General features: G+C 35.8%; 10 protein-coding genes and 1 long non-coding RNA gene across 19 annotated transcripts; 6 read left to right on the top strand and 5 right to left on the bottom strand.

Moving 5' to 3' along the window:
- Nucleotides 1–11,235: 11,235 nt before the first annotated feature.
- On the bottom strand, nt 11,236–13,059 carry LOC144425272 (uncharacterized). The gene is made up of 2 exons (XM_078114830.1): nt 12,758–13,059; nt 11,236–12,589 (listed from the first exon to the last, which is right to left on the bottom strand). Exons 1-2 carry the CDS (start codon nt 12,963–12,965, stop codon nt 12,039–12,041), a joined length of 759 nt encoding a protein of 252 aa, XP_077970956.1. The 5' UTR covers nt 12,966–13,059; the 3' UTR covers nt 11,236–12,038.
- Nucleotides 13,060–16,822: 3,763 nt separating this feature from the next.
- Nucleotides 16,823–21,359, top strand: LOC120328376 (uncharacterized). The gene is made up of 7 exons (XM_039394840.2): nt 16,823–17,695; nt 18,063–18,193; nt 18,629–18,902; nt 19,420–19,532; nt 19,792–19,973; nt 20,366–20,501; nt 21,034–21,359. The coding sequence occupies exons 1-7, from the start codon at nt 17,509–17,511 to the stop codon at nt 21,226–21,228; spliced, it is 1,218 nt and encodes a 405-aa protein (XP_039250774.2). The 5' UTR covers nt 16,823–17,508; the 3' UTR covers nt 21,229–21,359.
- A 12,149-nt stretch (nt 21,360–33,508) lies between these two features.
- Nucleotides 33,509–38,728, top strand: LOC120328812 (uncharacterized). Its single transcript, XM_039395353.2, has 5 exons — nt 33,509–34,014; nt 34,770–34,900; nt 36,552–36,822; nt 37,736–37,848; nt 38,143–38,728. The coding sequence occupies exons 1-5, from the start codon at nt 33,804–33,806 to the stop codon at nt 38,347–38,349; spliced, it is 933 nt and encodes a 310-aa protein (XP_039251287.2). The 5' UTR covers nt 33,509–33,803; the 3' UTR covers nt 38,350–38,728.
- A 3,255-nt stretch (nt 38,729–41,983) lies between these two features.
- Nucleotides 41,984–44,540, top strand: LOC120328797 (uncharacterized). Its single transcript, XM_039395338.2, has 5 exons — nt 41,984–42,249; nt 42,524–42,654; nt 43,136–43,415; nt 43,881–43,993; nt 44,248–44,540. The coding sequence occupies exons 1-5, from the start codon at nt 42,063–42,065 to the stop codon at nt 44,446–44,448; spliced, it is 912 nt and encodes a 303-aa protein (XP_039251272.2). The 5' UTR covers nt 41,984–42,062; the 3' UTR covers nt 44,449–44,540.
- A 1,111-nt stretch (nt 44,541–45,651) lies between these two features.
- Nucleotides 45,652–57,630, bottom strand: LOC120327959 (kelch-like protein 21). The gene is made up of 11 exons (XM_078114224.1): nt 56,610–57,630; nt 55,674–55,839; nt 54,982–55,182; nt 53,420–53,526; nt 52,181–52,368; nt 51,505–51,684; nt 51,027–51,163; nt 50,372–50,549; nt 50,007–50,142; nt 48,895–49,110; nt 45,652–48,205 (listed from the first exon to the last, which is right to left on the bottom strand). The coding sequence occupies exons 1-11, from the start codon at nt 56,813–56,815 to the stop codon at nt 48,103–48,105; spliced, it is 1,818 nt and encodes a 605-aa protein (XP_077970350.1). The 5' UTR covers nt 56,816–57,630; the 3' UTR covers nt 45,652–48,102.
- Nucleotides 57,631–58,124: 494 nt separating this feature from the next.
- Nucleotides 58,125–63,663, top strand: LOC144425053 (uncharacterized). 7 transcript variants are annotated; one of them, XR_013477233.1, is made up of 4 exons: nt 58,125–59,527; nt 59,979–60,057; nt 60,672–61,135; nt 61,796–63,663. It is a non-coding gene; the product is annotated as an uncharacterized LOC144425053 (long non-coding RNA). The 7 variants fall into 7 exon arrangements; XR_013477229.1 differs by lacking the exon at nt 61,796–63,663 and having other exon boundaries at nt 58,125–59,897; nt 60,672–60,767; nt 61,040–61,135; XR_013477232.1 differs by having other exon boundaries at nt 59,979–61,135.
- A 6,964-nt stretch (nt 63,664–70,627) lies between these two features.
- On the bottom strand, nt 70,628–75,465 carry LOC120327913 (uncharacterized). The gene is made up of 7 exons (XM_078114232.1): nt 75,326–75,465; nt 74,782–74,883; nt 73,905–74,104; nt 73,087–73,249; nt 72,298–72,519; nt 71,650–71,736; nt 70,628–71,232 (listed from the first exon to the last, which is right to left on the bottom strand). The coding sequence occupies exons 1-7, from the start codon at nt 75,338–75,340 to the stop codon at nt 71,047–71,049; spliced, it is 975 nt and encodes a 324-aa protein (XP_077970358.1). The 5' UTR covers nt 75,341–75,465; the 3' UTR covers nt 70,628–71,046.
- LOC120328165 (transmembrane protein 126A-like) lies at nt 75,410–79,825 on the bottom strand. The gene is made up of 4 exons (XM_078114233.1): nt 79,591–79,825; nt 77,141–77,337; nt 76,704–76,818; nt 75,410–76,342 (listed from the first exon to the last, which is right to left on the bottom strand). Exons 1-4 carry the CDS (start codon nt 79,683–79,685, stop codon nt 76,084–76,086), a joined length of 666 nt encoding a protein of 221 aa, XP_077970359.1. The 5' UTR covers nt 79,686–79,825; the 3' UTR covers nt 75,410–76,083.
- An 11,691-nt stretch (nt 79,826–91,516) lies between these two features.
- On the bottom strand, nt 91,517–103,591 carry LOC120328058 (growth arrest-specific protein 2-like). 3 transcript variants are annotated; one of them, XR_013477218.1, is made up of 8 exons: nt 103,199–103,591; nt 102,931–103,059; nt 102,677–102,832; nt 102,535–102,598; nt 102,073–102,223; nt 101,742–101,858; nt 101,279–101,545; nt 91,517–92,107 (listed from the first exon to the last, which is right to left on the bottom strand). XR_013477218.1 is itself a non-coding variant. In XM_078114185.1 (7 exons), the coding sequence occupies exons 1-7, from the start codon at nt 103,287–103,289 to the stop codon at nt 101,330–101,332; spliced, it is 924 nt and encodes a 307-aa protein (XP_077970311.1). In that variant the 5' UTR covers nt 103,290–103,586; the 3' UTR covers nt 100,620–101,329. The 3 variants fall into 3 exon arrangements, 1 of the variants encoding a protein (XP_077970311.1); XR_013477217.1 differs by lacking the exon at nt 91,517–92,107 and adding an exon at nt 100,243–100,377 and having other exon boundaries at nt 103,199–103,590; XM_078114185.1 differs by lacking the exon at nt 91,517–92,107 and having other exon boundaries at nt 100,620–101,545; nt 103,199–103,586.
- Nucleotides 98,688–101,123, top strand: LOC120328059 (terminal uridylyltransferase 7-like). Its single transcript, XM_039394452.2, has one exon. The coding sequence runs from the start codon at nt 99,518–99,520 to the stop codon at nt 101,012–101,014; it is 1,497 nt and encodes a 498-aa protein (XP_039250386.2). The 5' UTR covers nt 98,688–99,517; the 3' UTR covers nt 101,015–101,123.
- Nucleotides 103,592–103,859: 268 nt separating the features above from the next.
- On the top strand, nt 103,860–105,588 carry LOC144425041 (stAR-related lipid transfer protein 7, mitochondrial-like). The gene has a single exon (XM_078114184.1). It carries the CDS (start codon nt 103,996–103,998, stop codon nt 105,046–105,048), a length of 1,053 nt encoding a protein of 350 aa, XP_077970310.1. The 5' UTR covers nt 103,860–103,995; the 3' UTR covers nt 105,049–105,588.
- Nucleotides 105,589–120,037: the final 14,449 nt, after the last annotated feature.

Here is a 120,037-nt window from a genome sequence, read left to right as displayed (position 1 = left end):
TATCAAATACACTCGAGAAGTGATTGTCCCCGCCAGCAAAATAGTTCATTTCATCTCTTCAAATAGGTGGAAACCATCCAATAGATTCAACATTGCAGTGACCCCTGTCTCTTTTTCTTGCACTTTTTGATTTCACTGGCTGTTTATCTTGGCAATTAGGCTGAAAAAAATGGCATAGCTGGTATAAAATGCAAACAAGTAGTTGAGTGAGAAGTCAACATATATCTTATAACTTGATCTGCTGTGGTAAAATGATTCCATTAGCAAAGTAGTAGATTCATATTATATTCAATGCTCAGAAGAAGTTAATTTTATTATAGATCCTGTCTGAAGCTCGCAATTATATCATTATCTCTCCAAACAATGAAAATTGGTATATAAAGAGACAAAAAACATGTTTGAATTTATTTGCCTATTCATTGCACAAAAATCAACTTGGTGCAAGGAGGCTAACTATATACAGTAATATGAAATGCTCATATTTATAAGCAAGGCTTTAATTTATTAAACAGTTGAGTCCATACCATTGCCATCAAGAAAGAAACACCAATAGGCTACCAGTTCCTCACCTTTCCAGAAATTCGTTTGTAGTGTTGATACAATGACAGTCTTGATAAGGGCCAAATGCGAATGCCCCAGAGGTAAAATGGCAGGATATGTTTTTCCACTTTTCCAAAAATAACAGAATATAGTACGGTAGGCCTACAATAGATCATTGTCTAAATGCAGAGATGTGATATCTAGTACGGCAAGGCTGTTATCAGGCCAATCCAATTAATGCAAAATTGATTAATAATGACATATGTCATGTGGCATAAATTAACTCACCTTGCAAAACCTGAAGATCTATCGGTTGTCTGAAGCACCAGTAGGCCAGAGTTTACAACCTAGGTAACGGTATTTCTTTCTCCAAACTTTCTCTTTCACAACCTTCAGGCAACATAGTGTAAAACAGGGGTCACCAACCTTTTCGAGGCCGAGGGCTACTTTTTGGGTACAGATTGAGCTGCGGGCTACCAGTTCAGTGCACACTTCAAGCTTCAATTATTGGTATAATTACTGGTATTTAGTGAAGTAGAGACACTAATAAACTTTAGGATTCCTCAGGGAATCAAACGATTATCACAACGTAGCAGATAAATTTGTATCAATGACGCTTGCATTTCAAAACTGAGTGTTTTCAAATTGGTTTTCAACACTCTGCGCAAGTTTAAGATAAAATGTCCTATCAAATGTTGCAGAGTATCATACTCCGACGTGTAACTTGACACTGTAACTTTGAGCAAGTCTTGCAGATTTCCATCAGTGAGGCATGTTCCGTGTTTGTTCCTGGTGGAGTGAGTCGCGGTGCTGTGGCCCATCGTGTTAAGCGTTAGGTTCGCAGGTTAGAATCCCATGCGGGGATAGTTATGTACTAAAAGATTGTTGGACTCCTCGACGCCGTAGGGTGGTTCACGTAACAGCTGGCTGATTACGGCTACATTCGCCATCAAGTCCATGCATCCGCAAACAAATAACTAACTAATCCCATACCCGACATGGACTGGTAACTGGGCGAGAAGCCGTGGTCGTCATATGGTTAAGTCGTCTTATCGGCTATCTTCTCCCCGGGATAAATATGTAAATCCTACCCTATCCTAAGTTTATGTTAAAAATGTTAATTCACAAAGATAGGTTGAACCAAACGATGGTCTCGTAAAATAGGATTGCTGTATGATTTGAATCGCGAGCTTTTTCTGCCCGTACTGCGCTGACCAGTGGATAGATTGCGTGACAAGATGTGAAATATCTCTCCGCTTTGCCGTCGCTACGATCGCTCCACTAATGAGACACAAGCAGGCTTTTTTCATGGTGGTAAAAATGATTTCATTATGAAAATGATGAGTTTTTCATCGCTTTTCTGCCATTTTTCTTTGGAATCAATAATTGTATTATTGCTGCTCCACAAACCAACGGACAAGAAAAAGTGCGGGTTCGTGGAAAGTGATATCGGCGTGATGTCATAATTGGAAGAGTGTAAATTGACCCATCACATTACTGAGGTCAAACAAAAATAAGGTTGATGGTTACAAATATTAATATAGTGTCATTTCCAGTTCCCATATAAGTGTGATTTATACTAAAATAGCACGACAAAATTTAATTGATCTAGCTTACTTATAAAAGCTGTTGTTAAACTTAGTTTGGAACAGACCGGCGGGCGACTCATATGATCTTCGCGGGCGACTTGGTGCCCGCGGGCAACGCGTTGGTGACCCCTGGTGTAAAATATACAGGTTCACACTTCCAAACTACGCTAGACCTCAATTGTTCTGAGAGTGGAACCATTGAAATCTTAACAATGGATCAAAATGACCATTGTCTTACCATTGTTATGCTGCAGATAGTAAACGCTTGACTGATCTTCTGTTCCGACGCATTTCTTGTCGGCGAAATGGGCGAATGCATGGAAATTTATGGGTGAAGTGGCAACCATACTTTGTAAAAATCTAATGTTTCGAAGCACGATACGTGGTATATTTGATAGTAATGGAGAGTTTGTAACTTTAGCTCAATGATTTAGCTAATGAAGATCTTAATAAAAATCGGTAATCGTAAAAATCGACTGATTTTTAGAGGATGGATTCCCCCTATAATTTCCGTGTATGCGAAATACTTGATTGATAGGCTTGATTAACCTAAATTTGGCATATTATCCCGGCACAAACTGTCATAAAAAGGGTCGGCACAGCCAAGATTTTCAAAGGGGTGGGAAGATCAGAATTCGGAAATTTCCATGTAATGGGTCCTGAAACATTCGCCGGATTACGCCACTCGTAAAAATAGTCAGATTTTTTCAGATTGCCAACATACGGAAGGTCGAAAACTTGAATACCGCGTGTAGTATTATTTAAGATTAATTTAATGCAGTGCTTGAATCAGGGATGTCCAATTCGAATATAATATCAAAATATCGCGACCTTCGAATATCGTTTTCTCGAGTTTATAAGCGCACATATCCTAGCACCGCGGTCCACGTTCCGATTAAAAACATTTTACAACTACTGTACTTCATTTTTATCGTAATCGAAGGCAGCCGTGTACGCACGGCAATAACTTAGAGCTGAATCGAATAATAAAACACGATTACCGGTCTAACTTCTCCATCATTGACGGATGGAATCGGGTTCACCTATTTGATGGCGCCCCAGAAGTATGTGCACCAAGATGGCCGACACCCGAACGTAGTATGTGTACCAGGTTAGAGTTAGGACACAATTTTATTCCAAATTGTCCTCATTTTTATTCTATTATGAGTTCCGAGACTAGTCAAGTGACTCCCGTAGTAATTGTAACTGAAATCATGGCCCAGCTCTAACTTGGTACACATACTACGTTCCGGTGTCCGCCATCTTTGTTCACATACTTCGGGAGTACCCATTTGATCATGACAATGTTCGCGTAATAATATTTGCGTTTTTCTGAATCAACGAATGGTTTAGTGACTAAAATGAAATAATAATAAAAAAACTCGGACCGCCACCCTTTCACTCTCTACGGCAGGGGTCACCAACCCGTTGCCCGCGGGCACCAAGTCGCCCGCGGAGACCACATGAGTCGCCCGCAGGTCTGTTCCAAAATATGCTTAATAACGGCGCTTATGAGTAAGCTACATCAAATAACTTCTGTCCTGCAATTCTTGTATAAATCAAACTTATATGGAAATTGGGAATGGCACTATATTATTGTAACAATCAACCTGATTTGACCTCAGTAATGTGACGGGTCATTTAATATTCTTCCAATTATGACATCATCTTCCACGAACCCGCGTTTTTTCAAGTGCAGTTTTAGGTATTCTGTAGCGTCTAAAAATGCGGTATCCCCCTACCATGGTCCGCTATGACCAAGCCAAATCCACGGCGACTGACTTTTTAGCTGCCACATACCAATGGAGAGCTGCCGTTACAGCGGCAGCAAATTGAAAACCAATGGCAGGTAAAATTTTGCTGCCGTAACAACGGCAGGCCGGCGTAAGGACAGGGTCGCCCCTGACGATGACAAATATTGCTTAAGTTTGAACATTTTCCCTATGGATACAGTTATGATGGATTTGGGGTTGGGTTTCACGTTTAAATAAATATTATTTTGCATGATACTCTAAAATATGGTACATGACATCGTGAATATACCGGTTATAGCGTCATAAACCATGGCAAGAGCTGTCCTCGCTTCGTTCGTGGCAGGAGCTGCCATGAAGTGGAAAGAACTGCGATTCCGTTTTTTCTTGTCCGTTGGTTTGTGGAGTGGCAATAATACAATTACTGATTCCAAAGAAAAATGTCAGAAAAACGGTAGAAAACCAACCATGTTCACGATGAATAGGTGGATTTATTTTTAACCTTGTGCAAACAGTCTGTGTGTGTCTTAATTGTCTCATTTGCTGGATGATTGTAGCCACGGCAAAGTGCAGTGATATCACGCAATCTACCACGTCAGCAGGTCAGCGCAGTACGTGCAGAAAAAGTTTGCGATTCAAATCAAACAGCAATCCTATTTTAGGAGACTATTGTTTGGTTCAACCTATCTTCGTGAATCAACATTTTTTGACTTGTACTTCACCAGGGACAAACACGGAACACGCCTTTCTGATGATCTGCAGGTTTCGCTCAGAGTTACAGTGTCAAGTTACGCGCCGCAGTACAACACTCTGTAACATTTGTTAGTACAACTGTTAAGTCCATTTTATCTTAGACTTGTGCAGAGTGTTTTTAAATAATTCAGGTACATTGTTGTTTTCTATGATATTATAGTAGTGATCACTTTGAAATCAATTTGAAATGCAATTGCCATTGATAGAAATTTAATTGCTACGTTGTGATAATCGTTTGATTTCCTGAAGAATCCTAAAGTTTATCAGTGTTTCTACTTGACTAAATATCAGTAATTATCAATAATTAAAGCTTTATCGAGCAAACTGACCTTTTTAGAAGTGTAGCCCTTGAACTGGTAGCCCTCGGCTTAATCTGTACCCAGAAAGTAGCCCTCGGCTTCGAAAAGGTTGTTGACCCCTGGTCTACCGTTCGTAGTTTTTATTTGTTATTTCTCTATTCTTTTTATGTGTACATTTTCTATTTATCATGTGGTAATTTAATTCTAACATGTAATTGTTACGGGTTTACCCAGTATTAGAATTTATACAAATGTTACGTCCGAGTTTTGTGTAGGCTTAGAACAAATTAGGGCATTTATATGTAAACTGCCTCATTAATTACAGAGGGGACTTCCGAAACGAATTGATTTCGTAGGCAGAGTTTCTACTGTATTGGCAGCCAGTTGTGATTATATTTACAAGATATCGCTGTTTAAGAAATCCAAAGATCTACGATAAAATCCCAAAGTCTACCCAAATTTAATTTGGCACAAATATTAATTTGCTTCAACGTACTTTATCCTAATCAGGCCATAGCCAGGATTTTCAAAACCGGGTCAAAATAAATATTAATCGCCTTGAAATCCTCGCAATATAAATGTTCTCACAACACTGACTCCGCTCTGCCACTCCCACTATTTTTTATTTTTCAAGAAAAATCTCCGGGTCTCGGATAAAATATCAAAAAACTACGATTTATTTTAGTACATTAAATATTGACTGAATATGCATTACATTAATTATCTTTTATTTTATAATAACCAGAGTAAAAGTTGCATATGTCCCCGACGATAGTTTCGCCTTAAAACAGGGATGTGCAAACTGTGGCTCGATTAGAATATTTGTAGGGCTCGCGAAGAAGCGCCAATTTTGAATAGTGTTCAGTGTTCACATTTATTCTTGAATGGTGTTTTTAGATCATTTAATTTTGTGCGTGCGAGCAATTTTAATCTTTCTCTCTTTCACAAAGCCTATATTAATAGTGCCACGGTCATGATATTAAAACAAGCTAGCAAAATCTTGTTACGAAATGCCCAATGCTATAAAAACGCGTTTCTCACTGAATTCGATTATAATTCAGAGCATATGAGCACACATACATGAAATTCAAAATTTTATATTTATTTTTTATCGCATCATTGTCTTCTCACTGAATTTCGTTAGCAACACATTGTATAAACCCGCGGGAAACAAGCGTGCCAGATAATTTTTTGGCGTTTCGCACACGGCTGCAACTGCAATGTTTTAAATCAAAACGTTTACAGTGGCGCTAGGATATGTGCGCCATATTCGGTATTCACTTCTTCAAGCAATGCATTAAATTAACCTGAATTATACAGATATTATTACACGTGTTTCAAAGGTTTTCGTTCTTTCGTATATGTAGAAAATATTATGTTAGCCGAAGCAATATTACGAGAAGAATTTTTGTATGTTGGATTGTTCGTATCCAGCGCTTTTCATTAGTAGAGTTTCTAGGTGCAGCCCGCGACTTTATCCAGTATCTATCTGGCTTTCTGTCAATGAAGGTTGCACAACCCTGACATAAACGGTATACATCGCAGGCATAGTGAAGGAATTCAGTGATTATGTAAACCAGTGGTTCCCAACCGGGGGCCGATGGCCCCCTAAGGGGCCATGAAGCTGTTCAAGGGGGGCCACGACACAAGGCCAATAATTGATCATAACGCAACTTCATTTACATACTTTTTTTTTTAAATAAAATCCCCTGTTCAGACATTCACCACAATTTCATTACCTGAATAGGTTATTTGCGGTCGCAGAGTGAATTCACTTTCTTATACGTGAATTGTTTGATCATAATGCCCAAAATACGAAAATGAAACAACAGTTACGTTGGCTTTGGTTTTACAAAAGTAAATCGAGATGACAGAGCATGAGCAGTGAATCAATACGCCCATCTAAACTTCAAAACCATCGTGACATAACGTATCCTTGGGTAAAAGACGTGGGCATCGGTTTCTTGGCTGCCAAGCAATTGAATTTGACAAAAAAGCAACACTGGCCAAGTTCGGGATTCTGTTAGTTAGCAAGAAAGTAATTTGCCACAACCTATCTGTACGAATCTGTTTATTCTGATCTTGTTACCATCAAAGCCGTTTTTATATTAACAGTGACATTATTCTAGCTATATCAAAGACTGTACCTCTTATAAAAAACCTTGTAAGACAGTCCCAAGCGCAAGATTCTGTTTGATTGTATACTAAAAAGCTTGAACTTCTTTCACTCTGGTTGGTTTTTGCATTCCATAAAAGTTTGTAAAAACATAATACAATCCAACACGTCTAGTTTTTTTTGGATTGTGAACAGGGGGGCCACGAGTGCAGAAAGGCCCCACAAGTGGGCCACGAGCCATAAAAGGTTGGGAACCACTGATGTAAACTATATAGTGCACAAGGGCAAATTTACCAACTGAAAAAGAGCTTTTCACTCTGTCAACAGCCTAAAGAAACTAAAGGTATTTTTCGTTTCATTTTATATATTTTACAATACGGAACAAAACAACTTATTGAAACAAAATGCTTGCAATGATATTATGAAATGCGGTAAGTTTGCAGCGGGAAATTAAGCAAAATAAATAACGCCGTGAAAGTGCTCAGAGCCTAACGTTACGGATCACATTGAATTAGATCGGTTAATATGACAAAATGCAATCGCACGACATTCAAACATTTCCACAATCCTCACAAACCGATCAGAAAACACCCTCTGGTCGCATATCCAACTTTGGATTTGATATACGATGTCACGCACATGTTCGCACTTGTGGTCAATTATAAATTTGTCCGAATACTGCATATAATTTCTATTTTGACAGTGTATATGAATACGGCCGTATAAACATATTTACAATAAAACTTTCTGGTATATTACCCCATTTTACGAGATTTCAGGCCTTAATCCGCCGCGGCTCCGCCATAAGAAAAGCATTGTTTAAGCAGAGCCATTATATAATGGCTCTGGTTTAAGCGCCCCAGAATATGATTTTACAGAAGGTCATTCAAGCGTGGAACGTCTGTGGCGATACAATGAGTTTTCTATCCATTGTTAAGTCATCAATGGTGGAATCAAGCCAAGCTGCTTCCTAGCGAAACTGGAATCCGCACTAAACAGCCATTTTGGTGGGAAAGTACGTCAGGCTTTGGCGGAGTCCGAAAATTCAAATTTCGAATCCGTTGCGATCTGAAATATTTCTAAAACTTAGGAGCATTAAGCAAATAGTTAAATTAAAAAAATATGCCACTCAATTCAAAATTATATTAACCGAAACATTTGCATATACTTTGGTCCGATAAAAGATATAGCGATACAGCGTAAAACTACTAGATTCATCAGTAGTTGGAGTCGTGACTGCAAGTAGACATGTCCGTTTGAGAATGAGTGCTGTCATTTTAATCACCAGTTTACATGATGCTTAAAATAAAACATCCTTCCACTTGATATAATATTAAGTGCAATATTAGGATTTTTTTTTATCGTAAACTATAAATTCTATGTCGCGATGACATACGAAGCCGCAGGTTTAAGTAGCATTGTGTGACATGGGCCTTATTGCGCGAAGCCAAATTCGTATCAGTTTGGGACCAAATTCGTCGCACCAATGTAAATTTCATTGGCATGCATTTTGCTGATAATGTGTGGAAGACTGTCTTCTGAACTCTATGCTTTTGGTTACTACCAAGTGGACTTAATTTAACATAACCGCGAGATAGTTGTTTTCAGCCGTTTTTGTATGTTACGTATAATTTATTGTATATTTAACAACCGGATGTTTGTTTTATGATTATGCAACAGTATATGTGAAAGCGGTGAAATTACAACACGGTGATGTAAAAATACGTATAAATAGTTGCTCGTCCAAAATACTGCCAACGGTCGTATTTTTTACAAAGAAATGGCTGTAAAATTACAAAAAATTTTACAGTGTGGCCCACGCTTGAAGTGTGTTTTTACTACAATAAAGACACAAAACATCTCCCTAGATAAGGAGTTGCTTGACGAAGTTAAAGTGCTAAGTTTGGATGAAAAGCGCGTCTCATCTCATCGGCCGGACCCTGTCCATACAAGTCAATTCATTCTGTTCACCCCCACTTACTTTCTCTATTTTGCTCCGCTCAATCCTTCCAATAATCATCATTTGATTTTGTTCTGGAAACAATGCGGATAAATTTCAAAATGTTTAAACACCCACAAAATCCGTTACATCTACCCCACAAACTTAGTGAAAATATCCCCTTGCGCAGAAAATCATTATCTACAATAATCCATCCTTCGGATGGCGACCGAGCGCCGTGTGCCGTCTTTGGTTAGAGCCCAAACTCAACGTGATTTTGTAAAATAAAAAGTTGCGTTTTCGCGGCTTCAAAAAGTGTGCTACTTTAAATTTACTTGTGCAATATTGGATGGGCGCATACTGTTTATATTTGGTTAGTTTGTAGTTCATGATTGATTCTGATAAGTAAAACTCGCAAAAACAATTTATATTGAACCATTTTCGAGATATTACGGCTTGAACACAGGCAGGAAACGATTTTTTGGCTTTGAGAAGCAAATACAGAAATACCGCATTATTTTATCTGAAATTCCTAAGACGCCAATATTCAACTTAGAGCTGTGAAATTTGTCCAATAGATCTTTACTAATACTTTTCATGGAAATTATCATAAAAATTCTAGTTTCGACCATTTAATAGATATTGACTGTTTAACATGGGGGTGTCGAATGCTTTTTGCCGCCAGTGAGCAGCTATGTTATTTCAGTATTTATGATACTGTTGTGGCTGATAAACAACAATGTTGAGACCTAAAGATGTAAGGCAAGGGTCGGCAAACCTTTGTCGCTCGCGGGCCAAAATTATGGGTTGGAAGTCATTGGCGGGCCGCATATATTTTTAGTAGAAAGTTGAAAACCGAACGTATGATACTTTTATAATAAAAATCAAGCAGTGATACAGCTCTCAAAATAAATATAGATTTATTTCCTCATTACATTGCATCTCAAAACATTCCATTAGCATATTTCGGCGCCATTGAACCCTTTGCACTTAGCATCAACTTTTTTGCGTTTTGTTGCCATTTTTCTAATTATAATTAAAATATACGCTCATTAGACGAGTAATTGCAAATTTTATACTTGCTAGATTATAATATAACTTAGTCTAACCCTGATGTAGAGCCTAACAACCAATTGTGTTGTGCTGCCTACTCCATGATTGGAAAAAAATTCCAAAATTCTTCGACGAACCCAGCTCAGAACAATCTCCGTCCCCTCTGAATTACCAAAGACAAGTGTGTTTCAAATAAATTTGTTACATGAATATATAAATTGACACAGCTTTGAAATACTAACAGTGTAGTGGATGTTTTAAAATGAAGAAAAATGGAGTGAAAAATTTTTTGAATATGAAAAACATAGAATGAAAAATTATGTACACTTATATGAAACAAAAACATAATGCAGAAAACGTACACTGGAAATAAACTAACAGCTTTTAAATATGAACAGTGTAAATGATGTCTTGAACAGTGTTTTGAATAAGTGGAATTAGAAAAGGGGGTATACAAAATACAACAGTGCTGACATATGAGAAATCCAATATATACAAACAGATAACATATGAAAAAACGTAGAATGAAAAATGAAGAAACCTATATGAAAACGCTTTCCTCTTTGTCGTATTCCACCACTGTGGGGTACAATTCGAAGCATGGATCTACGTGTAAGAACACGTTGCAGATGGGGCAATGATATTGAGTCCAATTCCTGTTTTTAGTGCTGGGACCAGCTCCCTCCTCTTTTCTCTTCGATCGATCTTTCTTACTACAAACATGGCAACTTCTTTGCACATGTTGTCTTCTACCACCAGCAGCATTCAATTTTGGGAAGTGGCGCCCGGATAGTCTGACGTGTGATGCAACTTGATGGCTTTGGCTCGTTGTTACAGAATGACGAATGTGCTTCACAAGTAAGCTGATATATTACTTCTTCAACATACTCTAGATGATTCAATCTCTTCAAATCGTTGTTTGTTTGAGCCGCCATAGTATTAAGTTTGTGCGAGTTCACAACAGTAAGATTAAAAAGATGGAGAAAAAGTTTCTTCCACCATTTTTTTGTTTTTCGTTCAAAACTGTAGTAAGACAACATCTGGTCCGACTTATCAACACCAGCCATGTTGTCATTATAATCCTGAACAGCGACAGGCTTCACTTTATCTTTGTATCCCCCAGGCCCACAAACTTGAACTGTTTTAGTGTCATTTATATGTTTTGTGGAAAGCATAAGTAGTAAGTACATCAAGCTTGTCTTTCCATTTCAAAATAAGCAGTGGGCCTTTTCAGGAAGACACTATCCCCCCTTTTTCGAGTTGTTTTTGAACCGTACTTCTTGGTAGGCCACGCCTATCAATTCGGCATGTACCGACCGCGACAGTTTTTTCTCTGTACAACTCAGCAAACAGTTTGGGTGATGTATAGTATCTATCAGTATATACTTCATGACCGACACCTAAATAATTCCTCATGAGATGCATCACAACTGCATGTGTGGTGTTGGACTCATCGCTGACTTTTCCTGTTGCAATCTTGAATCCCAAACAATAGTCAATATCCAGATTCAGATTCACATAGTTCATAAATTTTTATTCCCCATTTTTTTGGCTTCTTCTGCATGTAAGATCCGAATCTTACTCTGCCTTTGAAAGGACATGTTCCTTCGTCCAAACTTAGGGCTTTTCCGGGACTGTATAAACTTTTAAATTTTTCTTTTAAAAGGATTAGAAAAGGAAGAATTTTATGGAGTGGATTATGACCAATTTGGTTGTATGGTACCCATTGTGTGTTGTCATTGAGGTGAAGAAATGTCAATATGAACAAGAATCGATCTCTTGGCATCAGACCTGAACAAAAACTGGAGGCATAGATTGGCCTTTTTGACCAGTAGCTCTTCAGCAGTGGCTTTTTTACCAGTCCCATGGACAATATGATGGCAAGGAAGACTTTTATTTCACCCACTGTCACTGGTTTCCATTCGCTGATATAACTTCTCTCCAATTCTTATCTTCTCTTGTCCGCATACAAGTTGGTTTGGGATGTGATCCCAAAAATCATTGTCCAAAAATTGAAATAGAACCGATAATGTTACCTGGTTCTTCCAGGTAATGGCGAGACTGACCTGTGAATGGAATAGGTTTTGGAGGATGTCCGGATTCATTCTCATCCCAAACTGGAGATGGCGATTGTGGGGCAGATGGCAATGGACTTGAAATTGGAGGGGTTGGCGTTGTGGCTGGTGACATTTGAATCGGTGAAGTTTGTTGATTTCGAGGACTTCTAGACATCCTAGGACGACCACGGCGCCATCTTCTTGAAGGGGGCCTTCCTACACGTGGTCTAGTCGTGGATGTTGAAGGAATGTCTGAAAAAGTCTGGATTGTGGGATAATTGAATTGCAGCTGTGGGCTCTGTTGCTGTTCAACATTTGCATAGGATGCGGGCCGAATGGGTTGAAGCGTTGTCAACTCTCCATCTGAGTCTGATGAAAACGGCTGAGAAAATAAGTCCAATCCTAAATTTGTTGCTGGTCCCATCGAGATTGGGGTGGTGGATACAGATGAAAAAGAAAAATAAGGCTGAACAGAAGGTGAACCTCTTGGCCCTAGAATATAAGTATAAGTTTATTTCGACTCCATAATCTGCAATAGACGATAAAATGATTGATTAAAACAAAATAAATAAAACTGATTATAGAATCGGGAAAGCGAACGAAGCCTCAAGTAAGGTTTTTGGAATTGATTGATAAAAGAAGTAGTACGTGTTCACTCACCCAGAAGGTCATCATAATGAGATTCCTCGTCTTCACTGGAAGATATATCGACGTCCTCACTCCCACTGTTAATTTCTGCTTCATATTTCTGAAACTCTCCCTCCATTTTAATACAACAGATTTGGTACAACAGATGGATTTTTATGCGACTAACCTTGCTCAAAGCACAAAGAAGTAACAAAGTATTTATTAGCGAAAACGCCCTCATCAGCAAAACGCTGAAAGCCGTAAAGCGCTGGATGGATGATCGCAGTGCTCCCAATCAAACCTCGTCTGGAAAATTCGCAAAATAAATGAATCGAATTTGCCTGAATCGGATACACCAATCGTTATGTATATATATTATGGTCACAAAATAAAAAATTAAAAAATTATTTTGTCTTTAAGACATGCGTTATTTCAATTTTTGTGATGAAAATGGGAACACTAGTTTTCAAAGCCGATTCTACGTTCTACTTTCTTTTCCTGATTTTTTTTCTCTATTTGTTTATTATCACAAAGAGAGCAGCGTATATCTCCCGCACCGCACAACACGTCGTAAACTACACAGCTGTGCGTTTTTCAAGATGATCATAAAGTGTTCCCCAATGGTATAATTTTGACGTAATCATTACGTCATACTCTCAAAATTAAATATGGTATTTAACGTCACCATAATTGTAATCAAATAGTATCAGTCATTCAGATCTGATTTATAATCACAATTGCCCACAATATGATAGTCACAACTCACAAGTCAAGGGGAACACAAAAATCCGACATCCCCTGTTCACCCATGCCTGGGCCAAGTGTAACTGAGGTATTGTCGACAATTTCGTGTCGGTCAACTAAGCATACCACATTTATTTATATATCACCCCAACTCGTAAGTTAAATCACACATTCCGCGGATGAAATAGGAATAATACAATCTTGGTATTCATATGAATGTATTACAATGAATCCCGCCTTCCTCTAAGACAGGGGTTCTTAACCTCTGGTTCGCGAACCCCAGGGGTTCACGAGAAGATTTCCAGGGGTACTTGAATGACAGTTGAGTAGCATAAAGGCATAGAGAAAAGATAGGAAGTTAGTCTCGCGCAACCCAACTCAAATTTGAGTTTTTATGTGTTGTTATTTTCTAATGTCCATTACTATCCGAGGAATATGCGTGCCGATTGAAACTCGGCACGGATTTTCCCTGATCTTGCCTTGATGTGACTCAACAATGTGAAATCCAAAGCTTAGCAGCCAAACTGGGAAATCTCAAAAGACAATGTGCTGTTTGCTCCTCGAATTGAGAGACTTATTTGCAATAAACAGGAACAGCCTTCACACTAATGTTCTATATTAATGAAATGAATACTTTTAGTTAATATCATTTAAAACAGTGGTCATTTAATTAAACCCAACCTTTCTGGCGGACCGGTAAAATTAAATTAAATGTACTCGCGGAACGACAAAAAATGGGTGGAATAGAAAAAATATATATATATTTGCGAAATGTAATGCAATGGTGGGCACTTGAAAACATTTCACATGAATAAAAACAAATAATGCGCCGGCCAAAAATTGAAGTAAGTAGATCAAACTTTTTCCAGAAGAAACTTATTCTCCTCGTTCTCATTAAAATATATCAAAGTACTTTGTTGGTTAACTGATCTCATATTAATCCTTCTGCAGTTAACTAACGCATCAAACAGACATGCAGGGTCGCAACAAGCTCATATTTTACTGGATGTCATGGCGAAGCCCAGGATTACTATACTGTCCATGACTGTTTTCTGGTTTTAATTGGAAGTTAATATTTAGCAGAAAAGCATGCATAACAGAAAAAATACATGTGCCAATCTTTGGGTTTCTGAATCGCGATTCGCGATGAATCGGAACCGAAAAAGTGAAAAGTGCGATTATTCGGCGCCAAGACGTCGTCGGGCCATTGATACCTCAAACAGAAATATGTCGGCGAAAGAGAAATTGCGTAATAAACAAACACAACCGTTTTTTCGGTTTGGTAAAGCGATTGAGACGACTGAAAATCAACAAAATTTTTCGCAGGCCGACAAAAAAGCTTCCAGTGCTGGTCCACGGGCTAGGGGTTGGGAACCACTGCTTTAAAACAGTTTAAAAATTACTAGTTAATATATCACAACTTTGTTTGGTGTCTGATTACTAGGGGTTCGTGCTGATTATTTCATGACTCGGGGGGTACTTAACAGAAAAAAGGTTGAGAACCCCTGATCTAAGAGATTAAAATCTCTGAATCTCGTTTTAATATTTTATGACATGATAACAGACATTTGTTTAGACATTACGAATGTCAGTAGTAATAAGTTGCCAACATGTACATGATGGATATATATTTTGAAACTAAAATCTAAAAACGTCAGAAATTAAGAACCCGCGAAGAGAAACTGACTGTGTGTTTGTTCTTCTTAATCCCGGTCAGACTTTTCCTCATTGAAGTTTGTCCAGCAGATAAAGCATTGAAAGGCCATTAATTTTTCTAGCTACCTGCAGCGTTATGTAGAATAATGAACCTTCTATATTTGTACTCTTCGTAGCCACTAATTCGAATTTGTCAAGTATTTTTCAAACCCCAGTCATAAACTACTAGTCCTTTTGCTATTTCTTGTCCTTTTTGTTAAGGAGGGAATGATATACAGGCCAAAAATGTAAAAAATGGTAACATGTTCTGGCCCACCCTGTAAATGAATCTATACAACTGATTCACGAAATTAGTCTTATCGGGTATCAGTATTAATTTATAAAAGTCAGCCATTTTTGATTGATTTCGAGATTTTGTTTTGTCAGTATTAGTTTCATGATTATGTCACTCAGCAGCATGATATGTTTTATAAGTTTTATCACAAATTTTTATCTGATATATGGCATTCATATATTCAGTCTTTGTTATATAATATGAAAAATATAGCTTGGAAACATTATATATAATATTGCGTTTTGGCAACTTTCGTTGCAACTTTCAAATCAAAATGTTATAAACGAAATCCAACGAATAAAACGTTCAAGGCATCTTTCCCATCCAAAATTAGATGATAAGCATTCAAAAGTTGTTAAAGTTATTTTTATAACTGAATGATTTTGGCGAATCCATAGCCGATTTGACTGAACGTCTGGTTCGTATTTAGGACATTATTATGACATTGTGTTTGTTGTCGGATGAAGTAATTGAGCCATTCACGTCTTTAATTATTTTAATGGGTGGATTTCGATGGGTTTTAAAACAGTTATCATATCACCATGATTAAAACATCTCTCATTGTTACGTATGTAATTTCGTTATACTCTTTCCCTATTTATTTTTTTAAATCCATCTTCCACATCTCGTTTCATCTATATTTGTTAGTTCTTATTATTTACTCGTTATTCACTATTGATATTTGTTTGATGTGTTATTTTCTTTGTTAGTGTTTTTGCTCCTGCTTGTTTGTCACGTACTCAATGGCTTGTTTTGGGGAAAACCAACCAGTTTTGAGTTGAATTTGTTTAATTTCAAACTGAGATAAGGATGTGTGGTGGTTACGCGTCATTACTCCCGAGGCATGATTATCAAAGATAATTTAACATTCAATAAATAACGTTCTTGTTAAATCAAACAAAATCAACTTGAAGTTTTATCGGAAATCTATGAAAATCATCCATTTATTGTCATTTTAGGATTTTGTTTTGTCGGTATTAGTTTCATTTAAAGCCTTCCGAATACATGATCTAGTAATAATAGGTTATTACCTCATCTGAACGAGAGGATACGTCACAGAGATAGAAAAAGGTTGTTTCGGGTTTTGGAATTTGAGAGGGAGGGAGAAAAAAGGGTTGCCATTTGATATTCACGTTCTTCAATAGCGCATGCTTGCCACCAGGTATATTAATTTCAAAACATAAATAAATAAAGCCCAGCTGGTGTTAGCAAAACGACGTTTCGAATTTCTGTTCAGAAAAGTTTCATCAGGACATGCTATGGAAAGCACATTATTGAAAATACAGGGTGTCTCTAAAGTGAGTATATATTTTTAATTTTGATTTGCTTTTCAGGTACTCATCATAAAGCGTTCATTTCTTTAGAAAACATAGTATGGATAAGTAGAAAAATTTCGGTATTGTTTGCATTTTTCATCAACCCACAGAATGACAAGGAGATTAACCCACTAACTGAGGTGCAAGATTGCTGTTTGGCAAGAAGCACATAAATTAGTAAGACGAACTCAGCGCCTCTTTAATTCGGCCCTTACACGACGAACAATTTATGCAAATATTCGTAAATTTATGAAAACTGGATCTGTAGTTGAGGCACAAAGTTGACGCGAAGGAGCGAACACTCTGAGAAAAACATTCAGAGCCGAATTAATTTCCATATTCATACTATGTTTTATGAAAGAAATTAATGCTCTATGACAAGTACCTGGAAAACGAATCAAAATTCAAAGTGTATACTTACTCTTGAGACACCCTGTATATAGATCAGAGAAAAAAAATAAAAACACGGCGTTATCATATTATCACGCACTTTTCAAATTTATACGCCATATTGAAATTTTTTATTTCATTTCCCCCCTTTTTTCTTTACTCTGTTATATATATTTACGATGGTGTGCTTCCCATACCATACCCTAATGTAGCTTTTCTGAATTGAAATTCGAAACGTCGACAAATTTGATTGTTTTGCTAATACCGTTTGTGCTTTATTCTTTTTCGACATTCTTCGTTAATTCAAAGTATTGAATTTATTAGATTATTTCTGCATTCGAAATATGGCCAAATTGCTGATATTTTTTATAACTTCGCAATACATTGCGGTGTGCTACAGCCATTGTTGGCTGGCGTGTACAGATTACGCAGAAAAGAATGCGAGATACTACGATCATAAGTTGTGTCGTGGATATGCAAGATCAGCTATTCGTTTCGCACCCAGAGGTGGTGAATTTGGACTGGATAAAAGTATGAACAATTACTGTTAGTCAAAAAAAAGATAAAACAAAATCGGAATAGGAAAATGAATGAAAACATGAGAAAAGTATAGTTTAGGGAAGGACGAGGGTTGAATGCTATCATTATGGTGTTATTATATAGCCGCTTTGACTCTATTGCCAGAAAGAAAGTAATTCTCCAAAGCATTTGGGGCTATTCTTCAGTTTCTATAGTATTTTCTACTACGCAGTTTTTACCTTATAAAGAAAGTTGATGGCAAAACCGATTTCCAATGAGACATGTTGAATCAAAATTTGTGATTTTCAATTATGGTTGATTTAAAATGTTCATCAAGTAATCTTATTTTATTCGTATTACAATTTTTAATTTTATTCAGGTTATAACCACAGTCCAAATGAAAATGCCCCATGCAGGACAAAGAGAAATGATTCGACTGAATACAATAAGGAACATCCTATGGCAGTGTACTATCCCGGTCAACAAGTTGTCCTAGCCCATCCTATGAAAGTAAGTGTAACTTGTATCGACGTGTAGTAGATCTGTCGCTTACTTTCGGTTTCATCGCGTGTTTACTTCCGATGTTCGTTTCAAATTAACGATTTAACAAATTTCATGCTGAAAATAGTTGAATTTTTAAATTCTTCATCCGAGTGTAAAAAAGTTTACTGCGACTGCTTTGACATATGTAAGCCCCTTCAGCATAAATTGAACATATCAATATCGATCGAGTCTTCAAGCCTATTTTTTATTTATTTTCCTCAGATCTTTAGAAGCCGTTCTTTTGCCTCAAAATTGGAACACAGTTCAGCTGCATTATTTTTTTGACGAGCGAAGTCTCAACTAATCACCTATTCGGATATATTTGTCAAACTCGTGTTCACATATCCGATCCTAAACTCTCTCATACACTGATAACTGACATCAACAAATTTTTTTATGCAGAATCATGGATCGGATTGGTGTTCTAATAGTTACATACCAGACAAAGGATCCGTTATTTATCGGGGCGATAGGAACGATGAAGCTGATCTTACATTTAGCGAGTTCCGCAAAAATCTCGTCGCGGATCTTGGTGCAAAAGATCCCCCAGTCATGGGATCAACTAAACATCACGTTTATCCAAAGCCTGGATACCAAAACGCGCCTGCATTTTGTGAAAATATGGACAAGTCATTGGGAACGTACAGCTTCAACGTTCCAAAGAATCTGATCCCAGGCAAGTAGAATAGTGGTTCAAGTTTAATGCATCCTACCAATCTTAATAGCATTTTCTGATGACGGAAACAAAATGGATAAAAAATACATTTGTTTGTTTTATGATTAAATTATTTTCTATGGAGTCATGAAATGTAACCCCGTTATTAAATGACGTCATCCCTCGCCAAATTCCAATAGAAACATAGATAGAAATACTAAATACTAAATAGAAACAGTTACTACTATGTGTCATATATATATATATGTCGTGAAAGACCACCATACAGAACATTTCTGTTGGCGAAGTGTTGGTTTTTGAACAGGATAGTAAAAATAAAACTTAAAAGGGTTATATTGTGCTTTTTTGAATAATAGCCACCTCGAAATACATCTCACCCCATAAGAACAAATGAATAAATAAATAAAGAATTATCCTTGGATTAACTTTATATAGCGCGTTGAGACATCTGAAAATGGTTATTTGCAGTAAGTATTATCACGGAATAGCTTAATATTTTCTATTTATTCCAATACAGGTCAATACACATTCATGTGGGTATGGGCATTCAACAGCTTTGAGGAAATATATTCATCATGCTTTGAAGTGAAAATTGTTAAAACGTTAAAACAGAGAAATGTACAACTCGCTGTAAGTTATGAACGCGCTCGTCAATTTTTGAACAAGTTTCTCGCTCGAAGATTTTTCAATAATATTGAAATATTTGACTGAATCATCTAAAATTAAAGACTCTTGCTTGTTCGGCTACCCCTTCTTCTGTTTCTATCTTTCCAGCTCTTTACATCTCTCCTCTCTTTAATCTCAATTTATACTAAAAAAGATGTTAAAAAAGTATTTTGATTTAATAACATCTAAATATAACTAATTAGGTTGCATATTAAATTCCTAGAAAAACGGATTTAAGAATTTTTACGAACCCTGTGGTGGAAAAACCTCCAATTTTAGTATTCGAGGGAACACAAATCCAGGGTGTCGTGGATATAAAAGAATAAAGTCACAGAGAAAACCGAAAATGAGTTTGCAGACAAGAAAACCAACAACACACAGTATTACTGTCACTGTAAGACCAGTGTGAGTATGCAATAGTACAACTCACTTTTTTCATGATATATAATATCCTTCTACCCAATTAGTTAGCTTAGTGATTCCTCTTGCGTGTTTATAAATCCAAATCCGAGTCTCATGAAGAGTCTCATATTTTACACACATAACCGGATGTGTTTTCTTTCGATATGCAAATATATTCCACACGTAATAATACTGTTTACCGTTTGTTTGAAACTTTGGTAACATTGAATAAGCTACTTTTTTTGTTAAATGTTGTTGAATTATTTTATATAAGTTTGAGCGACTAAAGTACTCGCGAGGTGAGGCTAACTTTATGAATGAGCGACATCCGACTTGTGTCCTAATATATATATGTACACTTCATGGATTTGAAAAACCAAAACAATATTTTTCAGCATCACTTTGCCTCCACAAATTCTTATTGAAGTACAAACAGGAGAAATGAGAGGGAAGGTGGTACTGCCGACACCTAGACCTGGTATAAAAAGAAGATATATCACCTTCAGTTGGTATTGCCCAGCTGTGGCTAATGCAAGTTTTGTATATTTCTTAACTTTCGGGATACTATTCTGTTATCGCAACATCACTAATGTTCAACACACCACTATTTTAAAATGAACAGGATTAGAGAAAATGGATCATAAAATGAGTTGTGGGGAAATAATAGAATAGCACATATTTTAAAACTTTTGTAAAATATTGTTTCATTGTGCCACGGAACCCCTTTTCTAAATCAACTATACAAATTCGTAATTTGCTTTTAAAGACGCTTATTTGGATATACGAATCATGGCTATAAATCTAGCATCTACGTTGAAGGCGGATTGCCAATGTGTCACAAAGATGCGATTGACGAGATTATTACTAGCGCCTGTGTCAATGTCTACCTAATATTTTTTGTAACACAAGCAAGATAAAACCATTGCGCTCGGGAGCTTCAAAGCACACTATTTGTTCTAAACTATCTATTGTTACGCAGAACCAAACTCACTTTCATATATTTTGTTAGAGTAGGGGCTGTTGTCACCCACACGTTTGATTGAATGTTCGATTTTTTGTATAGTTCTCCAATGCTCGCGTTGTCAGTGCAAAAAATCACGGAAGCATAAGAGGACAACAAAGTGTCAGAATTGTCTACAGTCTTATACAGGACGAAATCAACATTAACAAGGCTGAAATATTTTATCATGTACAGTTTGTTCCATTTTGCAATACCAGGAAGTATAAGCTAAAAGCAGAACTGATCAGAGAAGAATAATTGTGGATTAAGTACAGCATAAAAATGGAATATTATGCCAAACGCGTTTATATTTTTTAATTTTGTATATATATACATGTTTGGTGGAAACTGACTTTGATTTATAACAGAAAGATGTTGACTTTGTATCATTTTATACGCGTGCTTTCTTGTTAACAAAATAAATACCCTTGTTTCGCAATACACTTCTTTGTTACAACCTACGTAATCTAAAGTAGTGTGATCCAGTGTTGCGAGATTTTTTTAGTGATTTCAGTCACCTTTTTCACCTTGACTTTCAGTCACTAATTTTATGATGAATTATTATATTTGACTAATTTTATGACTCGCAGAGTAAGTAGGCCTGGTGCCATAGTCAAAGGACAACCAAGTCCGTCTAGGTTGGGATTTCGTCACTTCAGTCACATGGCCCACGCTTGAGGTGTGTTTTTACTACAATAAAGACACGAAACATATTATATAAGGAGTTGCCTGACGAAGTTTAAGGTGCAAAGTTGAGAAGAAAAGCACGTCTCATCTCATCGGCCGGGCCCTGTTCATACAAGTCAATTCATTCTGCCCTCAAATACCTGACAAATTCAAATTAGTGTCTACGAAGTCTACGAATAGGTATATTATTCTTCATAACCCTGCAGGTAGCTAGAAAAATCAATGACATTTTAATGCTATATCTTCTGGGCAAATGTCGATGCGGAAAAGTCTGGACCAGGATTAGGATTTTGTTTTGTTGGTATTAGTTTCATGATTATGTCTCTCAGCAGCATGATATATCTAATAGGTTTATCAGTAATTTTTAGCAGATATATTATGTGACATATGTGAATTTTTTATACAAAAATTCTTGGAAAGTTTGTGAACTTACAACATAAGCTTATAACGCAAACACTCAGTAAATAGTCTTTATCTTATTATTATTTTCTGATAACGAAGAACTGTTTACAGTCTGTTGATTACTTTTGATTGATTGACCATCACAAAATTCACAAAATAACAAATAGTTCCCACAGACAATAAACAGTTCAGTTTTTGTAAGTTAATATAAGAAATATATTATATAAAACTTTGAATATATATATATAGAATTACCATCTTTTTGTGATTTCAAGGGGGAGGCCTCCAAAGACCAAGATGCCTTAGCTGTGATTTATTTTAACTTTATATTTCTCGATTTTACTACATAGGCCTACATTTAAAGCCCTCCCGGCTGTCTCCATTGAGCATATTGCCATCGAGAGTTCATGCACATATATATATTTTTTTTTAATATCAGTTCCAGTCCGAAAAATAGAAAGGAATTGACGTTGACGATGAAAAATAATTACCTTGCCATTGCACTGCAAGCATAATCTGATAAAAGATTACCTCAATTACCGGGCTACTGGCTACTGTAAAAGTGGCTGCACCATATTGATGTACAAGGCTTTCACGTAACATATTGTATCAATTATCCGCTAACATTAAACGAAACAAACAAAATAGCGCATTTTCCTTCAGTTACTATAGGCTACTGGTACGCTACACAGGGCGGTCGGGACGCCGGGACAATACGTAAAGTATGACTGTCCCACCTAAAACGGGACGCATGGTAAGCCCATACATATATCTATAGTTTCGTTTTGGCAAAAAGGATGACAATTTTATGCAAATAATGTGTTTCAAAATATGTAAGCTAATTTTTCACGCAATAAATTAAATTCTCTTTTTAATACCGACTTTCAAATCAAAATGTTGTAAACAAAATCCAACGAATAAAACGTTCAAGGCATCTTTCCATTCAATTATTTGTTCCGATAACCTCTCATTAATTACAATCCTCTGTACGTCCAAAATTAGATGATAAGCATCCGAAAGTTGTTAGAAATAAGGAATCAACTTTTACAAAAGATTTGTTTTATGAAGAAAAGGAATTCAAATTTTTATAATTAAATTATTTTGGCGAATTTATACCCGATTGGGTTGAACGTTTGGTCTGTTTGTAGGACATTTATGGTGGCCCATCGTTGTCACGCGTAAAATTGAAAATAAAAATAAAAAATAAAATAAAAAACCGAAAATAAAAAAATTGTTGTAAAAAAACATAAAAATAAAAAAAATAAAAATTAAAAAAAAATAAATAAATAAAAACGAAAAAAAAAAAAAAAAATTAAAAAAAAAAACAATTGAAAAAAAAAAAAAAATTAAAAAAAAATTGAATAAAAAGAAAATAAAAAGGTTGACAACGATGGTCCGCCTCGTGGCCCATCGTTGTCACGCGTTTTTATTTTTAGAAAATTTGCTTCTGCTTGGGACCAACGTTGTCAGGCATAATCCTACGCGCACAAATGTGTTCTCTGGGTTTCAAACTCACTACTGATTTTCTTGAGCAATATTCAATATGAAAATGTTCTATAAATTCTCCATGCTACAAGTTCAACAAGAAGTAATATATTTATAATAATGATAAGAGAATATAGAATTGAATACGAAAATTCGGAAAATTTGTTTTTACGTGTATAAGGTAATTTAATTGGAGAATGCTGCTTAACTACCCAGTTGTCTGGACACTCGCGATGCCGGTACCGTACCGTCTTACCAAATACCGGTAGTCGGTTATAGTCGCTTTGCGTCTGACCGTACCGGTAGCCATACAATCACTCATGAAAGAATGGGAGATACGGATAGTCTCGTGGAATATAGACTACTGAAACACTCTCTGCGCCTGCCCCATACCGTACAGCCGTAACGTACCGATCCAGACAAATGATAAATCGCCCGTGCTCAAGCATTTATTTCAATCCATACCTCGATCCTAGTAGAATATAGTGAGTCGAGGTATGGATTGAAATAAATGGTTGAGCACGGGCGATTTATCATTTGTCTGGATCGGTACGTTACGGCTGTACGGTATGGGGCAGGCGCAGAGAGTGTTTCAGTAGACTATATTCTACGAGACTATCCGTATCCGTATCTCCCATTCTTTCTTACGGTCAGACGGTACCGTACCGGCATCGCACGAGTGTCTGAGCAGTTAAGCAGCATTTTCCAATTAAATTACCTTCTACACGTGAAAACAAATTTTCGTATCCAATTCTATATTCTCTTATCATTATTATAAATATATTGCTTGTGGTTGAACTTGTAGCAGGGAGAATTTATAGAACATTTTCATGTTGAATTTATTGGATATTGCTCATGAAAATCAGTAGTGAGTTAGAAACCCAGGAAACACATTTGTGCGTGTAAGATTAAGCCTGACAACGTTGGTCCCAAGCAGCATCAAATTTTCCAAAAATAAAAACGCGTGACAACGATGGGCCACGAGGCGGACCATCGTTGTCAACCTTTTTATTTTCTTTTTATGCAATTTTTTTTTTTCAATTTTTTTTTTTTTAATTTTTTTTTTTTAATTTTAATTTTTTTTTTTTTTTATTTTTCAATTTTTTTTTTAATTTCAATTTTTTTTTTATTTTTTTTTTTTTAAATTATTTTTATGTTTTTTCACAACTATTTTTTTATTTTCGCTTTTTCATTTTATTTTTTCATTTTTTTTTTTTAATTTTACACGTGACAACGATGGGCCACCATAGCCGTTATTTATTACATTGTGTTCGTTGTTGGGTGAAGTAATTGAGTCTTTTACTTCTTTAAATAAAATATTATAATAGTTAGATTTAGACGTGTTTTAATTAAAACAGGTATCATACCACCATAATTTATCTCTCATTGTTACGTATCTCTTTTTTAAACTTTATACCCACCCTTTCCTTATTTATTTTTAAATTCATATTTTACAAAGTATTTCGTTTCATCTATATCTGTTAGTTTTTTTTTTTTTGTTCACTCTTTATTCTTATTAGTAGTTATTTGATGTGTTATTTTATTTGTTTGTATTTTTTGCTGCAGCTCTTTGTCAAGTACTCATTAGAGACTTTTTCTTGGCTGCTCGTATTTTTTTTGTATATGATATGTGTGAAAATTTTTATATCTGCCGCGAAAATGATTCTAGTATTATTGTAGTGAACGATGTAGCGATCGTGATTTTCTGTAACTATGTCAATGATTCGTTTTGAAGAAAACCAACCGGTTTTGAGGTGGAATTGTCACATTTGAAAGTGACGTAAGAATGCGTAGTTGTTCTGCGTCACTACTCCCGCGGCACTTTCTACATGATTATACATCTATATATACTTACTCATATTTACTATAGAAAAGGTATTCGTGGAACTCAAAAAATCACCGAGACATGTTATTGTGGTAAAAGTTCTGGAGCTGTCATTGCTTGGACAAAGAAACAGTCAAATCTGATAACAAAATGTCGTTTTAATTGAAGCGAACAATTGAAAACTTTTTTTCACATACATTATATTAAAAGAATAATTTTTAAAGTTATTTGACTACAATTCTATGTTAACATATTTACAAAACATGTCTTGACACGCCATCAAGAATTCTGATTTCACGATCGCTGTAAGTACTATTCAGTTATGTGCCTCCTCAAAACAGTGACTTTCAGTATTTGGTGTAAGATGAGTCTGTTGTTTGATATAAGAAGATTCACAGCGCAAACTTTAAAATCTCTGAATCTCGTTCTAATATTTTATGACAACATAACAGACATTTGTTTAGACATTACCAAAAGTCAAGAATAGTAATTTGCCAACGTTATTCGCACTGCATTCCGTGCGTTTTATATATTCTTGTTGTCATGATGAATAGATATATATTTCAAAACTAAAATATCAAACACGTCAAAAACGCAAAAAAGAGCTGACTGTGTGTTTTTCCTTTCTTAATCTCGGCCAGACTTGTCCTCGTCGACGTTTGTCCTTATATAGTATCTGTAATTTATAGCAGATATATGGCATAGGCGTTTTTTTATACAAAAATTTGTGAAATATAGTGAACTTACAGCATAAGCTTAAGAAGCAATCACGCGATGAATATTATTAATGTTTTCTGATAACGAACAACTATTATCTAATAGTCCCCTCAAGCACGAAACATTTCAGTTTTTGTTATATAATTTGAAAATATAGTGTGGAGACAATATACATCAATATACCATGTATTATTTTATAACCTAATCTTCAACTGCACTATGGGAAAATATACTGAAGTTTAAATAAGGTTTAGCCTGAACTATTGTATTCTTCATTCGATACTGCTATATACGGTGCATACGAAAATCTCCGAAAGTCAGATTCGAACTGTGTTTTTCTGCAACTTTCAACAATTTGAATCGAAATATCTGAATGTCGTTCAACGCCAGTGTTCCACGGAACAGCGGTTGAAATCAGTGGGCTTCTGGTCCAATTATAAAAATTCATTCGATTGAGCAATTACATTTTTAGTAATATTGCAGTTCCTGAATTTATGACAATCCCTTGTTACCGTTGCGGTGCTTTGTTTTATTGTAGACTCTTAAGACTCTTGAAGGTTCGCAATTCGTCAGATTTGTCGAAATTCGTTAAATCGTTTTCCATTTCGAATGAAACTAATCTCGATTCATCTTCTAGAACTGTTTAATTTTATTTTTTTCTGGATATATTTTATAAGATGGAATAATTATACTCTCGAGTTCGCAAAGTGAATGAGTTTTCCACATGCGTATTCCTTGTAAAACAACAACAAGGCTTCAGTATCGTTCATATATAATATTAGGTATTCATCAACGCATTCATATTCTTGTTTTTATGATTCACGTCGGAATCTTTCCCCAGGAATAATTATCGTTTCATACTTTTTAGAACAATAATTCCGAAGTATACTTTGTAATAATTACTCATATTTACTAAGGAAAAGGTATCCGTAGAACTCAAACAAGCACCGAGACATGTTATTGTGGTAAAAGTTATCGAGCTGCCATTGCTTGCAGTCATTTTCAACCGATGTTCCGTAGAACACTGGCGTCCCGTAAACGACATTCAGATGTTCATGGTCAAATTGTTGTTTCTCAAATTATTCGAGTTGACATATTTATAATAACAAATTAAACAAAATAGAAATAAATATTTGGTGTAAGATGAGGATGTTGTTTGATATAAGATGAAGATTCACAGCGCGAACAATGAAATCTCTGAATCTCGTTTTAGGATTTTATGACATTGAAACAGACGTTTATTAGGACATTAGGAAATGTCAGTAGTTGAAGTTGCCAACATTATTCGTACCGCATTCCGTATAAATGGTATTTATCTTATTAATCTTTTCTGATAACCAAGAATGGTCTTTAAAAGCATTAAACGTTTCAGTTTTTGTTATCAAAAATCATTGTTGCATTTCTGCGAAAAGGAAGACGATTTCTTGCAAATAATATGTTGCAAAAAAATGAAAACAAAATCCAACGAATAAAACGTTCAAGGCATCTTTCCATTCAATTATTTGCTGCGACAACATACTCTTTAATTTCAATCCACTGAACGTCCAAAATTAGATGATAGGCGTTAGAAATTTTTCAGAGTTTTAATCAAAGTTGTAATCAACTTTTACAAAATATATGTTTTTGAGGAAGAGGAATTCAAATTTTCATAATTGAATGATTTTGGGAAATCTATATCCGATTTGACTGAACGTCTGGTTTGTATTTAGTAAATATATCTTGCACAAAATATCTCGTTTCATCTATATTTGTTAGTTTTTCTTATTTACTCGTTATTCTTATTGATATTTGGTCGATGTGGTATTTTCTTTGTTAGTATTTTTTGCTGCTGCTTGTTTGTCACGTGCTCGTTAGCGGCTTTTTCGTGGAAGCTCGCTTACGTTTTTTTATATATGACGAAAGTTTTTAAACATGCATCAAACATGAATCAAGTATAATTGTGGCGATCGAAGTATATCAATGATTCGTTTTGAAGAAAACCAACCAGTCTTGAGGTGGATTTGACACATTTGAAAGTGATATGAGAACGTGTATTTGTTCTGCGTCACTACTCCCGCATTTTACATGATTAAAGGCCATTCAACATTCACGTTCTTCAATAGCGCATGATTGCCACCAGGTAAATTCATGTTGAAGATAAAGCACAACCGGTTTATAGCAAAACGATGCAATTTGCCGACGTTTCGAATTTCTATTCGGAAAGGTTTCATCAGGACATGCTATGGAAAGCACATTATCGTAAATATATAGAGCAGAGGAAAGAAAAGAAAAAAAAACAAAAAAAATAACACGGCGTTATAATATTATCCAACCTTTTTCAGATTTTTATGGCGTATTAATTTTATTTCATTTCCCCTTTTTTTCTTTTCTCTGCTATATATTTACGATAGTGTGCTTTCCATGTCATACCCTGATGAAGCTTTTCTGAATAGAAATTCGAAACGTCGGCAAATTACATCGTTTTGCTAACACCGGTTGTGCTTTATTTTTCTTCGACATTCACGTTCTTCGTTAAATTAAAGTGTTGAATTTATTAAATTATTTCTGCATTTGAAATATGACCAAATTGCTGATATTTTGGATACCTTCACAATGCATTATGGTGTGCTACAGCCATAGTTGGCTGGCGTGTACAGATTACGCAGAAAAGAATGAAAGATACTACGATCATAAGTTGTGTCGTTGATATGCAAAATCAGCTATTCGTTTCGCACCCAGAGGTGGTGAATGTGGACTGGATAAAAGTAGGAACAATTACTTTTGGTCAAAAATAAGATAAAACAAAATCGGCATGGGCTGTCGAACATAATGGCCCGAAAGATGAATGAAAATATGAGAAAAATATAGTTTCGGAAAGGACGTGAGTTAAATGCTATTATCATGGTGTTATTATATAGCCGCTTTGAACTCTATTGGAAAAAAGAAAGCACCTCTCCAAAGCATTTGGGGCTATCATTCAGTTTCTATAATATTTTCCACTACGCAGTTTTTACTAATACCCCATACAGAAAGTTGATGGCAAACACCGATTTCCAATGGGACATGTTAATTTGGGATTTTTAATTATGGTCGATTTCCCTATGTTTCGAAAAAACGTTCATCAAGAAATCTTATTTTATTCATATCACATTTTTTAATTTTATTCAGATTATAACCACTGTCCAGATGAAGATACTCCATGCAGGACAAAGAGAAATGATTCGACTGAATACAATAAGGAACAGGCAGTGTACTATCCCGGTCAACAAGTTGTCCTAGCCCATCCTATAAAAATGTATCGACATGTATGAGGTCTGACGTTTACTTTCGTTTTAATCAAAGATTCACTTCCGATGTTCGTTTCGCCTTTCTTTCATTTTACGTATCACAACAAACTACTAAGTCCAAAGTGTGATAGGTGTGGCGTACATCAGAGCTATGAAGTCGGAAAGAAAATTTAACGATTCAATAACAAATTTCATGTTGGAAACAGTTGAAAATTTTAAATTACCCATCTGAATGTAAAATTACTACGACTGCTTAGGCCTATGTAAGCCCCTTCAGCATAAATTGAACTTATCAATATCGATCGAGTCTTCAAGCCTATTTTTTATTTATATTCCCCAGATCTTTAGCAGCCGTTCCTTTGCCTCAAAATTGGAACATAGTGCAGCTGCATTATTCTTTTGACAAGCGAAGGCTCAACTAATCACCTATCCGGAAATATTTGTCAAACTCGTGCCCACATATCCGATCCTTAACTCTCTGATAAACTGATGGATCGGATTGGTGTTCTAACATTTACATACCAGACAAAGGATCCTTTACTTATCGAGGCGAGAGAAATGATGAAATTGATCTTACATTTAGCAAGTTCCAGAAAAAATCTCGTCGCGGATCTTGGTGCAAAAGATCCACTATTAATGTGATCAACTAAACCTCAGGTTTATCCGAAGCCTGGATACCGCGCCTGCATTTTGTGAAAATATGAACAAGTCATTGGGAACGTACGACTTCAACGTTCCAAAGAATCTGATCCCAGGTCAAGTAGAATAATGGTTCAAGTTCCATGCACCCTACCAATCGTAATAACATTTTCTGATAACGGAAACAAAATGGCTGAAAAATACATATGTTTGTTTCGTGACTGGATTATTTTCCATGAGGTCATGAAATATAACCCCGTTAAATGACGTTATCCTTCGCCAAATTCCGAATTTTGTATCAAATACTAAATAGAAACAGTTACTACTATGTGTCATATTTGTCATGAAAGACCATCATACAGAATACTTTTGTTGGTGAAGTGTTGGTTTTTGAATAGAATAGCAAAAATAAAATTTAAAAAGGGTTATACTGTGCTTTTTGAATAATAGCCACCTCGAAATAATCTCAACCTATAAAAACAAATGAATAAATAAACGAGATAGCGATCAGAGACCGCCGACTTGTCGATCTAGCGGCGTGTATTTTTCGCTTTCACTCAACAGCGACACCGCGTGTCTCATCACTAATTGATTAATAACTCGCTAATTATACGACATAATTCATCCAAAATCGATAGGCTCCTGATCCGAGATATGGTGGATGCACATGCAAAATTTGGGTTCAACCTTGCTTTCGTGAGATATCGCGTCTATCTAACAGACAAACACACAAACAAACAGCCAAATACTTGTCAACATACTTACCGATCAAGATCGATGAGTAAAAAGAATTCTCCTTGAATTAACTTTATATAGCGCGTTGAGATATCTGAAAATGGTTATTTGCAGTGGGTATTATCACGAAGAGCGTAATATTTTCTATTTATTCCAATACAGGTCAATACACATTCATGTGGGTATGGGCATTCAACAGCTTTAAGGAAATATATTCATCATGCTTTGAAGTGAAAATTGTTAAATCGTTAGAACAGAGAGATGTACAACTCGCTGTAAGTTATGATCGCGCTTGTCAATTTTTGAACAGGTTTCTCGATCGAAGATTTTAATGATATTAAAATTATCGACTGAATCGTTTAAAATTAGACCCATCCTCATTCACCTTCCCCTTCTCCTATTTATATCTTCCCAACTCTCTACATCTCTCTTCTCTTTAATCTCAATTAATACTAAAATAGTTTAATAATTAGATTCACTTTTACCTCAATATCGAATATCCTCCTACCCAATTTGTTAGCTCAAGGTGGTCCAAACCGCGGGCCGCATTCGGCCCGCCGACACATTCCGTGCGACCCGCAAACAATTTTATCGTGCACTAATCCATTGGCGATATTTGTAGAACATTTAAAGTAATTTTTAAAGTATTCCCACTGGGAATAGCCCTTTTTTTAATCCCGATGTCTGGATTCATGTTTGGGAAAATCACGGAATTTCAATGTTGTATCTATAAACATTGAGATCGTGCCATAATGGGAATAATGTCCTGTGATCGGTACAAGAGGAACGATTTGTCTTGTCAGACAGGACCAAGCTGATTAGATGGGTTGCGATTTTCAATAAAACTTCGTATCTTAAGCTCGCGTCAAGTAACTCTACATTTGTAGAGACGTTTTGTCCCTTCAATTTTGTAAAAACACTCTATTTTCAAGCGTTGGCCATATGACAGCAGTGACTAACCGCAGAGCTAACTTAGCGCCGCACGATCCAGATTTTTCAGCTGGGTACGGAGTCCAAACTTAGACGGTTGATTTTTGATGATAGCATCAGGCCTTCCTCACGCTACAATAAAATTAGTCCAATATAACAATTCATCATACAATGAGTGTAAAAAAAGTTAACCGAGATAAACTGTGAGGAAACGTATTTCCTTGCCCATCACAGTGATAAATCAGTGTCTGGCGTGCTTTCAATCAATATCTGTCACAAAGAATATAATTTGAAGCGGCATTACAAAACCAACCACGAGAAAAGATACCGAAAATATCACGGTATTTCTCGGGAAGCAATTTTAAAAGAACTGAAGGCTTTATATATCTTCATTGAAAAACTGATTAGAACGATAAACTAATATCCTTAAATATATGTAACGTGAGTAAACTAGCGATGTTTTGATCACTTTTGGTTTACTCCGACTGCGGCCCGCGAGATTTTCTCAAAACTTTTGGCGGCCCGCCAACCTCGCATTAGCTTAATGATTCCTTCCTAGATCAGGGTTGTCCGACCTTTTTGGCCAAAGGGTTGCATTTAGTTTCTGAATGATTGCGCGGGCCACTTGGCATGATTGTTATGTTCCACTACACCGACTACAGATTAATGAAAAGACAAACAAAACCTTCACACCAAAATTATGAAAACAATGAAATTACGAAGATACAGTTAAGTCAAAAGTTTTTATTACACATACATATTTTAATGTCAAGTATGACACCGCTTTTATCCAATATTCGGTGCGATGGACAATGTAGCAATGCATAGCGAGTTTTTCATATGACTGTCAGAAGTTAGTGATCTCACAGGGGATTCAACAAGGTTCATCCGCAAAAAAAACTTGCTTGTACATGTAGCCTAAGTGCTGTCAAATATTGAAGTCATAAAAACTGCCACCTCTAGCTTCACAGAAAAAAGACATAAAAACAAATTGAAATCCATGCCAGACAATAAAAATAAATTCAAACATCTCTTTCCAGCAACAACGCTCACAAAGAGACATAAATAAGCTTTCGATAGCTGTGTGGTGCTTCTCGCGCGTTTTTTTTTTAATTTTTTATTAGAGGTTTTAATAATGGCCCAGATTTGTGAAAGGCATTGGGATTCGAATAATACCGCGCGGGCCACTCGAAAACCTTCGGCAGACCACATGTGGCCCGAGGGCCACGGGTTGGACGACCCTTGTTAGATAGACCGTGCTGCATACTAAGGTTCTACGTAGTCTAAATGGCAAAATATGTATGCGACAATGGAAGGAAATTAGTAAAAAATCGTTCATGTATTGTACATCAGTTTCGCTGAAGAACTATATATACGAGTTTATTGAAACCGGAATGATAGTGCACTAGGTTTTTACGGTAATTGTCAAAGTATGTCTGCTGAGCACCTTCATTGAAAATCTATCACCAGATTTGTCTTTGTTTTCACTTAGTTTACCACAAGTTTTATGTTTAATCTATCGCACCCCGTCTGTTTTCATAATTTATTATTATTCATTAAGATATCGCCTAGCCATGAAGCATATCATATATAAATCCATATTCAGGAAATCATATTACCCAACAATATTGAGAAAACAGGACATTTACTGCCTTGGTAACATTGATCGTGGCTAACAAATCTATATTAAATAAGTATTATGAGCTATGCCATTAATTTGCCCGAGGCTGAATGCCATTTAATGTAATTCCTCTTGCCTTCTGGCTTACAGTGTATACCTTTACGTTAATGACAAAAGAAACTATATGGAGTCAATAATGCAGTGCTAATAATATTCTATCATAAAACTGTAGAGTTATTGCGACAATATGAAAAAGTAACGTAAAGTATTTTAAAACAAAAGGCAAATGTTCTAATATAGATCAGCAGGATGCTGTTAGTTCAATCAATGACAAGAACGAATATCGATAAAGCGAGCAAAATGTGTGTGAGGTTAGCATAAATGAATAGCATTTCTACACCTAAAATTTGTCGTATAGCCAAGAAACCAGATGATAAAACTTTGTGTGAATATCTATGCAAATTCACCAATTTACTGAACTAATTCACAATCGCTTCAGTTAAACAATATGTAATATAAAAACTCAATGATGAGTACAAGAAATTTTGGAGTTGTGTTACTCGCTATATTGCTTTTCGAACTTATCCTGTTACACCACGTTCGATGCCATAGCTGGGTAGTATGTACCGATTACATAGAAAAGAATGGACTTTTTTATAATCCAAACAAATGCAGGGGTTATCCAAGAGCAGCAAATCGATTCTTGCCGAAAAATAAAGAGTTCGGATCAGAAACAGGTAAAAATCAATTTTTGAATCAATATCTCTGAAAGTTACGAATATGGTCCTAAATATCTGCTAATTGGGATTTTTATTCATAGTGCGATCACAAGTAATAAATAATAGAATTCGAGATACAATTGGGTTTTGATAAAACAATGCAAATACACGTATGTTTGGTCACTACTATTCAAAAGTAAATTTACAACTGTCCGATTCGATCGCTATTACATTTCTCATCAAAGAACAATGTTTTTATACTGCGAATCCAAGGCTACAACATACTTTCCTAACATGAGCACCAAATATTGTCATCCCATTCTCCATAGATTGCAAATTGTATGTGATTATCATAACTCCCTGATACATAGCAGAGATTTCTCAGCTAAAACCTAACAACTTTATAAATGTCCTTCCATGTATTGTTTTTGACTATGTTGATAAAAATGGTTCTAGGATTCAATATATATATATAATATACTATAATATATGCCATCTCTGACACAAGAATAACCTATATATATAGCTTTTATAGCACATTTGTTTGCTCACGATGCTTCTATGAGTGATCGTTTTACTTTTAGTTGGTCTGGATAGCGATTTGGCATAAAAATCGTAATGGCATCATTTGGCATTATGAACAAAATATTTCTATACAGGATTTTTTCTACACAGGATCATATTTCTGCACCAAGCATAAAAATATCTCTCTTTTTGTCCCTATTCTTATTTTTGAAAAACAATAAACACTCAGCATCGCTAAATTTCAACAGGATATTCACACCAGCCAACGGAAGATCAGGCTTGCAGGGTTCGAAGAAATGATCACGCACATTATGATCTCGAATATCCAATGGCAGTTTATTATCCTGGTCAGCAGGTTGTACTGGCGCATCCAATGAAGGTTAGTAAAATAAGAGCGCTATGATTAAATATGTGGACACGGGGGCAAACGAAATATGTTGTCAGCAATTCCTCGATAATCATATGCGGTAACTCACTAGTCTCACTGTGTACTCACTGTGACAATGATCCATTCTTCAAAATTGAGTTTGACGTGAATTGAAATACGAAGTGATCCGAGTCACTTCTGTATTACCAGATAAGATTTCACAGTCTACTGTTCCCCATTAAAAAATTCCCACTTTCACTAAACACGAGATCCGCCGGCGTTCGATGAGCACGAGTTCTGCTGATATGCGTTTGCGGAACCGCTACAAGGTGCACACATTTCGGTGGCGTCATAGCACACACAAAAAAAGAATCCCATAGAGCTCACAGAAATATTTGAAATAAATGGAAGCAATACCCTTGTAGCAAAAAAAAAAATTTTCAACCACTGAAAATTTCAAAGCAATTGGTCCAGTAGTTAAAGAGAAAATCGATTTTTTTTCATAACGATAAGAAGAAAAATACCAAGAACAACAACAACATAATAGCAAAACGATTCATATGTCCGCTACGTGTCCAACAAGAGATGCATAATGTTAGTGTGACGAACTGACGACCCTTGTTTTATCTGTTAAATGATGTCATGTGATATTGTTTTCATATTTGGTATTTTGGTATTGGAGGCGCAGTGACGCTATCGGTCTGTCTTTTGTGTGTGGCCGGTTGGCGTGTGCTGTGGGTTGGCAGGATGCAGTTGTCTGAATGTGGTTGTTTTCGTTTGGGTTTTGGTGTTTTGTGTCTGTGGGAGTGCCTCTGGTCTCCGGTGGGTTATCGGGAATGTTTGTTTGTGGTTTTGTGACCGTTGGATTGGGATTGGTTGGATGTTTTTGTGCTAGACAATGAGCTGATGTTGGGTTGGGACCATGTTGCTGTTTGCGTGCAGTGCCATTGCAGTTCATTTAGTGTTGTATTTTTGGTTGTTGTCATAGAATTAGCTTTCATCGGTACTGTTCAAATGTTGTGAACTTATAGAATTGTTTAAAGTCTTTTAAGATGCCTGTCATAAGTTATTTTCAGCCTATTTGGCAAATTGTAAGTAGCTAGTTTGGTGTCATGTGGCTTCTGTTGAGGGTGTCTTCGATTTCAGGGGCCATCAGTGTTTTATTGTGTATATTGTTTTCTTACATTTTACTGCCTGGTATTGTTGTTTTTGTTGTGTGCTTTCCATTTCATCGGAGCGTTTGGTTGTATTAATCGTTGCTTGGATTGATAATTAATAAATAGAACAAAATAGTATAAATTGAAGTGAATATTGAGAAGAAACTTGACATTAGACCATATTGGAAGATATTCTGAACTTGGATAATTATTTCATAGACTGCCAGTACGCCACACTAGTAATCGCACTAGTGAAACGCATTATAGTGCAATGTTTTCAAATAACAAAATTCTGTGGAAAACAACGTGGCCCGGGAAGTCCAGTCATATTACAAAAAACCTTGTAAATATTCCATATTGGATACAGTTTCACGAACCAGCTCCATCCAGTTAGGCCAAGAAGGATCGAGGAGATTTTCACCTAGCTGACTGGCGATATTTCCAAATTATTTAAAAAAAAAAGTATTATGAATATATATATATATTTATTTTGTATTTTTTTCCAGGAGCATGGGGCCGATGCGGATTGTACAAATCCATACATTCCAGATACGGGGAACTGGATATACAGAAGTGACCGAAACGCCCGAGCCGACCCAACCCTTTCGCAATTCATGCAGAACTTAGTTTTTGATCTTTCCGCTTCGCCTTTAAACGATGAGATACTTTCTAAATCTTACCCTAAACCTGGATTTCAAAATGCACCCGCCTTCTGTTTGAATCAAGACAAATCTTTGGGAACATATAGTTTCAATGTACCCTTGAATTTGAGTCCAGGTAACGGGAGGCTTAATGGCTGCATATTTTTGCTGTACTCCATCAGGGTCACTCGCTCATTTGAAATAATAGATACCTAGACGTTCCGAACTGTAATAACTTAAATTAGTGATGTGCACGCCAGGAGTAGACAAAACAGGACGGTAGTAAAATGCTGTTTGAAGGTGTGCCACATCCAGTATGCTACAAATTTTGCGCATGTATGTTTTGGACTATCGATTGGCCAATGTGAATTTGCATTTTTGTGAATTTCAATAAGCAGTTGACAAAGTACAAATATTGAAAAAGTGTTGGATAAGACATGACACAAAAGATTTATTTTCCATTATTATAATCAGTGTTGCCGATGCTCGTGCTTGATCAATGTATTCTTATGATGGACAATGTTTGTAAGATTTCCCTCTTTATCTAGAAGACCAATTTATTTTAAATATGGAAGTAGCCGTCGGAAGGCTATTACTTTTATTTTTTTTTTCAAATTTTCTCTACGTCACGGGAGTACTGAAATTTTACGCATATTTTTGCTGTTTCATTTTGTTCAATGCAAACCCTGTATTTATTCAGTCAAATGTGAACGTTGCGACTGCCCCCGTTTTAGTATTACAAATTCAGTGCTCAGTAACTTTATATACTTTAAAGTCAAAAATAAGCAAATTATGACCCTATAATTAACCATATAATTATGACTTGGACGTTTCAAAATCCCAATATTGGACTTCGCAAAATATTTAAAAGTAGTGCATGAATGTTTTATTTTGTTGCTTAATCGTTTGACAACGAAAATGTAGAGACAGCTCGAAGCTATTGTTGTGCTTGTAGGTATTGCGTAACACAAGCCAAGCAAACATTTTTCAAAAGTGCTACACCTCAACATGCATGAGCATAATCGCAAAAAAAAATTTCTTTTATCTAGGTCGTTACACCTTCATGTGGTTATGGGCTTTCAACAACATGGGAGATCTTTTTACAACATGTTACGAAGTTCAGATAGTCAGAGATCAGATAGAGAGAGATAGAAAACTATTGGTATGTCGTCCTTCATTAACATTAGCATAGATTCCTGCACTTGGGGGAGACAAAATTCACAATGTATACTAATGAGACCCAAACAACAGTAACTACAACTTGTTCCAAAGAGTTGAAGTTATCGCCTCACGTGCACACGCACGTTATTTGTTATTCCGCAGTTAATGTCATTCTGCGATCAAAGACTACTCAATATTTGATATAACTTATAAAATTAAAGTCTAAATTAAAGGTAATTTCCACCATTTATGCATAGCCATTAACTATTATTTTTATCTAAATAATCTATTTTAGAACAACGGTTTTAAAAACTTCACGGAACCCTGTGGTGGAATGACTTCTAATCCTGAGATTCGTGGTGTTTGTAACATGGCAGTCGGACATAATACCGCAGGAACGAACAATGAAATTGATGGTGGCGGAGGGGCTGAAGCAGTGCAACTTCATTGGATACTATTATACGCTTCGATTTTTGTTCATTTATTTTGTCTATGTAACTGAGTCTGCTACACTGTAAAATTTGCATTTTCCCATGATTCAAGTCATCAGCCTGATTGCAGAGTTACAGTAGGTCCATCAGGCCGATGTGGCCTACAGCACTTACCAAACGTAGATAATAAAGTAATCTGAAATGGTGATTTTAAATCCGACTTGTGTTCTCAAACGGGGTAAAATGACCCCCCTTTGCTATCACCGTAAACGTTATATCCTGATCATGATTGGAAGCGGCGTTTAAATAGCATGCTTTACAACTTATAACCTTCAAATTTAATTCGTTTTATATTGTTTGTACCTACCTTGGAAATTATAACTAGAAGCATTAATTAAAGTATATAATTATAAAGGAAAAATGCTACTTTAATAAACTTCGAGAATATGATTTGTGTTTGGCCAATCACTATTGAAATGTCTGTTACAATCTGTTACAATTACTTTATTTATGATGAAGAGAATCGAATTTGACTCACATAAGCAGTCAAATACCACCGAAAAACTCCGATTGCTATATCTAGTGGAGGTTGTTTCATTTGAGCAATGTCGAATAATAAGCATGGGTTCGCGGTTTACATGGCTGTGAAGTAGGGATGGGGCGAGTCCGGTTTTACAGGGATTGGACGAATCCGATCGAGTAATAGGTCATGAAATCGAATAGAATCTTCCGAATCCGGACGTCATAATAAAAAAGTCGGAAAACACGACTGCGTTCCAACAGTTTGCGCTATTGCCAAACAGTGCCGTAGGCAGCTATTGAACCATTTTAGGAATATATTTTTCCTGTTGTTTTCTTATTACAATCCGATCGCGAATGTCGACCGGCTTTCGTTCGGAGCGGATATTTAGCTCAGATGGTGTTGTGATACCGCCGTTACGTGACTGTCTAAAGCCAACAAACGAAACGAAATTTTGAAGTCGATATGAAAAACCACAATTTTGACCAGGATTTACGTTCCTGTGGATGTAGAGTCCACAATCACAGGAACGCATCATAGTCAAAGTAGACGGTTTCAGGCATAGACTTATTATGTCGCTTGCGCGAAAGATAAAGGGATACCAATTGCAATACAACTTGCACCTTAGTAGTTCAAGTAAAGCTTCCAAAATAATCACTCATTCTAAAGTTCAATCGCTTGAAGTTTGTGATTAATTTTTCTCCCAGTACAATTTTGTAGCTTTTGGCAAACCTCTCCTTACTTCCATTTTCAGAAGGAAAATTGCACGTAATAAACTCGATTCAAAATAGCTATTGAATAAATGACCCTCTGGGTTGATCCGCTTTATATTTGTGTTATAAAAATTTGATTTGCAATGGTTTTTATGACGTAGATGAGCGGATACTTACTCGCGGTAGAGCATGTTTTATTTTCACGCGAACCGGAAACTCAAATACATTGCGCCAACATATACTATTTTGTTCATATATACACAAAAAAGGATAATGTTTTATTATCACATCGAAATTCCCAATCAGATATGGTATGTATGGATCTTTATAGAGGTAAAAGTACGTATCGCAGGCGTCAATTAGTAAAAATGGAAATGATTAGAACTCGGCGAAAATGACGTGGACTCGAAATTGAATCCGAGTCCAAACAATTCGTGGATTCGACTCGAATCCGGACTCGTCCCATCCCTACTGTGGAGACCTACCTATAATGTTATTGTCGTCAAATTTACAACCATGGCAGTCATGGTATAAAATCGCCAATTCTAGTTCAATGAAACTTTTTATCGAGGTAACACACAAAATTTAAAATAAAACAGATTTGGGATAACTAACTATAGACGTTTGTCAGAACATAAGGCAATGACGTAAGGCGTACGTTTCGCTTATAAAAAATGATTATAGCGTAATTTTAAAAAGTACATATTATGTACATAACTAACATAAGAATTTAGCAAGTACAAATAACAAAAAAAATGTAACAAAATGAGAATGGATATTAAATTTTGTTATAAACCACAAAGAGAAAATTGCTGAAAATATATGCAGTTTCAGATTCGACAGTTTGCAAACATATATTTATAATAAAAATTTCCATCAGTTCATTTGCTTAATTAATACCGCTTAAGGCAATTGGCGAAATGCCACAAACCTACCATGTGACTATAGCAGTGATACACTCATCAAGTCTGAGAAATCACGTGTCTGACGTCATTTTTTCTCGTGTCAGAAGACATTGCACAAGCCAGGACCATAGACGATGCGTAGGAGTGCGCCCTGAAAGTTTAAACCGTCATATATTCATGCTTGTTTGTAACCTAACCGACATCTTTTTACTGCTATTTTTTTCTATTGAAATTTTTATTCAACTTAAAAAACTCAAATGGGAATGCACATGACTAACTAAAATGATATATATTTTCCCTTTAAACAAGCTCGAGTAATAGCGGACAGCGACATGTGAAATGATGAATATAATATATTAATACGTTATGAGTTAAAAACAGGATGAAAGAAAATGTGATCTGGAATATGCAGCATTTAATACCAAAGTTCGGTGTGCGATTGCGATCACGTTATGCAAGTGAGATCTCATACGAAAGTGGCATCAGTCATCATAGTCATCACATGTGCGAAAATCATAGAATAAGTTAGCATAGTAATAAGTAATATGAATATCCCTAAAGTTGTATTTTCACCAGGAACACACAGAGAAATGAACAAAAGGTGTTTAATAATAGATTTGCAAATATCAAAATGAAAACTAGAAAAGATTTTTCCAGACAAGAACCAGAATTGGGATTTTTTAATGCAGACGCATTGTGACGTAGCACGCAAAACGGCGAAAACATGTCTGTTCCGTTTTTGGTGGACAGTAACGAGCGGGGGCGATCTCTAAAGACAAGGATTGGTAGCGCTGTAAACGCTGTTCAGCGAATACAAAAGTTAATTGTTGCAATATTTAAAGCATAGATTGATGACTTGTTGGGACAAAATTTCTGAAGAAACCACACGTGCCTCGTGCAATATCAATCTTTATAATGATATTTTCTGCAAAATAATTTTTTTCGCTCTTACGTTTATATTGTAGATATTTTAAGAAATATTTGTCTACATTTGGGCTAATTACCTTGTAAATGACCGGAACTTAAAAATTCTACTATATACTACTAGTTACTGCACGCTTTTCGCATGTGCATTTCGCTTTGACCTGATCTTATTTTTTCCACGCTACTTATCGCATACGACATCATCCTTTGTGATACAACTTTGTCATATTCTCAAAATGTATTATTGGCTTTCAGATTTACGGTCAGTGCACATATTACAAGGTTGACATCAGTAATTACTGTCGAGCTTTATACCTATATTATGAACATCCACAATTACTTTTACTGATTGCTCTCACGCAAGCATGAAGTTTGAAGTGAGTAAAATAATGTAGCCTATATTTCACATGAGAGCAAACGTACGTATTGCGTACTTAATATTTGAAAGCTTTCAATTGCTCAGTGATTAGTACTAGCTGGTCAAAATAGCACTGGAAATTAGACAATACAAACGCGACCGTTGGGTTCAGCCATAGCAACCAATATCCCGGCTAGATTTAACCTCAGTAAATGCTCAGAATGCACGTTTCAATTTTGTTGGGTAACAAACTCAGTTCAGTTTATCGTTGCGCAGTTTATGAGCAACGATAGACAACCAGTCATTATCTTAGTAAAATATCCTTCACTATCCAGACGAATATATATAAACATTTACATCTACTATGGAAAGGTCAGTTCAGTTGGGTATTGTAGCTCTACTTTGCATGCAAGTTCGATCACATAGCTGGATAACATGTACGGATTACACAAAAAAGAACGATTACATGTACGATGTTGAAAAATGCCGGGGATGGCCTAGAGCTGCGAATAAGAATCTTCAAAAAACGAAAGTCTTTGCACAAGATACAGGTGGAGTATACTAGAAACTTTAGTTTCATCTTGGTTTAACTAGTGCGTTTCGACAAACTTTGGATACATTTATTCGTTGTCGGTGTTTTACAATTGAGATTTTCCCGCAGGTTCAAAAGGAATAGCCTAGCCTATATTGAACGAAAATTAAAAAATAGGATACCTTGGATATCACACCACAAGTCCAAGGACCTGCCTGAAACTTGAGAATAATTCCGCTCCACCCTCCCTAGAGAAAATATACCCTGATCAATTGTGAATATTATTGCTTTAGGATTTGACAAGAAGCCGTCCGAGAGCAATCCTTGTCAAGCTTCAAGAAACGATGATGCAAATTATGATGCAGGTCATCCAATGGCGGTATATTATCCCGGACAACAAGTAGTTTTAGCACATCCTATGAAAGTGAGTTTCTTCGCTAATATTCAATGTTAATATAATATATATATATATATGCCTATATGTTCACTAGTATAGTAAGGATCATGACTTGCAAAATCCTAGCAGTGCACCTCCGCGTCTCTTCTTAGTAGGTATGTAACTATGCTTTAATGATAAATGCCACGTTACAGGCCTGAGAAGTTCTGTAGAGAGTCATGAATTTGGGCTCATTCGTCTTTGGGATTGCTGGGCAAATCTGTCTCTGGAAACTCCTTCTTGTTTCTGTAGATAATTCTTTTTATATACATTCATTTGCAATATATATGTGTGTGTGCTTGTAGAAAGAATTAACTGACACGAATAAGCGGGGCTGGATAATCATGAGACGCAATCTACGTAGGCTAATTATTATTCCCTATATACTAGTTCAGGTCCCCAACTTGTTCCGCCATTTTTAGGGAAACAATATGGAGCGGATAAACCAAAATTTTTGCGAATTTAACAGAATCACGGAGCTGACACATGCACTAATATCTACATACCAGACAATGGAAATTATATCTATCGCGGATCCAGGAATAGCGATGATGATCCTCCATTTAGTGAATTTAAAAGAAATCTGGTTTTTAATCTTGGGGTGTCGTCATTCGGACAACAAAATACAAACCCAAGCGAATATCCAAAGCCAGGATTTCAAAATGCCCCGGCATTCTGCGACAAGGCTGTTGCAACCACGGACTCGGCGCTAGGGACCTATAGTTTTAACGTTCCCAGCCTTAGCCCAGGTAAGGATTAATTAAATGACATGTCATAAAACGTTTCAAGCAGAATAGGTCCTGGAGAATGAAGCGAATAAAATATGTCCATATGAGTGTGAAAATTGTCTTAATTAATACACAATTATATTTTGCTACACTCAGTAACCCAGGCACATAACACATAAAAAAATAAGATTCACTTACATTTTTTACTTTCGATCTACTACTTTCAGATATATAGTACCGGTACCAGCTTAACCAAAAACAGCTTAACGCCGCACAAACAATAAGTTGTATTTTTTGCCCCCAAAAATATATGTTCAGTTAAAAATATTATAAACTGCTCTATGGGATCGTAGACTAAGAAGTAAACTAATCTCTACAAAGTAACATAATAAAATTAAATCGTATTGCTTACATGTCACAAACTAAGTGGCAAATTCGATGTTTCAGAACTTATTTACGTACACTGAGAGCTTTTCATTATGACAGGTCGTTACACGTTCATATGGGTGTGGGCATTCAACAGTCCAGAGGATCTATACAGCACGTGCTTTGAAGTTGAAATTGTGCGCAATAAAAATGAGCGGAATAAGAAGCTGCGGGTAAGAATATTGATTTGCCTTCCTATTTTAAAACATTCGTTTTTTTGCCCTCTAATTTCAATGCCCTTGCACATAATAATATACAAAACTTTCCATAAGATTCTCCAATATAGCAATTTTCTACTCACCCCGCCTTGAATTATGTCATCTGTAGTAGCATGCTTCAAAGCTGTTGTTCGGCATCTTATTTCACATGAAAATACTATTTGTTGCTAACCTATTAAATATTCAAAACGATCTAATATTCAATTCAGGATAACGGTATTTACGACTTTAGTGAATCATGTGGGGGAATGACGTCCAATCCCTCAATTCAAGGCAATTGTAATGATGGTGAAGATGATGTGGATACAAGCACAACGAACTGCCCCACCTGCGGAACTATCATTAAGAAGCCAGTCAATTTACTATTGTTGCTTTTAGCAATGGCGTTGCTTTCGAACTTTGTCGGGTAGTTGGCCCCTGAAAGATTTATTGTTGATTAGTGATGCAAGTCTTCAAAACCAGTTTTTTTTTAATATATACAATTCCTTTTCGCGTGAGCCGCTGGCGCGCTTATTAAGGAAATAAAATACTTCATCGCAAAAATTCGTTTTATAGATTTTCTCTCAAAGAAATACTGATGTCCGCCGCCTTCAAATATGGATTGGCAAAGTCAAAGCAGCTCCATAAGTACGTAAAGATTATCGCATCACATGAACTAAATCGATTCATTGTAAATAGTCAGTTTATATCTAAGGAGATATGAACGCAGCAGTCGAATCACAGCCACACTCATTGCCAGGAATGTCCCACAAAAACATTTACAGGTGGCCCACAAACGAACTTATTAAAAATTGCTGGAGTAATTGATAAGTTAGTTAAACCTCGATTGTAGTAGCAATGAAAGATGATGTTGTTTTTGCTACTGAGTGGCAATTCTCTTTTTAATTATTGAAGTGGATGTGTGCATCTTTGCAAAATAATTTTTTTTGTAGTTCTCCCTTACACGAGCAAGTTAATGGGCCACCGATTTTTCTGCGCCATAAAAGTGGGCCACGAAGGTAGAAAAGGTTGAGTACAATTGCTCTATTGAGAGAAGACCCAATCGGAGGAACATTTAAAAAAAAATGCGAACGCTCTTTGCACGATACGCCACGCAGGTGAGGTTTGACAGAGGCATGTCAGTCTCGTATATACAGTTTGAAATGATTAATTACCCTATGTACAAAAACTGAGCCATCGTGCAAAATCATCTGTGCAATGACAAGCGTGTTCCCACACGCAGCACAACCACTTTCAGGTAATTTTTTACCGTGAATTACACTACTTCTTTAACATCGAATGTAATTTATGTGGGATGCAACTAAATTTTTTCCATTTAACCAGAAAATTTCCTTTGCATTGCATTCCTCTGCGCGAGAAATCAAGTGGAAAATGAAGAGCGTGCAAAACACTGGGGACAGATCAGAAGTTTATTTTAATATTAGAATCCAGGCTTGTGGACAATCTTTTGCCTTTGTCCATATCATTCTATGCACTGCCTTTGTGTCGATTAGGAAGTCTAAAATTAAACCACTCTTACCCTATCCATAAGAATCGGATGCCCAACAGTTCAAGTGATTGGCTGGTAAAAATTCAATTTTTTTTCGACATACAATCTATCATGTGACGAAATGTTCCTGACAGACACTACTAGTACAATATTTATTTTAACAACAGAAATATATACAGCCTTGACTATTTTAGTCACTAACAAATTCAAAACAAGAATATAATACAACAATATATGAAATAAAGGAAATATGAAGAATGAGTTTAATTTATGTGTCAATTGGCCGTCCAGCAGCGAAGTCAATCATAACAAGGCGATAAATGACCTTGTCAGGCAGATTTTCCAGAATTCTGTGAAACATCGTCCATTCCATCAAAAAATCCAAGTTTCATACGCTAGAAAACTGGTGTTTGTGGATAGAACATTATGTTACGAAACTTTTCGTGAAACTCGGACAGAAGCAAAGGCCAAATGAATAATATGTGACATTTATATAGGCATGCTCAAAACTTCGAAACATGATAAAATAAATCAAGGTATAGCAAAGTGACAAACGACATATCAAAAACATGTGCACTTAAAAATGTTTGCACACCTAATTCTTTCGAACACTACTATCCAACACTCATACACATATGCCACTTGATTTGAAATTTATGGGAATGACGAAACTTGAAATTCTGTAAAAGCACCTAAGCTACAATATTGAACGACAAATGTGCTACAAGTTTCAAATGATGATGTAAAATTTTTAAATATGAAAGTAAATAAGAAATAGATTAAGAAATGCTTATCTATGATGAAACGTCCAAATTGTAAGACAAGATATTATTCTTACATATGCATCCAAGAGGTTGTATAGTTTTAACAAAAATAATTCCATGTTCAGAATGGAGTCCAATTGTGTTATTCAAAATTAAAGATTAGTATTTTGTTCACAAATTTTACACCTAAATATATTCATTAAATACTTTAAAAGCACATTTCATATTCATATAAATAAACGAAGTCAACCTTGATTATTTTGAAACAAAAACAATTAATTTAAGTTAAGTTTAATATCAATTGCAATAAAATTTAGGAAATAACCGAGGTAACGTTTGGGATCACAGCTATTTTCAAAAAGTAAAGAAGATACAGGCAATGGTTCAGGTAAAAAGAGAATTAAAATCAAATAATGAAATCCAAAAGTAACTTTTGATGTTTAATGCTCATATATCCATAACTTTTCAACACATTCAGTTACATAAAGAATATGTTTTAAGCCTTCTATCGCATTATAATATTCAAACAAAAGTTGATTTGCGATTCAATTTCAAATCGGACAATTTAGACAGTATTGAACCCTATAAATACTGAAATGCTCATAACCAGGATCTATACATAGTCAATTGAGAGTCTGAGATGGATTCAGTCAAGATTTGTTTTGATTAGAACTCACTACTTTCAATCTTAAGTCTAATATAATGTTCATAATCACCCATACCATCATAATTTCCTTAAGAGTGAACACTGGCTCCTACCGATGGGCCTAATAATAGAATAAATTCAATTTTTCGCCATCAGTATTATAAAATAATGTTAGTGGCCATTGGATGCATAATAGTACTCAAGTCAAGAGTAAATTGAGAACATAATAAATGAATGAGAAAAATGTGAAGTGGAAAATAAAATACATGAATAATACACAAAAATGTTTCATTGAAATAGTTGTAATAAGGTAAGTAAAGAATACTTGTAAACTATTAATTATTGTTACTTTTACCGAATCGCCATTCATGGACAAAAAAGTATGGGTTTTCCCATGGAAACTATGCTGATAAACTATATGTTAATAAGCTGCCTCTATTATATAATTTCTGCAATAGAAGAGGCTACTAAAATATAAAAACAATGTAAACTTTAAAAAGTATATAAATTACTAGCCAAAAAACATCAAATTTACTGAAATTTTCCATATATTTAACATTACATTTTTAGCGATACATTTATTGTAATTTCCGAAATGTGTCAATTGCTTCACTGCATAACTTTTAATTATATTATATAAATATTGTCAGGTAATAATTGGATGGAAATCTGAAAAAAATGATCAATTAAGAGCCAGCAATTGCCTTGAGTTTTGAAACCAAAATAAGATAGATATTACATGACAGGAACAAGAAATAGCAGAAAATGCCTGACATCACCTTATAAGTTACACATATTGAAGGTAAATTTCTGATGATAATATTTATTAACTTCAGTTGCCTGAATTGTTATGAAAAACTTTCTGAAAAATGATTGATTTGTGTTAAGTTCTCAAACATCAATAATCTAACAACAGTTGAAGGATCCAATTTGTAGTTGTACAGGATTCAATCAATAATATTTCGCACTTTTGCTAATTATATAATGAAATATAGTTTACAAAACTTGCCTAAATATTAGATTAATCATGAATATTGTTTCAATCAAAATTTTGGATATCTATTTCGATCTTTTATCACCAATGACAGTTTAAAGTGGTTTGTCAAGTCAGACGCCACCTGAAATATTTTACATTCTCACTCTCTGTATATCAAACGGAACAAACTTAGAGACGAGTTGTATTTACATCACTCGATGATAACTCTTCAGAAAAGTCATGCAAAGTCGCAGGAGCGAAAAAGTAATCACCTCTCGGTGCAGATACGTATCTAAAAATAGAAGTGATGATTGAAGAGATTGAGATTGTGATTGCTTTATGTAAAGATGAAGGTGACAAATGTGACTAAAAAAATTTCTTATTCCAAATAATTTTTGAACATGGAATATTGAATATATTTGAAATGCATTCACTTTTACTACAGAAAATTGCACAAATCATTGTAAATCCTTGTGAAATGAATTAGGTGAAACAAAATAATTGAGACAAACATCGATTCGATTGATATTCAAGTCATAATAATGATTTATCAAATGGAAATATTTTATGTTATATAATTACTATACTGGATATCACCGATTTCGAATGCCTCCATATATTTCACATTCCTGGAATGACATAGTGCATATGCCATAATACATTTAATATAGAATTCAAACTATTTGATATATGTCATTAGGAAAATACATATCACCTAACATCGTTGTTTTTTATGACTTTAAATATGACAGAATGAACACACTGTCACAAATAAAACACTGTTACAACTAGGGTCAAAGGGAAGAATCATTACACAGTTTTTATGTAGACATGTTCAATATACTAATAGCCTAACATTTGAGAATTATCCAACATTATTTCATAATGAATCACAATTTTATTTTCATTGTATGAAATAGAAAAAGTCCAACGCTTTTATTCCGATTGCCCAGATTTCTATCATAAAAAAAATTCACTTACTTGAATAAACTAACACAATTATGCCAGAACATAGGCCTCGACAATTTTGTTAAATAACTCCACTCATTTTGATCAGGATCGTACATTTCAACTGTATCAGTCAACCCAAATCTCTCATCGTATCCACCAGAAGCAACAATTTTTCCTTGATATTGAGTCACACTCCCACCCAAGTGTAGTTGAAGCATAGGCGCAATACGATCCAGCCATTTATTTCTGATGATAAATAAGTTTATAATATTCACTTTATAACAAAGTAATCTGTAGCATATCAGTATCCATACAGAACATCATTTAATTGCTCTTTTTGACATGATACAACTATCTTTAAATTTTCGATATATGTCAAAAAACACAAGGCAAAAAAAATATTTAAATGATCTAGTTTAATTTAAATAACTCAATATCCGTATTGAATAATGTTAAGTTCTTTTAGGTTGAAGAGCAGGATAAATATTCAGTTATATAGGTTACAAAAAAATAATACAGCCGCAAAATGTGAACTGACTAATGTCATAATATCTGAGTTCATACGAGAGTGGATTGAAAGAGAACAAGGTTGGTGTTGTGCAATATTTCCTCCCAAGGGACACACAGAGTAATAGTTAAGTACATCATGGATTCATGGTGAACAACTTTATAAATAAAATGAACCTGGGACATTTTGTAGCATGCAATGTTTGATAATAAAAACAAAAACTAAATTGAATGCTAGTTTTAAGATTATTCACAATAATTGCCTTCTACCTAGTTGTTTCTCTGATTATATTTTCTTAATTTATTGCAAGTGTCGCATAAAGAGTTTTTTTTTGATGATAGTATCAAAAAAATAAATAGTTCCGAACAGATATCAGAAAGAAAAACTATTTGTGATTTCAGAATAATCCAATAGAAACTGAGAAGTGAAAGCAAAACTTCAACTCATGCCAACCTGAGATTTCAATTAGAGGATAAAACTGAAGCTTTAGGCCTCTGCTTGACACCAATTTTGTATATATGAATATATAAGTAATACCGGTAATTGTTTCTAATTTTTAGTCCAATTACACGAGATAAAAAAATATATAGCGAATCAAAAATGAGAAACCAATGATCAGACAAAATTTCCTTACTTGACAGGGTCATAACCAATGACACATCTCGAATCTTCATGTATGAAATATAATTTTCCAGATAAAGCCGTCAACGAAGGTACAAATGATGACTGACAAACAACAGACATGTCACAATCTAATAAATTCCAACCATCTGTACATAAAGATAAGACCTGATTCAATGCATGAAAATTGATTTAGCAATTGACATACAGGGATTATATTATATTTTCAGCATGGACGAGGAAGTGTCCATGTTTGATTGGCTCTAAATTTACCTAATAAGGACTTCAAATTTAAAGTTTTCAAAAAACATTTTCAACCCAATAATTCACATATTGTATAGATCTTATCCCCCATCTTTTAGTGCAAAACGTTCGTACCTATTTTGGGGTTGTAAACCTGGAATGTTATTTTATTATCAATAACACCCGATCCGATACAGTATATCTTTCCATAACAAGCAGCAACAGAACAGTTATTCACAGGATATGACATAGAACAAATCGCATTCCAACTTTCTGTGTCTTCATCATAACGCTCACAACCTTCAACACTAACCTGAAATTGATGGCAATAACGATTGTTTTTAAGATTGCATTCATAAGTACAGTAGGGAAAATGTATAAAACAACTCAATCGTTTGGTAAACTATGGTTTTCAACTATTACCAGTCCAAGTTAGTTATTGATAGTTACAAACAGCCACATAAAAACAACAACTCAATATTTTTGCTTCAAGTTGGTCTATCAAGTTACAAGTACAGCAATGTGTGTAAATAAATCAAAGAAGACCCAAAATGCCAGTTTCGCAAAAGATATTTACCATGCAAACCACTTAATCAAAAATATCTGACCAATAAACATAGCCCCAACAAAATCTTTTACAGTTTCTTCACTCCTTTATTATGGTAATGATCTTTTATTTTTCCTATTTATTAATTTGGACTTTTGAATATTAAGCTTCAAAACTTTAAAACTGAAAGATTTTGACATACAATACTGAGAGAGGCAGCAATATTCGAGAAAAATTTCTTACAACATAGATAGAACGTTTCATTGATACAGAGGCATGATATTCTCTTGCTTGTAACATGGGTGATATCTCAACCCATTCGTTAAGCTGAGATTTATATCTCCATGCAGTATTGAACATTTGGAAACCATCAGAACCACCTGCAAGTGACACAAATAAAAAGAAAAATATAGTACTCGAAATATGAAAGGTATATTACATTTCAAGGCTTCCTCATTGTTAAGAGTATGTAGAGTATTATATTCCTAATAATATTGTTGTTTCTCTGATTCATTTTTTACAAGTATTTTCGTCGAACATTCTAATAGCATTGAGTATAGAGTACCACCAAATTTATATTATAGATTATGATGTTTGAAACTTGGTTTAAGAAAGAGACCAACATCTAATATAATATTAAATGAAGTTAGTGCATTTCAATTCCTATATAAACGCTATTTCGCATTCAAGTTGCCATTATGTCATTAATCGAATTCCCTACCTGTGACAAATAAATCATTATCAAGCACCACAGCTGAATATCCTCCTCTCATATTTTCAGGAGTTTCAGCGAGATATCTGCTTCTGCAATGGTTGTTTTGCGGATTCAAGCATTCTGCATTCACCAGTTCATCACAGTCATTGTTACAGCCACCAAGGATAATCAGGACTTCAGCAATCCCTAGGTAAAATTTTTATACTGTATATATATCATATATATATATATGGTCATTTTGTGGTTAACAACACTTTTATTGTTGTATATTAAACTACATATGTTTCCTTGTTATATTGTCTAACATGCGGTGCTCTCATACCTTAAAGTTTGTCAAGGTCAATGTCAAAAAAAAAGTTTCATCCAAAAGAACTTTAAATTTTTTCCCAAGCGGATGATCGAAGAAACGCATATAAATGTCTATTATATAGAATAAGATGTGTTATAGTATCTTGATGTTTGAAAATACCGAATTCTTTAAGTAAATAAACCATATAAAAAAGACTGCTAAAAATTGAAACAAATTTATGCCAGTTACATTGTTGAAAAATTGACAAAATTGGCAAACAAACACTCCAAAGTTTTATTCAATTCATAAAATCCATTATGTTGGATATATAGAGAAGTACTTGGCTAGGCATTTTCTAACCAGTGATCGTGCAAACTATTATTAAAAGATTACCAGTTGACAGCCGAGGCTGCATTCTGATTGAATATTTTTCATGTCTGTCTAAATCGCAATTGTGAAAATCTCGAGATTCTTTAATTAAATCCAGACACAGTGAAAAATTTCTCATTAGTACGTTCGTTTCTATCTTTGTCAAAATATAAATTCTTCGAATGAATGGAAATCTGATTCGCTCCATCAGCCTGGAAGATAAATTTTAAATAAATACTACTAATCTATTCAAACAGCAAAAAAAACCTTCGTGTGCCTATTACACAACAACAAGTTGAAATGCGAACAATGGTATTTTTGTTGGGTTTCTGAGTAATTACTTGCAAACTACTTTTGTAAAATCATGCCAATAAACGGCGAAAAGTTCAGGCCACTGAAATGAAAAATTAAAAACTGCAAAATCATGTTGGTTTTATTGATTACAATTCTTGTTTAGGGTCTCATCAAATTTATGTGTGAAATCTACTTCAAAGTAATATTGAAATGTAAAAATTACTGTTTACTCAGAAAATTTGTCTTATTTGCTACAAAATAAATATTCAAATTTGATACAATGAATCAGTTTAGAATAATGAATAAAAATTGGCCTGATTATAACGAATAAAACTATGATAATTCAGACATATCTATGGTTTTCTGACAGCAAATCTTGAGCATCTTGTTACTACTATGTAACTATCACATGATATCCTATGAAACCATAAGCTTCGGGGAATAGCATATTCCTAGAAATCAAATTGGTAATGATACGCAGGTAAAGAAGGCAAACGAAAAAATAATTGAATCACTTGAAGTTATGCGAAGCTAACTAGTAACCCCATTCTTCCGGTATGTTTTTGAGCTGGTGGGTATGTATACATATCATGCAAGGATGCTGTACCAAGATTAAAAATGACTGTTCTTCAGTCAAGCATATTCCACCTTAGCCTAGTTCTTCATTATTCGAAAATATGATTGTCTGAGGAAGTGTGATCCCAATTAGACGAAATATCACAGAAATACCAATTTGCAGTAAGACTAATGACTTACGCAGGAATAACATACAATACTTAGGTGGACACATTATATTTCGCTCTTGTTTGCTCCTGTCATCAATGCTGCTTGTTTGAGCAAGCCTTATACAAAACAAAATAATAAAAACCACACAAAATCAAACCAGTAATGATAATTTGAAAAATATCCCAAGTTGTTGACTATAGGTTTGTAAATAAGATTAATATAAGATCAAAAATAAATATGAACCTTGTGAAATACTGCATTCTTGAGGGAACATCAACCTTCATCCAGAACAAACAAATTTCATAAGCATTTTCTTCTTTATCAATATTGAGATCTTTATGGGAAATGATCTTGAAGGAAAGAAAAAAAAAACATAGCATGAACCACTCGAATTGAGATTATTAGTGTGAAACTAGTGATTTAGAGAACACTGGTGATACTGGTGAATGGTGGTGATTTACAGAACAAAAATTATTTGCAGTATGTTACGGCGGAATTGCAACTGAAATATTATACCACTGTTCAAAGAGAAGAAAGTAATACAGCAAGAGTAGCAATATTTTATCTGAAAAGAAAGTTTAAAAAAATATTTAGGTAAACGGAAGGAATAGCATGAATAAAATGAGCCAAATTAGGCAACATCTGCTCAGTGAGGGCCTATTTACCATCTGTGCAATGAGAAACCCTACGGGAACATTTTTTCTATGTCCATTCTTGTCAAGTATTTAATTATGAATGAGCACAAATTTGAATGTGATTTGCAAAACATTTAAAATTTGAACACAAAATTGTAAACCATTACACAAACAAAATGAATTCAGTTATATCAAAAGAAGGATGAACAAATATTAAATTTTGAAATATTAAACAGTTTAGGACAGCGGTGTGAGACATATAACCAAACTAACTTTAGGCATCTAGCTATGCGTTTTGACTCAAGGTTGACTCAAACAAGAGCTTAAAAAAAGTTCAATGTTGAATAGATTTTTGAAGGGTTATTTACTGCATTTTACAAAGTTAATTGGAAATTTAGCCAAAAATCTTGATTGGCTTTGTAAACTATTTACGAATTTTTGAAAATTGTGACAGAAAGTCCAGACTTTCAAACTATAAGAAAAACCAATCAATCAGTCTATTCTAAGAAATTTGAAATTGAAATTCAATTTATCAAAATAAGTTTCGAGAGAGTCCAAGATATTGATTTTTACAAAGCATATATCATAAAATGATATAATCACAGCCAACATGCTATCAATATCATCATCATAACATGTCATTTTATTTTAACTTAGCTTTCTTTTTCAAAATGTTGATAGTGTGCTTTAATAACAGCCAGAAATGTGCTGAGAAGTCTGATTGGTACTTGTAATGCCATAACAATTTCAATTTTAAGACATCAAATTTGTTCAGGAATTGTTGATCATGTATGGATAGGTTATTCGTATTTTTTTTTTTTTTAAAAAGTGATGATATTTAATTGTAATCTTCCCTGGGAATAAAACTTGGTGTGTGTCACCAATTGCGCATTCATTTCTATATTAAAGCCTAGATATTTGGCTAACATCCTATTTGAAAAAAAAATGTATTGTGTGAACTGTGAACCATCTTCCCCCCCCCCCTCCATTCCCCTCTTACTCCAAGAATTACCCTAACCTTTTGAAGTTTTATATTCATTCTAACCCAGACGAGCCAGAACATGTCATTGAATCCTAAATAACCACATGAGTGACATGCACTATACTACAAATCAGTTGGTTTTAAAGGTTCTGTCAGAAAAGTAGTAATTTTCAATTCATTATTCTTACCTCTAACAATTTATTGAAATTCAAATTCATGAAATCCTTTGTAAGAGTGACCTCAACAATATGCTGTAAAGTGTAATTGAACGACATTTCTGCAAGTTTAGAGCAGGATAATCCATCAGCAAATCTCTCTATATTTAAGCTGTTACTTGGATGTAAATGCTTCAGAAGGAAGTTACCACAAGCATCTTTGATTGTAGGGAACTGGTAAAATATTAAATGAAACCAGACATCAGCAAGACTTTCTGTCATTTCAATTCTATGAAATTAATTTCTATTGAGACTAATTGACAAAAATTCTCAGGCAAGCAGTTCATAAGGATAAAATTTTAGATCACATGTTACAGCATTACTCCAATTAACCCACATTATTGCTGAAAAGAGAATCTGCTCCAATGACACATAGATCTTTTCTATTTCAGAATTTTGTCTTTTAAATAATTTCCATTTCAACTAATCAAAATGAAACTAATATTTGTCTTTAAACGTAAATTTAACATAGAAAAATCACGAATTCACTGCAAAAACTTGCACAAATAAGTATTGTGTTATAATTCATAAGAAAACATAATATTCATATAACTTAAAATGGACCATAAATAAAGTGTTTTACCATAAAAGATTATTTCTGAATTATCCTCAACAAAGATAAATTTATTACATGTAAAAAACATGAAATAAAAAATCAAACGTACTTGAAATAGATCAGCAGCCTTCATTAATCTCTCAACATTTTCTGTATTGATTTCAACTTGACTCGTATAACAAAATTCAATGAGGAGTTCCATGGTGTCTGGATCAACATCAAATATACTAACAGAATCTGAGAAGCTTTCACGCATTCTTCCTCCAAACATTCCTCTATAAATAATGAACTGTGTTTTAGTTTTAAAATATATTTTGTTAACATAGGTTAAAAAACAAGCTGTTCATTTTGATACAATAGTCATTGGACAGAAAGCATGCTTAGCACTTTTTACTTTTTTTGTTATTTAGGGGTGGTCTGAATAGTTTAATTTTAAAATACTTTCGAACCATTTTCAAATATGGAATACTGAGTCTCGCAATGTGTGTGTCAAGATAAAGATTTATATTAAGCATTTTTCATGTATAAATAGGTACAGATATGATTTCTAAATCAAGTCATCAATTGGGTGAAATCTGTTTAGATTGTTTAATTTCAAAAGATATTTTCAATATTAAATATATGTATTATCGCATGTTTTCGAGAATTCAATTTGAACAGTCATTTTGAATTATTAAAAAAAATCTCGTGATTCTCCACATTGTTTTATCATCATCAAATTTTTTTAGATGTTGTTGGAAGCAGAGAAAAGATATGTAAGAAGGATATGAGAAACCATGAATGCTAGTTATAACTAAATACAATATTACAATAAACATAACATCACTATATATATATACATTAGAAGGAACACTAACAATATTTTAAAGTAATAAAGCAGTCAAAAGAAGGAATTTAGTCCTACATCAGATGAACTGCATTTATAAATTGCATTTAAACGCATTTGAGGGAGCCATGGCCAGCAAGTTCAAGCAGGATTTGATTTGAAGCAGATGCATGATGTTTGTTGAAATAGGCTGGTACAAATTACATTTTGAAAACATACCTGAAGTAATCACTCGCTGATGCTAATACTATTCTATGGCACATGAACTTAAATTCTCCAACACATATTGTCATATCAAAAAATTTTTTCTCCAGACGTAGATCATTCAGACCGGTCAAAATTCTGGAACTGAATGTGCTGTCGTTGAAGCAATATGAAAATGAAGAATCTGACAGATCCAGCTCATCGCAGCAGTTCATTTCCATATTCACAGTGTGTACCTAGTCTATTTCCGTATTCTAGTATTTGCTTTTTTGATTTAAAAGAATTCCTATCGATTGAATAATGTCATACTGTTTGCCAACTGAAACAGGTACTGTAATGTGAACCAGTAAATGCAAGAATTTAAACTTCAGAGCTAATAAAAAACATTTCAACGGGTAATATAAAATACATTAAGTAGATTCCATGCACACGTTGGTACAAACAGAAAACGCTGACTCAAACACGTAGGTCGTAGCAAAAGACAAATGTAAAAAAATTTTAATTTCCTCTTCTGACAGCAATGAATATTCGTTCGCATTGCTTAACCAAAAATATTCAATTCGGCTTTTTGATTAAAATCAATCATTGAAAATCGATCAGACTCTTTTCATATCGTTGCAGACCCTCTGTGCAGTCATCACGGACCCCCGGTTCGGGAAACCTTGATTCAAATTTATTACGGCCATCAGATGACCGAGATTGCGTTTTTTTGCTAAAAATGCACAAACTAAAATCGCACAAATGCTAAGATAAATTTTTTTTCCTTTTGTAAATCAGATTATTTTTTTCCGAGGAATACAATGGTGACGTTCTTAGATTGCGCTTTGTTTTAGTTCATTGCTACGTCGACAAACCAGCGACCGCTGATAGTTACCGTACCGTGCTTGCTGCATCGAAACACTGTGCTGCTGTACTGGTAGTGTAACAGTAGCTCGGAATATTGTCTCCTTGACAACTAATGGCACAATGGTGAAATGTGGCTTGGGTTAGAGAAAAAGATTTACATATATTAGGTATTTATCCCTGGGTACCGGTACTGAGGTAAGGAAAGCTGATACAGTGATAAGGCAACTTAAGCTAAGGTAACTACCCTATCTGCCTATAGCTGCAGTAGCTGTGCGGATTCCAGTAATCCCCTTGGGCCTTGCCTACCGTACCCTGCACATAATTATCCATGATGGAATATGAACCTGCGAACTCATACAACTGTACAAGGTACCGGTAATCAGAGGTGCGAGGCGAGCATATTCTGATATTCCTAACGCTTAGATAGGATTTACATATTTATCCCGGGGAAGGGAAAAGCTGATAAGACGGCTCGAGGCTCGACCATATGGCGAACCACCGCCTCTCGTCTGGTTACCATTCCTGGTTGAGTATCGTTTGAGATTAGTTCAGTAGTTAGGCTAGTTAGTCTATTTCAGTATTTGTTTTCGGAAGCATAGACTGATAGACTTGATGGTGGAAGATAACTATCCCAGCGTGGGATTCGATCATACCAGAGTAATCAGAGGTGCGGTGGCAAGCGTATTCCTAATGCTTCAGCACGATGCGCCACACCGCAAGACTTCACTCAGCTTAATATAATTGACTTTAAAATAAACTTTTATCACCTGATCTTCCTTCCTATGTTCCATCTGAAAAGGTTTTGTACGGTACCGGTATCCTACCTTTTTTGCCTGTCTGCTCTGGCTTTTATCAATGCACAACCCTGAACAACGAAAGCCCGATGATCAGTTTATCCCTTCGACAGATGTGACTGTACAGAGTCGAGGAGTCAGATGTAGTCTTAATCAATAGGTACCGGTAGTCGGCAACCATCGGGCCGCGGAAAGGTTAATGCTGGTCCGCAGAAAGACGACACAAACACGGACAAGGTCCTAATAACACCTCTACAATATGACAGCCACAAACCCTGCGATTTCAAAACAGCACCCAATGGACCTTTCCCCAAGCATCGACTTCCTTGTTTACTTCGTAACATTGGCCAATCAGCAAGATGCAAAAAGTGACGTAACAATGCTCAATACAACATTGCAACATAGCAAACTAGACGAACACAACACATCTAAGCAGCATGTCTGACTTACAAACACCGTTCACATAAGAGAGAGAGAGAGATTTATTTCCACAAACAATGAAAAAACAATATTAAATAATATCGATAATTTTTATAGAGTTAGACTATAATGAAAACAATGAAAAACAGTATAAAACAATATCGATGATTTTTATAGAAGTAGTCCAATTTACACATTGTTTTGTGTTGGCCAGTACGGTATGCAAGACCGTTGAAGGTCATCAAGGCTCCTGACCAATTTAACACTGTTATTGATTAAGTAGTCGGAATTAATTGTTACAATATAAATATAAAAAAGACGGAGAATGAGTCGGCAGATATTTTAGTTCCACGATTCAACACTAAACGCACATTGTGATAGAGTTTAGAGGACATGTGTAAAATATATATAATACCAGTGCTACATTGTGATCTAGTACATTACAGATCGCCATAACAGAGTCGGGCTCAGTATAAAATGAACAGAATAGCACAGACACATTTGCACCATGGCGCGGCGGTGTGGCTCAACGGGCTAAGCGTTAGGAATACGCTCGCCAACGCACCTCTAATTACTCTGCGTGGGTTCGCAGGTTCGAATCCCATGCAGAGATGGTTATGTGCGAGAGGATTGCTGGACTCCTCGCCGTCGTTGGGTGGTTCACGTAACCGCTGGTCGGTTACGGCTTCCTCCACCACCAAGTCCATGCTTCCGAAAAACAAACAATACAGTAAAACTAATCCCATACCCGACTTGGAATGCTAACCGGACGAGAGGCCGTGGTTCGCCATATAGATAAGCCGTCTTATCGGCTTTCCTCTTCCCCGGGATAAATATGTAAATCCTATCCTATCATGTTATATAAATATTAAGGTAAGACAATTATTGGACACGTAGTGTACATAACGAACAATATTATGTTGTTGTTGTTGTTTTTCGTCAACATAATAATTAAAAAATCGCTTTTCTCTTCGAATACTACCCCAAATGGCATTGAAATTTTTACTGGTTAAAGATGGAATTTTTTCCAGGAGGCTATTACTTTTTTTTTCTCTCTATGACGTCATTAAAATTATGTGGCTCTACGTGTCCATATATTTGAGCATAGCTCTCTTGTTAAACAGTATAAACTAATCCTGAGGAAATATACAATCGGAAGTTGAAGATATAATGCAAACTGAAAGAATAATAGATATTTCAATATTCAATCATATTAATGACGGATTTAAAAAAAAAAAAAATGGTAACTAATCTGAATACATTGTTAGCAAAAGCTTTTTCATTTTCTTAGTAAAAAAAGATAGAGACACATTTTTTATTTCAGATGGGACACCACCCCAAACCTGCACGCCATTATATTTTAAAGATCGCTTCCCAACATCAGTGGAAACCTGTGGTGTAAAGTAAGATCTAATTTTTTTGGATCTAGTACCATACTTATGTACATCTTTTAGATGAGTAAAATTTTCCTTGAAAACAGGGGGGAGAAGCCCATTTTCATGCCGATGCATAAATTTTGCAATTTCTAAAGTATGCATCTCTGATAGCTGTAAAATTTCATTTTGAAAGAAAAGTCGGATGTTTGTTATACGACTCCTCTCTGAAAATGATATACACCTAATTATTTTATTTTGTAAGACTTGGATTGGCTGTAATGAAGACTTGGCGGCTGATCCCCAACTAAGGATTCCATATTGCAATCGTGAATGAAATAAACTATAATAAATTACTTTCAGCGTTTTTAAATTCAAAATGTGTCTTAGTCTATAAAAAATACCAACGGTTTGTGATAACTTCTTGGCTAGTTGACTGATATGCGGTTTCCAGCTTAAATTATCATCTATCGTGACCCCCAAATATTTTATACTATCAGTTCGCTCAATTATTTTACTGCCTAAAGAGAGTTTGAAGTTAGTAGTATCTATTCCCTTATTACAAAAAAGCATAAATTTTGTTTTAGAATAATTTAAAGATAATTTATTTGCCTTAAGCCAAATATGAACATTTTGTATTTCAGTGTTCACCACAGTCTCAAGTTCGGACAGAGATGAAGCGGACTTCAAAAGAGAAGTATCATCTGCAAAAAGCGTGGAATAGAAAGAAGATGCAGCCAGTAGATCATTTATATAGCATAAAAAAGCAGTGGGCCAATTGTAGAGCCCTGTGGCACTCCACATTTGATTATGTGTCTTAGTCTATAATTATCATCTATCGTGACCCCCAAATATTTTATACTATTAGTTCGCTCAATTATTTTACTGCCTAAAGAGCGTTTGAAGTTAGTAGTATCTATTCCCTTATTACAAAAAAGCATAAATTTTGTTTTAGAATAATTTAAAGATAATTTATTTGCCCTAAGCCAAATATGAACATTTTGTATTTCAGTGTTCACCACAGTCTCAAGTTCGGACAGAGATGAAGCGGACTTCAAAAGAGAAGTATCATATGTAAAAAGCGTGGAATAGAAAGAAGATGCAGCCGGTAGATCATTTATATAGCATAAAAAAGCAGTGGGCCAATTGTAGAGCCCTGTGGCACTCCACATTTGATTATGCCCATTTCAGAAAAAAATTCCCCATTTTGAACATATTGCTGGCGTCCGCTTAAATATGACGCAATAAGATTAAGTGATTTCCCTCTTATACCATAATGGCGTAATTTATGCAGTAAGATCGAGTGGTTAACCGTATCGAACGCTTTAGCGAGGTCCAAAAAAATCGCGCATGTTATCTTTTTGTTTGTACTATTATGCATTATCATTTCCTTAAGCCTAGCTATTGCTAATTCAGTAGAATAATCATTTCTAAAACCAAACTGAGAAAGACTTAAAACACCTGTTTTTTTAAAAAAATAGTTGATTCGATTATATAAAATATTTTCATACATTTTGGCTACTTGCGATAAGAGAGAAATAGGCCTATAATTGTTTGGGTCATATTTAATCCTCTTCTTATGGAGTGGCACAACCTTTGCTATTTTTAAAATATCTGGATATACACTTTCATGGAAACTTTTGTTAAAAATTTCAGACAAAATAGGTGACAAGACAAACTTGGCAATTTTGAAAATCTTTATGGGTATGTCATCACTACCTACAGCCTTGTGCACATCCAGTTTGTCAATTTGCTCTTCTATTTCCAGGGGAGTTGTATCACGAAGGAAAAAAGAACCTTTCGTGCTTGTCCCAAGAGTGTGCATATGGTGTGCTGCAACTGGACTTATTCGTGAAGCAAGTTTAGGACCAACTTCTAAAAAATGTTGGTTAAGAGCACTACAAATTGCATTGCCATCATTAATTTTATTTCCATTAACTATAAGATAGGGAGGTTATTTGTTTTTCTTTGATGAAGTGCCAATAATTTCACGAATCTGAATCCATGTTTCTGCAATATCTTTTTGGTAGCGAGAAAGAACTGCTTTATAATAATCTTGTTTAGCCTTAGTAAGAGCCCTAGATAACTTGTTTCGATACTTTTTGTATTCTCTTAACTTTAACTGAGACCTATTTTTACAACATTTACTGTACATCTTATTTTTGGTTTTTATCGATCTGTAAAGATCCTTGGAAATCCATGGTTTCAGCTTCAGTATACTATTTTTTGAATTAGCTTCATAGGGAATATGCTGGTCAACCACAGATTTTATTGTATTTATAACTGAATTGAATTTTTATTTATATCTGGACTGGAAATATCTTTATCAACTACGAGACTTAAGTGATCTTTGAAATTATCAGCATTAAAGTTACAATAATCACGTCCCAGTGTTTTGATTTGTGACTTCTTGCATTTGAGGTGTATATGAGCCAAGATGGGGAAATGTTCTGAGATGTCATATTTTATGATGCTAGTATTCGTTTTATATTCTAGCTTATTAAAATAAAAATGATCTAGTAAAGTAGCGGTTGAACTAGTAACCCGTGTGGGTTTATTAATACCACATAAAAAACCACAAGAATGGACACTATCAACATATTTGGTTACATTATTATCAATTTAATATTTCATCAAATCAATATTAAAATCACTAACTATAAAGGCACACACACCCCTAGAGCTTATTACATTTAGGGACTTGACAAATTTATCAACAACAACAAAATCATCCAATTTATATGATGGGTGCCTATATACAACAGCTATAATAATGTTTTTTGTGTTTTGGGTTGATCCAGCTTGATCAATTTCAATCCATAGGTCTTCGCATCCAGTAGAATTTAAATTAAGATCGTCGCGTATTTCTAATATATATAAACCAACACCTCCTGCTTTGGTGCAAGAGTCTTTACGAATAAAATCATATCCAGTAATGGATACATCAGGTGAGGCCTCTCCCAGCTTAGTCTCAGAAATACCCATCACATCAGGCAATATTTTGCTTGGACCTAACAGATATTCAATTTGTGGACTATTTTTGTGTGAACTTCTTACATTAACGCAATAATGCTGCGTCTGCGCGAGTAATTTCCACATCAGACGGAACAATGTTAATGTCAACCCAAACTAAATGATTCTAGCGTAAATATATACTACTACGATTCTAGCTAACGGCGGGGTCTTACTACTTACTGAATACAGCGCGAAACACTGCAAAGAGCGCGAAACAGAGGAAAACAGCGCGAAACAGAAGGAAACCAGCGCAAAACAGAGGGAAACAGCACAAAACAGGAGACGCAGTCATTACCACCTCCTGCCACGAAAGAACCACGGCGCCTCTCGCCATGGTTTTATGGCGCTATTTCCGGTATATTTACAAGGTTATGTACCGGATTATAGGTCATCATGCGAAATTTTATCTACCTTTTTGGTGCTCCAGAAGTATGTGCAGCAATATGTCGCACAACTCGAATCCGCCACACACACACACACATACTATTTTCAGATTGTGCGCCATCTTGGTGCACATACTTCTGGAGGTCCCTTTTTATCTAACCCTAACCCTAAAGCCAACCATATGTATGGAAAATGTTCTAAATTATGGCACCCAAAATGTGTCACAAGCAGGGGCAGACCTGCCATTACAGCATTTCTGGCTACATACGTTGGTTTGTGTTTTTAATTTGCTGCCGTGGTACTCCAACTCAAAACAAGGCGCCCCGAACTCATTACAAAATTTTTTTCTGCTTCACACTGTTTCGCGCTGTTTCCCCACTGTTTTGCGCTGTTTCCCTCTGTTTTGCGCTCTTTGCGGTGTTTCGCGCTGTATTCAGTAAGTAGTAAGACCGCTAACGGCGTGACTGCAAGCTCGCCGCTAACTGGTCGTACCGGTACCTAGTCAAGCTAGGTATTTATTTGGCCTGTGCCAAAGTGACTGTAGTCGCTTCGGTCTGTGCTAAACCTATACTTTAGGAAAATCATAAAGTTATAGCACATCTTGTAATCAAATTAGTTAGGGCTAAACAAACATCAATATTGCAATTCTTGAATGACTGCGCACATATATCTAACGAAACTGAACGTGTATTTAGGGATGGGCAATATAGAATACTGGTACCGAATCCGGAGGATTCGAATCCCAAAGTATTCGGATCCAACAGGATTCGGTTTCCGCCTCTCCGGCGCCATGCGTCGATTTTTGCATTTCGGGTTTCTAAATATCCCGCGTGGAAATCTCTCTCGTTTAAATAGATTTGCGTCTGCTCGGAAAGAACCCGTAAAATCGGTAAACTTCAAACACTGTAATCTCAATCGACGTATTCTGGACAGGAAGTCGGCGAAGTACATCTCATGGCGAAGACTCGTTATTGCACCATTTTTTGCGTTTTCGCCGTGCGTCAATCTTTGTATTTAGGGTTTCTAATTTATCAATTGAAGACGTCTTTCTCGCGTGGAAATTTCTCTCGTTTAATTAAACTCACTAAACTGTAATCTTAATCGGCGTATTCTGGACAAGAAGTCGTGAAGTACCGGTACACCTTACGACGAAGACTCGTTATTGCACCATTTTTTGCGTTTTCCTGCTTTGCTATCTAGCTAGGGTTTAATAATAAAAATTATTTATGCCGACTTACTGGCGATATTCCGATAATCTGATTGCAACAATCTTTAATTGTTTACAGGTGTGCCTTGCTTCATTTTACATTACTGTAAATGATTTTCCGCGACCGGCGAGTTTTCCCTAGAAAATGATGCATGTAAACCAAAAGCCAGGCGTGAAATGTTATGACATTACTTGCGATTAATTTAAATCAAATATTATTTAGGAATAATTTTATTACTTTTATTACACCAGTTTCCGAAATACAAAGTTATATAGCAAAACACAACAATCTGTCGCATTTAAATTTCACTATCAAAAGATTACATATTTTCCGGTCCGTTTCTATCGTTCAAGATAGACGCACGTTTGATCGAGTGTCTCTAGTAATTTTATTCGCCGATGAATTTAAAATAAGATGCCACATCTGGTGATAATAGTTACCGTACGTATTGAGTTTGAGTAGGGCCTAGTCTGGGTAGATAATGATATGTAACGATAATAATAGAAAATGAATTCGTCTTTAGATGATATTAACTAATAACTAACTACCAAATCGCGTTTACTGGAACCTTGTTTTGCACATCTTGATCGCACGGAATGAAAAGTTGATTTTAATTGATAGTGGTTAAATTTAATATTTTACACCGGCTGCAGTGGCCACACGCTGGTCCTGCATCTAATTAATTCTCAGCGGGTGTGTTTTAGTACACTCGGCACTCTAACACTAATAATGATTTAATGCCGTTTCATATCTATTTTTGTATTTAACCGTCTACTATTAAAGTGTTTGAAGCGTGTCCTATTTTAGCATATCAGTATTTAGATATTACATACATTTGGAACAATTGAAAGCAAAAATATTGTAATATTCTTAGATTTAATTGTCCTGGGAAATGCCTGTTTAGTATCAAATTAAATCCAAGTTAAGGACATTTCCAAATAAATAATACATTTATAGTAATACATTTACAATTTTTCTAAATCCAGCAATCAGGAAAATTCCCACTAGCCTATTTGAATAAGTATGAAAATAGAATAGGATTCGGTATTCTGAATTCGATTTAACTATTCTTGAATAGTAAATTATTCTACATTGCCCATCCCTGGATACCGGGAATATCATCCGCGAAGAAAAAAATGCCGAGGACTATGCCAATTTTCTCGCACATGACTCGGCGCATCGTGCCGAGCATTAAAATAAGCTAGCCACCCAGTGATTTCCCTACCCCCCCCCCCCCCCCCCCCCTATAGGGGGTGAACACCCCCACTAAAATTTCAAACACCCCCCCTAATTTTGAGGTGCGATTCCACACTGAGGGGTTATAAACCGCAGTCTGCGGGCCAATTACGGCCCGCGTGACCATTTAAAATGGCCCGCCGAACTTGAGTGAAATAGTTTAACCCTTCATGTGGTACCTTTTGAGTTTTAGATACCGTCTATTGTTACATCATTATCACAGTTTAAGCACGTTTATTTCGTAACAATTGAATTATTCCGGTATCTTATGTATAGGTATGGGTATAATGATTACACACTGCAGTATTTTAGATATCAGCCGTATATTAAGAAAGCTTAAAGATGTCACAAAACGAAAACTAGGCACTGAAAACAGACGTTTTTTAGATGAATGACAGCGTTTTTATTTCTTTATTGAAAAGAATCAAACTTCAGCGATTTGTCTTCTTACCAACAAAATATTTCAGTTCTGAGGGAATACAACATTATGATCAGTTGACGAGCGTATTTCAAAATTTAATTCATACAAAAGTCAAACAAACATGTTCAAAAAAATTAGAAATGTGTAACAAAACTAGCCATAAGTAGCCATTCATACAATGACAGATGAGCAAGTAACTTCATTAGTCACTATCATTTGCAAATTACTTGTTGAAACGTAGTAGTATATATTTACGGTTGAAAGCCGTGCTTGTTATCTATTCCCCGGGAATTCTATCAGCTAAATATTATAATTATTGATTTTATTACATAACAAACTGCGATGCTAGGTGTATCTAAAATCAAGCTTAGAGCCTATTTTGGTGCCTATTTATCAAATTTTTCTCAGGGCGCTTAAGCGCGCCCTGAACCCCAGCCGTGTCGTCCCGCACTTTTCTTCGCTCCCCCCCCCCCTTTTCTGGCCCTACAATTTCATTCTGCTGTGGATTTTGAATCGCCGTCAATCAACTTGGGGGGGCTCCCATGTACATCGTCTCTCAAATACATACCATTTTTTTAAGAATACAAATAGCCTAGTTTTATCTCTGATAGCAAATTATTTACCACCCCCTAAATTTTGAAACACCCCCCCTAAAGAGAAAAGCTGGGGAACATACTGTAGCCACCGCACCTCTGATTATCCTGCGTTGATTTGTTTGCAACCCGTGGAGGATATTTATGTGCGAGAGGTTACGTGATCGTAATTGATGGTCGGTTGCAACTCCCCAACCACGCATATGGAACAAATAACTGGGCAACCAATCCCATACCTGACCCGGGACGACTAGCTGTGGTTCGCCATATGATTAAATCATCTTACCGTTCTTCCTTTCCCCCCACAGCAGGGGCGGATTAACCAGTAAACAATATAAGCACGTGCTTAGGGCACCAAGCAAAGGGGGGCACCACAGAAATTTTTATAACAGAATTTTCAATAGTTCATCGGTGTTTAATAAAATATTACGAGTTGAACAAACAACTCAGACTTGTTCGTATTTTCTTTTCCTCAAGCATCATATTAAGCTTCTCGATCAATGTTTGGAGGTTTGCGAACTACCTTTAAAAAATCGTGTACATCAATGGACCTTTCCCCGACCTTTGACCCCCGAAAAATTCTTCCTATACTTTACAATTGCAAAATTCTCGGGGCTTATTTTAAGAGTGGTTTCGCGAGTTGGCCCCTGTAAAATGGGGTATTTGTTGAGACCATCATTATGTTTCATGGCGTACAATAATCACCTTTTTTATTTTAGTACCGGTAAGGAATTTTAGCCTAGTCTAACACAGCTATTTTTACACCAATTTTTCATTTACTGCAATTGAATTAAAACTTATAAAAAGACATGGTGATCATTTAATTATCTGATTTATACTCAAATTTCCGAAACACAACTGAAAACTAACGAATAGAGATAAAAAAACGCGAAAACGAGGTAATGTTTACAACCATGCCTGAAAATCTGAGTGAGAAAAGTGTCTGAGCGGATGCGAAAAGGGTGCATTGTTACGTCACTTTTTTGCATCTTGCTGATTGGCCAATTACTCGAGGTCAACAAGGAGGTTGATGCTCGGGGAAGGTACATTAGTGATGAACACTGAAACTTACTTGTCGAAAGTTTGGTGTAGCGACAACATCAAAATTAGAAATGGCGCACTATGTGGCGGTTCCGCGATCGCATTTCGACGATCTAGAGGTCAGCGAAGTTGGGGAGTTTTCTGGTAAGGTAGACTAGACTAATAAGTACTGGTAAAATTTTAAACTGCAGTTTGTACTCGGTTCATCTGGTATTTCGATTCACGTTGAGACTTGACGCGTGAGTCTTAATCGTGACAATTCCCAGAATATATGGAAATCATATTCTGCTAAGTCAGTTGATGCAAATCTAGGCAGCTAGAATACTTATATTGCAGATAAAATGCAAGAGCTGGAATTCGTTTTATGTTATTGTTTTGGAATGAAATTTTACAGAATTTTCACAGAGTAAGTCAAGTTCTGCAAAGTGAGAATGTAGACTTACAAACATGCGCGCATCTGTATGCATCATTACGAGGCCAGCTGCGCATTCCACGAGATGAATTTGAACGCTATGAAGCGCTCACGCTACCACTGCAACCAAATGTCTCTTCATCTGCTGAGAAGGAAAGGTATTCGCAGGGTTGTCAAAAGCTTATTCATGCTTACCCAGAAGTTTTCAACAGTAATTTCTCAGCTGAGCTTCAGCAGTTTCATTTATATGTGCTCCATAAATTCAATGACACAGGAAAAAAAATCAAGATTCAGTCATGCTGAACTTTACAAAATTCTTGTAGATTATAAATAACATTGAGTGCGCCTTTTCAAATGTAGACAATAGCTTTCAAATATTTTTAACATTAATGATCACAAATTGTTCAGCAGAACGTTCATTTTCTCAGCTGAAGTATATTAAAAACCCCTACAGAACAACTATGAAACAAGACAGACTAGAATATTAGATGCTTTATCTCTGTTGAGTATAGAGGCAGATGTGTTACATAAGCTTAGTTTTGAGGATCTAATCAAATACTAAGCTAAAAAAATTAATGTACCGTATGAATGTACCAAGTAAATGTACCGAAAAACATCGTTTGCTTCCTTACTGTTGGTATTGTTTTATTTCAATTTCATCTTTTCAAAATTTTGTGTTGTTCATTATTTAATGTAAAAGATGTATTATGTAAGAATAAAATTAGTTTTGGGAATATGAGCAAAATTTCACAGTCAAAAAAATGTAAGAAAACCTAAAAATGTTCGTAGAAGTTGTATTTTTTACTGTTGGTTGTGATTATTTTTGATGGATAATACAACTAAATTTAATGTATTTTAAAAGACACATATGGGGGCACCAAAGCCTCTAGTGCTTAGGGCACCAAAGGGGCTTAGTCCGCCCCTGCCCCACAGGATAAATTCTAAATATCGTCAACCGGATTCTAACCCACGCATATGACCTTATACCAGGCCTGCACAACATACGGCCCGCTAGATACTTCTGTACGGCCCGCGGGTGATTTGGAAACACGCCACTTCTCGGGTCTAACAATCAAAGCCGGCATTGTTATGCAAGCGCGCCGTTACTCCGATCATATTCGAAATCGTGAGATTTATGTTTTGCACTGGTTTCAATAAATATCGAACTTTGTGTGAAATTGGTGTGCCCTTTGCGACCCCTAAAATTCGTCGCTCGCCCCCCAGTTTGCGAAACCCTGATTTAGATATCTCAGTATTCAAACTGAATCACGCTTAAAACAATATCGGTATACAATCTCACACCCATTAGTGCATATTAGCAACATAGTAATAACCCCATTATTTTTTACTCACTTATGAAACTGAAGTTTCTTTTTTGGTTCAAATTTAGAACTTAGAAAACAATTCCTTCATTCATGAATGGTGCAAAAATTCTCGTATAAATAAATTGGAGCAGATTTTGTGGAAAAATGTAATTTACCAGTCAAAAAAGTACAACAGAGGAAGATCTATTGCTACTAAACGAATTGTTTTTCTAGACTACAATGGAAATATCCGATAATGGTACATATGACTAAATAAATTGTCATACATATATTTGAGAGATTTTACAAAACTGTCCCCGAGTAAAAAATTTACCTGCAGTCAGTTTATACCGCAACACGCAATATCTAATTCTATTTAAAAAGAAATATTGAAAATGAAGGGTGGGTTTCAAGGTAGATGAACTACTAAATACATATTTGCCATCTCATATGCAAAATACTGTACCTTGTTTTTACTCAAGAAAATAAGATTATTCATATTTTCAAGCTCCCAAGTAATAAAAGTGTTTCATTAAATTTAACTGTTTCACAATATTATTTTGATTTGTAGTTCTTCTTGAGAAATATGTATGTGGCAAAATTTGCGGCCCGTCGGGCCTTCAGATTTATGCTTGCGGCCCTCGTGGTAATTTGAGTTGTGCAGGCCTGCCTTATACTGTGTGTTCCAAAAAGAATGCATGCCAATCCTGATCGATCTCGAGCACCAAATACAATAGGACCTGACCATATAACACAAACACACCCTCCGATAACCATGTGAATCACCAATCGACTTAGAGCATGGTTGCTTATTGCTCACCATTTTTTCCTGACAAACTTTGGGCATGGCTTAGTTTTTAGAAGTATCACAATCTCATACCGGTACCAGTCTATCGAGTCCACTCCGCAGAGTTACAAATTCACACAAGTGCGATATTTCAAATCATGTGAATATAGCCTTGAAACGTGGTATTGATCATGCTGAATCACAACAGTAGATACAGTGTTTCATTATATAGAAAATATACGATCATAACATGAATATTTTCGAAAAACATCAGTGATATAAAAGCGAACATCTGGCACAGACTGGACATCGTGAAACTTTAAACCTTGATTACATGCAGGTGTTACCATGTGAGCAACATCCGAAGTTTGACGCTTTAATTGAAAATTAATAGTAGCTTCAACTTCATCAGAAAAACTAGTTTTATGGCTTTGAGACCATGAGAAGCATCCAAAATCTTTTTGACCATATATACTATGTTATACATTAATCATGATTTTGGTTCTAATTGATGCAAAAAAAATTACAAATTTAGCTTCAGAGGAATAAAACCTCTGAGGAAGAAAACCCCTGGCTCATGCACTGTATGCTTCTTGTTGGAATGTTTGAGAGTTTATGCTATGAAAGTTTCACCATGGTAGCATCAATTTGTTTCACAGATGGTAAAGCCAGCATAACTTTCCTTCTATAGTCAGCAACTTGTTGAGTCTGTAGTGGATTACGTTCTAAGTATACAGTTTCTAGTTTAGTGCACTGTGCCAAAACATCAAGGTCTTTCCATTCGTGTAACTGATTGTCATTAGCCTGCAAATGCAAAGTTTATGTTGATCATATCCAGAAATATGTTTACTTCTAATCATGGGCATTTTGCTCTTTACGGATTCATAAAAAAGGGGATTACTTAAACCAAAAGTGTGTGTCAATTGCCAAAAGTGAGTATACATGAACATATTATCTCGGATCTTCCATGCAAATCTTAAAGTTAGGTCTGAGTCAGTCGAGGCGTCTAATCCATTTACATCATTTCACACATGACAATTAAAACAATGAATAAAAAGCAATTCCCAGTTGTAAATACGGGCCCTGTGTGTCAAACTGGCTGCTTTTTCAGAGTCTTTGTCGGGATAGAAGAACTTGATAAATTTATTAAAACAACTGTCTACACATAACAAAATAGGCATGCACAAAAACTACTGTGAAATGAACAAGTCTGCAGATTACCCAAAACTCTTGAAGTTCCTTGAGATGGCTAATATTCTCAATTCTTTTTATTCTGTTTCCTGCGATATCCAAAGTGTCAAGCTTTACCTGCAAATAATGAAACAGTTCAGAAACAGCTCTACAAATTGGTTACATTTCAACTATTGAATTAATAGTAATAGACGGTCTATCTCATTTCCTATGATTATTTAACGAGCTACTTTGTAGAATTAAGTGTTCTATAAATTTTAGTGGTGCTCAAAGCTAGAAGTATTGGTGGTTTTGTAAATTATAGTTCTAAAGCGAAGATCTATTAGTCGTGAACTCGTATTGGAGAAATTACAGTAGAAACTCTACGTACAAAATTAATTCGTTTGAGAAGTAAGTAAGTGTTTATTTCGATTTTCCGTTACAAAAAAACATTGCCACTTCGTAAGCAGAACACATTTTAAGCCACCACAAAACTAGGACATAATATTTGTATAAATTATAATTCCTGTAACTAATACATATTATAATTAGATTACTGCATAATAAATAGAAAGTTATTCGGAACAATATTTCTACAAGAAGACGTTTCGTAACTTGAAAATTTCATATTAAGTGTTTCCTCTAGTCGAGGTTCTAGTGTATTTATAACATAAAATGAAACATTTATTTGTTTCTTACATTCTTTTCAAGTCCTTGTAGAACTTCAATCCCATTGTGACTGATGTACAATTGCTCTAAGTTGATGAGTGTTTCGAATCCTTCCATTACAGTAATCCTGTTGCTTTGCAATGCAAGTATTTTAATATTGACTAATGCATTCAAATTAACAATTTTTGACAACTTGTTTTTTCCTAAGTAAAGTTCTTCCAGATTTTTGAGAGATTCAAGATTTTCTATGTGCTGAGAAATACAAAAAGTAGAGATTAGTACGAATGATCAATTTAGGGAATTCATACCAGGCTGAGAAGCGGGGTTGTCTGACTTTATTCATGTCAAAGCCAATATCCTATTTTCAAATTAAATGCAGTTTTTTGAGATTTCCCAGTCAATTTTTAATTATGCAGATAGAACATTTCTAGACAGACACCCTAAATTTATGAGATGGAGTCGCTTTTCTTAATTGAAATATCAAAGAAGCATTAATTCTGTCATCCCGGAGGGGTAGTCAGAGCAATTCCAACTCTACAATCTGCTCAAACATCCCCCAATTCCAATACTATATTCATGGCCTTTATATCATTGAATTGTTAACAAGAGAAAGCATGCAGTAGTCAATGCATTTATGAGTATGTTTACCTGGATTTGGATGTACTAAAAATATTTTAATACACTACTTAGTTACATTCAACCATAAGAAATGTTAATAAAGTGTACAAAGAATACAGCCCATATACCGGTATTCCATAGAACATTATCTGGAGCAGTGGAAAACACACAAAAACTGATGTCATAAAATATTGCTTTTACCTTTACTCTGTTGTCACCCAACTCCAACAGAGTAAGTTCTGTAAGTGAGTTCAAATTTTCTATTTTTGAAATTTTATTTGAAACAAAGTAGAGCTTCTTTAACAGAGTCAAACTTCCAATACATTCCATTTTTCTTATTAAATTGAAGGACAAATCCAAAACCCTGAAAAAGGATTTTGAACATTTAAAATTTGCTGCTGTGAAGATGTTCACCAATTACCATGGTTTCTCATCAGTTGAGAATATATCTAAAGCGAATATATATATACTGTAATATTATTAAACTTACTTATATTACTGTGAAACTAGAGGAACAGCGTGAAAATAAGCCATAAAAACAATTCACAACATATTCATATTTGGCAGAAAAATAAACCAAATTGTCAAAGAAAGTTAAATGTATCTTATCACCTAGTAAAGCGTTCAGAATTCAAACTGATTGATCAAAAAATTTGAATATGTAAAATATTCAAATTTCAGGCATTTCCAAATATCTGAGGAATTAGGAATAGAATTGAATATTTTTTTCGAGTCGAATCTTGGATACTTGAAAGATATTTAAAGTAATACAACGTAATTGTATGTGACTCTTTTATTGTGATGGGTCATCCAGACACACAAATTAATGAAAAAATCACTCAATCAGTTCACCGAGTTGTCATATACAGTAGAATACATGTTTCATCAATAACTCGATAGGAAGAAAAGAGTCAAATTTCAGAATTGAATTTCAGAAAAATGGCTTCAATAAAATAATCAGACTAGAAAAACAAAATGGTAGGGATACAAAATCAACACATAAATATATACGAACTCACTCTAGTTTTGTTAAGTCATCTAGATTCTCAATTTTCTTCAATTTATTATCATAAAGATCAAGATTTTTTAATGTTCCCGAAAGACATTGCAATCCTGAAGTGTTCTTTATTGAATTATTCCTCAAGCAAAGTTCAACAACATGGGTAAGGTATTCAAATCCTTTTAAATCCCCGATTCGAAAGTGCTCAAGATTAACATACTGCAAATAAAATAAATAGTGAACACCTAATTACTTTTTGCTATTAATCAGACCACAGGTCAACAAAAACATTGATAGAACCCCTACTATAACATCGAGATAATATCACAGGGATACCTCGGTAGTCAAACATAATTCGTTCCAGATTGCTGTTAGAATACTGATTTGTCAGAGTACCGAATCTTTTTTGGGTAACAAACAACAATGCTGACTATTTTAATTCGTTCTTACATATTCCAAAATACCAGAAATATTAACAAACGAGTCCCAAACAACAATAATTATTTAAATGCGTACATATTAAAGAGTAAATATAATAACAATGAAAATTTTATCAGTTAGTTACTGTAAGTGCACAAATTTTCGTCGAATTCGTTTTTATGTGCGATGATGTACCAGTAGTCTACTGTGACTTCATTTTGGGCTTTGTGTCCGTATATTTGAGCATCGCTCCCTTGTTGAATGGTCAAGAGGCATGTTCGAGCACATTTTTGACTAGAATTTTTTGGCGACTACTGAATTGTTCGAGTATTGAGTCATTTGACTACCAAGGTATCACTGTAATGGGTTTCGTGTGCTCTGAACAATAACAGAGTATGGGTCTTTAGGCATGCTTGTATTGTTTAGCAGTGTAACCGAAGTTAATAAAATTGAAATACATTACAAATAAGACTTACTTCTGCATCTGCCTCCACTGCTTTCCTTATGTCAAAATCATCATTTGTATTGTCTTCTTCCGCTTTCTCTTCTTCGCCGTCTGTTAAGACATCTTTATCAGCCTGCAATAACAAGAAATAAAAACCACAATGTATTTTAGAATGACATATTGAAAATGCTTTCATATCTCAGACTCAGAAATCAATTATATCTAAAATTATTCAGGTTTTCAGCAAAACAAACAAACATGCAACGTTAACTAGCATGTATAATTACCATCCTAACAGGGCAATTTGTAGGTTCTTCGTTTTTGAATTCTCTGTTCACAATTTAGCTGAACTACGTACAGTCAAAATGCAATAAAATAGGCGGGAAAACTTTGAAGATATGTAATATATACCATTAACAAGAACCAAAGATGCAAGAACTGGAGAGGACATGTCATACTAAAACTAAGTTTTTTTATCAATGCAGCCCACCAATGCCAGAAATAATTGTACGTAGAGTTGGAAAAAATATCCATTACATTTCATTCCACTTCAAAGTTCAAAAATTGTATTTCACCTCACCGTCTTGCATTTCTATCCGTTGTCTTCAACAAGTTGATTACCCAGCTGAACTATCATAAGCATTAGAACTAGTTGTTCATCTTAAAAATGAAAACAGTGTTGATGAAATGTAGCAATAGCAGCATGGTGCAGGAGAAATGCTGATAACCAATGCAAATATAAAGCTGTAGTAAACTGTCACAAAGTGGTATGAATCCACTAACAGAATACACATTTTTCGTAGGTTGTTTTTCCTGATTATAGAAAATAAGTCATTCAAACCAAGAGAAACAAACAATTTAGCAGATCCACAAACACAAAAGCAGGGAAGAAGAATCAACAATAAGGTACATACGTGTTACTTCAAACACCACATATTTATTTTGCAAGATGCAAATTTTACATCAAAATCATGTCGACTAATAGCATCAGGTGTTACAATTTAAAATTTGCATCAATTGCACCATACATCACAAATTACACAAAACTTTATCGTATGGTACAGAAAAATTTTGATATCATTGGATTATTCAGTAGTATATTTTTCACCTTTTCAATTTAAATCGATAAAAAACTAAACAATAATCATGTTATGTATGGCATTTTGATTTGACATTTTTGCAACAAAGTTCTTATAAGTCAAAAAAGATAACTTTAACGATGACGCCATCAAATACTAGTTGACAGCAAAGTCAAACTATCCATATGGTTGTGTAACTTCCACAAGCAAACTGCACTACATATCACTTGGTGATCAACAAAAGGTTCCATCAGCTATCCATTGTATTTGACCAAACTTCGATAATCAGAAGAAACTGCATTAGCTATTGCATCAAGTTCTTCATCAGTTACAGTATTATGTATTTCTTTCATGATAACACTTTGTTTATAAGCAACATAGGCCCCAAAAAGTGATTGAAATCCAAGACTTAAAAGGAATAAAGATTTTGTTGATCGCAATTTTCCGCTCCAAAATCTATAGGCTTCTATTCTATTTTTCCATCTTAGTGCTGGTATATGCAAATTAGTGTACCTGAAATGAAAAAATTTAACAAAACTGTTGAAAAAATCAGAGAATTGATTCGATAGAGACACTGAAATGATGTTAGGCTGTCCATATGAATATTTCAATGCTCTGAAATCATAGTCTGCAATTTTATTTGATCAACCCATGAAGAATACTATCAAATACCACCTAGTTTCCCACTGAACTGATTAGCCTGCAGGGCAGCAAATTTGAACAATATTATTCATAATTCCGCTGTAAACCTAACTAATTTAACCAATTCATCAATTACAGTCAAATTTTTGAATATAATTGTTTCTTACCAAATTATTCACTAATCCATAGAATGGTATAATGCATGCCTATTTCTTCATTAAAAAAATCTTACCGATCAGCAATAACAGCATTTGCTGCTAAGGAAGTTGCAATTGGAAGAATAGTTGATGACACAGCCTGAGAAAAACCTCCTCGAATTGTAGTACATGTCATGCAAAAATCAGGATCTACATATGCAGTGTAATTTAATGATAATGTTGTCAATAATCATGATTAATGCCTCCGTTAGTTTCACACCCATAAATTGGTTTGAATAAGTTGTCAGCAAACTTTATGACAGTAGCGTGTGGGCCACATTAATTTCCGCCTATAAACAATGGCACATTGAAGTTAAATTTATAAATCGCCTATTTCTGTGTTAGTTACAACAGCTGTTGGTATGTTCGATGGGTAACGATCTACTACTGGCAGTTACTTTTGCTGATTCAAAAATCAGATTCTCTAAATCCAAAAAATTTTTAATTTCAGGAATTTGTATATAAGATATACCTGAAAACATTGGAGACTGAACAAGAAGTTTATCTAGTGCAAAATGTGATCCAATGGCAGTGATCGAAACAGACACCGCTGTTACTATTACTCCTTCGTACAAGACCAATGCTCGCTTGAGGGCAACATTCATAATAATAGCAGATGCAGTGGCCACGGCACTTCTGATGTTCACATTATCAAACTGCAGCAGATTTCTTAAAAAGAACAACAATAGCATAACGGCAACTTGGCATGATAATTTTTAAATCCAGTGCGAAGAGCACCGTATTTTTCTTGTCATTGACAATTTTTCATCTTAGAATTTCCATTTAAATTTTATTTCCATAAGAGATTGTTGTGAAATACCTTGATTATTACAACTGACTAAAATAAATTACATTAAAATTATAAGTCAAGTATCTCTAGCATCGTTGCTTTACAGATTCTATAATACCCCTTCTTAATGTAGTAGATGACATACACGACATACAATGAAACTAAAACAGTGCACCGAAAGTGCAATTCACGACGACGTAATGCGTTTAATGAACTATAAGTATAATGTATGGTCGCTCACATCAAAATTCCACAGTTACGTGCAGCCCGTCTCTCTTTGCCTGACGGTGTTCCCATTAATCCGTAGTCAGCGGGTACCCGCATTTAGAAATAAAACGTGAAAAATCGGTAAAATTAATTTTTTAGAGAGAACTATAACTCCCAGATGTCAGTAGCGTCATAATGGTTTATATGTACTTGCTCGCATGTAGCGCCGATCAAAAGTATGAAATGTGAAACTATTACTTGGAATTCATTGTTAATGGAGTCGATTTTTTTTATTTCCGTTAAATGATTATTTACATGCGCCATGATTAGTGGCGGGTAGAATCGTATTTTTTAATCGAGTTATTCGAATATTTTTAACGAACATCAAATAATGAGTATTGTCATTCTAAACAACATTAATTGGGAAGTCAGCCGCCGAAACGATCGCTGTCACAGTAAATTTTTTTTTTGAATTTACTAGATAACTGAAAACTCCGTAAGAGCCACGTTTTTTTATTTCATAATATTTTCATAATCGAAGGCCTGACTAAATTTTTTGTCACCGCGATCGTTTTGGCGGCCGATACCCAATTAATGCTGTTAAACTATATGCAAAGGCATTTAGAGCAAGGAAAGGTAGTTAGTTTCACGCAACCTCAACTGTTAGTTAAACTATATTAAAGTACTTTTTTATTCACTAGCAAATATTTATCCTCACGGCGGATATCATAGTTTGGATTTTATATATTGAACATGATTGTGAGTTCACATCGACGAAGATGTTAAAGACAACTATTAAGGGGTGCAATAGTGCATTCAAAACACAAATTAATTTTATTCTGATTTTTATCTTCTGTGTAGGATTTGTATCACAGTTTGTGAATTAAGGTCCCAATTTTAAGCGAACATTATTATCATTACTGACCCCGGGATGCAAAATTTGTGAAGCGAATAGTTGACATTTCTATGCTTTTAATTTTTGACTGTGTCCGTGTTACTTTCGTATTAAATAATAATTGAAAAACTCTGCAAATTGGTATTCTCTTGAATACTCAAGAGTTGAATATTCACGTTGAAACTCAGCTTTGAATTAAAACCCTCTTTTTTTTTATTGATACTAAACACATGAATAAATCGGCAATAATTGGCATTTCTACATGGTCAAAATAATATTTTTTCTAATATCTCGAGAAATTTACATGAAATACATTATTTACCTGTATTACATAAAATTAATGTTAATAAATTCTATTTTGCTTTTCAATGCGCTGTGATTTGTATTAATAAAAGTGATTGAGTCAGGAAAAGAAAGTTCTTAAATTAGCTTATAACCTTTTTGTCCTTTTGATCGGGCGGTAAAATTCGTTTCATGTCTGTTTCATGGAGAGAAAGGTGAATACGCTTTCCGAAATTCGGATATAAAAGATAATATATCGTGAAGGCAAAAAAAAGTCTGGCTAATTGCGCTACGGTGATAACACACAGAATTATATCGTTTTGACAGCGAAACCATGATACGCAACCGTAAAACGACGCTGTTGCTTTTTTGTAGATGAAATTTCACTTTTTTCACATCAGGAATTTTTCACAAACGGTAGGGTTACGACACATGTATATAATGTGTAAATATACACATCCTAGCACAAAATGATTGGGAACATTTGTTTTTATGTGTAGGAATTTTCTGCGATTCTGTCAGCTCTAATTTCGTGATTTTCTGCTAACTTCACAGAGGTTCTTGAGTCACTTTAGTAGCCTTTGGTACTGTACTGACGTAATATTAAAAATACTGTAAAAGGCTGTAAGTACAGAAGCAATATTTCTGCATTTCATGCAGTCATGGCTGCATTCCTATCGATTTCAATGCAGGTACCGGTATAATAAATCAGACATAATTCCGAGTAAATGGCATCAGTTTTCCATACCTTTCTTTTTGAGCTAGCTGTGACACTTTACTGGCCAAGAGGTCATAGTATGTAGTTGGATTTGAAGAACTGGAATGATCTTTTTTTTCCACCATTGCATACCGGTACCGGTAGGTACGGTATCCTTTTCACCCGACAACACACGTTTACTACCAGACTATTATCTGATTATACAGAGCTAGGCCTATAATAGCTCTTTTAAGACCAGCAGCGTCCTAAAGTTAATATAAGACAATATCGGTAAAGCATTCAATAGACAGATAGGCCTACTATTTATTCCTACATTAAGTAGGCCTATTCTATTTACTGGTATTCGTATCCTAATTCATGTAATTAGGCTATTCCTACATTAAGTCAACTGTTGTGTTTTTTCATTACGGTACCTTTCTTGATATTTTAATATTGATTGTTTGTTTATACAAAGTTTACAATGTATTGCATTTTTGAAATGCATTTTTTTGTTGTTTAAACCAAATTCTAATTTGTTTTGATGACCCAACCCATGCTTCTGATTACATTGCACTAGTGTGTGTATAGTAGAATAGAACTCCACCCATATTTGCTTATTCAAAATCCAACTTGATATGTTTAACTTATATTCATTCAATAAAACAAGTTACCCAAATAGCAGAATAATGGGTACCGGTACCGGTACCGGTACCGTAGCTTGTCTGACCTGCTTTCCCACTTTTTTTCGTTTCGATCATTTTATATTTTGCAGTATAATTTCAATTTGTGCAAAATCCCATTATTTAAAAGAATGCTTCCATAATTGAAAATAGTAAATTCATGTAAATATTGTACATAGTATAAATCGTGAGAGACATTGATATATTGGCACGAACCTGTTATTTTTATGCTTATTTAATATAATTGGGTGGCAACTGACTCTGATGACCCCCACCCAAAGGTCGTATCGTTGCCCCCCAGTCATATACCGAAAACTATTTTTTTTGATATTTGTTTATGTGTGCATAAATTGTTTTCTTGGTTTGACAAAATGAAATAAACTCTCTCTCTCTACTAGAGAAGCGGCACCAACCTTTTTTTCAAGCAACCTATTGGACCTTTCACCTCCTGGGAATTTTCCCCATGGACCTTTGACCCCCGAAAAATTCTCTTTTGTACTTTACCATTGCAAAATTTTCGGGGCTATTTTAAAAGTGCTTTTGCGAGTTGGCGCCTGTAGAATGGAGTATGTGTTTCAAACCATCATTATTATTCATCGCATACAACAGTCTCTTTTTTAAAAATACCGGTAACGGTAAAGAATTTTAGCCCAGTCTATCACAGCTATTTCTACACTAATTTTTTATTACTGCAATTGAATTAAAACTCCTAGAAAGACAGAGTGACATTGAATTATCTGATTATATTTAAGTTTCCGAAACACAACTGAAAACTAACGAATGGAATTCAAAAACGCGAAAACGAGGTAATGTTTACGACCACGCTTGAAAATCTGTCTGAGTGAGAAAAGTGTCTGAGCGGTTGCAAAAAGGGAGCATTGTTACGTCACTTTTTTACATCTTGCTGATTGGCCAATGTCACGAAGTAAACAAGAAAGTCGATGCTCGGGAAAAAGATCATTGCTTCAAATTCACTTCATCTTGTTTGCTACCAGCAGGTTTACCCGATAACAGCAGCATGCTGCCAAGTTTTCAAGTCTTGATACTTTCCATATTTGCATTTATGATTTAATTAAGTAACAGTTCAATATGAAATAAAGAAGTAACAATAAAATTACTGGAAACATTGAAATACCAGAAAATAAAATCAATGATTTCCACGTTCTGTAAAAACAGGCAACAAAAGAGGATTTTTACAGGCCGCGCCCGTACGTTGTAAAACACTGCAATAGTCAACAACCGTAAATATACATAAGCATAGAAGTGTGGCGTACCAAAATTGATATCACCACTCAGGTTCTTTCTGCCAGCTTATCGGACACTGAAGTTGCAATAGATGTCGTTCACAAAACAATCTTCTTGCGGTTCCAATTATAGCAGAGTAACTAAGTTAACTAACTAGATTAATTATACACCTGTAAGAACTTAATACAACCAAATACTCCAATAAGAAATACAATAAACAAATAAAAACACAGTACAAATACCGTAGGATACATACGTAACACAAGATACGGAATTGGTCTATGACGTCACAGTCATGAACTATTTACTTATAATGGGATACTAAAAACCGGGTAAAACATACCTAGATATACATAAGAATAACTAGTATGACACTAAAAATACAACACAAATCCTATCTTATCGACAAACACGTAATATACATGGAAATACGCATAAAAATACGGAAATCACACAGGAAATAAACTGCGAAAGTAGACTAGTTACGGAAGTGTTAAATACAAGCTAACTAGTGAACAGAGCTATGCCAAACTGGAGAAATAATAAACCTGTACTACTAATATCATTTTACAACAATAATTACACAATTAACGGCACTAAAACACTATAATAATAACCTGAAACACAGAGAAATATCTACACTGCCGGCAGTCTGACAAACCAGCTGAAAGAGAGTTACACAGCTGCTCACTAGTGACTCAAGTGTTAAGAATAAATATTGGCATACAAAATAAAACAGAGTTATAGACGTGGTCGTCTCATTACTCCCCCCTTTTTCAGATGGGAAATTACAAAAAAAATTTCCATCTTCAAAATTAAAAATCCATAAAAATGTGAAGAAATTGTAAAGAACTGTACACTCAAATGAAATGTCTATCTAAAATCAAAACAATAAATTGTTAAAAGCATGATAAAAACATTATCACAGTCAAATCAAATGTAATCATCCAAATATCTAGGCCTTCGCCTAGTACGTTGGCCATTATCAGAGTTCGCATCAACTGTAACTTCTTCTGGTACAGTGTCTGGCCTTGAAGAGAAAGATAATACATCAAAAATATCATGAGCAATCTGCTCATCATTTTCCATAATAGGTTCCACATCAGGTAAAATGTCAAATCCGGTTAAGTCAATGTCGTTGTCTTCTTCATCTTCATGAAGGTAAGGTCTCAGTTTGTCAACATGCACAATTCGAGAACGTGTTCCCGAATTCTTCTGAATTCTATACAAGTGATTAGGTAAACAGTCCACAATTCGATAAGGTCCAATCCAAGGAATACTCAGCTTGCGATGCTTTGGTGGATAATAATACCACACCAATTCATCTCTCTGGAAAGTGAGTGGTTTTACACCCAGATCAAAATTTCGCTTTTGTCTGGTTGCAGCAGCATTTAGATGTTGCCTAGCATGAAGAAAAGCTTTTTCGGTTGCACAGGAAAACCATTCGACAAATTCAGTGTAACAAGGATGAGTTGATGACTCTGGTTTGCCAAACATAACATCAACAGGCATCTCGATTTCTCGTCCAAGCATTAACTTGTTCGGTGAATATCCTGTACTATCATGTACAGTGGAGCGATATGCCATGCAAAGGTATGGGAGATGATCGTCCCAATCATTTCGATTCTCATTTACAAAAGCTTTCAACATCTGCTGTATGGTCCTGTTGAAACGTTCAACTTGTCCATCTGAACGAGGATGATATGGAGTTGTTCGAGTCTTTTGAATCCCGTACAATTGACACATTTCTGAAAATAATTTTGATTCAAAGTCTCTTCCTTGATCTGAGTGGAGAATTCTTGGTACCCCAAATCTCGAAAAAAATTGAGTAACCAATGCATCAGCAGTGGTGTCAGCTCGCTGATTTGGTAAAGCAAAACATTCCACCCATTTAGAGAAATAGTCCGACAAAACCAAAATGTGTTCATTTCCATTTTCAGTTACAGGCAATGGTCCAAGAAAATCAATGGCAATCCTTTCCATAGGAGCTCCAGATATAAGTTGTTTCAAATCTCCCTGTCTTCTTCCGTAAAGCATCTTTGTTGAAGCACAAGACTTGCAAAATTTGCACCATTTCAGAATGTCCCTTTTGAAACCAGGCCAATAAAATCTGCGCCTTATACTCTTGAAAGTTCGATTAGCACCAAGATGACCTGCAGTGCGCAAAGAATGTAGCTTATGGAACAAATCCTGCCTCAAATTTGATGGAACAATCAATTGGATAGGCGATTCCTCCGATTTACAATCAGGAATCCAACGACGATAGAGAAGTCCATTATCTACAAAAATCAAATCCCATTGTGACATCAAACGTTTGGTCACTGTTGATTCAGGCATGTATTCTTGAATGTCAGGTTTCTGAGCAGTAAGTTGTTTCCATTTCAAAACAGCAGAAATATCTGGATCTTCACTTTGCCAAGATTTAATTTGTTCATCTGTGTAGGTATCTAGCCAATTACAATCGGAACAGTCTGACGATGATTGACCGGGCCGTTTTGATATTGCACTTACAATAACATTGCTCACAGCCACATCACCATTGGTACCACAATCAGAACAATCTTCTCGTTTGCATTTGCGAACTTGGCGTGACAATCCATCAGCATTGCCATGTTTCACGCCAGGTCTGTGTTCAATCTTAAAGTCATAAGCGCCAAGAGTTAATATCCATCTTGCTAACATTCCTTGAGGTTCACGAAAATTGATCAACCATTTCAAAGCAGCATGATCTGTGCGAATTCTGAACGGTCTCCCGAGAAGAAAATGACTGAAGTGACGAACAGCCCACACCACAGCTAATAGTTCCCGGTGTGTAGCACAGTATCTACGTTGAGACTTGGACATAGTCTTACTGGCATAAGAAAGTACACGTTCATTGTCGTCCTGAACTTGAGATAACACTGCACCAATCCCAAAACCACTGGCATCAGTATCCAATACAAATTCGCCGATTGTCCTCGGAAAGCTAAGAATTGGGGCAGATGTCAGACAATGCTTCAAAGTTTCAAAAGCCTTTTGACATTCAGTACTCCATACAAAAGAAATATTCTTCCTGGTCAATCGAATAAGAGGTCCAGCAATTGTTGAATAATCTTGAACAAATTTCCGGTAGTAGTTCGCTGTGCCTAGAAAACTACGAATATCGCTGACAGAATTAGGCGTTTTCCATTCTTTGATAGCCGCAACATTTCCAGGGTCGCAACAGACACCTTCAGATGAAATAAGATAACCAAGATAAGAGGTGCTTCGACGGAAAAGTTTACATTTCGAGGGCTTCAAGCGTAAACCGGCACGGCGAAGTCTTATAAAAACTTCCCGAAGATTTGAGAGTGCCATTGAGAAATCACTACCATGAGCCAAAACATCATCAAGAAAATTGAAACACCCGTTCCACAGAAGATCACCAAGGATATTGTCCATCATCCGTTCGAATGTTGCGGGAGCATTCGCCAAACCGAAAGGCATCACTACAAAGTGAAAATGGCCACGGCCTGGGATGCTGAATGCTGTCTTTTCACGGTCTGCAGGATCAACCTCCACTTGCCAATATCCGCTAGCGAGATCAAGAGTTGAGAACCATTGTGCTCCGTTTAAGGACTCAATGATATCCTCAATACGCGGCAAGGGATATGCGTCCTTGTATGTGACGTCATTAAGCAATCTAAAATCCACGCAAAATCTGGTAGAACCATCCTTTTTGGGAACTAGGACAATGGGAGAAGAATATGGGGAATCGCTGGGTTCTATGACACCCTGAGCCAGCATATTATCAACAGCTTCTTCGGCTATCTTCCTACGCGCCCACCCCATTCGACGAGGAGCCTGCCGAATCGGCTGTGGTGTGGTTGTGATGATTCTATGCTTTGCTGCTGAAGTACGACCAAGTTCACCATTTGGTCCTACAAATACATCATGAAATTCACAAATCAAATTGACCAACTGTTCACGTTGACTCGGGGTTAAATCCTCAACGGAATTGACCATGTCATGTAGATGTTCTGGTAATTCAGAAGCTATAACTCGATTATCGGATTCGTCAACTTGAATTTGTGCTACAAGTTGAGGATGTGCAATACCAAGCAAAGATCCAACCCTGATCTTAAGTTGTCTACCTTTTTGGTTCACCACTAGAACAGGAACAGTGGACTTTCCTGGATCCACAACAGAAGAAATCAGCTGAATACCATCAGCGAGGAAAGAAGAATTCAGCGGTTCAACAAGAGCAGCAACGTCAGACAAATTACTTTTCGGCCAAGGACGACTAAGTTGTGCAGGGATAACAACCTTAGAATATGGCGGTATAGTAATATCTTCTCGAACAGTTACACGACAACACGGTACAGACTTTTCAGTAAACAGTTTGATTTCATGACCCTCTATCATCATGTGTCCAGATGATAAGTAAAGAACGCAATCATGTTCTCGGAGATAGTCCATGCCCAAAATACCATTAGACATACCTAGGTTGGCAACAACAACAGTGCGTCGCGATGCAAAAAAATCAATTGACAAATCAACTTCCAAAGTACCCAGTGGTAATAAATCATGTCCTCCCACTGCAACAAGAGATTCTTCGAGCGGTGCTAAATGTGCTTCTTTCCCACCTATAGCCTCAAAGATGGAAATGTCGATCAGAGTAGTCATAGCACCACTATCTACAAGAAAATTGAACGGTTGATTGTTTACAAGTACCTTCGCATACCAACTATTGTCATATTGCAAAAAACAAATATTCAGGTCTATATTCTGGTTCGTTGGTCCGTCATCAAGTAATAATTCAGCGGACACTGAGGACCTCAAGCCCGCTGAGTGTCGTTTAAATTTGTGGTCGAAGAGGAAGCAGCTGTTGCAGGATCAGCGGGATTCTGAAGATGTGGACAATCCCGTTTAAGATGACCAGTCTGCTTGCAATTAAAACATGCCTTGCAATCCCTGCCCCAATGACCATGTTTACCACATCGAGGACACGGGTTGCGTGGTACACCATCAAAATTGCGATTGTTGGCACGCGGTTTAACATATCCTATAATCTCATCCAGTTTCTGTACAAGTAACTTGATACTGTCTTCAAGAGAAAAGTCGCTTTGCTGATTAACTACATTACCAGTATTGCTCTGTTTCACTGCTGCAATGCGCGGTTTAGACATGTTCTTTCCCTCGGAGTGGTTATTATCAACAGAGTAATACAGTGTCGCAAGAGACAAAGCCTTTTCGAAAGTATCAGGCTGTTGCATGGTAACATGCTTGATCATGCTTTCATCGGTTAGACCGGCAAGAAATTGCGATTTCAAAATATCATCTTGACCAGTAATATCCAGATTTGGGTAGGCAAGAATAACAAGCTCTTTCAACTTATTACCGTAATCCCGTGGCGCTTCATTTGGCTTAATCCTACGACAGTGAAATGTAGTACGGTAGGAGCTCTCATTTCCGGCAGGTTTAAAGAAATGATTGAAATGAGCCACAATATCACGATAGCTAGTACGTTTCATATCTGGTAAATCTTTCAACACATTTAGAGCTTGACCTGTCATGCAAGTAGCCAATTCTAATCCCGCAGTGTCGTCATCCCACTGATTATAACTGGTAACCAATTCAAAATGGCATAAATAACTGGGCCACGTCATGACAGTGGATCCATCGAAATACATTGGCTTTTTGGCATTTCTTGCCATCATCGTAGCATTAGCTGTGCTATTGAGAACACTACGACTAACATTGGCATTTGAGACACTACTAGCGCTCACTGGAGGAGCTGATTGTGTAGCCACTGTAACCATTTTCGGCCTAGTACTAAGTTGCCTTCTGACATTTGTGCCCTCATTACCATTATCATTCAAAAAAGGAATTGTAGGTGCAAGGTTACTCACATGACCATTTTCCAAAAATTTCACTTCTAATGTCTGCGAGAACGCGTTCCGCTTCCCTTCTGGCTGTCCATCTTCTGATCCAAAATCAGAAATTTCCTCATGCTTGAGAACAGGTGCTGCTTTTGGAACAACTGTTGCTGGTGTTGAAGTGATCAGGCTGACATTTGGGTCATGTGACATGGGCTGGGTTTCTTCAGGATCAGCAATTTTTCCTTTATTAACCACGCCAGAAATATCTTGCAGAATGCTGTACATCTGCTCAAATGACGAGCCCATTTTTGTATTTTGGAATTCAACTGATTCTAGTTGACTTCCAATCTGTTGTACACAACCGTCCATCTGTTGCATGCGACTGTCTATCAGTTGCAAACGGCTGTCAGTCTCCTCTTGCTTTTCCTCTGACTCCCTCAATTTTGCCTTCAATACCTGTATTTGCAGATGCAAAAGTTCATTCTCCTCTTTGGCTTGCTTTGGTGCCGGTACAATCTTTCTTCTCTTAACCATTTTTCCAAAATATCAGGCAACCGCAATTAAAAAAAAATTCGGCAACCTCAAATGTCCAATATTGTCCAAATATTATCCGTCACAGACTAGCCTACTTAATCGGCTTAGTCTTAATAGTCCCTGTGTCAAATAATATATCCTGGCGTGTGCTCGCCAAAAATTCGTATATGTGGCGTACCAAAATTGATATCACCACTCAGGTTCTTTCTGCCAGCTTATCGGACACTGAAGTTGCAATAGATGTCGTTCACAAAACAATCTTCTTGCGGTTCCAATTATAGCAGAGTAACTAAGTTAACTAACTAGATTAATTATACACCTGTAAGAACTTAATACAACCAAATACTCCAATAAGAAATACAATAAACAAATAAAAACACAGTACAAATACCGTAGGATACATACGTAACACAAGATACGGAATTGGTCTATGACGTCACAGTCATGAACTATTTACTTATAATGGGATACTAAAAACCGGGTAAAACATACCTAGATATACATAAGAATAACTAGTATGACACTAAAAATACAACACAAATCCTATCTTATCGACAAACACGTAATATACATGGAAATACGCATAAAAATACGGAAATCACACAGGAAATAAACTGCGAAAGTAGACTAGTTACGGAAGTGTTAAATACAAGCTAACTAGTGAACAGAGCTATGCCAAACTGGAGAAATAATAAACCTGTACTACTAATATCATTTTACAACAATAATTACACAATTAACGGCACTAAAACACTATAATAATAACCTGAAACACAGAGAAATATCTACACTGCCGGCAGTCTGACAAACCAGCTGAAAGAGAGTTACACAGCTGCTCACTAGTGACTCAAGTGTTAAGAATAAATATTGGCATACAAAATAAAACAGAGTTATAGACGTGGTCGTCTCAGAAGCAATCATGGATAAAGTCTGTTGTTTATTTTCCTTGTTCAATCAATCAATCAAATCGTTTTTTATTAACCATCTCGGCAGAGCATAACAAAAATGAAAACAAGTAAGATCACAAAAATATTTTTACCGGATGGCAGGATAACAGCGAAATAACCATTCGGTCTACTTGTCAGCGGCAACCTTAAAATAGCTTAAAACTTAAATAAAAAATTTGCACAGCGCGAAACGTTTTTATGCAAGAACAGCATCGCCCCAAGATGACGCTGCAAAGACACAAGTCTTTGAATTTGAGAATTCTTAGTTTAGCAAACAAAGGGGTACAACTAGAACGAGGTGGAGAATTAGATAATACTGTATTCTTACAGCTTTATTTTGTAGAACTTCTATTCTTTTTGACAATTTATTAGTAACTGAGTATCCCCATGCCACCAAACTATACTAAATATGAGATTGAAAGGGGGCAAAGTATATCCTAAGCAGAACTCGAGAGGGGAGAAGTTCACGAACTTTACTTAAAATTCCTACAGCAAGTGATAACTTTCTTAACAAATCTGAAATATGTTTATTCCAGTTTAGGTTTTCATAAATATATATGCCTAGGTATTGTTGGAATAACTTGGCATTTTACCACCCGTATATCATTCATTGTCGAGAAAATTAACGAAATCATGAAATCTAAAACCCGCTTTCGTGAATTTTTTGTTGTAGCTGAATTCGGGGGACATCATGACAACAGGCAAGAGAAGCACGGTCGCCTCTTTTAGTTTATGACAGGGGTTCTTAAAGGGGACTCCGGCCTTCTTGGATGCCACGGATCGGTTATCTGTGAGCACGAACAAACAGAAGGAAATGCGAATATAGAAGACTTGCACGGGTCACGTGACTTTGTTTACTGGACGGCAAAAAAAAAAAAACGTCCATTTGGCTCCTGTCAGTTGCAAGTCGGATTATAAGTTTCCGTTTTGTTTGGCTGTTGAAAATGGTTATTTCGTATTGTTCCGTTGGCTGTACGTATAGTATAGATCACTATAGACAACGAAATGGATCTTCAGTTATATTCCACTGTTTTCAAAAGATCCGGAACGTCGCGCAATGTGGATATCATCTATTGGCAGGATTGCTTGGTGTCAAGTCCAAAAGTCATCTCGCTTGTGTTTCACTGTTTGCGGACAGCACTACGTTGATGGTGAGTGATAATGTGCCGTCATCAATTTTTTTACATATAGAGGACTTCCACGGGTCACGTGACCTTGTTCACTGGACGGCAATAAAACAAAAACGTCCATTTGGCTCCTGTCAGTTGCAAGTCGGATTATACGTTTCCGTTTTGTTTGGCTGTTGAAAATGGTTATTTCGTATTGTTCCGCTGGCTGTACGTATAGTATAGACAACGAAATGGATCTTCAGTTATATTCCACTGTTTTCAAAAGATCCGGAACGTCGCGCAATGTGGATATCATCTATTGGCATGACAAACTACTGTTATTGGTAGGCCTAGGCGTAGGCCAACTTGCAGATTTGACTCGTGTAAGGTATTAATCAATAATTGGCATAGGGTATTGTTTCTCTAGTTAGCAGGTAATCTATTAGTAAGTGGGAAAGGTTGAATAGATAACTAAAGTTTAACACCAGTGCCAATGCAAAAAATAACCAGAATTCAATTGAATTCTCCATCTAAGAATACGCTCGCCACCGCATCTCTGATCCCCCTGGGAGTTTCAGAGGTTCCAATCCCATGCGGGGATAGTTATGTGCGAGGGGATTGCAGCTCTCCTCCCACTGAGGGTGGTTCACACGACCGCTGGTCGATTACGACCTCCCCCACCATCAAGTCCATGCTTCTAAAACAAATAACTGGCTAACTAATCCCGACATTGAATGGTAATCGTACGATGTTGCACCTTGCAATATGTCCCCAACCACAGATAAATTCCATCCTAAAAACTAACCACATTGGTAGGCATAGTTGCGTTTTAAATTGAAAGAAATCTTCATTAATGGTCAGAAGGTGTTGTCTGATTGTTTTGTCAGTTAGCAGGTAAATTATTACTGATCTGATACACAAACTTGGCACTGTCAAATGATGATTAGTGTTTAATTTATTTTCAGGAAAAAGGGAAGATAACCCATTATCAGCTGCTTATATGTCCCCTCGATATTGGAATTTTGCCATCCCCAGAGAGGGAGAGTAGTTAGAAAAATGGGGATTTTGAAGAAAGGCAAAAGGCAGGGCCATTTCAACAAATTATGTTAACTTGTATGCGTTGCAATATTAATTTGCAGTTGTTAGCATAAACATTTAATGTGCCTTTCGACTAGACCTACCACACTTTAAAAAAAGCCGCCTACACCCCTTTTCACTAGAACCAAAATACTGTAAAATATTTGATAGAAATTACCCCCGAGGCATCATATCCTCCATTTGAAAGGGCTGTGGAGGAAGATACATTTTTTACTATAAATTATGGAATGTTACTTCCAGGTTGTCTTATCCATGCTTATAGATATCTTGAGGTTAGTGACTCCAACGGACCCATGCATGCCACACTGAAAATTCTCTTGTGTAGGCAACCCATAAAATAAGGCTGTTGGAGCCTTCAGACTTTGAAAACAGTCGAATCTGAGCACGATGGATTCATGTGAAACACGTAATATGGATTTAGAAGCAAAAATATTCCATCCTGAGCAGCACCGATCCACAATCTCCTGCCTATGGAATCAAAACATTTTAACTAATGAAAATTTAGCATTGAAATGGTCAATCTCAATATCAACCTAGTATCTGCAGATAAAACCAATTGTTTTTTAAAAATACATTTTTGATGTGCTTTATTTTTCAAATATAATTTATAATTACTGTAAAGTGTGTGATATATTTGGTACCATGAATACCATTTGCAAATTAGCTTGGGTTACACCCCTCTTAAATAAAAGTTTAGACTCTTAAGTCATATCTCATAATATTCTTTAAACAAAAGGTTGCGGCTAGCCGGCTACCCATCAGAATTTCCTTTCAGATCACAAAGTCGTAATATTAGGCCTCGCTAAGTTTCATTGGCAACTGTATGTGGTTGTAGTATCGGTGTCCAACTTTAGACTGAAACCTTCACTACCAGACCCACCGAAACAATTATTTTTTCTTGATGGGGCGTCTTGAAGTTGCTTTCGTTAAAGCACAATGGACACTTTATCTCCACCAATCCACAGTAATCACAAGTTACTTTGTCATTACGATAAGCATCAATAAATGGATACTGAGGATGTATTATCAAGTCACGCAAGCTGAGGTCTTGTGCCACTGTTGTCTTGTTGCAACTAATACTTTGCCATCCATCTATTTCATGGTCGCACCCATATCTGTAAGATAATGGATACAGATAGATTTTTCATAAAATCTAACGATCAAGGAGTGTGAAATTTCGGTTCATATCCCACCACAGCCACTAGTCGTAAATGAATTTGATTCCGGGTAGCATATCTTTTTTACCAATGACAATAAAAAGACATTTTGGATCAGTTATACAAGCACCATTAGGATAGGATTTATCTAGTTATTTGTTTTCAGAAGCATGGACTTGGATGGTGGGGAATGGTCGTACCCGATCAGCGGTCATGTGAACCACCCTCAGTGGGAGTAGAGCTGCAATCCTCTCGCACATAACTATCCCCGCATGGGATTGAAACCTGTGAAACAACCAGGGTGATCAGAGATGCGGTGGCGAGTGTATTTCTAGATGGCGAATTCAATTGAATTCTGGTTATTTTTTGCATGACCACTGGTGTTAAACTTTAGTTATCTATTCAACTTTTCACACTTAGTAATAGATTACCTGCTAATTAGGGAAACAATACCTTATAGCAATTGATTATTAATTCCTTACTGTCTTACACAAGTCAAGTCTGCAACTGCAAGTAGGCCCACGCCTAGGCCTACTAATAACAGTAGTTTGTCATCTGCTTTCCATTGAAATGAGGGAGCTTGTGAATATTCAAAGAAATTGATAACGGCACACTATCACTCACCATCAACGAAGTGCTGTCCGCAAACAGTGAAACACAAGTAAGATGGTGTCTGGACTTGACACCAAGCAGTTCTGCCGATAGGCAGATATCCACATTGCGCGACGTTCCGGATCTTTTGAAATCAGTGGAATATAACTGAAGATCCATTTCGTTGTCTATACCAGTGGTTCCCAAACTTTTTTGACAATCGCCCCCCTATAGTAGTTTATACAACATCATCGCCCCACCGGTAATACAAAAAAATATAAAGTCAGAAATGAATATATTACAAACCATATAAGAAGACAAATCATAGTTTATAGTGTTTTTTAATGAAATAGATGAGCTTGGTGTTCTTCAGCGAGTTTTTTATTGTATCTAAAATTACCCCGTTTACTGGCGGAAAGGCGATTTCGTTGTTTTGATGGCAATAGTAGCACGGCTGAAAACCCCTTTTTCACCATATAATAGGTCGGAAATGAAAGAGGCCATGGTTCTACCTCCTCAAAAACCGCCGTGTACTCTTGCCTTATAGTATTTCACTTCCTAAATTCACCCTATTTCACATTAAAATAATGAAAACAAAGTTAACTTTCCCAAACTTATAATAATGATTTTCGTACATTCCATTCATTCGTACAGCATGATGACATGCACCAAAATACTTTGGTAAAATTCATCCCCGATTCCTCATCCTACCACGGCCTCCAGTCCGATCACCAGTTCATAATTAATCCGCCATTTGTTTTTGGATTCATGGACTCGGATGTGGAAGAAGTCGTGATCGACTATCGGCTACGGCCCAGGGGTCGGCAAATTTTATGTCGCTCGCGGGACAAAATTCAGGGTTGCCAGTCTTTCGCGGGTCGCATATATTTTTTGAAAGTTAAAAACGGAACAGCGCGCGAAAACTGCGACAATTCGTGAACTCAACTCAGTCGTCTCATTAAAAAAATATTACAGTGACATTTAATGTGACACTGTCTTGTTGCTGCATCACGCTGAATAGCTTTACGACGCCAAAATTGGAACATTTTCTAAATGGGCATCACTAATCCCAGTTCTTCGCTTGTTCTTTGTAATGTTCATTTTTGAAAAAAATTGATTGCACAAGTATGTACTTCCAAACATCGAAGTGAATATTTTCGCATGATTTGTGAAATTTTGATTAAGATTTCCTTTAAGAAGATACATTCTTACAAAAATTAAGCAGTGATGAATGTCTCGAATAGAATATGAATTTTATTTTCTTATTGCATTGCAATATATTCGAATATTGACTGCGCTATGGAACCCCTGCCCTCAGCATCAACTTTTCTTCGTGTTTCCATTTGTCTAATTATAATTAAATTGTGGGCTCGTTAAACGAGTAGCTGTTCAATAGAATTTTTAGGATATAATAAAATTTAGTCCAAACGTGTCTCACGATAAATTCTGTTACGTAAAAAAATGTAATTTACTCCTCGAGCGTAGATTATAAATAAAAAATTTTCATCGTCAAAACCGCCGTTTGGATGTTTACCCGGACATAGACTTCCTTGTTTATTTCGTAACATTGGCCAATCAGCAAGATGCAAAAACGTAACAATGCCCCCTTTCACATCCGCTCAGACACGCTCACTCAGACAGATTTTCAGGCGTGGTCGTGAACATTACCTCAGTTTCGCTTTTTGAATTATGTTCGTTAGTTTTTAGTTGTTTTTCGGAAATTTAAATATAAATAGCTGTGATAGACTGGGCTAAAATTCTTTATCGGTACTTTTAAAAAACAGATTGTTGAATGGTGTGTATTAGAATGGTAGTTTGGAACAAATACCACACCGAAAATTTTAAAATGGTAAAGTATGGGAAGAATTTTCCGCGGTCAAAGGTCGGGGAAAGGTCCATTCAGCGAATCGTCTCGGGCCAGATTATTTTACTCCGGCCGTATTTTGCCGACCACTGGGATACGCAACTACCGTCCCTTACTGCGAAGACGAGTCCAGAAATCCTTTCGCTTGTGATAATCGCCCACGTGATTCAAGCCTGCGAATGCACACAGATTACAGAATTAAGTGCGCCGAACATAAAACAGGTTTCGCGAAATCGTCCCCTTCGACTTTTTCGCCCCCCCTCTGTATTGTTTTCGCCCACTGGGGGGCGATATCGCCCACTTTGGGAATCACTGGTCTATACTATACGTACAGCCAACGGAACAATACGAAATAACCATTTTCAACAGCCAAACAAAACGGAAACGTATAATCCGACTTGCAACTGACAAGAGCCAAATGGACGTTTTTGTTTTATTGCCGTCCAGTAACAAAGTCACGTGACCCGTGCAAGTCCTCTATTCATAAGCTTCCTCATTTCAATTGAAAGCAGATGACAAACTACTGTTATTGGTAGGCCTGGGCGTAGGCCTATTTGCAGACTTGACTTGTGTAGGGAATTAATCATCAATTGCCATAAGGTATTGTTTCCCTACTCCTGGGAGTCCCCTTCTATTCAATTTTGCATCAGAATTTTACCCGATTTTTTGTTTTATTGCCGTCCAGTAACAAAGTCACGTGACCCGTGCAAGTCCTCTATTCATAAGCTTCCTCATTTCAATTGAAAGCAGATGACAAACTACTGTTTTTGGTAGGCCTATTTGCAGACTTGACTCGTGTAAGGAATTAATCATCAATTGCCATAAGGTATTGTTTCCCTAGTCCTGGGAGTCCCCTTCTATTCAATTTTGCATCAGAATTTTACCCGATTTACTTGTGTTTTTGTGCTCACGATGTTAATTTGTGACTTCATCGCATGAAATTGATGCGTTTGATCATATTTACGGTTTGATGGCTTCTATAACATGAATGCAACTTTCATGCTGTGTCGTTGTAAACCTATGGTTATTGATTATCGGAGAATCCCCGCAAATCTAATTTTTGCATCAGGATTTTTGAAGCATGTTTTACAGAAAATGTGCAACTTTCGTTAGTGGGAACAATCTGTAACACGTTCAGTATGTTCATTTCCATATAAAACTAAAGAATTAATATATTTCCGCTACGAAACTCAATTTTTAGGCGTTTTTCATGGCCTCATATCACGGCCTAATATGTAATTAGTGACATCGATAAACAAAATAATTGATTTTTTTCTAGAATTTTGCTCAGAGTCTGATTTTTGAATCAGGTAGCGAAATAAATAAAATACTGAGAATTCGGTCCCGCAACCGGATTCTGCACGCCATTAATGCTATTGCTGACATGACCAATGACCATTCACCATGCCGCTTTGCAGAATATCTAGCCCCAGTACGGTACCCAGGTTTGCCATATTTGCCTTTTTTAACGCCAAATTTGCCATTTTTGGCTTTTTTTAAACGCGTTTGGCGTCAGAATTTCGGTTTGGCTTTTTGGGTTCTTTTTGGCTTTTTTCATGTCTATTAATAAAATCATATGAAATACAATATTTAGTGTGTAACAACTGAACAATAGCCTATTACCTGTACTTAGCTACTTAACATTAGGATTTTCTGGAGCATCGATTTCCTTGTTAGTACGGTACATTAACTCTTACCCATACCCAATAAGAAATAAGTGCAGTTTCTGCAGCTGCTCAGACAGATGTTCAAGCAGGGTTGTAAACATTGCCTCGTTTTTATAGTTTTGCGTGTTATTTGTCAGTTGTCAGTTCTGCAGTTTACGTTCTGTTTCCAAAAAATAGTTGTATAACTCAATTTTCATTATGCCTGATATGGTTTATGTGAGCTTTCAGCTTTAGTTTAATTCTGCAATTGCAATAACGATGTGATTAACTACGCTAAAATTACTGAATTAGATATCATATCAGTGGTCCACCTGTGAGCGGCAGGGGGTTAGATAATTTTTTAATAAAATTGATGGTTTATAAATTTTAAAAGTGAAAAAATTTTCAATAGTAAAGTACGATATAGGGAGAATTTTTTAAGATGTATCACAAGTTTAAGTAGAAACATATTGTAGGTATATTACATACTGACAGACTGAAGCGGCACCCTGTATTGTATATATTGAATGGTAAAATAATGCTGCCCGCTTGATATTTATTTTACTTTCTACAGTTCAATTTGTGTGCCTCACTGAATGAACTGATGGTTCTACATCATCATCAGTATGTTGCCAAGGGCTTAAAATCTGGCAAATCATGGGGCTTTTGTACTTAGTAAAATTGTTGGCTTTTTCTGGCTTTTTTATGTCTTGATTTGGCTTTTTTTGATCGCTGGGGTCTGGCAACCCTGAAGGCTGGAAGGTACCGTACGGCAGGCTTTTCCGTACCTGTCTCACGTTAGATAGGATAAGTTTATTTCGACTCCATAATCAGCATAAAAGGCGATAAAATGATCGATAAAAACAAATAAATAAAAATTGATTATGAAATCAGGAGAGCAAACAAAACCTTGGATGACTGAAAAGGTTTAAATCGTACCATACAGAATAAAAGATGGAAGGTTTTGCCGAAAAGAAGCCGTACCGGTACAGTTCTTGAATACGGTCTGACGGTAGGATGGATTTACATATTCAGAGAGAGAGAGTTTATTATTTTTGTCAACCAAATTAAAAATAAATTTTAAAATAATACATTACACAGCATTTATTTTGGTATAGACTGCGGGACTGGGAGATGGCGATACGATCAAAGCCAGCCACCAAGTCATCCGAGGGAAAGACGATAAGACGGCTCAATCCTATGGAGAACCACGGCCTCTTGTCCTGTTACGCCATGCAGCCATGGTACCGGTACACTGCTTTTGTCTTTATGTCTGTATGTGTAAGACACTGACGGGAACAGGAAGGGTGTCGCACTGGTACCGGTACCTAGTATTACCGACACAGCACCAAGTTATTACAGTACCGGTATTAACTATGTACCAGTACACTTTTGGTATAATTTCCAGACAGTATTCATTACAAAATACAAAGGTTTAATCTAAACTAAAGAAATTGAACATGCAATAAACTATATAGAACACATCAACATACAGCATAAACAAATGCCCCAGCTTTTTTAGCTGGGCCAGTCCCACGAAAAGAGTGAATAATATGAACAGAAGTACCGGTACTGCCCTCCTAACGTGAAATACCAATTATTCATAACATATGTGATCAGTTAAAATGATTTAATCCGGAATGTAGGATCGACAGTGTTAGCTCTATCAGCATCTAAATATTTTACAACTTGAGTGATTACTAAATTGACACAAAGACTGAAAAAAATGTAAGATTTCATGTGACTTGTGATGTATGCTGTGAATGGTAGACTTTGAAAAATATTAATGAATTTTCATCTTGGAATAATATGTGATTCACATCGAATTTATTGTGTAATAGTAAGATGATGACCATGGTCCCCTCCCTTTGTTTCCTAACAGTGTTAAGTATAACATCATTTATATTCGTTTTTAAAAGTATATCCCACTTTACACGTTATGCTGTTTCTTATTTATAATTACATTTCGTAATTATTACTAAATGAGATGTAAGGATGACTTTTTGTATGTTTTTCATTTCTCTCAGTGAACTTAAAATTTGCTCATTGGAATATAATACCATTTACTTCTACTGCATGACACATCGACAATGGACCCATCGTCACAGCTGCGTAATTTGCGTGACTTTTTGTTGATATATAATAGAATGAGTGAACATTGTTTCAATAAATGTGCAACAAATTTTAATTATCGAGTAATGACTCCTTCAGAATCTCTATGTGTTTCAAACTGTGCATCAGTGTTTCAAAAAACAAACACTCGGGTGATTAACCAATTTATGAAAAAACAAGAAGAATCTAGGAAAAGATTTGAAGACGCTATGGATGCAAATGCTAAGTTAGATATTGAATCGAAATTAGAAATGACTTCAACGAACGAAAACATTGTAAACTCAAACGACAGTGAAATGTTGAATACTGAATCAATTAACAGCAGTTGATTATGTAAATTCTCATTTGTAATAGGAAATGCCTAATCCAACTTTTGCTTGCGAATTCTATGAACAAATATTCAACATGAACTCGCACAAGGAAGGATAGCAGAGCAAAAGTTCAATCAGTTAAAACCAGCTGTTTGTAAGTCAAGGTTGTCAATGAAACTGGGATAAGCTGAAAATAAATACGATGGAACTATTTCAAGCACTCAGGATTGCATTACTGAAGAATTATTTATCTGATAAACTCAAGACTATCTTGCACAAAGATTACTCTGAAAAGAGTTCTGGAAGGTTATGTCACCATCAAATGTTGACCTCTTCAAAAAATTCATTCCCTTTTTTCTATTTTTTGCAAGGTGTTGGCTTTTTCACATATTAGTTTGGAACAAGATTTTTTAGTATGACACTTTACTTTTTGTTGGTGATTTGTTTAATACACTGAGAGTTTTGGTGGCCATGGTTTATTACACCAAGCGTTTTAGTGGCCGTGAGGTTTAAACTTGTCTTGAACACATCTTTAACATGTGATTCTCACATAGTTATGTCCTACTTAATAAGTCCTGCAAATGTATATTGGTTGCATATGTGTGTTCATGCTTTATTAAAACATCTGCTTCCTTTAATTTTGTCTACCTATTTGCCTTTTCTTTGAAAAAGTCCCGCCTACTTTTAAACTTTATTATTCAAGGGTTGAGGTAAACTATTTAGGCGCATCATTGCCATATACGAATGTAATGCGTAAAATTCAACCTTGCCCAATGATAAATTTTCAAGAAATTGTTTTATTAAGTTGAATTCTTCTTATTACAGCTTATTATATGCAAATGTAATGCATAAAATTAGACAACATTATTCTAGGTTGGGATGCTATGTCCGTAAAAAGTATTCCTCCAACATGTTTCTTCAAGGATATTGTGTGAAGCATAATATAAATCCTGCCACTGTGAAAACATATGCACGTGTCTTGCATCTGGATGAAGCTGTCGAAAACAAAAGTCCTTTATGTGCAGGTAATGAGCACAAAAAGAAGGTTGACAGACAAAATTGTTTTCCTGAATTCAAGTCCAGAGCTTCATACAAAACTACAACAGAACTTCCTAATAGAATACAAAAAAAATCCGAATCGCTCAAAGGTAATGTTGATTTGATAAATATACTAAGAAATAGAAGAACATCTCATGTTTCCGGCACTGTTAATAGCAGAAATGAATCACTAAATAATTACTTGCTTCCCAAGAGGCTAAATTCATTGCTTTCTCAATCCTGTCAGCATGTCTTCAAAGTTAACTGCCCCAGTAATCACAGTCTAAAACAAAGACAAAAAGTTTGTGAAGATTTAGAATTGTTCTTGAGGTCAGAATGTCATTATGATGTTCGTCTACATCTGTTTGGTTCATCTGGAAATGGCTTCACCTTTCACAAAAGCGACATCGACATATGTTTGGTTCTTGATGAGGTGGAGAACATTATGCCATCACGTCAATTTCTCATAACGATTCTTGAACTGTTGGAGATGTACTCTGGACTAACATCAGTACGTACAATATTTTCTGCCAAGGTTCCAATCATAAAATTTTTGACGAGCGATGGCTATGAAGGCGATATCTCTTTGAACAATCCACTCGCACTGAGAAACACTGCATTACTCACATCATATGCAAAAATTGACGTTCGCTGCAGGATTCTTGGCTACATGTTTAAAGAATTTGTAAAAACGAAATTTGTTAAGAACACATCATCATATGCATACATTATGCTAGTAATATATTTTCTTCAAAAATGCAATCCGCCTGTCCTCCCAGTGTTACAAGAACTTTACGATGGCGATTTTCAACCCGAGCATGTTGTCGATGGGTGGAACGCCTGGTTTTTTGACGACATGAAAGCATTACCCACAAGATGGACTGGCTATAACTTGAATAAACAATCAATTGGCGAGCTATGGTTTGAATTGATAAGATTTTATAGTGAAATATTTGATCTCGATAATGATGTGGTATGTATTCGTAAAAACGGTATTATGAAGAAAAAGGCAAAACAACAACATATAAAATTTTTATATTCAACTACCGGTAAATTAAATACGAAACGAATATTTCACAACAGCAAATGGGGAGGAAGATCACTTGTAGTGGAAGATCCATTTGATCATGGACACAATCTAACCAGTAATGTCAGTATGGCTAAATTTAAAACTGTAATAGATTCTGCTAATCGTTTACATACAGCTATGGCAAGAGACCCATTTTTTCTCAATTATATACCTAAAATTAGAAATGCTCACTTATTTTATTTACAGGAATGGACATCACATAAGCTGAATTAATTATCAGTCACAAACTCTTAATACTAAAGACTGATGATTCTTTTACAATTTATTATTTACCGGTATGATGTATTTTCTTACTCAGCAACATTAAATTGTGATGATCACATTTGTTACTGTGTTTGTTTCCACGCATGTTTTCTGAGAATTTCTAATGTGAAGTATACCTCACAAAAATTTTATCAAGAAACCAATTGACTGCGCAGTCGGAATGGTTTAGGTTGCACTGAGTGATTGGAATTTCATAAAATGTTGCACACTTACAGTCCATCATCAGCTCGTACTCTTTAATGAACAATTTTGAACATTGATAGGTCAGCATTGTTTCATTCTCAGTGGTATCCTTGTCCTAATTTGATGAAATTTCCGTTCATTGGACCGGTATTTGCTTTTTTTCGTCATAGCACCATCAGTAAAGCTTAGCAGTTTATTTTGTTGGTATAAAACACCGGTGTTATGAGTTTGTAAATAATGTTTAAGAGTGTCCCATCCTCCACCAACACGAACCATGACATGTTGTTCTCGTAACATCTAAATATAGACAGATTCGTTATTATACTAGAGAAAACTACCTTGATTGCTCAAATAACCATTACATATGGCTGCGGCCAATAGGTTTTTCTTTCACACAAAATTATATCCTGATGATGATCATATTATTTTATGGTCCCCACTTTTATATTTATTAGGCATTATGTTGGAGTTTCCAAAGTAATGTTTTATTTACCCTCACAGAAACAAGGTTGTCATGGATTCTGTATAGACAATCTCCCATCCTTTCTATTTCGACTGATTTTTTCAAGTTGTCTGTTACAGCAAAAACTGCATCATCTAATTGCAGAACCTGTCACAAAGAATTACCGTAGTAGCTGCAATATGTATGTTAACTTGTTGCATCAGATATTCAAAGTAGCCGTATGGAATAATACAATGCAAGGAAAGTGGAAGTTGTGAATAGGCTTGAAAAGCAGATATTAGTTATATTTTTTGTTTTGTATAGTTCTTTTTGCCATTGAACTGCTTTAGTATCGGCTAATTCAAAACGACAGATATAATACCTTTTTTCTTTTTCTTTTATCCTGTGAGGGAGGAATTCTTGTTTCTATATCGGCTTTGCAACCAATACTTTTCATTAAATTAATCGTTGAAGATTCCTCTCTCTCTATATCATTTTCTAAATGTATCAATTCTGGCATGGAAACGCCAAATCTAAATCATAACGTGGACGTCTTAGCTAAGCACCTCTGATAAAACTATCAGCTATGATAAATGTATATAAAAACTATTGCCTATTAGGAATGGTTTATTTTCAAGGTGGTCTAGGGCTTGGCAGTGGCACGTCATAAGCATTAGGAATACTTTTGCCGCCGCACCTCTTGTTACCCTGTGTGGGTTCGCTTACGACTTTCTCCACCATCAAGTCCATGCATCTGAAAACCAATAACTGGCTAACTGATCCCATACCCAACACAGACATTTTTTTACATTCAAGCACAATTTCTAAAGTAAACTACACTCACTTGGAAGATATTCTTGCAATTTCAAGCAAGCAGAGAAGAACATTTCTTTTTTGCTTTTGAAGAACTAAAAGCAAAGAATTTAATTCATTAGGTTTTGTTCAAATATAATCTGGCGAGGTTTAATCAAAAAAGTTTATGTTACCGACATCTTCTGATTCAAACATGTATGTATCTTTGATTCCAAAGCCGCGACACCAGGTTATAAAATTGGCGACGTTGTCTCTTGCCAAGAAAGATCCCGGTTTCGCTTTTAATGAAAACTTTGGAGGTTTCGGAAAGGTACCATTGAAAGTTGTGTCTAAACATCAAAGGAAAAGTTTTGTCCAGGAGGATGTATATTCAAATAGTTTTGCAATGCCTGAAAATTGGGATATAGAATTGTTTTAGCAGCCCTACCGTAGTTCGTATTTTCTGTGTTGTACAATGATTGGTCAAAAGCTGCATCATGTATGGCGTGGGCTGCCTGACACAGCACCGTTCCAGTTTGCAAAGTATCAAAAAAAGTCTCTGATGGCAGCTGCATGCCTGTAAAAATTGAAATCAAGTTCAAAGCTGATGCGGTAGGATGGGCTTTACATATTTATCCCGGTTGAGAAAAGTTGCATAGCAGAATGCACCACGCCACTGGGTCGTGTTGTGTACCAGAAAATTGATATTTGCTTACCAAGTAAGCCAGATAACCATATTGTAATGTCCTCTTTTATAGGCAGCAATGCCTGGTCTTCTGACTCTGTTTTATCAGTAACCTCACTCATTTCAGATAACAGGACCAGTCAGTTTATGTACTCGAATAGTTGTATAAGCCTACCGTACCGGTAAAGTGTATTTACGGGAAATATAGTAATTTCTCTTGGGCTCACTGTAGAACTTGACAATCAATGACACGAATTTTAGCATAATGCTACAATGCATAAACCTCGCATGTTTTTTTGAGAAGGTTAGCCGTATTTTTCATCGAATATCTAACGTTATTATTTTTTTAAATTGAGATTTATTTCAAAAGACGTCTTCCTCAGGCCGTACGGTACCGTACCTAAGCACACAGTGGTACCGTAGTTAATAATGTACCGGAGTTGTTCTCGACGTTACGCCCCGGTGACAAGTTGCTAAAATAAAATCGTTCAAGCGAATAAACCGGTACGGTACTAGGAAAACCCACTTTCTAATATAAATGAATTCAATAATTTCAAATCATTTTTTAGAAAAAAATGTTGTTCTAGAAATTTCCAACGCCATAAAAAAGCCTTAACATCAGTAGAAAGCAGCATTTGAAACTCAACTGACACCAAAGGTCGAGCGGTCACGCAGAACAGTGCTATCGTCCGTTGTCGGTGCTGTAAGGCGCTGTTGGGGGCCGAAGCACATGTACATTTGCATCCCAAGCGCATCAGCATAAGTCTTGCGGCCTTAAATGTGAACTTAGGCGTGTGTGTGTCTTTTTCTTATGTGTGTACCGGTATTATGTCAAAATCCAAACAATTACTCCGGGATATAAGACGTCTTTGTGAAGACTTTCATCTACGACAGTATGTCAAGACAAAAACGTCAATTCTTCATGGATGGTATCTACGGAATCAGGACAGGAATATTTCGGTGGCTCAAAAATATATCAAAAGTGCTGGCACTCAATGTAATGTCTATATAGCTCAAAGGCTGAGACGATTACATAAAATATATCTTCTGTACCAACAAGCCTATAAAGAGCATGCAAAAATTTTCCTATTCTATCCGATTATTCGAACATTTTCTTGTACAAGGTCCGCAGCATTTACATTTGCAGCATGTGGCTTCCAATTTTGTGATGCTGGGTTTTCAGACCATGAAATTGATAAGCAAATAGGCGAACTTTTAGAAATTAAGAGAGCTCTGAGATGCAACAATGGAATAATCCTACCAGATAGCTCATGGCAAAACGTTCTTGATGACAGCGATATCAAAATGTGGAAGCATTACCGCAATGATTTGAGATTAACAGAGTACAAAGTGCATGGCACATTTAACGACATCTCCGCTAAAATGTTCTTCAACATCCAAGTGGACATGGAGTATCGGAAAACATGGGATGATTTAGTGGTCAAACTCGAGGTTATAGAAGCAGATCCTTCAAGAGACGAGCAGGTTCTCCAGTGGGTTACTCAATTGCCTCGTCCTTTTGCTCCAAGAGAATATCTTTGTATAAGACGGACTTTAGTTGATGATAAAAACAAAGTTATGGTGATATCAGCAAAAGCTGTCAACCATCCTTCTTGCCCACCATCTAATGATTTTGTAAGAGTTACTTCGTATGAATCGCATATGGTTATCAAGCCCCACAAATCATTTGATGATTTAGGTTTTGACTATCTTATGACTTACTGTGATGATCCTCAAATCGTACTGCCGACAAGACTGGCATCTTGGGTTATATCTGCCGGTGTTCCACAATATATAAACAAGCTTCATGATGCCTGCATTCAGTTTGGCCAAAAAGCACCTGATAGCATTCAAAGTGTTTCCAATTATCTTGTCAGCTAAGCTTATTTATGCAAAATTCGTGTCTGTTGATTTGTTTACTCGTTTTGCCTTTGCAATGCATTATATGTTATCACATAGAGTGAATTGTTTGATTATTTGTTTGTATGCTTCCAAAATGAGTTAACAGTTTGCAGCTTTACATTTAGTGTACCTAATTGCAAAGCGATGTGAACCTAAAATGTTTGAATAATAATGTTGCTGACAATAAGTCTAATTTATCAACCTAACTCTTCAAAACAAGAAATTTAAGAATCGCAGAATATTATGATAATTAAATGTTTGGGAAATATGAATTGTTCAATCTAAAGCTACACTCGAATATTATGTGAATGAAATATACAAGAAATATCTGACCTATATTTCAGATAGGTCATGTTTTGATGATTATCTTAGAAAGAATCTTTTTGTTTCCAACTTTTGAGTGTCTTGGTGGATTTTTCTTTGTCTAGATTTGGACTTTTTGAATATGTACAGATTTAGCGAATTGAGCAAACTGGTCTGATTACGTTTTGATATTAAATAAATGAAGTTTTTTTTAAATGCTGTATTCTCATGTGGATATTCCAATAGAATCTGAAGTGTTTAGTAAAGTATCAAACAGAGTATTGCTGCGTCAGAATTATATAGTTCAAATCAACATTCTTCTGAATTGGTTGATTGTCTGTTAATAGGTTGGTTCGGATCTTGAAAATCATGTAGATCCTATACAAGATTGAAATTGTACAATTGACAATATTGTAAACATTGATTGATGGTGATGTTGGCTGCTATTGATGGATTTATTTAACAGTTAAAGTGCGAAAAGTAAAATTCAAATTACGGACCATAAGGCGTACTGTCAATGAATTGCTCAGATTGGGATTTTGTTCATACATAAGGTGCATTGGCGATAAGAGAACGGTTGTTAGGGAGTATCGGGTTACCGTACAAAGTACAATATGGAACATTAATCGATGTTGTGCTATAGGGCAACAAAAAGATTCGACCCTTCCTGCGTGTCCACACTCCCGTGTTATTGAACACACGTTTACAGAGTGTAACTCCGATCTTGACTCCTTCAGAGGTCAATAAGCACACAATGTATTGAATGCCAAATGTTATATTGTAAAGTTGCACAATCGAATTGATCCAAATAACGAATTACACTTGAAACCTTAAAGCAAGTATATGTGATGAAACCAAATTTCTAACTAACAAAGAACGGCAAAGACAAGCTACACTGAGTGAGAGAAATATATCATAAAGGAAATGAATTGGGACAACGACCTTGTTTCAGGCAAATAACATGCACTACTAACAATAAGTGGTGAAAATATTAAAATACACAGTAACTATTCTTATGTACTTGCTACACAATTCCCCCCGACAATAAAAAATTAGTTTGCTAATTTTTAAATTTTGTAAGACTAGCTAATAACGATTTCTGATTGAATAATATGTCGTAAAATTTGCCATGTATTGGTGTATTTAATTCTGCATCAAAGTCGCTGATGACCAACTAATGCAACGACACAGGAAAACCAATTTGATTGAGATACCTCCGGTTGAAGGATCTTTTGCGGTGAAATCTTCAGATTTTCACGAAATCTTCGATAACACCCAGAACTAAGCCATTGCGTTTGGACAATCGACTTCTTTCTGCTTTGTAAAATAATGAACGTAACAGTTGATTTGAAGAATAATGTTGACGTTAAGATTTCGTTCGTTGAAAACATTCCTCTAAGATTTGAAAACTTGTCCAACTCTCGGATTTTTCAATCTGGGAAGATTGTCCGATGAATTGTAATGTAGCAAGAGTTCGGTAGCGCTGAATTTCGGAAAGTCGCGGGCCCTGCGAACTTTCGTATCTCCAACATTCCAAACAATTGTGATAAACGTGTTATTGAACACACGTTTACAGAGTGTAACTCCGATCTTGACTCCTTCAGAGGTCAATAAGCACACAATGTATTGAATGCCAAATGTTATATTGTAAAGTTGCACAATCGAATTGATCCAAATAACGAATTACACTTGAAACCTTAAAGCAAGTATATGTGATGAAACCAAATTTCTAACTAACAAAGAACGGCAAAGACAAGCTACACTGAGTGAGAGAAATATATCATAAAGGAAATGAATTGGGACAACGACCTTGTTTCAGGCAAATAACATGCACTACTAACAATAAGTGGTGAAAATATTAAAATACACAGTAACTATTCTTATGTACTTGCTACAGTGCAATACATCAAAACAACACTAGTGGTCAATGTCCCAGCGTTACAAGCACGAGTTATTTATGCCTGGTTTCTTGAACTCAAATGCTGGCGTTAAACACCCTAATACCGCAGAAGCGTGAGAAGTATACAAATGAGGTCTAAGCTTTTTGTGAATCAAGTGTGTGTACTCATCATCGGGAATTTAATTTGAAGTAAGTAATCAAGAAATCTATTTCATATTAACGAGGGAGATTTGTTCATTTGGCTCAATACAAAATCTAAAATTTGCGGAAAAATATGTAATATAAAAAGCTCAATTTTCTCCACTTCAAATACTATTATTTAATCGCCGTCTTTATTATTTTTTTATTAAAACTAATTGTATTGCGATATTAGTTGTTACCATACAGCAGCAACGGTGGGCAAACCGCGGCTCTTCTCGCTGGCAATAATTATATATATATTATCCAAATTTAACTAACTAAGTCTAAGAGAAACTGTAGCGTAACAGTTTTTTTTTTAAATTCATTTAGCGGTTGAAGATATATACTTTGCAATATTGTTATTTATTACACGTTTGTGTAAAGTTTTTTTCAGTTCACGGTATTATAATGTTATTACTTTCAAAAATTATGCGACTCTCACATATTTCTGACTTGCTGCCTGCGGATCTTATACTAAAATTTTTTGCCTACCCCTGCCATACGGAGCTTAAATTAAAATTTGGCTGTGGGAAGACGCTGCCATCGGGAAGTAGATGAGAATGTAGTACCAGGTAGAGCTAAGATCTGGAGCCCCAGCCCGACCCGACCCTGAAATATCAAGCATCGCGTTCGGGTCGGGTCGGGTCGGGCCCATATTGTTAATCATTACGTTCGGGCCGGGCCTAAAATGTCAAACATTGCGTTCGGGTTGGGTCGGGCCTAAAAAGTCAATAATTGCGTTCGGGTCGGGTCGGGCCTGATTTGTCAATCATAAGGTTCGGGCCTGAAATGTCAATCATTGCGTTCGGGTCGGGCCTGATTTGTCAATCATTACGTTCGGGTCGGGCCTGAAATGACAATGATTACGTTCGGGTCGGGCCTGAAATGACAATGATTACGTTCGGGTCGGGCTTATATATCGCTGGATTTTTTTATAAGTAAATATATGTTTATTAGAAACTATTTTTCAGAGTGGTTTCGATTTCATAAATATTAAATTTCGAAATTTAAAGTTTCGTAGTTCTTTGGATGATGATGCCTATTCATTGCTTTTTAAGGCATACCTCGTTTAATTTAATGTGCCGCACAAGTGGATTCCAGCGGGACATTTGACACGTTTTTGAATGTCTCTTGATGATAATATGTGTGTCGCTAGGGAATTTCTTAGTTTGCCCAGTAAAACCTTTAGCTACCCACTATCCATTAGCCCCGCATTGTCAAATGAATGTGCATATTATAGAGCTCACAAAAGAAGAAATATGTCCCAGCATTCCCCTATACTGTACTAACCTCTTGCAATGACAATTCGAAAAACTCCTAAATAAAATATGAAATTTCGGGCCTGCGAATCCAGTTAATTTTTCGGGCCTGCAAAGCCAGTTAGTTAGTCGGGCCTGCAAATCCATTTAATTAGTCGGGCCTGCAAATTCAGTTAATTAGTCGGGCTAGGGTCGGGTCGGGTTTTATTACCCACGGGCCCGGGCAGTGATTTCCCTACACCCCCCCCCCCCCCTAAAATTTCAAACACCCCCCCTAATTTTGAGGTGCGATTCCACACTGAGGGGTTCTAAACCGCAGTCTGCGGGCCAATTACGGCCCGCGTGACGATTTAAAATGGCCCGCCGAACTTGAGTGAAATAGTTTAACCCTTCATGTGGTACCTTTTGAGTTTTAGATACCGTCTATTGTTACATCATTATCACAGTTTAAGCACGTTTATTTTATAACAATTGAATTATTCCGGTATCTTATGTATAGGTATGGGTATTATGATTACACACTGCAGTATTTTAGATATCAGCCATATATTAAGAAAGCTTAAAGATGTCACAAAACGGAAACTAGACACTGAAAACAAAAGTTTTCTAGATGAATGACAGCGTTTTTATTTCTTTATTGAAAAGAATCAAACTCCAGCGATTTGTCTTCTTACAAAATATTTCAGTTCTGAAGGAATACAACATTATGCGACATTATGATCAGTAGACGAGCGTATTTCAAAATTTAATTCATACAAAAGTCAAACAAACATGTTCAAAAAAATTAGAAATGTGTAACAAAACAAGCCATAAGTAGCCATTCATACAATGCCAGATGAGCAAGTAACTTCATTAGTCACTATCAGTTGCAAATTACCTGTTGAAACGTAGTAGTATATATTTACGGTTGAAAGCCATGCTTGTTATCTATTCCCCGAGAATTCTATCAGCTAAATATTATAATTATTGATTTTATTACATAACAAACTGCGATGCTAGGTGTATCTAAAATCAAGCTTAGAGCCTATTTTGGTGCCTATTTCTCAAAATTTTCTCACGGCGCTTAAGCGCGCCCTGAACCCCAGCCGTGTCGTCCCGCACTTTTCCTCGCTCCCCTTTTCAGGCCCTACGTTTTCATTCTGCTGTGGATTTTGGCTCGCCGTCAATCAATTTGGGGGGCCCCCCATGTACATCGTTTCTTAAATACATACCATTTTTTTAAGAATACAAATAGCCTAGTTTTATCTCCAATAGCAAATTATTTACCACCCCCTAAATTTTGAAACACCCCCCCCCCCAAAGAGAAAAGCTGGGGAACATACTGGGCCCGGGTCGGGTCGGGCCCGCAAATCCAGTTAATTAGTCGGGCTCGGGTCGGGTCGGGTTTTAATACCCACGGACCCGGGTCGGGTCGGGCCTGCAAATCCAGTTAATTAGTCGGGCTCGGGTCGGGTTTTAATACCCACGGACCCGGGTCGGGTCGGGCCTGCAAATCCAGTTAATTAGTCGGGCTCGGGTCGGTTCGGGTTTTAATACCCACGGGCCCGGGTCAGGTCGGGCCTGCAAATTCAGTTAATTAGTCGGGCTCGGGTCGGGTCGGGTTTAATACCCACGGGCCGGAGTCAGGCTGGAATTTTTTAGCCCAATCTTACCTCTAGTACCAGGTCGTTAAAAAGTCCATGTACCGAAGGCCTGTTGCATTTATGCCTATTTTTCGTACCAAATTGTTTGGATCCCGTAAATCTGCGTCCATGCGTTATCCAATATATATGTTTAATAGTATGTTAATAAAAAGCGTTTTGTGATATTCGCTTATTTCTCGTACTAAGTTGTTTGAATCCCATAAATCTGAGTCCATGTGTTATCTAGTATGTTTGATACTAGTACAGTGGAAACTCTACCTAGGAAAATAATTCGATCCGGAAGCCTCTCCGTAAATAGAAAATTACGTAAGTTGGGACGCATTTTACCTGTAAATGCCCTAATCCGTTCCAAGCTCCCACAAAACTCGTACATAATATTTGCATGAATTATAATAATGGTTAAAACCCGTCACAAATACATATCAGGATTAGATTATTGCATAATAAATAGAAAATGTACACATGGGACGAAGAAGAAGTATCAGAGAAGTAACGAACAAAAACTACAAACGTTATGTTTGTTCACATTTGGCGTTGGGTGACTAGGCCAAGCTAAGACCGTGGATAGTGACAGGACGGCGGTCGGCGGTGAGAGAAAGCGTTAAAAGTTGACAAGTGAGAAAGAACCTATCGTTGATTCAGAAAAACGCAAAATGTTATTACGCCAACATCGTCATAATCAAATGAGTGAACTCAATTCCCAAATTTCCATACGCCATTGATGGAGAATTTAAGACTGAAAAGGGTGTTTTTATTTTTTGAGTTATGCTCGGTCACTAACGATAATGAGGATGAAAACAATTAATTACAACACAATTTGCTTTTAGATTTATTGCCGAGGCCGCACAAACTATCTTGACTAAATTAAAAAATACGATAATTATTGTAAAATATTTTCAATTAAAAACATCCTCGACGTGTTATACGCACTTCAAGTCGGCGCTAATTGGAGTTCTTCAATGCCGACTGTAATTTATTGCCGCGCCACACACGGCTGCGTTTGATTACGATAAAAAATGGAATAATTGTATAATGTTTAAAAAAAACGTGGACGGTGGCGCCAGGATATGTGCGCCATATAGCCGACGTTATTCCTATAAACACGAAAAACGATATTCGAAGGTCGCGATATTCGAATTGGACATCCCTGCTTCAATCACTGGAATAAATTAACCTAAATTAAACAAATATCACTACACGCGTTTTGTATTTTCGGTTGACGTTCTTTCGTATGTAGAAAATCTTACGTTAGTCTATGCCAGTGTTTCCCAACCCGAGTCCGCGGTCTCAAATGAGTCCCCAAAGCGTTTGAATAAGTCCGCAACGAGCCAGAAATTCACTGCGGGCCGCAAACGTTTTTGCAAAAGTTAACTATCAGCCAAGTTACGATTTACGTTCAAATTCACATAAAACATAAAAAGCAAGTTTATTCACATAACATTAATCAAGTCAATTATTACTAGTTAATGAGTATGGCCGGGCGTATATTCGAATATTCATCTATTAGAATAGCAATTCTCTATTCGAAAATTTGGTAACAGGTGACGCGACAGGTCAAAACGATTGGATTTCACAACTCACTTGCGAATTTCCGACAAAGCCCGAGCACACGCGTGGTGTTTCTCGCGAGTGGACGAGAAATAATTTTTTTTTAGCAGGTGTCAATGGTGGCAATCCAAATTTTCTAAATTAAAAAGCGGCAATACAAAAAACTGGAAATAAAACGGAGAACACCATAACTTTTGTTTTATGATTGTACGCGACCGATTAAAAGCGCTTCTTTAGACATTGCAAATCGAAAAATTTCGGGTGATACTGTAGTATATGTACCAGGGCATTTTCCCTTAGGCCTCCACATTGATACGTACAGTACTGGAGCGCCGTAAGTGTTGTAAGAACAGCTCAGATTTGTTGAATTCACAAAAATACGAATCAAAACAAAATATAATCGGACATTACCACGCATTTTTGTGTCCACGGATTGTCATGGTATTTTCTGATTAGTATTGCTTTTATTTCGTCAACACAACCGCAGATTAAAATGATCACCAATAAATTAATAATAAAGGAAGGCGGTATTTTTGATTTACAAATATACTTTAAATATATTTTTAATAAGTACTAAATCAAGTTGTACTTTCTTGAAATTTATAGCAGATAGTAGGATTTTTCTAACGACGATAACAAATTTGCAAGATCTCTAAGAATATGTATCAAAACTAAATGTAATCGTACAATATGTTAGCAGATTGCTGTGGCATTTTAAAGAAGTAATGCTATCATCTTGTCGTAAGCCTACTCAACCGCGAATTCCATGAACACAATTAAAATAGAAAGACATTTTAAATTCTCGTCGTTTTCATGGATTGAATATAGTGCGACAGAAAAGGCCATTATACACTAAAAAAATCGACGTAATTGCAGCGAAATTCCGATTTTGAAATTCGTTCAAATTCCGTTGTGTTTGGTTTTATTGCTTCTTCACACAGAGTATGGTTGCAATAAACGCACCTTGAGTCCGCAAAGGTTTTCGCCGGTGAGAAATTAGTCCGCGACCAAAAAAGGTTGGGAAACGCTGGTCTAAGCAATATTTTTACTAAATAATTTTCGTAAGTTGGAAAAACAGCATCAACTACGTACTTTTTGGTTGACATTGTATATACGATTTTGAAATAAAATTGTGAACAATATATTTCGATCGAAAACTGATTCATAATTATTTATTGTCAAATTTTTATAACCAGCAATCTTGGTACCTCAATTCTTTTTTATTGTGTTTTTACCAATACAGTTAGTGATATTCTTTTGAATTAAAACGCCACAGAAGATAAATTTGCGATGACGTAATCATTTTTGAACGAATTGTACATTATGAAGAGGATCCTGACTACCAGAAAACATATACACAACAAAACATATATAATTGATAAAAAGCAAAATAGTTCTCTTAGTTTGATCTGTAGGCGATTCATCATTAATAAAATAGCCAGGTGGGCCGATGGAGTCAATCTGACTCATATCAGCGAGTCAAGTGAAGTTGTTTTGGTAATAAAAGTCCTTACCCGGATCTGGAGGAGGATACGATTGAGTATATATATATATATATATATATATAAATTAAACAGACGGCTTCAGGAATGGAAAGTCGATAAGCAATAAAAATATATATACGACTGTATGTATGTAGGCATTACAAAATAACTAGCTTAAATTTGTACAAATGTAATAAACAGGTACACGAATTAAGAATTTTCCCTAAGTACTTCAAACTGCCACTTTCATCACAAATAGAATATTGCAATTGGTAGTCTATTTTCTCATTTTTAGGAAAAAATCTTGTTTCAAACCCTATTTTCAGTTTGAGAATTACTTTTATATATAGCCCAATAGATTTCTCCCCTCGGAGAAATACCATGCTGCCTGGAAATTTCCTATAATTTTTTACTCAAAGATTAGTTTCTGATTTTATCGAAAATTTAATTGCATTGTGTCTATATCATGCTAACGACCATCTATAATGGTGCCAAAACTTGGTCATAAAACTTCCTACCCGGACCTGAAGGCGGATACCCTTAAGTATATAAACCACAAATCCTAATAACATACCGCTCTAGGAATTGAAAGTCAATATGCAATAAAAAAATATATGGCTAGATGTGATTTGACAATTTAAAATTACCTATCCTCGTAAATCTGTTTAAATGAACGAAACAAGTACACAAATCAATATTTTTACCGACATACCTCGAACTGCCGCTTTTATTATAGATTTGAAAAGTCACGAGAAAAAATTCGTAATTGTCAGTTTTCTCATGTTGAGGAAAGAAGCTTGCTCCAAAACATATTTTCAGTTTTCACCCTATAATACTATGCTGCTAGAAAAATCCCTATAATTGCTTATTTAAAGATTGTTTTCTCATTTGACAAAGACATTATTGCATCATGTCTTCATCAAGCTAACCATCCATGGGAAGACTATGCCACCATGACCCAGATAGGAAAAGGGTATCAGGAGGTTCAAATACCTGTTACCGGAAGCTTGCCTGCACTTTTGATTATTTTTCGTTCATAAAATTAAAGGTTTTTCGAAACCCGTAAATCATCGTATATATATGTGGTATCCAGTATGTTTCATACTAGTGTTCCAAAAGAGCAATGAATGAAAATCGTTTTGTGGGATTCGAATTTAAGCTAGCTTTATCTACATTTATTAATAGAATGGGACATTCGAAAACTTCAATCCGACCCGTATCAGTAGGTCTAGTAATATTGTTTTGGACATAAAATAATTTCCCACCCGGACCTGGAGACGGATACGGTAAAGTACATAAAACAAAACTCTAATAACAGACAATCCCAGGAGTTGAAAGTCAATATGTATATAAAAATAAACTATTCTCATCGTATATTTTATTTAAGTACGAACAGTTAAAAGAATCAATATTTAGAGCTCATTATATCTCATTTTCACAAAATATTATTGCACCTTCCCTATCGCTAAAACTAGTTATAATATTTATATATATATTTGAGCATTAATTAATTTACTAATATTATTCCACTCCAGGAATTTTATCGTTTATAAAACAAATCTCTTTCGCCTTCAGGTCCGGGTACGAAATTTTATTGCCAGAACAATCTCACTTCGTCGGTTTTACGGGCGGAATCACGCGATAGGGTACCGTGCCACACATGTAAAATAAAAAATATGCAAAATGTGCCAACTCATATACATATAGAGACAACCAAATATACATATGCAATTGACTCATTATACATCCGTTCAGGTGATATACAAATACAGCAAGATCGTTATATTCATTCACCGTATGTATATGCTATGGTGACCGTACATTTGACCAATACATTTGCAGTTAGGGTAATATGGGTTCAAATATTCGTAAAAACAAATTTTCCATAGACGCAATAGTATGTAGGTGCAATTGTCGTGGGTTCAAATGTAATGAAACCATATGCTATATCAATTCCGTTCCCTCTACAAACTACATGTTATATTGCTCGTAGTGACAGATATGTACATTTAGGAAGACATATTATCCCACCACAGCTAATCGCTCACATTATAGGTGAGGCTATTGATCAAAATATGAGAAATTACTTAGAAAGTTAATTAAATAATTGTGTAAAAAAAATAGTTGCAATAATTTACCATGAAATACACTTCATTCAGCGGCAAGTCTGTACAATACGATGCATACAAATTTAGCCGCTTGATGTTTATGAATATATATATATAGTAGGTTAAAATCTACTTCTACACAAAATTACGATCCCGCAAAACTGTATTTGCACAAATATCGTATCGCATCTGTACAATTTTGCAAAATCCAAATCTCCTAAAGATGTATGCCTCGAACTCGCAGATCGTTCACGCAAATCTACATTTTCCAATCTTTCCGCAGGAGACTTGCAGCAAACTACGAGCATTAGTAGTGTTTCAATTCACGTCACTGTCCGCCCAATAAGTCGCAATTCCCAATTAAATATCCCAGCAACGCTATGTCATTACAATGTATTAGACAGTTTGGTGGACAATGTAGAATTGAAGTTATTGGTTCCAAAGGTCTAGAAAATAAATATCAATGCATATGTATCCAAATTTTTGGATGTTACAAGGTTGTATACTGGTAAAGGCTGAAACATTCAGTCAGTCTTGATAAAAAGTAGATTATGTCCTGGTCGCATAGATCCAGTAGTAGGATTCAGCCGGTTCGCACCGGTTCTATAGAACCGTCTCACGGAATTTAATGAGATCAGCGAACCGGTTGGCATTACTAAAAAAATATGATTTTTTGTAACAGAACCGGCTGAAAAATATCATCTTTGTGATGGAACCGGCTGACAAAAAAATTTGTTGAATCCCACCACTGCATAGATCCATATGTGCTAAAAAATTTTGTAATTGCTTATGGTACGCCTAGGCCAAGGGTCTCCAACTCGAAATATTTCGCGGGCCACTTTTTGAAATTTATTAACGACGCGGGCCACAAATCAACAAATTAGGTACGAAATTGATATAAAAAAATTAACTAAATCTGACTAGATTTGTTGAAATTACACTTCAATTTTACACCAAACGATATATGAAACATATTCATTTACTTGTGCTAGATATTTGGCACCGTTTTGTAGCGGTGAGAGATTCGATGTTTGATCCTATTTAACTCTGGTCTGCTAGTATGACAACAGCATACAAACTCTCGTCCGTTAATCATGTGCAAAAGGCTGATTTGTTAACTCTCATTGTTAAAACAAAAATTGCTGCTAATTACTTCACAAGCCTTCAACATACACTCTTTAATAAAGCTTCCTACAACGAAAGGACCCGACGATTTCGCAATCAACTCTATGCCTCCATTATTTCAAAGTTTGCTTTCACCGAATCACAAGTTTTGTTTACGTCCGAGAAAAAATTTCTCTAGTTTCATCAGTGAAAATTTTAATTGTGATACTTTTTCATGACGAATTTTTCCAGTGTATACCTGGTATTTTCCTGTGTGCAATGAGCCGTAATGTCGTCGGATTCTGTATTATTTGGAACAGAAATAATTGCACAACGTATGAGACACTGAATTTTGTTATTATAATTTCACACAAAATGCAAATCCTCCCGCATAAAATAATTTGTGCTCCTCCGAACATTTACGCATATCGGACATTGCGTATGAATTCACTATTTATAAAAGCTTATATGCTTATTGGACATTGCGTATGGGTTAACTATATAGTAAGCACGACCGTCGATATACATTCACAGCAAATTCAATATACATATAAAGCCATAAAAGTGATGCAGATACCAAAATCAATTTCAACATATATATATAACATTTGAGTGAAGTAAATAAAAATGCATGGTTACGTGCTCATACATACAGCCAACTCAATATACATATATAACCATTCAGGTAATGTGTATAAAAAATACTACGGTAATATGCATACAAGCCAACTCAACCTCAATCAATCAATCAAATCGTTTGTTATTAGCCGTCCAGGCAAACGAGCACAAAAAAAATTAAAGCGAAATTGAAAAAATATACATGTCTTTGCCCAGAGCGGACAGGATGGCCGCGAAATGACCAACCTATACAGTATTTAAAGTAATGTACTGTACATCCACACCCTATGTCGTGTTTATATAGACAACTCAATATACTGTACATACACAACCATATGAGACATAAATGATGTACACACAAATGTCATATACACATACTGTACATCCAACGCAATATACATATGCAGTGATCAATCAGTCATTAAAGTTATTTACATACAAATATCAATGTCATATGCATATGCAGCCAACTCATTATACATATGCAATATGTAGGCTCTGAACATTTCTTATGTACATTAGTTAAATGGCTGTATATGTACATATGCTAGGCCGATGGTCTCGCGCACAGGACAGGTTGAGCGCAACCGCTCTGGATGTCTCATCTTACATAGCGAGTGCCCAGTGACGTAGCATCCACCTCCGCAACCCCCGCGGTCGCGGGAGAGCCCACAGCGCAAAGGGGCCCAAGCGGTTAGAATTTAGAAATTTAAGCCGCAAACCAAAAGCTACAGTGCAAAACAAGTAATGCACATCTTATAACGTTGATGTTAGTTCTGCTCAATTCGTTTTGTTACGTAACAATGCCAAAGAGTCGTCGATTTCCGGTGTCTTGTGGTTTGATCGCACCGGCAAAATTACGAAGGCTGTCAGAATGATGTCGAAAGCAAAACCTCTCAGTGGCGCACAGAAACGCAGAAGAGGAAGAACGTATGAAAAAAATTAAGTAACCAAGATAAACGGCAAATTTTAGGTTACCATTGCCTTTTTATAGCGACATGTTATGCTTTTTGACAAAAAAAAAAAACGAGTCTTGCTACGCCACTGCGAGTGCCCCCCTTCAACCAATAGTTATATCTATTTCGGCGAGTTGGCAACTTCCCAGTTGTTACGTCTTCATCGAAGCACGTTGCGTTGAATATGTTTTGTTCATTTTAGGTAAGTTTCAAAATTCAATTTATCATTAAAATTTGAGCAGGCTTTTTCGTCACTATGATTTAGTGAAACTGTACGGGCTGGATCATTTTGTTTCGCACGCTGTAGATTTCCGACCTACGATAACAAACGTATGCTGAGTATGAGTGACAATAGGTTATGATGCAAGTGCTCCAAGCAAGTCTTTTTGTACAAGCAGCCACTCATAGGCAAGAAACTACTATTTTAAAAGGAGGTATATAGTCGCACCGAAAACGTTGCGAGTACCCTGTTACGTAACTTAACGTAGTTAGTACATGTTCCATCTTTCTATCATCAACATGAAAAAAGCTATCGCCTATCAAGTCAATCTATGCCCGTGTTGACTCCGATAAACCTCGTAAATAGATATTTTATACGTGTCAAGTTTAGGTTACGCCTTATTTCATATCCCGAATATAGCTTCATCCGCATCCTCTTACAAATCCTTGTGATACAAAATTAATTTTGATTATTAAAATTAACACCCGCAATAGCCAAACTTCGGCCTATTTAGTCTGCCGTACATATAGTCTCTATCTATTTAATTATATTGGGTAGAACAACATTATTGCTTTAAATCCGGGATAATTATCTTTGAACAGGATCCCGGTAAAGGCAATTTAATTTTATACATACTGATATATATATATATATAAGTGAGAGCTTTCCGACATAATTTCAATCGGGAGACAACTCCCAATGGTGCGCAGTAAAATGGTTTTGCAGCGAATAGTCCTCGTAGCGTTGACTTTATGTCTACTCTCACCGGGTTAGTATTTTATTCAAAATGTGTGGGTTAATACTTCAGCACATTTTTGTACAAAAATTTTAATCCATCTAAAGTTATCGCGTGTAAGTCTTAAAATAATAACGCTTGGCATTGTAAAAAAAATGTACAGATAGATTAATGTTTTGGGAGATTTTTTCGGTGATTGTTCATAGGGGAATTACAGATGGCCATTACCGCAGAGCTACTCTTAATTTCTCTGTTTCTACGTGTGATTTTGTAAGTACCGGAGGACATCGGGCTTGAGCGCTCCAAGTGAACAATGTCAGAGAAATTCGAAAAATCATATTTACATTATTATAATTATTGATAATTAATCGCGTGAAAGACGTCCTAGGCGACACGTCCGTAGACACGTGTTCGGGCAACGCTGACTAATCGCAATGTACCAACCGTCGATCGAACCGGCCTGTCATGTAATATTCCGTGATTATTTTCGTATTTTTTTTTTTTATCTTGGTGTCATATTTTGAAATGTTTATATTTCATAGGTTGCAAGACATCATCATTGCCCTCGTAAGTATAAATAATATTCATTGTAGATTATAAACTACATTATATCGCGCCCACTGAAAACTTTAATTCACTTTAAATGCTCCCAGGAAGCATTGCTCCAAAATGTTCATTTGTGCAAATGTCAGTTTATGTGAAACATTGATAATATTTTTAAAGACAGGGTCAGAAATTTACGATGGACGGGCATATTGGTACTGGCGCATTTGAGAACATTTCACAATCGTATAACTTTTGAAAATGTGACCGGCTTCTCTGATTGAATCAATTTATGTTTCTTTCAATTTATTCTCAGTGATGGGTGATTTGATATGGGTTCACAAATTGATCCATTTGGATATTTTT

The sequence above is a fragment of the Styela clava genome, chromosome 7, assembly GCF_964204865.1.
Source record: "Styela clava chromosome 7, kaStyClav1.hap1.2, whole genome shotgun sequence".
Classification (NCBI taxonomy): Eukaryota; Metazoa; Chordata; class Ascidiacea; order Stolidobranchia; family Styelidae; genus Styela; species Styela clava.
Note: the sequence above shows the minus strand (reverse complement) of the source record. Positions and strands in the feature narration are given on the sequence as shown.

What these genes read in the sequence shown, in the direction of transcription:
- LOC144425272 (XM_078114830.1), bottom strand. Translation starts at nt 12,965, where the DNA reads ATGAGGGCGTTTTCGCTAATAAATACTTTGTTACTTCTTTGTGCTTTG. An exon ending in TCATTATGATGACCTTCTGG is followed by an intron (nt 12,590 to 12,757) that starts GTGAGTGAACAC and finishes CTTATATTCTAG; the next exon opens with GGCCAAGAGGTTCACCTTCT.
- LOC144425041 (XM_078114184.1), top strand. Translation starts at nt 103,996, where the DNA reads ATGTCAAAATCCAAACAATTACTCCGGGATATAAGACGTCTTTGTGAA.
- LOC120327913 (XM_078114232.1), bottom strand. An exon ending in CAGTGGAGGCAGATGCAGAA is followed by an intron (nt 74,105 to 74,781) that starts GTAAGTCTTATT and finishes TTTTATTTGCAG; the next exon opens with TATGTTAATCTTGAGCACTT. An exon ending in TGGGTGACAACAGAGTAAAG is followed by an intron (nt 72,520 to 73,086) that starts GTAAAAGCAATA and finishes TGTATTTCTCAG; the next exon opens with CACATAGAAAATCTTGAATC.
- LOC120328165 (XM_078114233.1), bottom strand. Translation starts at nt 79,685, where the DNA reads ATGGTGGAAAAAAAAGATCATTCCAGTTCTTCAAATCCAACTACATAC. An exon ending in CAGCTAGCTCAAAAAGAAAG is followed by an intron (nt 77,338 to 79,590) that starts GTATGGAAAACT and finishes GTTCTTTTTAAG; the next exon opens with AAATCTGCTGCAGTTTGATA. An exon ending in TCAGTCTCCAATGTTTTCAG is followed by an intron (nt 76,819 to 77,140) that starts GTATATCTTATA and finishes CTGCATATGTAG; the next exon opens with ATCCTGATTTTTGCATGACA.
- LOC120328058 (XM_078114185.1), bottom strand. Translation starts at nt 103,289, where the DNA reads ATGAGTGAGGTTACTGATAAAACAGAGTCAGAAGACCAGGCATTGCTG. An exon ending in ATAAAAGAAAAAGAAAAAAG is followed by an intron (nt 101,859 to 102,072) that starts GTATTATATCTG and finishes TCTTTGTGACAG; the next exon opens with GTTCTGCAATTAGATGATGC. An exon ending in ACAACCTTGTTTCTGTGAGG is followed by an intron (nt 101,546 to 101,741) that starts GTAAATAAAACA and finishes GTCTATATTTAG; the next exon opens with ATGTTACGAGAACAACATGT.
- LOC120328797 (XM_039395338.2), top strand. Translation starts at nt 42,063, where the DNA reads ATGGAAAGGTCAGTTCAGTTGGGTATTGTAGCTCTACTTTGCATGCAA. An exon ending in TTTTAGCACATCCTATGAAA is followed by an intron (nt 42,655 to 43,135) that starts GTGAGTTTCTTC and finishes CGAATTTAACAG; the next exon opens with AATCACGGAGCTGACACATG. An exon ending in CGTTCCCAGCCTTAGCCCAG is followed by an intron (nt 43,416 to 43,880) that starts GTAAGGATTAAT and finishes TCATTATGACAG; the next exon opens with GTCGTTACACGTTCATATGG.
- LOC120328812 (XM_039395353.2), top strand. Translation starts at nt 33,804, where the DNA reads ATGATGAGTACAAGAAATTTTGGAGTTGTGTTACTCGCTATATTGCTT. An exon ending in AGAGTTCGGATCAGAAACAG is followed by an intron (nt 34,015 to 34,769) that starts GTAAAAATCAAT and finishes AAATTTCAACAG; the next exon opens with GATATTCACACCAGCCAACG. An exon ending in ACCCTTGAATTTGAGTCCAG is followed by an intron (nt 36,823 to 37,735) that starts GTAACGGGAGGC and finishes TCTTTTATCTAG; the next exon opens with GTCGTTACACCTTCATGTGG.
- LOC120327959 (XM_078114224.1), bottom strand. Translation starts at nt 56,815, where the DNA reads ATGGAAATGAACTGCTGCGATGAGCTGGATCTGTCAGATTCTTCATTT. An exon ending in TGAAACGTTCTATCTATGTT is followed by an intron (nt 50,550 to 51,026) that starts GTAAGAAATTTT and finishes CATCAATTTCAG; the next exon opens with GTTAGTGTTGAAGGTTGTGA. An exon ending in GGTTTACAACCCCAAAATAG is followed by an intron (nt 50,143 to 50,371) that starts GTACGAACGTTT and finishes CTTTATGTACAG; the next exon opens with ATGGTTGGAATTTATTAGAT.
- LOC120328376 (XM_039394840.2), top strand. Translation starts at nt 17,509, where the DNA reads ATGGCCAAATTGCTGATATTTTTTATAACTTCGCAATACATTGCGGTG. An exon ending in TCCAAAGAATCTGATCCCAG is followed by an intron (nt 18,903 to 19,419) that starts GCAAGTAGAATA and finishes ATTCCAATACAG; the next exon opens with GTCAATACACATTCATGTGG. An exon ending in ACTGTCACTGTAAGACCAGT is followed by an intron (nt 19,974 to 20,365) that starts GTGAGTATGCAA and finishes AATATTTTTCAG; the next exon opens with CATCACTTTGCCTCCACAAA.
- LOC120328059 (XM_039394452.2), top strand. Translation starts at nt 99,518, where the DNA reads ATGCATAAAATTAGACAACATTATTCTAGGTTGGGATGCTATGTCCGT.